General features: G+C 40.7%; 2 protein-coding genes across 2 annotated transcripts; one reads left to right on the top strand and one right to left on the bottom strand.

Annotated features, from left to right (window-relative positions):
- The first annotated feature begins 16,873 nt into the window (after positions 1-16,873).
- mettl26 (methyltransferase like 26) lies at positions 16,874-38,502 on the top strand. Its single transcript, XM_059979602.1, has 6 exons — positions 16,874-17,263; positions 24,915-25,077; positions 27,543-27,602; positions 35,489-35,556; positions 35,668-35,746; positions 36,859-38,502. Exons 1-6 carry the CDS (start codon positions 17,070-17,072, stop codon positions 36,913-36,915), a joined length of 621 nt encoding a protein of 206 aa, XP_059835585.1. The 5' UTR covers positions 16,874-17,069; the 3' UTR covers positions 36,916-38,502.
- Positions 38,503-57,823: 19,321 nt separating this feature from the next.
- On the bottom strand, positions 57,824-140,648 carry rab40c (RAB40c, member RAS oncogene family). The gene is made up of 6 exons (XM_059979601.1): positions 140,138-140,648; positions 96,922-96,982; positions 83,035-83,095; positions 76,899-76,976; positions 61,574-61,796; positions 57,824-59,460 (listed from the first exon to the last, which is right to left on the bottom strand). Exons 1-6 carry the CDS (start codon positions 140,286-140,288, stop codon positions 59,183-59,185), a joined length of 852 nt encoding a protein of 283 aa, XP_059835584.1. The 5' UTR covers positions 140,289-140,648; the 3' UTR covers positions 57,824-59,182.
- Between the last annotated feature and the right edge of the window lie 3,531 nt (positions 140,649-144,179).

Genomic DNA, 144,179 nt, shown 5'->3' with positions numbered 1-144,179 from the left:
CTCTTTGTACCTTTTACCTGAATGGCTGACCCTTATTTTAAATCTACAACTCCTGATTCTAGAGACCTTAGTGTCATTTCCCCTTCCACTCTTTCAAGCCCTGGAGGAATTTTGTATATTTCAATGAGATCACTTCTCATTCTTCTAAGAGAGTACATACATACACACTTTGTTTATCTCTCCTTACAAGAAAAATCCATCAATATCTCTGTGCATAATCTGGTAAACATCCATTGTATTACCTCTATTGTACGTGCCATTCCTTAGGTAGGGACATCAGACCTAGACAGAATTTTCGAGAAGAGATCATAACAGCAGCCTGCACACAGTAAATGCAGAACCCTTTATCATCTCCTATTACAGTTATGATTCTATTACAGTTCTCTTCCAATGAAGGTCAGCATAACATTAGTCTTTCCAATCGCTTGCTGTACCCAGATGTTAATTTTCAATGGTTCCTATACAATGGTGTCATTTGAACATCAACATCTTTGAATCTTGCATCATTTAAAATAATACCGTGCTATGTTGAATTTCCCCTTGGGGATGAATAAAGTATCTATCTATCTATCTATCTATGTTTATTATTCACTTTGATGATGCCATCCATTCACTTAGCCTTTCTGTACTCCCACACTGTCTGCTAGTTTGGTATCATCACCGGATCATCCATTTAGATTGTGAACAACTGGGACTCGAGCTCTGATTCCCCAGAGCAAGCCTCTGGTGACTATCTCCCAACCTAAAAAATGTATCCTATCCATTAACCCGTCCTTAAACAATGCCAGTAAAATGTTCTAATCTCAAGATTCAAGATTATTTGTCACATGTACATTGAAATATACAGTGAAATGAGGCTGCTTGTGTTAACACCCAACATGTCTGAAGGTGTGCTAGGGGCATCTTGCAAATGCTCAGCAGAACAACATGGAAGACAACAAGCAGCAAAACAAGCCCCATTCTTCCCTCCCATCTACGTACACACTGTACACCTTCCCATAAGCCCAAGACAGGCCTCCAGGCTTCAGTGGACTTAGATTTGGACTTGGACACACAGACACCGGGCCTTTAACTACCCCAGCAGACTGGCATAGCTTTTCCGCTGGGCCTGGGCTTCTGTACTTCCAGTTCGACCCTCGGATCTTGGTCCTTGGCATCGACCACAAGACCAACCAATCGCTGAAAACTAGGCCTCAAACTCCAGGTATACCAATGTTTTGACTCCGAACACTAGGCCTTGAACCCCGGTCTCACTGATTCACAAATCCAGGGGGTTATCAGACCTTGTTCCTACTACCAGACAAACTCTGACTCCAGAACCCACTAATCTAATCTAATCTAAAGCAACACACACAAAATTGCAGGAGGAACTCAGCAGGTCAGGCAGCATCTATGGAAGTGAAAACAGTTAGTGTTTTGGGCCAAAATGTTTCTTCAGGACTGGAAAGGAAGGGGGAAGATGCTAGCATAAGAAGGTGGGGGAGGGGAAGGAGGCTAGCTAGAAGGTGATAGGTGATGCCAGGTGGGTAGGAGGGAATCTGATAGGAGAGGAGAGTGGACCATAGGAGAAAAGAAAGAGGGGGCAGTGTGATAGTCAGGTGAGAAGAGGAAAGAAGCCAGAATGGGGAATAGAAGAAGAGGGGCAGAGGAGGGCTTTATTTTTACCTGATCTAATATTTGATTTTGGAAGTTTTGGACTTTTGGAAGTCCATCTTCAGGCTTGCTCCTAACTAGTCTGCCCTTAGTTTTAGGTAATTCTAAGAGTTTGTCAAGCAGGATTTCTCTTTCATAAATCCATGGCTTTTCCAGGGTTCTTTTAAGAAATGGCACAATTCTGGCAAGCTTATGATGACCTAGGAGATAAACATATCTATTTTATAGAGCAATATACATAAGTAAACATCCTATTTTAATTTCAGTAAGAAATTTCCAAAATATTTATCCCCATCTGCAAAATTGTCTGGCCATTATCCCATTGCCATTTGTGAGCTCTTGTTGCATATAAATTGGCCGCTTTGTTACCTAAATTACGAAGGTGCTCATTCTTCAAAAATATTCAACTGGTTCCAAAGTATTTACAAGCCCCCTGAACCCAGGGAAGGTAAAACCAGGGCTTCTTCAGGAGTACCTGTTGTAGTACTATTAATCTCAGCTAAGTGACTATTCTTAATAACTGATCAAACAAAAGGTGAGAGATATGAAAGAGGAGAGAGAGAAAGCCAAAGCAGGAAAAAGAGAAATGGTTGAAAAAAATCTGGCATTAGAACAAGCATTTACAGCCATAATTACTTAGTAGAAAGAAATAACTGGCTGATGTTACATCATGCGGCTTCCTGCTGTGGCCATTAGATTCTGTGAAAGCCTATCATTTCCCCTCACAATGCCTTGCTTCCACTTATTTCCAAGCTCTAACTAATTATATAGTCACAATAAAGACTGTAACAAACTGACTAGGCTATTTCTATGGCTCCATGTATCATTCAGTTACATGATAACAATTATTTTCACACTTCTGATAATAGCATCCATGTCAATTTTCATAACATGAACTCTCTCAGATAACCAGTTGCCTATGTTGTCCTGCCATTTTTACATTTTCTGTATTAATATGTGTCCACTGCATTTTCGAGGTATCCAATCATGGCAATTTACCACTTGATCTGGGTAATGACTTATCCTCCATTATGCTAATACAGACTAAGTCAGAAGACCATCTACCATTTGGACTTTGAGATGCTTAAGGAATAATTCTGAATGATGAATGATTGACTTTTAAAATAATTTATATCAGACAGTATATCAATGTAAATATTTACACGATATCCTCCCATCTTCTTCACTGGTTTCTCTCCACAAGTTAGAATATGACTCATTTTGGAATGTGTGGAATGGAAGTAAATATTAAATAATTTGCATCTATATTGTCCCTCTCATTGCCTCTAACCATCCCATAGAACTCCTTTGTAAAGGGTACCACCATAGCAATGCATTGAAAGTGGTAAATTACCTGTACTCTGCAAGATCCCATAAACAACAATGAAATAACAAGCTTTACTAGAACATGAGCTCAAATTTGCCATGGAATCTTTTACGCCTGTCTGGAATTGTGAATATGATTAGCCGAAATCAGCCAATGGAGAGGCAGTTAGTGCAACGCCATTAAGCCTCAGGGTGTCAGAGTTCGGAGTTCAATTTTGGTGCTGCCTGTTTGGATTCTCTGCACGTTCTCCCTGTGGAGTGTGTGTGCTTTCCCTGGGTGCTCCGGACTCCTCCCACAGTCCAAAAACTTACAAGGTAGGTTAATTGGTCATTGTGAACTGACCTGTGATTGGGTTAGGGTTAGTCAGGGTTGCTGGAGCAGAATGGTTCAATGGGCTGGAAGGGCCTACTTTGCTCTGTATCGTTACGTAAATAAATAAATGATCAACTTGAATCAATGCAATGAAAATTAAACCCACTATTTGTTGACTTGGAGGCAAGAATCTTGTGGCTGGGTCGTGGTTTACTCTACACCTTGCATGCAATGAATTTGTTGATGTTAAAATATAGTCTTATCCATAAATCAATTCTTTCTGATCTATGAGGGGTGATTGATATGTTCGTGGCCTAAGGTAGAAGGAAGTGAGTTGCACAGCACCGTTACATGCACATGCAGGTCAACTCTTTAAGTGATTATGCAGAAAGTTTGAAGTTAATAACTCATCTCCTTCTACCTTAGGCCACAAACCTATCAATCACCCCTGATGAGTTATTAACTTTAAACTTCCTATATAAAATGTGTGTGTGTGTGTGTGTGTGTGTGTGTGTGTGTGTGTGTGTGTGTGTGTGTGTGTGTGTATGTGTGTGTGTGTGTGTGTGTGTGTGTGTGTGTGTGTGTGTGTGTTTGTGTGTGTTTGTGTGTGTGTGTGTGTGTGTGTGTGTGTGTGTGTGTGTGTGTGTGTGTGTGTGTCTGTCGGTCTTCTCTGGGCAAGCCAGTTCTGAATCCAAACCTACAATTCACCCCACATCCCATGCATCTTTACTTCTGAATCAGATTTCCATGTGGAACATTATTAAATGCTTTGTTAAAGTCCATGACCACTGCCTTACTCACATCAAGTTCCTTTTTCGTCTCTTCAAGTCTGTATGGTATGACCTGCCCTAAACAAAGGCATGCTGGCTGTCCCTCAACACACCACACCTTTCCAACTGCACATAAATCGTATCCCTCAGTATACTCTCCAAAATCTTCCCTACCATGACATGAGAATCACTGGCCTATAATTACCTGGATTATCCCTACTTCCCTTCTTGAATGAGGGCATGATATATGCTTCTCTCTTGTCCTCTGGGATATTGCCTGTTGCTGGTGAGGAAACAAAGATCTTCATCAAAGCCCCACCAATCTCCTCACTTGTTTCTTTAAATATTCTAGGATGTATGGCTCCAGGTCTGGTGACTCAACCAACTTAATGCTTTTCTAATTACCCAGCACTAACTCCTCCTTGATCTTGAAATGTCTCAGCACATTTGTTTATCCCACTCTGCCTTCATGGTCCTTCAAATCCTTCTGCTTGTTAAATGCAATCAAAAAATACTCATTTAGTACCTTAGCCATTGGCTCTAACTCAAGCTCCTTTATCCTTCAGTGAACCTGCCCTCTCTTAATTATGTTCTTTTTCTTAATATGAATATAAAATGCCTTGAATCCTTCATTCTGCTTGCCAGGGACATTTCGTGGCCCCTTTTGACATTCTTACTCAGCTGCTTGAGCACTTTCATGCTACCTTCCTATTCTATAATGCCCAGTTTGATTTTAGCTTCTTCAACCTTACATTTTCTTCCTTTATCTTTCTCACTAAATTTAGGACCTTGAGTCATCAAAGCTTCCATAACCTTACTGTCCATGACCGTATTCCTTGCTGGAACGTTGTGAGCCTGAACTCTAATCACCTAGTCTTTATTCAGCTCCCACACATCAGACATGGACTTGTCTTCTCCACTGCAGCTTCTCCCAATTAATGCCCTTAGTTCCTTGCTTATCCTGTTGTAATTTGCCCTCCCCAACTTAGTACCTTCATGCAAGATCCAATTTTGCACCTACTCATAACGATTTGAGTTATGGTCACTATTCCCAAAAAGTTTATTCACAATCAAGTCTATCACCTGGCTCATTTTCCAAAACAAGATCAATGTGTGTTGGACTTTCCACATACTGTTTCAGGAAAACCTTTTGGATTTACCATCTATGTTTCTTGTATTAAGGAGTATTCTTGTCAACTCTGGGAAAGCTGAAGTTCCCCTAAATGACAAGCCTGTTGTTTCTGCACCTCTGTGTAATCTATCTACATAACTGTATTACATGAAAGAGAGGAGGAGATCTTCAGTGAGTCTGTTGGATAACCTCAGCTGTGAACGGGAAAACAGTTAGTAAGCTTGCCTCAGTGAATAGGGGAAGATGCATGCATAGTATAATTCAGGACACAGCTGGACAGAAGGAATCTGTATGTTAGCAGGACAATTGCTTCACTGCAGAAATGAATTACAATTGTACCCCTGCCAGTGCTTGGCTGTGAAGGGAGATCACATATGGTGTTAAATTTTCACCTCTTTGTGTATAGGTGTGATTTTTCATGTTATCAGTCTGATGCCACAGACAGCTGTGGTATCTATTTGTTTTGGACAGACAGGATTGGCTTATCACTATTTCTTGACTGCAAGTTTTGTTGTTGAATGAAATGAAAGGTCACCTGACTGCAGCTGCCTTTAAGCTTTGTTTAAGTGTGGCTTCGTCACCAGGGCTGTCTCAGAATCGCAAAATCAGACAGGACGGAAATACAAAAAGCATCTGGCCGCATTTATTCTCTAAACTGCTTTGTGACTTTTTACAAGAAGTGTTATGTGATTCAAAAGGAGGGTGCAATATTATTTTGCTTTGGTGGCCAGATCACATAAATTATTCCTCATTTTTCACAGTGCCATAACATCTGCCATACATCTTTTAGTGCAGAAATATATCAGTCTGGTTGATGAAATCTAATAAACATGCAAGAAAACCATTTCAGACGACTGAGATAAACTGTAGGAAGGTGACCTGACAGTTTAATTAACTGATAAAGCATTCAAGAGAAACATAAGCAGAAGATGACAAAACAAAATCATAGAACCTCACACTAAGGGAGAGGCTGTTCTGCCCTTACTGCCTGTGTCAGGTCTTTGAAAGATTTATCCAATTAGTTCTTTCTCAATGCCCATAAGTCTTAAACATTTCCTTTTCCTGTTATATACATAAACTTTTGAAAATTATGTATTTTATTTTGTTACTGAAATAAACAAGAAAATAGATGAGAACACCAAATTATTTATGTCAATTTTTTTTTACAAAATATTGAGTAAAATCAAAGGATTCCTTCTATTTCTCTAAGGGAAAAGAAAAATCTGGAATAAACGTTCTGAAATGGAGAGCATTAGGTTTCCATGGGAACAGTGACTTAGCTTTGGATTTTAAACGTTAAGTCCCACTGCTCATTTCCTGCAGGATAATTGAGTTTAATGACTGCATTTCAATCATTCTGTCAGTGAAAATTTATTCCACTAAATGTACTTATCTACCAAAGCTCTCTTTCTGATATGTATAAAACTGCTTCAATCATTCTTTGTACTTTTAAAACACAATAATAAATAGCAATAGTTTGCAGTCTCAAAACTGACATAAAATGTTATGAAACATAAGGGGAAACATGCTGTAGTAATAGAAAGCAAAGGCAAACATTTTAATTAGCTGCATCACTCACTTCTAATTTTCCTATTTTTTCCCCACACAATATTCTTCTAAGCAGAGAGTAATCTTTTGTTTTTGAACATGGCTCAGTATGAGCAAGCAACCCCCTTGGTACCTCCACTTCCTTGAAACAGCATGACAATGGGCTTTTACATCTGTGCTTCACACATCTTCCAGTAGGAGCCACTAAATTGTAATTGGAGATAAATACTAGCCTAACCCACCCAATGAAAAGCTGAAGAGATGTTGTCCTACTGGTTTCTTACAACAACCAATCTTATTCTTCATTAAAGGGAGGAAAACGAAGTCCTGTCTGGGCTCGTGGACTATAGTCATCTATACAATGGGAGGTTTTGTATTCTTCCTGCAAAGCTATCATTAGCAGCCATTTCCTATCACTAAATGAATTAGTAACATCTATGGAAAAGAGGAAGCGGCCAATGTTTCAGGCTGAAACTCTTCATCAGGAATGATGAAGGATCTTGACTTGTTCGCTCTTTTACATTGATGCTGCCTGACCTGCTGAGTTCCTCCAACATTTTCTGTCTGTAGCTCTGGATTTCCAGCTTCTGCAGACTTTCTCGTGTTTATGAATGAGTATAAGCTTGTTTAATATAGACCTGAAATCACGTCTGATCCCAGTCTCTCTAGCTTATATTGCAACATAGAAAGTAGTTAAAGGAAATGTACAGCCAGAAGTTTTCTTTTGTTGACAGAGGGATTATCAGCAAGGCCAGCATTTATTAACAGTCCCCAGTTCATAAATTCTGTACACATACTGAGAGCTTCCACCTATCAGAGACAGTACTCCGACAAAGTGCCTGTATCTGGCCTGCTCTGGCTGTGCCAGTGAGCCACAGACCTATTGGTATCTGAATCATTTCAAACAACAGCAGCAGATATAATCTCCTGTACCTAATAAAGTGGCCACTGAGAGGATGTTCATGGTCTCCTGTCTCTGTAAGCCCATCCACTTTAACGTTCAATATGTTGTGCAGTCAGAGATGCTCTTCAGCACGACTGTTGTAATGCATAGCTGTTTGAGTTACTGCCGCCCTTCCAATGAGAATGTGAAGAGGGTAAGGGGTACGTGTAGAAGGGGTGGGCGAGGGGTAAGTGTAGGTCATTGGGGAAGTGTAGTAGGACAGGGAAGAGGTAGCTAAAATAAGATTCCAGACAGCATGTGGCAACCTTTCTTCGACAAGCAATGTGACACCTCAGGGACCCTGCACCACCATCAGCCTCCAACTGACCCCTGCTGCGAACCCCCCACTGAGATTTGGGCAACCTCCAAGACCAATGTAGGCCTTACCCCGGTAGCTCCCGTCCAGATACAGGTAAAGCCCGACTCATGATTGCCCCGGATCCCGCAGTACCCTCTCAAAGCGGAGGCCATTCAGGGTGTCCACCCGCTTATTAACTCCTTCTTGGAACAGGGCGTCCTGGTCCCCTGCCTTTCGCCCTGTAATACCCCGATCTTAGCAGTGCCAAAGCCCGGAGTGGCGCCTGGTGCAGGATTTAAGGGTAATTAATGACATAATCCCTCCCCTGCGTGCCGCCGTCCCCAACCCCGCAACCATTCTGGGCCAGATACCCGCTGCTGCACGATGGTTCACCATTATAGATTTACAACACGCCTTCTTCTCCATACCCCTACATGAGGATTCACGCTACTTATTCGCCTTCACCTTTCTGGATCACCAATACACCTGGACCCGACTTCCCCAGGGCTTTAGGGACTCCCCCACTATTTTCTCACAGACCCTTTGTGGCTAACTGAAGGACCTCACCTTCCCCAAAAACTCAGCGCTCGTCCAGTACGTTGATGACCTGCTTTTGGCTAGCAACACTCAGCACGCCCAAACTATCTCCTCCATGCCCTACATTCCCTGGGATATGTGATTCCTCTGACAAAGGTGAAACGAACTCAGACACAGGTGAAGTTTTTAGGTGTCCTGCTTAGTGCCACAGATCGTGCACTTACGGTTGACAGAACTCGACCCAGAGCAAACCCTGACACCCCCTCCACAGACTCCAAAGCAAATGTGTAAGTTCCTTGGGCTAGTGAACTTTTGCAGGCAGTGGATCCCTAACGCTGCATGTCTGACTGAGCTGCTCACCCCTTTAGCCTCTCCAAAGGCCCCCATCCCTTGATAATGGACAAACACCAATCGGCTGCTTTTAACTCTCTTAAGGCCTCCCTTTCTGCCCCACCTGCACTGGGTCAGCCACTGTATCACAGGCCTTTTCAGCTCTACGTTTCCATTGTCGATTTATGTGCAACAGCTATTCTCACCCAGGCACATGGGGACCGGCGGAGTCCGGTTGCCTATTATTCTGCGCCGCTGGACCCGGTAGCCCAGGGATACTCCCCGTGCACTCAAATTCTTCCTGCAGTTTATCTTATGGTCACCGCAGCATCCAACTTAACCCTACATCAACCAGTGACGATCTACTCTTCCCATGCGGTAACTGCCCTTCTAACCACGCACCAAACTCAACATCTCACTCAGGCGAGACTCAGCCGCTACGAGATTGTTTTTATCCATAATCCGTCGCTGATGTTCGCCTATTGTACCACACTAAACCCTGCTTCCTTTGTGGATCACCCGCCTGACCTTCTATCCAAGCCTCCCCATTCCTGTGTAGAGCGAAACCACTCCCTCACTTCCCCGCGGCCAGACCTCCAGGACATTGGGTTAGACAATCCGGGCCTGATACTTCTGGTGGACGGCTCGTCCTCTATCTCCCCGGACGGTGTCCGGCAATCAGGCAATCATTGTGACCCCACACACCACCGTGGAGGCGGCAGCCTTTGACCCAAAAGGCTGAGCTTTTCGCCCTCACTTGTGCATGCATCCTCACCTCGGGTCAGACAGCCAATATTTACACGGATTCACGCTATGCATTCGGGGTCACTCACGATTTTGGCATGATGGGCGCAGCGGGGCTTCCAAACGTCGGCTGGCAAAAGCATTGCCAACGGCCGCTACATTGACAATTTGCTCAAAGCCATTCAGCTCCCCGGTAAGCCTGCTATTATAAAATGTGCCACCCACTTATCCGATGACTCTCCCATAAGTGAAGGCAATGCCAGGGCAGACCTGGCAGCCAAGCGAGCTTCCTCCTCTAAAACAATAACTGTGGATTCGGCCCCACGCCTTCTGCCTGCCAGGCAGCCGGTTGATAGCCCAGGCATATCCAACATCGCGCGATTACTGGGGGACGACCCGCGACAGAAATTGATGTTTGGAAGAAATATGGTGGTATTATTAATAAAGCAACGGGCCTCTGGCAGAGCCCAGCAGGTCAGACTTGTATTCCTGATACTCTCCTACCTGTCCTGGTCGACCGCCTCCACTCTGACACCCACCTCGGCCAGGAGGGAATGTGTATGTTGTTGTTAAAAACATGGTGGTCCCCCAGTTTGAATGAGGCAGCAGAGAGACGGGCAAGGGGTTGCTTAATTTGCCATAGAGTAAACCCAGGTAAATCTATTAGCTGTGATAAAGGGTGCACCCTAACCCCAGCAAGACCGTTTGACACATTGCAAATGGACTTTATTGAGTTACCTAAGGTGAATTGTTACAAGTACTGTTTAGTTATAATTGATGTCTTCAGCAAATGGATTGAAGTCTTCCCCACAACGAACAACAAGGCTTCCACGGTAGTGCGAATACTGCTGAAAGAAGTTATTCCTCCGTTTGGTATCCCACAAAGACTCTCATCTGATAACGGCCCGCACTTCATTGGGAAAGTAAACAAAGAACTCTGCAAAATACTGAAGATTGAACAATTCCATTGTGCCCACCACCCCCGAGCCGCAGGAATCGTGGAACGTGCAAACGGCACCCTGAAGGATAAACTAACTAAATTGAAACAGGACTAAATTGGCTTAAAGTCCTTCCCCTGGCATTGTATCATATGCGCATTACACCTCAAACCGGTACCGGGCAAACTGCTGCTGAAATAGTTTACAGGCGCCCAAATAGACCCCCATGGGGCAGTGACCAGAACCCCCCACCAATACAAGTAGATCTACAAATGATGGGTGAGGAATTGCAGTGTTGCCTCAGGCATTTAACTTTGTTTCAAGTCCCTACACACTCAGGTGAAGGAAGCCTCAAGACCTGTTCCTGACAGAGAAGGCAAGTGGCAGGGAGCAGAACCAGGAGATTGGGTGTTAACAAGGAACTGGGATCAACCCAAGCTGGGACCCGGAGGAAAGGACCGTACCAGGTCCTCTTGCAGACCCCCTCTGCTGTCAAGGTGAAGGGACAAGAACGCTGGATTCATCTGAGCGACTGCAAGCGCTGGACCTCGGACCGCTAGAAACTACAGATAAATGAAGGAACTGATAAACGGACTTGATTAAACTGCTGTGTGTTTAAATTCCTTTCCCCTTGTGGTGCCACATCCTTGAAACTGTACTCTGGTAATGGAAGGTAGGATGCTCTTGGTTATCTATATTCTTTTAGGGATAGTGGGATAGTGGGGTATAGGGCAAAGTTTGAGGGACGGCTGGACGAGGAACCAAAACCCCTAAAGGATCAAAGGGGGATATTACAAAGCAGAAAAGGGATTGGGGTTTCCCCAAAGGCTCCACCCTTGGAAGATCCTCCTCTGGGATTATAAGTGGTAACTATTTCCAAAACGTGCATAAACGATTGTATGGCACTACAACCATCATTTGCTATCCCCACCCTGCCAGTGTCTCCTCGCTCTTTACCGTTTTCCCGCACTGGGATCGTGCCGATCAACCCTTCCGATGTGCCCCCGCCAGCAAAACATTGCCTGAGGGAAAGAGGGTGGAACTCACCTATGACTCTTCCACGGCCCCTGTCGCGGACTGCCTATTTCCCCCGTCCATCATTAAGCGGTCAGATCATATAGGGGCTGTTCAACTCCTTCCGCAGATGAAAGAAGATCTCTGGTGGGAGGGGAATCCCAAGCCCCCGAAGGGTGACCGAGTATATGAGAACTGCTACTTTGGAACAGGGTGGGGATGTTCAGACATGTATGTCTCGAATAACGTCGCCTGCCTCTCCAAGCCCAGTAGGGAAAGGGAGTGACACCCCACCATGGACCCCTTTATGGATCTCTTGCTCTTGCCATGAGACAAAATGCCAGTCCCTGGCCCAGGGGTGCAACTTCTTTGTGGGGAGGGGAACTGCACCCACCTCCGAGTCAACGGTCAGGTATTCCTATGACCTGAATATCGTAGGGGTACCAAACGAGTGTACGCCTCTGCCAGTATAGCAGAATGGAGTGATGCCATACACCTAAAGGGTCAGGGTTGCACTGAGACCATGTATATCCTCCTGGGGTATTTTTTTCTTCTAAAACAGCGTTGCCACCAACTTCCTGGAGTACCCATACCCTTCCTCGGTGGCCTATGGCACCATCCTCCCTACCGCGGTCCCTTGCCCCAGCACTTGGGGTCCCTCATGCCGCCCGCCTGGGAGGTACAAGAGAGAGGTCTCCCAAGAATCTTGTGCAGATTACCAAGTCCTGACCACCCTAACCGCAGGTCAGGTGGCCGGATACGGGGCAGCTGGCTTTTTCTCTTTGGGGGCATCAGGAGCCACTATGGCGGCCCACAATCGGAACTATCTGGCCTGTGGTCTCATGAGCCTTAGGACGCCACCAGGGGAGCATTAAGACTCATCACTGACAGCCTTAACCAACTGCGGCTCTTCTCCATGCAAAACTGCTATGCACTTGATTACCTTCTCGCCAGGGAGGATGGGCTCTGTGCTATCGTAAAGGACAAATGCATAATGGGGCTTGACAATGCTACTGCCAACATAACATGGTATATGAACAAAATAGATGAACAGTTAGGATCCATCAAGGAAGGAACAGGTTGGGCAGGATGGGGGGACTGGGGACTAAGTGCATGGAGGGACCAGTTGATCAATGGGGCTATTTACGCGCTGACGGCTATTATAGGGAGTTTTGTTTGTATTGCCATTGTCAAATGTGTTCTGAACCGCATGATGGCCTCATTAGGGTACCTGCTGCTGGCTAAGCCACTGATGGTAGTACGGGCAACCGTCGAGGCCACCAAACTCCTCGAACCTGCACCAGAGGATTTTCACAATATTGATGAGTGATCATTTCATGATCACAGGAGGGAATGAGAATGTGAAGAGGGTAAGGGGTACGTGTAGAAGGGGTGGGCGAGGGGTAAGTGTAGCAAAAATATGTAGACAGGACCAGCTAGAGGATACGTCATTGGGGAAGAGGTAGCTAAAAGAAGATTCCAAACAGCATGTGGCAACCACAAAGAAGAGACAATGTGTTCAGCAAAGTACTTTGAGCTATATACCTATTTCGAGTGTTTTGCTTGCTTCCATACCCATTCCAAGTATTATGCTTGCGTCTGTGCTTATTCCGAGTATTTTGCGCGCTTAGCTATGCAATAGCCAATCAATTGATGGATTTGAATCGGTAACCATATTTGCAAATGTAGTACCCTGCTTTTGGGTGTAACTGACAAATTGGGAGTTGGCTACCTTAAGCCCGAAGTGCGTGGGGCTGCGAACTCCTCTCTGAATAAAAACCATTTCAGAGGTAATTTCGTGTCTCTGGTATTTTTCCTCAACTGAGCAGGTTAATAATTTCAGGTTGACACCGTCAGCTCGAACCAGTTTGACCATTCCACTCTGACTTCTCTCATAAACAAGCTATTTTTGCCCACAGATCTGCCACCCACTGGATGCTTTTTTTTGTTTATCACACCATTATCCATAAACTCTAGGGAGTGTTAACCGTGAAAATTCCAGGAGATCCCCAGTTTCTGAGATAGTCATACCACTCCATCTGGCACCAACAATCATTCCACGGTTGAAGTCACTTAGGTCACATTTCTTCTCCATTCTGATTTTTGGTCTGATCATGCCTACATGTTTTTATGGATTGAGTTGCTGCCACATGATTGGTTGATTAGATATTTGAATTAACGAGCAGGTTTAAAGGTGTACCTAATAAAGTGGCCACTGGCTGAATGTCATACATCCCTGTCTACAAACCACTTTGTTCTAAGTTTAGTAAATCAGACTAAATTGCCACATTACATGGTTCACATAAGAACCAGATCTGTTGTGCTACTTGCAGAGCTATTACTCAATGAACATACAATGCTGCAAATGTGTAACTTATTGTATGAAGTGATTAATTCTTGGGCTGAGCCTCTTGGCAGTCAGGAATCTTACATTCCTGATTCTAGTGTGAATTTCAGAGCAGTCGTGATTCTGTGGTTAAGAAGGCGTACGGTGTATTGCCCTTCATCAATTGTGGAACTGAATTTAGGAGCCGAGAGGTAATGTTGCAGTTGCTCCGGTCACTATAGGACCCTGGTCAGACCCCACTTGGAGTACTGTGCTCAGTTCTGGTCGCCTTACTACAGGAAGGATGTGGAAGCCATAGAAAGGGTGTAGAGGAGATTTACAAGGATGTTGCCTGGATTGGGGAACATGCCTTATGAGAATAGGTTGAGTGAACGCGGCCTTTTCTCCTTGGAGCAACGGAGGACGAGAGGTGACCTGTTGGAGGTGTACAAAATGATGAGAGGCATTGATCATGTGGATAGTCAGAGGCTTTTTCCTAGGGCTGAAATTGTTGCCACAAGAGGACACAGGTTTAAAGTGCTGGGGAGAAGGTACAGAGGAGATGTCAGGGGGAAGTTTTTTTCTCAGAGTGGTGAGTGCGTGGAATGGGCTGCCAGCTATGGTGGTGGAGGCAGATACAATAGGGTCTTTTAAGAGACTTTTAGATAGGTACATGGAGCTTAGTAAAATAGAGGGCTATAGGTAAGCCGAGTAATTTCTAAGGTAGGGACATATTCTGCACAACTGTGTAGGCCGAAGGACCTGTATTGTGCTGTAAGTTTTCTTCGTTTCTGTGTTTTTATTCTGATATATTGAGATGCACAGAGCTACAAGGATCAAAAATCAAGCTTATCCAATAGCACTTCAGATTGAACTTGCACAGGGACTACAGAGTTAACGGCAGGATTCTTTGCAGTAGATGAAAAGAGGGACCTTGGACTCCAAGTCCATAGGTCCCTCAAAGTTGCTACAAAACTTGACAGAGGGTGATTAAGAAGTCATATGGTGTGCAGCCCTTCAGTAGTTCAGGGACTGAGTTCAAAAACTGTGGGGAATAGTTCCACAAAACTATAAAACACTTTTAAAACATTGTTTTCAGTTCTGGTCACCTCATTATAGGAAGGATGTGGAAACTTTAGAGAGGGTGCAAAGGAAATTTACCAGGGTATTTCCTGGATTAGAGAATCAGAATCAGAATCAGGTTTGTTATCACTGGCATGTGACGCAAAATTTGTTAACTTAGCAGCAGCAGTTCAAAACAATACATAACATAGAAGAATAAAGAAATAAATAAATTGCAGTACAGTATATGTGTATTAAATAGATTAAAAATCATGCAAAAACAAAAATACTATGTATTTAAAAAGTGAGGTAGTGTCTAAGGGTTCAATGTACATTTAGGAATCAGATGGCAGAGGGGAAGAAGCTGTTCCTGAATCACTGCGTGTGTGCTTTCAGGCTTCTGTACCTTCTACCTGATGGTAACAATGAGAAAAGGGCATGCCCTGGTTGCTGGAGGTCCTCAGTAATGGATGCTGCCTTTCTCTGACACTGCTCCCTGAAGGTGTCCTGGGGTACTTTGTAGGCTAATACCCAACATGGAGCCGACTAAATTTACAATCCTCTGCAGCTTTTTTTGGTCCTGTGCAGTAGCCCCCCCCCCACCCCCATACCAGACAGTGATGCCGTCTGTCAGAATGCTCTCCACAGTACATCTATAGAAGTTTTTGAGTGTATTTGTTGACGTACCAACTCTCTTCAAATTCTGAATATAGTATTGCCACCGTCTTGTCTTCTTTATAACTGCATCGATATGTTGGGACCAGCTTAGATCCTTAGAGAGCTTGACACCCAGGAACTTGTTTTATGAGGCAAGTTTGAGCAAGCTATTGTTTTTCTCTCTAGAGAGAAAGAGGATGAGAGGAGACTTGATAGTGGTGTATAAGGATAAAAGAGGCATAAATAGAATGGACAGCCAGTGCCATTTTCCTAGGGTAGCAATGACCAACCTAGAGGACATTCATTTAAGGTGAGTGGAGGGAAGTTTAGGGGAGATGTCAGAGGTAGATTTTATCACACAGAGAGTGGTAACTGCCTGGAACACACTGCCGGGGGTGATGGTAAAGGCTGAAGAGACATTTAACAGACGTTTAAACACGTGGATATAAGAAAATTAGAGGGTTATGGGCTATGTAGGAGGGAAGGGTTACATTGATTGTGGAGTAGATTTATATAGGTGGGCTGAAAGGCCTCACTATGTTGTACTATTTTGTGTTCTAAATGCCCAAACCTTGCTACTTTTCCAGTGAAACATGGCATCTGTGAATAAAAGCTGCTGTCTGGCACGCTGTAGGCTACAGTACATACTGAGGGAGTCACTGAAGGTGGTTGAGCCCAACACAGAAGACCCTGAGGAGGACTGCAATACAAGGCCCTGTTGTCTCTTGACACTGTGCTATTAGGATACTTCATGGGTGTATTATTAAAAAGAAAACACGCTTTACTGCAAAGTAAGTGGAATATATTGGATTGGTGGCAGACTAATGTACTGATATGACGACACCTTGAATGTAATGAAGGACGTGTGTATATTGATTGTATTGCATTTCCTTCATATATTTTATGAATAAACTGTAATTTTGAAATAAAAACGTTTGATGGATTTTTTGTATAAATGTTTCCTTGTGGCCGAGACCATGTGATCACCGAAAATGTATCGAGGAGAAACTTCCTCACAGGTGAGAATGTGGAACCCGGTACTGTGTGGGTACGGACAAATCCCACTTTAGAGGACGAACGCGAGGGAGACGGAATTAAATTACAGAGAGGATTAGATGTAGAAGAAGGCTCGTAAAGAAAATAATCAATGACATGGAGCAATTTCCACGCTTCATGCTTCCTGCGTCAAACGGGGCTCACGTATGATTGACGAATACGCCTGCGTAGAGCCCTAGGGGCTTCTGGGAGTAGTAGTCCCCGTGTTGTCCAGTATTCTCCAGGGTAACGTTCAGTATCGGACTACAAGTACCAGGGTACGGTGCGGCCCGAGCATCCAGCTGCCGGGAAAGTTTCGGGCTGTGAGACTCCGGGGGCCGTTGCTGAGTGTTGGAAGGAGTGCAGTCACCGTCTAAACGGCCCGCCAGCTGTGCCGCTCCGCTCTCGGCTCGCTCCGGAGTCAGTCCAGCCTGAGCTGCAAAATGATCGTGGCGCCGGCTGCCGAGAGGAACAAGGAGCCCATCCTGAATGTGATCAGACAGCAGCTGCAGCCCGGAGTCCCCGCACTCGCTCTGGAACTGGCGTCGGGCTCCGGCCAGCACAGCGTGCACTTCGCCCAGGCGCTGCCCAGCGTGCTGTGGCAACCCTCTGAAGTGGAGCCGAGATCTCTGGAAAGGTGGGCAGGAAGCAACAGATGTCTCTCTTTGCTCTTGTCATTTTCTAAGCAGCGTGCGGCTCCCGCGCTGGAGGTGAGGTCGGGAAGATTAAGGCGGCTGATGCTGAAAATATATAATGACAGCTCAATGTACCCAACTCTTACTTCAGATTCGCAGTACCTGAGCTTTGTTTCCCGCTTCGCCATCATTGAGGTTGACCCGAGTATCTGTTCTCGTGACCTCTCCTACCTCAGATCTGCTCCTTTCCTTCCACTCACTCAGTTCTCCTACACCTGGCCTCACTCAGCACACTCCCCCCCCCCCCCCCCACCGCTCAATTTCAGTTACTGGTTCGATTCCCTCCTCAGCCTAAATTTGTTCCCATCCGAGTTCAGCCCACTCCAGTTACTGGAAGCACCTCAACACATCCCTCCACCCATCCCTGGCCCTACTTAGATCTCCCAGTCTCCTTCCAGCCTGAGCCCGAGTGTCTTGTTATGCCGCCCTTCAGTCCAACGGGCAGGAGTTTGGCCATCATAGGTATTCCGTTTTAAATCACTGCCCTTCACAGACCGAGAAACCTTGGTGACTCACTCGACTGAACTAAAGATCAACGCATCCCTTCTTGAGCATTTTGGCAGCTTTTATTTCGAAACAGCAGTGTTTAAAGTTTCAAAGTGCATTCGTTATAAAAGTATGTATGCAGTGTACAAGCCTGAGATTTGTCTTCGCGTGGGCAGACAAACACATAGAACCCGTTTAAAGAAACCCCCCTCAACAAAGACAGTCAAACGCGAAAACAGAACGAATCGCGCAAACGACAGAAAGCAAAAGCACATATCACGGGAAACGTTAAACGTCGAACCGCAGAGTCCCTGAAAGAGAATCCATATCCGCGAGCCGCCGAGCCGGTCCAGAAGCCGGTGGCCACAAGCCACGGCTACTTAGTTCAGCGACGGGTCGATGGCTGCAGGCCACAGCCGCAGAGCCGCAGCGCCTCGATTAAATCGCGCAAATAAGTAAAATAAAGAGTAAACCAAAACACTTGGAAAATGAACTGCAGAGCTCCCGAAGTGAGCCACAGCCTCGAAACGCGTTCAGCGCTGAGGACATTAAACATCCAACCACAGCCACCGAGGAGTTGAACCTTGAGATACAAGTTCGTAAACAGCTTCTATCTTGTTTAAGTTTAGAATTACAATTTTTCATACAGCAGAATTGTAGATTAAATCGAAAGAGCTCGATCTGGAGATGCAAATCATATTTTATAAAGTGATGTCAGTGTACCGTGCACTATTAGCTTTTCTGTCCCATGGGGCATGATCAGACTCTTAAAATGGTTGAAGTAGATGCAGCAAAAAGGAACTGGAGGCTGCAAGTGCTGTGCCAAGCGCAGGAGTCCGATTGTATAATATCACAGGTAAGGGGTGGCTCGCCCTGGTGTGTTGATGGCAGCAGAAACACTATTGCAGGTGCCCAGTTTGTAGAGGAAGGAAAAGGACTTCCTGTGCCTGTGACGTTTTGGGGGCAGAATTGCCAGTTAGTGGTGCAGGAAAGGATCTGACCTACTTGTGATGGAAATTGTGACTGAATAACCCACTGAACTTGGTTTAAAGAAGGACATCAAAGAGCTGTCAAGCTCCTAAGAAGCAAAATCACAGATGCAGGGGAATTTTCCTGATTGAGCCATTCCCAAACCACACAATCCATTCAGCCCTGGTCTCTTACCCACTCCTGTTCATCAGCAGTCACTCTGTCGCCTTGCAATCCAGTAGTCCGAAGTTTAAATTAACCCATTTCACTAGTTATAGCCCTCAACTTGAAAATAACCTCTTTATTTTTACTGTTTTCTATTTATCAGTCTTCCTCAGATACCTATCCTCCTTAATCCTCCTCAGTATCCACCATCCCACCTTTGCCCCCTTGTTTATTCCATCCAGCCTTGTTAAACCCTTTTCATCCACTTACCACTCCTTTCCTGTTTATACCTTTCCATAGATGCTGCCTGACCTGCTGAGTCTTTCCAACATTATGTGTAGTGTCATGGTTTGGTTGCCATCAAGAAAGAAACATAAGGGAGAGATAATTTGCCTTTACTTAAACAGGCCATATATCCACCACCACTCAGCAAAGGCCCTTGATGCATAGGGTACCAATGGAAAGATTGGAGGTTTTCCACCACTATTTCTAGATTTGAAAACAATAGAGGCAGGCTATTTGCTTTGACCTAGTCTGATATTGTAGGAGGAGCATTTGAAGCTGTGGTCCTTTACTCACAGGAATTTAGAAGAATGGTGGGGGGGGGGGGGGGTTGGACTGATCAAATGTTGAAAGGCCTGAATAGAGTGGATGTGGAGAGGATATTTCCTATAGTGGGGGAGTCTGGGACCTTCAAGAGAGACAAACATACTGATTAGACACAATTTCCATTTGTAAATCCATGTTGATGGTGCCAAATCTTGTAATTACTTTCACTGTACTGTATTCAATTACTTTCAATTGTAGCATTTTGCCTTCTGTTGCTATCAGGCTGACTAATCTGTTTATTTTCCCTTTACTTTACATTGCCTCCTTTACGACCTAATGAAACATTCTAAAATCTCTTCCCAAGAGGACCCTTAACCACAAGATTATTAATTAATTCTTTCCTATTGCATATTATTCAATCTAAAGTAACCCATGCTCTAATTGGTTCCTCAACTCACTTAGCTAGCAAACCATGGATGTATCCTTCGCATTATTACTACAAATTTGATATTCCTATTCTACGTTAGATTAAAAACTGATAATTTCCTGGTTTTACAACCAGTCCATCCACTTTCTCACATCCACCTTTTTCAAAATGATAGGAGGCAAGTTATTGGGTTCTGGATTTTTATCGGTTTCTGTTGCACTTATTTCTCTAATACTTTTTCTTACACTAATGCTAATTTCATTATGCCTTGTTTTTTTCCCTATAATTATTGTTCTGCAGTATATCCAGGAGAATTTTAATGTCTTTCAGTAGACAAACAATATTTGTTTGATTTCTTTACTGTGCTATGAAATGGGGTCTCTCTCTCTCTCTATATCTCATACCTTTGTATTTTGCTGTTTTTAAGTGTAGAACCTGGATGTCAGATTGAATTAAACCCACTTAGTCATAACATAAAATTATGTATAATAATTGCTGCTTCCTAAAGGCTCCTTAACTACAGATTATTAATTAATCTTAGGTCAAAAATAGCCCATTCCCCGAGTTGGTTTCTCAATAAATGTAGAAAATCATTTCATTATATAGTCCATGAATTCAGCCTTTATTTTCTTACTGTGAACTTAGTTTGCCCAGTTTCTATTTATAGGGGTTACTGTATGATTCTTGTTTTATGGGTCTATAACTTCTTGCTTTTACCTTACTTAACCACTATTGTTTGGATGATCCACACATATCAACTAGGGTGGGTCTTACATAGTAAATGGCAGGGCACTGAACAGTGCTGCAGAACAAATGAATCTGGGAGTATAGGTCTATAATTCTTTGAAAGTGGTGTCACAGGTATATAGGGTCATAAAGCTTTTGGCACATTGGCCTTCATAAATCAAAATATTGAGTACAGGTGATGGGATGTTATGTTGAAGTTGTATATGACGTTGGTGAGTCCTAATTTGGAGTGTTGACTGCAGTTTTGGTCACCTACCTACAGGAAAGCTGTTAATAAGGTAGAAAGAGTACAGATAAAATTTACAAGGATGTTGCCAGGTCTGGAGTATCTGAGCTATAAACAAGGATTGAATAGGTTAGGACTTTATTCCTTGGAACGTAGAAGATTGAGGATAGATTTGATAGAGGTATACAAAATTGTGAAGTTAATAGATAAGGTTAATACAAGTAGACTTTTTTTACCAAGCAAAAGAAACAAAATGCTGGCGGAACTCAGTGGGCCAGGCAGCATCTGTGGAACAGAGTGCAGTTGATGTTTCGGGCCGAGACCCTACATCAGGACTGGAAAAAAAGATTAGGTCAGAGTAAGAAAGTTGTTGGGGCGGGGGGGGGGGGGGGGGGAAGAGGGAGAAGCTCAAGGTGATAGGTGAAACTGGGAGGGAGGAGGGATGAAGTAAAGAGCTGGGAAGTTGATTGGTGAAAGAGATACAGGGCTGGAGAGGAAGGAATCTGATAGGAGAGTTCAGAAGGCCATGAAAGAAAGAAAAAGTGGAGCAGCACCAGAGGGAGGTGATAGATAAGGTGAGAGAGGGAAATGGTGAAGGAAAAGTGGGTTGGGGGGGGGGGTCTTCACTGGAAGTTCAAGAACTCGACGTTCATGCCATCAGGTTGGTGGCTACCCAGACGGAATATCAGGTGTCTTTCTAAGACTCTTAATTATTCTGCTTGTATCTTGACTCAGGATAATGGATTGGGGCTGAACAGTATGAAGATGTCCTGCTCCTCGAGCACTGTTCTAGATTTCCCCTTAGGCCTCCATTGTCATTAATTTCATGAGAAGTAAGTGTATAAAGTACTTACGAAGTGCCAGAGCTCAGTAGAAAATGGATAGACTACTGTATGGTATCTTTTTCTAAGTGGGCCAAAGGACCTGTTTCCATGCAGTATAACTAAGAATCTAAATATGTATGTCTTTTGTAACATCGTGTCATGTCATGAAATTATTTTGTCTGACTATACCTTATATTCCTCTGACAGTGATTAAGACTACATTAATGCATTTTCAGTCAATAATAATTCATAATTTTCAAATTATTTCACTAAACATGCATTTTTGTTGATCTTTAAAAGATTAAGACAGTTTCCACATAATATGGTACTTGTACTCAGTTTAATTCAGGCACATATTTTGTATGATATTGGTCTGACAATAGTGCTCCAAAATAATTTTATTCTCTAGTTTCTTCATTCACTTCTGCGTTCATATCAAAATTCATTTAATTCAGAACTCTTGTCAGTGAATTAATCTTGTTTTCCATATGCTTTTCTGTATGTACAGTCCAAAAAAGTTTTGAAGGAGCTTTTGAAGAAAGTGATCAATCATCAGTTTTAAAAACAAAAATATGCTGTTGAATAATGTATAAATGGATTTGTGCAACATTCAGTTTAATTTTATTCCAAAAGATCTGTTATACTTTAAGCCTTGCAATGAGTTTTGGGCTGACAATTTATACTCAAAAATTAATATTTAAGTTTTCATGGCGAAGTAGATTACTCAGATCAGAATCAGGTTTAATATCACAGGCATATGTCATGAAATTAGGAATGGTAATTTGTAGAAGATTAAATTGTATGTTTTATCTACTATAATCATTTCAAATTTACCAGCCAAATTGTTTTTCAAAGGAAATGAGATAAACATTAAAATGTGTGAATGATTACCATCTATGTGGAGAAGTATACTAAGATAAAGCTTTTATATTTAAGTTTGAAGCTGGTTTGCTTTTCTAAATATTATTGAAAATCAATTTTAGAAACTCTGATGTCGTAAGTTTTATATGCATCGATGCCATTAAATCGTGATTACACAAGATTCAAAACAATGCTCACAAGAGCAAATACTCAAATCCTAAATTGTAGATGCCAGATTTAACAGTGCCAGCAAGAGGGTAGGTGAATAATATGAACTGTATCATACAGGTGATAGATTTGGAGAAAACATTTTAATGTTGCAAAGGATTGTATGGTTACTGTGCCAGAGGACCAGGATTATGATAAGCAAGTCTAGATAATGGCCTATTGATACCTCTTTAACAAGAAATGTAAGGAATCCTTTAAGGGGGCATAAAGCATTTTGTACTGGAAATCTATCCAGTGTCAACCACCATCATCAAAACACCAGGAGGGACAAACCATTTTTATTTTATAATGTTAACAGCAAGACAAAAACATGTTGAAAGTAATGTGATACATATTGTATATACTTAAATTGTATACAATCTGTGTAATCTTTCCTAAAGCGTTTAAAAATAAATAAATAAATAAATAAATAGAATTACTGATGTATTGTTACTTGCGCTCTAATCTAGAGTTTATGGGATGGTTGCTTTTTACTCTTTTTTATCATCTGGATGTGCAACTAATAAATGAGAAGAAATTATATGCTTTTTATTTATTCAATTTATGTACATAGTTGGCTTACATGCTTAAGGTAAAGATGAATTTGTGAATTCCTAAACTGAATTAGCATTGAATTGCCTTATCATATTGTATTATGTTGACAGTAAGAGCACGAGAAAATGCTGGAAATATTCGATAGATGATGCTAATTGTTTCCAGCACTTTGATTTTTTTATTTTTATTGTCAATTAACAAGGCATCTTGCAAAAGGACTTAATGAAAAGTATCTTAGATGGAGATGGGAGGGCATACAGGAGCAAAATGTACCAGGTAGTTGAGGGGTGTTGCAGCAACAACCTTGCATTCATTGCAGGTAAGACCAAAGACCTGATAGAAACATAGAAGCATAGAAAACCTGCAGCAGCATTCAAGCCCTTCGGCCCACAAAGCTGTGCGGAACATGTCCTTCCCTTAGAAATTACCTAGGGTTACCAATAGCCCTCTATTTTTCTGAGCTCCATGTACCTGTCCAGGAGTCTCTTAAAAGAGCCTATCATATCTGCCTCCACAACCGTCGCCGGCAGCCCATTCCACACACTCACCACTCTGTAAAAAAACTTAGCCCTGCCATCTCCTCTGTACCTGCTTCCAAGCACCTTAAAACTGTGCCCTCTCGTGCTAGCCATTTCAGCCCTGTGAAAAAGCCTCTGACTATCCACATGATCAATGCCTCTCATCATCTTAATACACCTCTATCAGGTTACCTCTCATTCTCCATCGCTCCAAGGAAAAAAGGCCGCGTTCACTCAACCTATTCTCATAAGGCATGCTCCCCAATCCAGGCAACATCCTTGTAAATCTCTGATTGTGGACTAAAGAAAGGAGAGGATGAGGGAACACAAACCAATGCTCTAGAGGATCAGAAGTGGAGAGAGTGAGCAATTTCAAGTTCCTGGGTGTCAAGATCTCTGAGGATCTAACCTGGTTCCAGCATATCAATGCAGCTATAAGAAGGCAAGACAGCGGCTATACCTCATTAGGAGTTTGAGGAGATTTAGTTTGTCACCTGGAACACTTAAGAGCTTGTACAGATATGCAATGGAGAGCATTCTGACAGGCTTTATCATTGTGCGCTATGGGATGGGGGTAGCTATTGCACAGGACCAAAAGAAGCTACAGAAAGTTCAAAAATTAGTCAGCTCTATCTTGGGTACTAGCCTTCATAGTATACAAGATATCTTCAAGGAGCAGTACTTCAGAAGGGTGGTGTCCATTAATCAGGACCCCAACAGCCAGGTCATGCCCACTTTTTGTTGTTGCCATCAGGTGGGAGGTACAGAAGCATGAAGGCACGCACATAGCAATTTAGGAACAGCCTCTTCCCCTCTGCCATTCGGTTCCTAAATGGCCATTGATTACATGGAACACTACCTCACTTTTTTATTATTTCTGTTATTGCACTGTTTTTTTAATATAACTAATATACATATATATATATATACTTAATGTAATTGATTTATTGATTTTTCTGTATTATCATATATAGTATTGCTGCCGCTAAGTTAACAAATTTCGTGACATATGCCCATGATATTAAACCTGATTCTGATTCTGTTTTGTTTTTTTTTTAGCATTTCTGCATATATTGCAGCAACTCGGGTGGAGAATGTCAAGCAGCCGCTTAATATTGACTGCTCACAAAGCTGGGAGACCTGGGGAGGATTGCAGCCAAACACCTTTGATCTTATTTTAAATATCAACATGATTCATATCACAGAAATAAAGTGCACCAAGGTGAGATTTCAATTCATTTGTACAGATTCATCCTGTTGGAATTATAGCAGTCATTTCTGTCAGAGTCAAAAAGTTGAAGTAGAAATACCAAAAGGATTTTCTTTTGAACAACAGATTATAGTAGATGGAAATCAACTTCAGTAATCTACTTCCACAATTTAATTATTTGCTGGTTAAAGTTTTAACTTTAATTGAAATGTTTTATTATTCATACTTCTGATGTATCATTAGCCAAAATATATTACAGTATTTAGTTTCAATATGTCAATTTAGGGTTTTATTAAATGATAAGTTTCTTTTTTAAACTAGTTTAGTTATTGAATTGATCCAGTATCTAATTTGGCAGCATCATCCACCGTGGGATTTATCTACAAAAGTAAAAGTTTTTATCTGCCCACCAGCTTTACCATACTATAGCATTTCATGCATCCTCGCACAGAGCGAGATCAGTCATTGCATAGGAGTTCAAAGAGAATTGGGGAGGGATCAAAGTCATGGTCAAAGAGGTTGAGGTTGAAGGCAGATAGCTCACAATCTGAAATTTTTCACTTGAGTCATACAAAAGCCTACAGCTACGTAACCTGCAGCAATTGGCAACAGGAGGAAATACTTACATGTTAATCGATGTTGGAAGTGTGGAGAATGCAAGTTGGGACTTGAAGATGATGCTGGAAGAATGGCTTCAAAGAGTTGCCAAGTTGATGTGTGCCAGCTGCCTGCAAAAATAGACTGCATGTAAGATTTTGATTTCTCAGATGTTTGATGATTGATTTTCTTGATTCAAATGACCTTTGCAAGACAAAGGAACTAGGATCACCTGCAATGAAATGTCTGATTGGTATAAAGACAGCGAAGATTTAGTTAAAGATTTCAGTAGTGCATTAACTCCTGTTCCATTCTACTACTAAGCTGTGAGTTATTTAATCAAAAGTTTGTGACACATTTTTATCTGACCCAGTCATGGCGACGTCCCTCATGGTAGGCAGGTTTGGAACTGAGATCCCATGGATACAAAATTGGATCGGTGGAAGGAAATGGTTAAAAATTGGTCTGCAGGTGGAGTCAGAGAGTGGTACTGAGGGTTGCTTTACAGATTGGAGCAGGGTTTGATGCCGAATCCCCTGTTGTTTATAATATATAACAATTTGGAAGACAACATGAGTATTAAATGTGTGGATGACATCAAAATGTTTGGTGTGATGGAGAGTTAACAGAGTTGTCTAAAGTTACACAGGATCTAAATCAACAGAGAAAGTGAGCAAAGCAATGGCAATTGGAATTTAACTCAGACAAGAGCAATGTGATGCATTTTGGGAAGTTCAGCCAGGGCAGAGCTTGCACAACATCAGGGACCAGCAAAGAGCTAGGAGAATCTAATTCCCTGAAAATGACGGCAACAGCTGGACAAAGTGGTAAAGAAGGAATACAGCTTATTTCCTTTCATCTGACAGGGCACTAGGTTAAAAAAAAATAGGTTATAGCTGTAGAAGACTTTGGTGAGATAACATTAGGAATATTGTGTGCAATTCTAGTTGCCATACTATAGAAAGGTTGTGCTTAAGCTAGAGAGGAAGCAAGAAGAGATTCATAGGATATTGCTGGAACTAGCGGGCTTCAGTTACAAGACTATTGCAGAAAGAGGAGAAACTGCTTCTGCGGGACTATTTTCTCTGGAGCGAAGGAGGCTGTGGTGTGGAACTTGAAGATTTTTTTTAAAATTATGAGGGGCATAGATAGTTGCAGCCTTTTTCTCAGGGTAGGGAGTTTGAAAAATGGAGGGTAAAGGAGAGAGAGTTAAGGGGGACCCAAGAGGTAGGTTTTTCACATAGAGGATAGGATGGAGGGTGTGTAGAATGAGTTTCCAGAGTGGTAGAGCTGGATACATTTACAGCATTAGGCACTTGCACATGTTCATGGATAGGATAGATTTAGGGGAATGTGGGCAAATGAGAATACTTTAGGAAAGCAACTTGGTCAGCATGGATGAGATGGGCTGAAAGGTCTGTTTCTGTGCTGTAAAATTCAATGGCTCTGTGTCAGTACTCTGCCAGTTGCAGTTTTAATGATCTATATTGTATTTTCCTGGTTAATATCTTGGGGGGGAGGTGGGGAGGAATCCTCAGCCATTTTTTTTATTCTTCCAAATACCATTTTGTTTGCAAGCACATGCTTTCTGACCCTCTTGCCCCTCACTGTGTGACAGCAGATCCTTTAGTGTTATTTTATTATTTGCTCTTTGTGAACTATGCAAATCTCCATTGTATCCATCTAATATTCCACTTTGCTTACCTGAGGAGGACCATCTTCTCCTACAGCCGAGCTATGAATGTAAATGGAAGTTACCAAGCAATTCTGTTTGTCTAAGTTTGAGGTAATTTGGAAAGACATTTGAGAGAACAATCACCTGCCTGGGAACTTACCCTCTTATAAAGCTATTACTGTTTGCAATATTTTTATTCCTGCAGGGTCTCTTCAAAGGAGCTGGCCAATTACTGAAACCAAACGCCTTACTGATCACTTATGGGGTAAGTAGGCCATGAGATTGGATTCTTTGACAATTTATACAGCTTCCTAATGAACCTACTAGTATTATTGTCAAGTTAGCAGTACAGAAAACAAATTAGGTTTTATAGTGATTCCGGGTCATTTACTTTCAGAGAATTGATATACTGCACAATGTTCTAAATGGGAAAAATGTTTGCATTATAAACACAGAGTCTTGTTTTATATCCTGTGGCAAGTTGAAGCAAATCTGAATCAAGGAATTGATGCATAATGATACCAAAGTGCATCTGTGAAACCACTCAGAACCTTGAGATGTCGAGAGCAATTTTCATGTTATGTTTTTGTCACCGGTGCTAATCTGTATTTACAAAGCAACTTTAACATAGGCAGCCTTCCCAAGGAGTATTATGAAACAAAAGGTTATAGATGATCAAAGGTTTTATGGAGGAGATGGGCTGTAAGAAAATGTGTTATAAGTGGGAAGAGGGAACGAGGCAGAGAGGTATAGGGAGAAAAATTTGGAAGAAGATTAGAGTTATGGTGACAAAAAGAAGTATAGGCGTGGATTTTTGTTCATTTTAATAACAGCTATATCCTTTAACCTTTTGCAATTAGTTAGGCTTAGTAGAATTTGACTATCTAGTAAATGGAGTTGATTTGTTCTGGCTATTGCCTTACATTAAACATAAATTGGAAGTAATTTTAAGAACTAGTGGAAAAATTCGACTGGAGAGGCCCTAAAGTGCATTGCCAGGATTGTTTGGTGTGTTGGGAGTGTTTGGTGGTTTCAATCTTTACTCAGAGTAGAAAGTTTATTATCTTTAGCTTGATGTTCTTAATTATAGGAGGCCTGAGTTCATGGATAGAATCTGTAATGCCTAAAAATTTGTTTTAAGATAGACAGTGTGTTGATTCACATAAATGTATATTTCTCAGACAACGAGAAAGAATAATTTACATTCCGGGAGATGTACCAGTTCCACAGCACCTGGTTTGCTCATGTACAACAATGAGTATAATCTGCTCTTCACATCTGGCTGCCTCAGTCATTTTTTTTTATCATATCAGTAACCAGGCAAGTTGTCTCCATGACAAACAAAGATGACCCACCTCACAGAAGAGCACCAGCTGCTCAAGCTGAAGCTTTTGTCATAGTTTGTGGGATGACCTCTACCACTGAATATAAAATAATGTGTTTGTGCTGTGGCCTTGTGACCACTGATTAAACCAATTCTGTCAGCTGTTTAAAATGCCAGCCGTTTAGTAGGTCTTTGGAAGTTCAATTGGCATCCCACACAAATTTAGATTTAACACTACATCATTGTTGAAGTAGGTTAAGTGATCAGGAACTGCGTCCTCATACAGCAATAATTGTTTGACATTGATCCTTCTTTGTCTCCAGCTCTGGTCTGCAGAGCTGTGGAGCTGGTCTTTACATCATGCTCGGTCAAACGCTCTTGGAGTATTTGTAAAAATGTCAAGTAGGTTTAGTTTGAACCTGCCAAATTTTATCCTACTGTGTGTTTTTGGAAGCTGATGTTGGCAGCTGAAATTCCAGCTTTTAACAAAGTTAAACCAATGTGTGTAGGAGTGAAGTGCCTGATCTTCACAGAGTTTTACACTGTTGGAGTTCAAGCCTTGGTGGGATGTTCTCAGAAGCGAGGCCCAACTTAAATGTAAATAGTTGAAAGCAAGGAATGTAACACAGTGAGCACAAATTTCATTTGCATTTGGAAGGGCAATTCTGCAGCATTTGACCATGTCACTCCCACCTGTAGTATGTGTATAGTTATTAATATGCACAATGTTGAGTTAGTGGTGTCATGAAACACTAGTTCAATGTCAATGCTGAAAAATTAGGATAGGTCTATCCTGCTAATGCACTGCATAAACTATGTACAGGAAACCTGATTGTGGCCGCTTGAAGAAGCACCCCACTATTTAAACTGCAGACCTTAATTTCCTGAAGTTCGTCAGCAATCATGATGTCAAGCGGAACTGGGGTGAGTTGGTTTTTAGTGGGAGCAAGGTATTGGGGTGTATCCTTCTGTCCAGCTAGAGGGAACTTCAGCGTAATTAGAAGGGATGGAAAACTTGCCAGTTGAGGCGGATGGTGGAACGGGAGAAGATCTCTAAATAACAGTGCTTGGACAGTTCCATTCATACATGCAGCTGACTGGAACAAGATGTTTAGAGCCTAGGGTTCTTCTAAGGAAGAGGTCACCTGATAGCAATGTCATGCCTCAACCTCACAGTTAAAGTCAATGTGAAGTAAAGAGCCCTTAATTTCCTTGATTTTGAGAAGGGTGACAATACAAGATATTATATTTGAATGCACACAGTATACAAAACAAGATAGATGATCTTGTAGTGGTTAGAGATTGTGGGTGTCACAGAGTCTTGGCTAAAAGATGATTGTGGTTGGGAGCTCAATCTCCAAGGATATACAATCTGATGAAAGGACTGGCAGGTAGGCAGAGGAGGAGTGGCTCTGCTGGTAAAAAAATGAAATTAAGTCTTTACAAAGAGGTGACATAGGATTTAAAGATGTAGAATCCTTGTGGGTAGAGTTAAGAAACTGCAAGGGTAAGAAGATTCTGATGGGAGTTATTTACAGGCCATTGAACAGTGGCCAGGATCTGGTCTACAAATTACAGCGGGAGATAGAAAAAAGAAGACAAAAAGGCAATATTACTTTAACCATGGGGGATTTCATTATGCAGATAAGTTGGGAAAATCAAGTTATTGCTGGATCCCAAGGAGAAAATTAGTGGAAAGCCTGTGAGATGGCTTTTTAGAGCAGCTTTTCATTGAGCCCACTAGAGGATCAGCAATTCTGGATTGGGTCACAAACATGAGAAAATCTACAGATGCTGTAAATCTAAGGTAACACATACAAAATTCTGGAGGAACTCAGCAGGCCAGGCAGCATCTATGGAAAGGAATAATCAGTCGACATTTCAGGCTGAGACCCTTCATCAGGTCTGGAAAAAAAGATGAGAAGTTGAGTAAGAAGGCGGGAGGAGGGGAGGAAGAAGTACAAGGTGATAGGTGAACCCGGGAGAAGGGGAGGAGGTGAAGTAAAGAGCTGGGAAGTTATTTAGTGAAAGAAATAAAGGGCTAGAGGAAGGGCAGTCTGATAGGAGAGGGTTAAAGAAAGGGAAGGAGGAAGAGCACCAGAGCAAAGGAGATAGATGAGAGGAATGCGGTATGGTGAAGAGCAGGGGGAGTAGAGGAGTCCATGTCGGAATGGGAAGTAGAATTGAAATCGTTACAGCCGCACCACCAAGAATATTGAAGAAATATAGCAATATAAAACCATGAATAATTAAATAATAATAAGTTAATCATGCTAAGTGGAAAAAATAAGTCCAGGACCAGCCTATTGGCTCAGAGTGTCTGACACTCCGAGGGAGGAGTTGTAAAGTTTGATGGCCACAGATAGGAATGACTTCCTATGACGCTCAGTGTTATATCTCGGTGGAATGAGTCTCTGGCTGAATGTACTCCTGTGCCTAACCAGTACATTATGGATGGGAGTCATTGTCCAAGATGGCATGCAAATTGGACGGCATCCTCTTTTCAGACACCACTGCCAGAGAGTCCAGTTCTACCCCCACAACATCACTGGCCTTACGAATTAGTTTGTTGATTCTGTTGGAGACTGCTACCCTCAGCCTGCTGCCCCAGCACACAACAACAAATATGATAGCACTGGCCACCACAGACTCGTAGAACATCCTCAGCATCGTCCGGCAGATGTTAAAAGACCTCAGTCTCCTCAGGAAATAGAGACGGCTCTGACCTTTCTTGTAGACAGCCTCAGAGTTCTTTGACCAGTCCAGTTTATTGTCCATTCATATCCCCAGGTATTTGTAATCCTCCACCATGTCCACACTGACCTCTTGGATGGAAATGGGTCACCGGTGCCTTAGCCCTCCTCAGGTCCACCAACAGCTCCTTAGTCTCTTTCACATTAAGCTGCAGATGATTCTGCTCTTGTCCTTGGTATTGTGGTGGGAGGATGGGGTGAGGGCAGCATTGATGGTGAGGGATGGAAAAGCCCCAATCTTAACTAACTTCTTCAGTTTCTTCAGATACATAAAGTGTAACAGAGAGGCAAAAGCAGATATCGGACTGCTGGAAAACGATGCTGGAAAGGGAGTAACTTGGAACAACGAAATGGAGGATGAACTCTATAAGTATTTTGCATCGGTCTTCACTGTGGAAGACACGATGTTAGTACCTCCAGTTGAACCCTGTGTTTTTGTGTGCTTCCCCGCCGTCATTCTGTGGTTTTGTATTGCCATGTGCTCTTGTTTGTTTTCATGCCCCATGTGCTCCTATCCCCTCTCCTGTTCTACTCCTACCCCTGTATCACTGATTACTCTGCCCCTCACATATTTCCCATTATTACCTGTATTGTTGCCACCTCTGTCTCATTGTGTTCCACCTATCATCTGCCTCTTTATTGCTCAGTGTATTTTAGTCCTGTGTTTTCACTTGTGTTTTGCGTTTGTGCCTGTGAATTTTCCTGAGCCTTTCCAGCATTCATATCTAAACTCTGTCCTTCTGAGTATCAACCCTGCCTGTTTGCTGACCCTTATTTTGTCTGTTTATCTTGATTGTTCTAGTCTTTGACCCTGTCTCTTTCCTGATTCTGATTTTTGAATTTCTCTGGATCTTCTGATCGCCACTTGAACTTTGACGCCAGCTTTGTTGCCTCTCTGGATTTGGTACTCAATAAATATCACAGTGTGCACAGTACTTGGTCAGCGATTGGGTCCCTGCTCCAGGGACCCAAACACATTAGCTACAGTGTGTCTGCTTTCTTGGACTCCAGTGTGTCTGGTGTGCTCCAGACATGCTAACGGTATTGTGGAAATGTCAGTGGCCATGAAGTGTGTGAAGTTAACATAACTAGAGAGGTTCTTAGGAAACTGAAAGGTCTAAAGATAAGTCATCTGGATCAGATGGTCTGCACCCCAGGGTTCTGAAAGAGGTGGCTGAAGAGATCGTGAAAGCATTAGTAATGATCTTTCAAGATTCATATGGTTCTGGAAGACTGGAAAATTGTAGATGTCAAGTAGGTAGAGAGGCAGAAGAAAGGAAACCATAGGCCAGTTAGTCTGACCTCAGTGGTAGGGAAGATGTTGGAGATGGTTACTAAGGATGAGGTCTCAGGGTACTTGGAGGCACATGATAAAATAGGCTGTAGTCAGCATGGTTTTCTCAGGGAAAAATCTTGCCTGACAAATCTGTTGGAATTCTTTGAAGAAATAACAAGGAGAATTGGTTGATGGTGTGTATATGGATTTTCAGAAGGCCGTTGACCAGGGCCACACACGAGGCTGCTTAACAAGCTATGAGCCCATGGTATTATGGGAAAGATTCTACCATGAATAAAGCAGTGGCTAATTGGCAGGAGGCAAAGAGTGGGAATAAAGGGATCCTTTTCTAGTTATCTGCCAGTGATTAATAGTGTTCCACAGAGGGGCTGTGTTGGGATCGATTCTTTTTACATAATACGTAAATGATTTGGATGATGGAATTGATGGCTTTGCTGCAGAGATTGCAGATGATGTGAAGATAGTTGGAGGTGCAGGTAGTTTTGAGGAAGTAGAGACGCTACAGAAGACTTCGATAGATTAGGAGAATGGGCAAAGAAATGTCAAATGGAATACGGTGTTTGGAGGTGTATATGGTCATGAACTTTGGTAGAAAAACTGAAAGGGTTGACTATTTTCTAAATGGAGAGAAAATACAAAAAACGGAGGTGCAAAGGAACTTGGGGGTCTGTGTGCAGGATTCCCTAAAGGTTAATTTGCAGGTTGAATCGGTGGTGAGGAAGGTGAGTGCATTCATTTCAAGAGCACTGAAATATAAAAGCAAGGATGTAATGCTGCAGTTGTATAAGGCATTGGTAAGCCCTCACTTGGAGTATTGTGAGAAGTTGTGGGCCCCTTATCTTAGAGAGGATGTGCTGACATTGGAGAGTATTCAGAGGAAGTTCATGAAAATCTTTCCAGGAATGAAAGATTTATCGTATGAGCAGTGATTGAAAGTTCTCAGTCTCTACTTGCTAGAATTTATAAGAATGAGTGGGGTAGTCTCATTGAGACCTATAGAGTATTGAAAGACCTAGTTAGAGTGGATGTCAAGAGGATGCTTCCTTTGGTAGAGGAGTCCAAGAAAGCAGGCACAGTCCCAAGATACAGGGACATCCATCTAGAACAGAGATGAGGAGATATTTCTTTAGTCAGAGGGTGGTGAATCTGTCGAATTCTTTGCCATAGGCGGCTGTGGAGGCCAGGTCACTGGGTGCATTTAAGGCAGAGAGTTGACAGGTTCTTGATTAGTCAGGGTATGAAAGGTTGTGGGGAGAAGGCAGGAGAATGGTGTTGAGATGGAAATGGATCAGCCATGATGAAATGGCGGAGCAGACTCGATAGGCTGAGTGGCCTAATTCTGCTCCTATGTCTTCTGGTCTTATTTTGGTTCATTCTTGTGACCTTAGGCAATGATCCACCGTATTACTTCCTGAATTTGGTAAGGGTTGAAAGTTTCTCTGCTGAAAAAGAAGCAAATTTATCTCCCTTCATGAAGGTAGCAGGAAGCAATGTTGCTTGGAGGAAAGGCTTATTGACGCCACTTAAAGGATCTTTCTGGACCTTTCTCGACATACCAGAATTTCTCGTATCATCTGTGTTCTGTGCAATATCGTATTATGCAATGCAGTCCTCTCCCGTGGCACTCCAGGTGGAGGAGGAGGATGACTGAAACTTTAGGAACAACAAAAGATCTTCTTTGAAGATATAGTAAGGTACAATTAATCACCTATCAGTTCAGTTAAGGAAGCAGTTCCTCCTCAACACACCAGTTCACATCGGCATGCAACCAAACCAGGACATTATTAAGGCTGGGAATAGCTTGTACCCAATTTTCATATGTGCGGAAATCAGCATCTCCTGCGAAAGGGAGAAGCTAACCAATTAATGTTCATCTGCATAACCATTACTGCACCTCAGCATCTAGGGACCACTATTCTTAAAGAGTTTGACAGTATAGTTACAGGGATGATAACTATATTAATATAGAAATAAGGCTAGAAATAAGGGTCACAATTTCAAAATAAGGGCTCACTCTGAACTGAGATGATAGGAAATTTCTTTGCCCACAGTGAATTTTACACAAATTGGGCTGAATTATTTCAAGGCAGAGATTGATAGATTTTTGGATATTAAGATCACTCATGATCTCATTGAATTGTAGAGCAAGCACCAGGGAGTGAAGAACCTACTTTTGCTTTATGTTTCTTCTGCTACAGAATCCAGAATTGTATCAGAAATTGGAGGTGGGGCTATCATTCTGGTCTGCCTTGGCTTCTCTGACATCCTTCATGATCTCACTTTAGCTCCCTGTATTTCTAGTTACTTGTGCCAAACAACTTGCTTTTACAGGGAAAGATTAGATATTTACTGGTTTACACAGAGTAAAAGAACCTGTATAATTATAAAGTAGTGAATACACTGGGGCTTTGAAATTAACACTGCACAACAGTAGATCTGGTTCATTATGATTTTTAGAACTAAGAGGGCCTTTTCAGGAAATGATGGTGATCATTTGTGCTTGTATTAATAATCTAGAACAATAAATTTGGTATTATGAAAACATTGTGAATATAGCTATAGAGTGGCATTTATTTCTTTCCTACTTTTGCATTATTCCAACTCTTCTGAGGTTTGGCCTGTGTAACATTGTTCTGGAAGATCACAAAGTTTGACTCAACTAGTTGTTAATTTGGACTTTGAAGCCCTTTGCACTGTGGCCGAGTAGGTTGCTGAGGGGGATGTTTTGATTAATATGGATAGTCACTGATTTAATTTGACATTACTCTTTCCTGCAGCCCTATGCGATCAATGGCTTGATTACTCCACAGAGCAACATAGATTTTGATTTGACTTTGAGGCAGAGGTAATTTATGATTGCAATTTATTTTCATTTATAAAATTCCTTTCTTTAAAAAGAAGTTAATAATATAGTTTGCAGCATTTCAATTTAAATGCATTTTTTTTCTCTTAAAAGAAATCCAACCTGGGGTTTGAGAGATTTGAGCATATTACAGAAGCTTGCTGAAGAAAATGGGATGACATTCAAACAGATGGTATGAATTATTTGTGGTCTATATGATCGAACTGCAAAAGTATGTATGAACTAAATATTTCTGGACAAATTCTCCGGTGTTTTTGTATTTAACAGTGTATGTATTATTTGCATCTGCTTAAGCTTTATTTATACTTCTGCATCGCATCTACGCCATAGGTACTGCGTACCCTACACCGTAGGGTGACATACATCTCCCCAAAAAAGTAGCTCGCACGTCGTGGCAACGTAGACCGCAACAACTGATTAGTCCGCTTGGTAGCATCGCATTTCCTCCTATGCATTTCCAGTTGCTTCTTCTCTGCCATGTCTGTACACCGATGCAAAGTAGATTAAACAAATCGTCAAATCTACCTGCCGACATGCAAAAATGTTTGAAATTCATTTCCTCGACCATGTCTCTCATGAAGAAACTCAACACAGTAGCATAGAAACCCCACCATCAACTAGCGTTTTGACACACACCAACGCATGCTCGCTACGGCGTAGAGCAACGCAGAAGTGAAAATCAGGCCTATGGCGTAGCCCGTACGCAGAAGTATAAATTAGCCTTTACATTAAACATGGTACAGTAATTCATTTGACTTTCTGTCCATCTGCTTTTCCACATTTCTTCCTCCTCTGAGTCTCCATCCTGTTTTATTCTGCTCCACTGCTCCTAGATCGTCAGCTCAACGTGGCAGCATAGTGGGTAGCACAGCATTTTACAGTGCAAGCGGCCCACCACTGCCTGTAAGGAGTTTGTACATTCTCCTCATGGAATGTGTGGATTTTCTGCAGGTGTTCTGGTTTCCTCCCACAGTCCGAAGGCACCCAGATGGATTGCTGGATGGTTTGGCTCCAAGAGCCAGATGGGCCTATTCTGCACTGTATCTCATTAAAAAATTTTCTTTAGAAGTATTATCTCATGCCTCGCTCTGTGTTCCCCTCTTCCTCTACCACTTAGCCTCTCTACCTTTCCACCCCTTGTGACCTTATCCCCTTGTTTGTGACTATCCCATAAGTGAAAACATCTCATCTATCCTATCAAGCTGCAGCTGATATTGTGATAATGTTGCTTAAAAACCAGCAGGAGTCACTTGGCATGCTAATAGTAGTCTAATTTATTTTTAGGTTGATATGCCAGCTAACAACAAATGCCTGATTTTTCAGAAAAGGTCAAGTGTATAGCAGAGTCATCTCTTCTGCAATTCCATGCATCAACACAGAGGAGCAGAACATTTAGCTCTAATTCTTGTAATAATTCATTAATAAAGCAGAATTGTTGCTAAACCTCTATTAATTAGTTACTTTTGTAATTAAACCAAAGGGTTGACTCTCAAGAAAATGTATATTTTTCCTAGACAACTTTTGTTTTAATGGCCTGTAGGCATTTTCCTAAGTTTTGAAATATGCTGACCCAGAAGAATTAACTTTCTATGAAAAAATTTATTGTGTTGGAGAAGTACACAGCTTTTCTTACCCTCTCATGTCTTTTCAGTTTCTTCTTGGTGGCTGAGCATTGCAATTTGTTATTAGGGATTTTCACTGATTGAGCAAAATATGAGGTGGTGAAGGTCACCACCTCTCTTATTCAAGGTGAGATACCAGTGCATTGATGCCACTGCATTTCGTAATGTAAACAGAAATGCTGTCTCCCAAATGTTGTTCTGCATAAGTAACTTTTTAGAAGAGGAATTGCTATCATTGCAAACATAATCTAGTTACTGTTGGCTTGGAGTAGACTGTGTTTTGTCTATGATCTTGTACTACATGTAGCTTGCACTTGAAGAGATTGTAACTAAATGAACTCAGAGGTGTGCATATTGATGTAAACTATCTTTATTTGAGTGATTTTTTTTTAAAATGTGACAATATCAACAATGTGTGTAAGGCAAAATCACAATTGAATATTAAGACCCAAATGATGGTTCATCAATGGCAAAAAAACCATCAATGGGTAAACATAAGCCTGATGAAACCATGTACAGGCTTGGAAAAACTTTCTTGCTAAAGATAGTGTTTGTGTTTTGGCTGCACACATTTTAACAGAGGGTTCAAATTTATGTAAAGTAATTCTACAGAATGAGTCATTTGATATCAATTTGCTTATTACCTCATTCAACACAAACTGGTTGTGTCAATCACCGGAGATTAAGGACAATTTTTCCTATTCCTGTAAAATCATGCTGATTCATTGATGTAAAATTATCTGAGGTGAAGATTTGGGTGAAGTACAGTGTTGGAAGAGAGTGAATGGTGTTTTCCAATATGTCAAGCTCTTTTTGAGATGTAAAGGGTATTTTATCCTGATACTGGAATGGAAAATTTCCTTTTTGTTGTTATAATGGCCCAAACTTTCTCAAACAAGAAACAGTAATCACGGTTGACCCCACATCAGTTGCTGAAAGACACATCTTTATAGATTAGTGAAATCCAGTTTATAGTTAAGTATATTGAAGAATTCTAGCAGGCAGCAAACCAGGAGGTAATGTGCTCTATTTTTATAACATTGTAAACAATTTCTTGAGCAAAATAAAGATTAAAAAATTCAGAACTGATGTAAGCTTAAATTTAAAGTATCATTAAAAATAAAGTTGACTTGTGAAATTTGTGGAATTTTGAAATAATTTGATCTAAGGAAATTAGGTATGTTTTACAAAGCCATGTGGTCAATACTATTTGTGTTTAGTTTGCAATTCAAACACTCAGGCTTCTTCAGTGGATTTTTTACAGTAAAATTGCAGCATTTAAAAATAAAAGTTCAGTTCAATTCTTTATTTTTACCTCAATTTCCTTGATGCTGATTACAGCAGTGCATTATGTGAAGAGGGAAGTTATCAGAAACAGTAACTTTAGCACTCCCACAGTTAATGAAGCATGGGTCTGCACCAGCTGTTTTTGTCAAATTCCCTTTATCATGATTTTGAAAGCACTAGCATATTGTTGTCATACATTCTGGGATATCATGCCTAAACTTCATGCACATTTTAAAAATAAAGGTTCTAATACACCTCTTCTGTTTACCTCCATGTAGATTTTTAATCAATTTAGTGTTATTGCATGGATCGAAAGTTGATGTAAAAGACACATATCCAACTTCACTCTGGGAATCAGGGAGGAGCCACATTTGCTGCAAGATTTTAATTTCTGTGGTTCTAAGCTATACTTCAAATATGCCACAATCTGTAGCAGTTAAGCGTTCTTAATCAATTCATTCAATTTATTTTGTTTCTCCTTTTCTGAGAAGTATATACATTGCTGAAAGGATGTCTTGAAGAGCTGGAGTATGGTAGCATAATGGTTACATTACTAGACAGAGGATTGGAATGCTAGCTAGGAAACGTGAGATTGGTTCCCATCATGGTAGTTGGTAAATTTAAATTCAAGTATCAGATTAATCTATGGTTCTACTGGATTGTCAAAGAAGTCCATTTCACTAATGATTTTTATATAAGTTATTTTACCCCCCCTTGGAGTCATTCAGTGCAGAAACAGGCCCTTTGGCCCAGTGATTCTGCTGCAGCCATTCAAGAATCTGTTAATATTAATCATAACATTAATTCCCACCCTCCCTGGCTTGACCAATCCTACACAATAGGGGGTACGACTTATGTCTTGAAAACCAGAGCACGCAGATGAAACATGGTTTGGGAAGAACCTACAAGCTCCAGACAAACAACACAGGATTGAACCTGAACTGTGAGCAGCCTCAGCACCATTGTGCTGCCCAGTCTGCCTTGACTGTAACTCCAGAATGGTCGTACTGGTAGATTCTGAACAGTCCTCTGAAATAGCTTGATGAGCCACTTATTTTTTTGAGGAAAATTTTCAAATTGCAATATATTGCAGGTTTTACCAGTTACGTTTTACATTCAGTGAATCAAAATCTGTAGAGAGACGCAGTAATATCACTGCTGCCTTCTAGCTGGTTGTGAGTAATCCTTTGATGCTATATAAAGTGCAAGAAATTATTCCCAGTTGCCTTGGTTACAAATTTATAGCCAATATAAATAAAGTAAATTACCTGATCATTTTTGCATTACTATTTGCATATCTGTTGGCATATTTTGTGCATTAGTTGTAAAGTGCTCTGAGATGCCCTGAAGTAGGTAATAACATTGTACAAATGCAGTTCTTTCATTTTTCCTTATGATCAAGTACCACTGTAACCACAAATGTCAAGGTATGTGCAGAGACCCACATTTTGTTCATCGCTCACTGTGCCTATGCACTACACAGAATTTTCCCAGGCTATTAAGCTACTTCTACAGCAGAGAGCAGGGGAAGCAAGTTTGTTTCAAGGTGCATAATCATTCAACCCACAATGAATGAATTTACTGCTGGGTGTTTCATCCAATCAGCAGCACTGAGCAGTGGTCAGTCTATCATATAATTTGAAGGTGAATGATGTTAGGAACTAAAGAGAAGCAAATGTCAGGATAGAATCCAGCAGGGTGAAGGCTCACTTGTTCTAGTGACACCACTACAGATCTGCTGCTAGGTCAGGAGCTTCTTCCCCGCCAAAGAGAGGGGGAAGGCTGGTGTAGAAACCAAGGAAGCATAGTTAGGATACCAGCAGGTCAGGAAAGATGAGCTTCAATTACATGCTGATGTGCTCATTATCCCAGTTAGCCTGCAGGAGCTCCTAAATTTTATATGTACAGTTCCTTACATTTCCAATTACCATCTTTCTATTATCGCTTGTTGGCCCTTCAGCATTTGTGAAGAATGTTGCATTTTCTGATACTGCTTCAGTGTTGTCCACAGTTCTTTAAAGTTATCTATTGTAATATTTATCTGATAATTTGGTGAGATTTTTTCTCAATTCTTTACAGACAGCTCTCCTCTGATTAAGTTTGAGGTTGCTTCTTGCACTTCTCCAGTATTAATCTAAACCTTAAAATTATACTTAACTAACCAAATGGATTTTGTCATCGACAGACATCATCTCTCTCCAACACTGTATCTTCCTCAATGAAAGCTGCCCCATTTCTCAGGATTGAGTGCTGCATGGTGGTACCAAGGAATCTGAAGCTAGAAACTAAATATTGAATACTTCCCAAGTACGAATGACCTCACAATTTACCTCGTTATGATCTTGCACGTTGGTGTCTATCTGCACAGCACTCTCTCTGTAGCTGTTACACTTTAATCTCCATTTTGTTACTGTTTTACCTTGTTCTACCTCAAAACACTGTAATGATTTGAGCTATATTAAGTCTGCAAGACAAGGTTTTCACTATATCTCAGAACATGTGACAATAATAAACCATTCTAATAATGTCTGATCAATTGAATTGCCAGTTCTGTTATTTCCTTTGTATTACTTTCTGACAAAACCTGTAATTGCAGGTCACCAACCTTACTGCATTTATGCACTTGTGCATTTTAACCTCTCCTGGTCTCTCAGTCTGTTTCTGACTAGCACTATGCTATTTCATCCTCTTTTACCCTCAAACATTTGCACTGTAAAGTATCCTTTATTCTTTTCCATGCACTACACCAGTGCCTACACTTTGTCAAATATAGTGTAAATGCTCCCATCCACCAGTGAAATTCCTAGTAAGGGCATTGATAACTCTGGTGAAGTGCAATAAGCATCCCCCTAGAACTGCAATACCCATGAATTTGAAGTCCTTCCACCTCTTTGCACCATGTCACCAACAATGTAATTATCTTATTTTCCTATTGTTTCTCATGCTATTATGTGTTTGTAGTCTTATAGATTTTACTTTCAACTTTAGCGCCTGGAAGTCTGACTGAGATCTCAGTTCTGTTGATGATCCTAGTGTTTACCAGGACTTTTCCTTTCTTGTCAGCCTGCTGACCAAGGATGTCACTTTAATTCTTTTGCACCATTGAACTGCGCCCCTTTGATCCATTAGGTTAATGCAAACCCTGAGCGTTGGATCTCCATTTATCTTGATCAGACAAAGAGAGAAAAAAACATCAATATCTGCTTTGCCATGATGCCAGAGACCAGAGAGCACAATTCAGTATGAAACACAATAGTTCATCAATCAAAAAAACATGTTCATAAACTGAGACAATGGAAATATGGGATTGACAGAGATGGAAAATGTGAAAAATTCAGTTTTTAAAAATGATCAATAGCTGTATTCCGAAGGAATGAGACAATATGGTTGAATTTATTTGAGAGCTGAATTGTTAAGGTAATAAAGTAAAACTTGCATCTGAATAAAATCGGACTATTTCGTTCTGGTATATTTAATGGAGAACCAATGTTCAATGTAGTAACAACTTATGAGGATCTTGATGTTAACCTGAAGAAGCAAAATAAGTTAGTTGTTGCCAGATATTCACATTGAACTGCATATTGGTTCTAAGGAATTTGAAACAAGAAACTAAATCCATTGCATTTTTTGTACACAAGAGCCACACATGATGTTCATTTCCACTGGGACATTGAGACATGCATTCTTAGGGTTGGTTCACCTAGTCTCCCTGCCATTCTCTAGTATCATTTGCTAACATGATGATGTCATGAACTTGTACCATAGCGGAACATCTGAAAATAGTAAAGCCGTTGCCTTACAGTAGTTTGTGGCTATTAGGTCATTGCTTAAGGGGTATCATCAAAATCCTACCCTGATTTTATTTCCAGATCACAAAATGTGGTATTACTATGACACATAGCACATGTTTAGCACACCAAAAGAAGAATGTATTAATTAAACCTGAACAGAGAATTCTGTAACTTCATGCTCACAGTGTTGTAGGTGCATATTCAACACGTGGTCAACTATGGTTCATGAGACGCACTACCAACAGCTCTGGGGCAATGTGATAAATTAGTCTTGTTACTAATACCAACGTTCATGAATACATTTTTAAGAAAAAATGTATGAAAAAGAAAAAATGGACTAAATTACCCCTGCACAATTACCAAACTTCTTTTGTATAATTGCTGTAATTTAAATGCTATTCTAGCATGAAGGCCATTTTGTTCTTTGGAGTTGATTACATTATTTTGCAGGTACAACAAATGTTATCTGTAAAGTTCCTTTCTTTCCCAATTACACTAAGAACATAAGACATAGAATCATAATCAGGTTTAATATCACTAGCATATGTCGTGAAATTTGTTATGCAGCAGCAGTACATTGCAATATATAATAAAAAATTGTAAATTACAGTAAGTGTATATGTTTATATATATGTGTGCGTGTGTTTTTGTGTTAAATAAGTAGTGCAAACAGAGAGAAAGAAAGAAGTACTGAGGTAGTGTTCATGGGTTCAATGTCCATTCAGAGATCTAATGGCAGAGGGGAAGAAGCTATTGCTGAATCGTGGACTGTGTGCCTTCAGGCTCCTGTACCTCATCCCTGAACAATAGCAATGAGAAGTGGGCATAGGAACAGAATTAGGCCATTTGGCCCATTGACTCTATCATGGCTGATTTATTATCCACATCAAACACATTCTCCATAACCTTTGGCACGGGTGTGAGTTTTATGGTCAATTCACATTGTGGCGGTTATGTTGAACTCACTTCCCCTGACTTGGAACACCAAATGATGTAATGTAGACCATTCTATTTATCCCAGGAATTCTCATCAGTGATCCTGATTGCAGCTTACATACCAGCAGCCGCTGACTAAGCAAACACTCATGAAACTGCACAATGTCATCTGCAGATAAGAAACAGCCCATCCTGACACATTTCAAATTATAGACGGGCTTCAACCAGGCCTGTTTGAAGAAAACCCTACCCGATTATCACCAGCATATAACCTGCAGCACCAGAGGTCCCAACATACTGGACCACTACTACACTGAGATAAGGAATGCCTACTGTTCCTTGCCCAGACTGCATTTTGGTAAACCAGATCACTTGGCTATTCTCCCCCTACTTGCATTAAGGAAGAGCCTAAAAAGCAAGGCTCCAGAGATTAGGACAACTAAGAGGTGGTCACAGGAGGCAGAGGAACGATTACAGGATTGATTTGAGTCAGTGGACTGGACCATGTTCCAGCACTCATCTAGAGATCTGAATGAATACACCAGGGTTGTAACGGACTTTATTAAAACAGCTGTAGATGAGTGTGTCCCCACTAAATGCAATCAGAAGCCCTGGATGAACCATAAAATCCAAAATTTGCTGAGGGCCAGATCAGAAACATTCAGGTCAGGAAACCAAGAAAGTGACAAGACCATGAGTGATAGGAGCAGGATTAGGCCATATGGCCCATTGAGTCTGCTCTGCCATTCAGTTATAACTGACCCTTCTTTCCCCTCCTCAGCCCCACTCACTGGCCTTCTCCCTGTAAGCTGAAGCTCTGCCTCTTGCACCAGTTTCTCAACCATATATTTATCTGCCAAATCATCCTGTTTCTACCCTCACTGGCATGTGGCACAGATACCAATCCAGAAATTACTACCCTGGAGGTCCTACTTTTCAGCTTTCTACCTAGCTCTCTAAATTCTCTTCAGGACTTCTTTACTTTTCCTTCCTTTGTCATTGGTACCAATATGTACCAAGACATCTGGCTCCTTCCCCCTCCAAAATGCTGTGGACATGAACCGAGACATCCTTGATCCTGGCACCTGGGAGGCAGCATTCCATCCAAATGTCTTGTTCACGTCCACATAATCTCCTCTCTGTTCCTTTGACTATTGAGACTACTACTCCCCTCTTACCCCTTTCCCCCTTCTGCACCATGGACCCATGCTCAGTGCCAAGAGGTGCAGATATGATCTACAGAAAACCATCTCATGAGTGAAGTGAAGATTCCGAACCAAGCTGGAATCAATGAGGGATGCTCGACAGCTGTGGCAGGGTTTGAATACCATAACCTCCTACAAAGTTAAATCATGCATCATGGGGGACAACAGAGCTTCACTTCCAGACAAGCTCAATGCCTTCTATGCTCATTTTGACTGTCAGAACATGGAGGAACCATCACAAACCCCCACATCTCCTGTTGATCCTTTGGTCTCAGTATATGAAGCTGATGTGCAGGCTGCCTTCAGAAGGGTGAATCCAAGGAAAGGATCTGGATTATATGGGGTACTTGACCATGTACTGGAGACCTGTGCTGACCAACTAACTTGCTGGTGTGTTCACTATACCTTTAACTCCCGCTTTGGCAGTGTGGTACCCACCTGCTTCAAGCAAGCTTCAGTGATACTGGTGCCCAAGAAGGGCGTGGTGACCTGCCTCAGTGACTATCACATCCACAGTGATGAGAAGTTGGTGATGAAACATTTCAGCTCCTGTCTGAGAGGTGACCTTGATCTGCTCCAATTTGCCTATCAGAGCAACAGGTCCACAGCTGATGTCATTTCATTGGCTCTTCACACAACCCTGGAACATCTGGACAGCAAAAGTGCATACATCAGGATGCTCTTTATCAATTACAGCTCAGCATTTAATACTATCATTACCTCAAAACTAGTCAATAAACTCCAAGATCTTAGCCTCAATACCTCCTTGTGCAATTGGATCCTGGATTTTCTGACTTGTAGATCCCAGTCAATTCAGATTGGCAACAACATCTCCTCCACAATACCCATCACCACAGGTGCTCCCCAGGGCTGTGTGCTTAGCCCCTTGCTCTATTCAGTTTACATCTATGAGTGTCTGGCTAAGCACAGCTCCAATACCACATTCAAGCTTGCTGAGACACCACTGTTATGGGCCATATCAAAGGTGGCGATGAATCGGCATACAGGAGGAAGATTGAAAATCTGGCTACGTGGTGTTTTAAGAACAACCTCCCACTCAATGTTGGCAAGACCAAGGAACTGATTATAGATTTCAGGACAGGAAACCAGAGGTCCATGAGCCAGTCCTCATCGGAGAATCAGAGGTGGAGGGAATTAACAACTTTAAATTTCTGGGAGTTACTCTTTCAGAGGACCTGCCCTGGACCCAGCACATAAATGTAATTGTGAGGAAAGCATGGCAGCACCTCTATTTCTTTAGGAGTCTGCAGAGATTCAGCATGACTTCAAAAACTTTGCCAAACCTCTATAGATGTGTCATGGAGAGTGTATTGACCGGCTGCAGCATGGCCTGGCACCAATGGCTTTGAACAGAAAATCCTACAAAAGGTAGTGGATTCAGCCCAGTACATCATGGGCAAACCCTCCCAACCATTGAGCACATTTACATGAAACACTGTCATAGAAAAGTAGCAACCATCATCAGAGATCCTCACCACCCAGGCCATGCTCTTTTCTCGCTGCTGCCCTCAGGAAGAAGGTACAAGAGCCACAGGACTCACACCATCAGGTTCAAGAACAGTCACTACCCAAACTCATCAGATTCTTGAATAGAATGGGATAACTACACTTACTTTCCCATCTGTTGAGATGTTCCGACAACCAATGATCTCACATTAAGGACACTTTATCTTGTTACTTCAATTCTCATTATTTATTGCTATTTATGTATCTTTGCATTTGGACAGTTTGTTGTTTTCTGTACTTGATCTTTCATTGATCTTATTAGAGTTGCTATCCTACAGGTTTGCTGAGTATGCCCACAAAAAATGGGTTGTATGTGGTATCATATATGTACTCTCATAATAGCATTTACTTTGAATTTTACCTTCATCAAGAACTTATCAGCCTCTGTTTTAAATATACCCAATGACTTTGTCTCCACGGCTGTTTGTGGCAATGAATTCCACAAATTCACCACCCTCTGGGTAAAGAATTTCCTCCTCATCTCTGTTCTAAATAGATGTCCCTGTATTCTGAGGCTATGCCCTCTGGTCCTAGACTCACTCACTATAGGAAACATCTTCACGTCCACAAGTCTTTCAATATTCAATGGGTTTCAATGAGAAGCCCCCCCCCCCCCCCCCATTCTTCTAAACTCCAGTGAGTACAGGCCTTGAGCCATCAAACACTCCTCATATGTTAAACCTTTCATTCCTGGATTATTCTCATGAATTTCCTCTTGACTGATTCCCATGCCAGCATAATCTTTCTTAGATAAAGGGCCCAAAACTGCTCACCATATTCCAAATGTGGTCTGACCAATGCTTTATAAAGGCTCAGCACTATATGCTCTCGGAATGAATGCTAACATTGCATTTTCCTTCCTTAGTACACTGCCTCAACCAATAAATTAACCTTTAGAAAATCCTGCACTAGGACTCCCTTTGCACCTCTGATTTCTGATTTTTTCCCCATTTAGAAAATAGGCTACTCCTTTATTCCTTCTACCAATGTTCATGACCAAACACTTTCCTGTACTATATTCCATCTGCCACTTCTTTGGCCATTCTCTTAATCTATCCAAGTCCTTCAACAGACTCTCATTTCCTTAACACTACCTGTTCCTCTACCTATATTTGCATCATCTGCAAACTTGACCACAAAACTATCAAACCCTGAAATTTGTCTTCCCCACAGTCACAAAATAAAGACAAACCATGGAATCAATTCATTCAAAGAAAAACATTAAACATCAAATCACTCTACCCCTCCACGAGCAAAAAAAATCATGCAAATAGCAACAACAAAAAACCAAAAACACAGAATCTCAAAAACAAAAGGCATATTTCAGTACAGTTCAGCTCCGTGTTCATTGTCTTCAGACAGCCTGATACAAAAATCACCCAAAAGTAATAACAAAAAAGACTAGCCAGAACTAGAACGGAATAGAACACGTCATAAAAACTAAATTAGAGCAATCTAATCTACAATCTACAGTGATTAAACCTTGCTCCGGCACCATCCGCCGACAGCACTGAGGGAGAGAGAGAAATCAGACGAACACAAGGAGCAGCAATTGAGATGGAGATAGTGACCGTCACACACGGGCACATTCTCCGGCAGTGGCCATGTTATTGGCTACTTTATATTTCATCTTTGTTTTGCTTATTGTTTTTTTTTAGTTGCTGTCTGTTGATTTTTTAAAAATTTCCCAGTCCTCCAACTTCTCACTAATTTTGTAATATTATATCCCTTCTTTTTTGCTTTTATGCTGTCTTTGAGTTCCCTTTTCAACCACAGTTGCCTCATCTTCCCTTCAGGATACTTCTTCTTTAGGATGTGTCTATCCCGCACCTTCCAAATTGCTCCCAGAAATTCTTGGCATTGCTGCTCTGCCATCATCCCTGATAGTGTTCCTTTTCACTCAATTTTAGCCAGTTCTTCCTTCATGTAACTCTTTTTACCCCACTATAATATTGAAACTTCTGATTTTATCTTATTCCTCGCAGGGTGAATTATATTATATTAAGATCACTGCCTCCTACAGATTCTTTTACCTTAAATTTCCTAATTAAATCTAGTTCATTACACAACACCCTATCCAGAATTGCTTTTCTCCTAATGGGCTCAACCACAAGCTGCTCTAAAAAGCCATCTCATAAGCATTCTACAGATTTGCTCTCTTGGGATCCAGCACCAACCTGATTTTCCCAATCTACCTGCATATTGAAATACCCTGTGACAATCGTAACATTGCTCTTATTACATGCCTTTTCTACCTCAGGTAACTTGTACCCCACATCCTGGTTACTGATTGGAGACCTGTATATAACTCACATCAAGGTTTTTTTTAACCATTGCAATTTCTGAGCTCTACCCACAGGGATTTTACATTTTCCAGTCAATGTTCCTTCTTTCTATCAAGGATTTGATTTCATGTTATCCAACCGAGCCACTCCACCTTTTTTGCCTACATGCCTGCCCTTCCAACATAAGGAGTGTCCTTGGATGTTAAGCTTTTTACTGTGACCTTCTTTCAGCCAAAACTTAGTAATGTCCACAATGTCATGTTTGGCAGTTTCTAACTATGCTGCAAGGTCATCTACCTTATTCCGTATATGTGTGTATTCAAATATAACACATTCAGTCCTGTATTCAGCACCCTTTTCAATTTTGCCCCACCCCCCCAGCTTGCTATTATCCTTAAACAAGGTCGTACCTCTTGTTGGCACATTTAGCAAGAACTTAAATAATTTCAATTTGTGTGTTTTATCATTGTAAAAGCAAAGTATTGATCAAATAATCATTGATGGCATTAGCATTAAGTTGGTTAGTGGTGGAACTTTTTCTTTTGGAGACTAGGTTATTGGTTGAAGTTACAACATAATGTAAAAGTCTACCTCAAGGTCAGAGCTGTTGTTCTTTGGTTGAATCAGAAGACTCAATGCCACTTTTATAAAAAGATGGTAATTCTTAATAAATATTAATACCTATCATTATTTCATCGTTTCACTATTTGTGTGACTGCTGTGCATAAATTAGTTGATTTATGACTACACTTCAAGGTAATTTATTGATTATATCTTTAGGATAGGAAAGTATCATGTGGTTTGTTCTTAATGAAATTGCACACCAAACAGTAGTTTAAGGATTTCTTAGCAAAATCACTCCCACCATACCAAAATTTAATCTTATGTTGACTCTTGGATTTATTTTATATTCTGTTCTCCTTCCAAAGTCTATTTCTAGAAAGTCTTGGATGCTTCGTTCAAACTTGCAAATACATTTTGTAAAGGCAGTACCAGTACTATTTTCTATTATGAATACGAGCAGCAATGGAGTCATCCCATTATAGTCAGTACTAGTGAACTAAGCAGACATGCTGACTCACCAGCTGCATTTTTTATTCTCTCACTGTTTAATATGTCTGGTTTAACCACGATAGTTGTCCTTTACTTAGATATGGGAAAATTCATATGTTCATTGTCAGGGTAGATTTATGATTACATGCATATCCAGGAGATAAGCCCTGCTGTTTCCCATCTGATTTTGGCTGAGATTCTAGAAATAGATTTTCAACCTTAGCTCCCACATCCTTAGTACTTAATCACAGCCTGACTAAGGAATTGCCACACTTGAAGATTTTCTGGGATACCCAATTTAGTAGCTACATTAAAAACATTTACTTTTGTTAAGTGTGCTAACTGGTTATAGGAGGCAAGCACCACAGATGTTTTGCACAAAGTGATGTGCAGCTTGATGTCTGTCTGCGACGATTTATTGCTAGAGTAAATAGAGAACTAAATTATGGAGTGTATGTATACTTCTTTGTACTATATCACAGACTAGTGAGCTGATATTCCTAAAAGAAAGGATGTTATTTCAGAATCAGGAAATATTGACATTGAGCTGTGCATCTTGGTCTGGTCATCGAGTTAACTAAATTTGCTGTGGGAAATGATCATACAAAGATTCAAAGTACATTTATTATCAAAATATACATGCCTACTTCCCCACAGGCAGCCACAAAACAAAGAAGACTATGGAGTCTGCTCAAGGAGAACAGCAAACCTCCCCTGCCCCCACGTTCCAGAAACACATCATAACGTGAGCTACAGAGTCCAGTCCACAGGCTCCATCAATTAAAATTTGCTCAAGAACTCCAGCACCATCCTCTGACAGCATTGAGGCAGAGAGAGACTGTCACACACAGACACCTTTTTCCGGCAGTAGTGAGCAAGAGGCTGGTAGACAGCGCTGAACACACTCTTGCCTTCCACACTCACCTCGATGATTTCAATCTTCCTCCGTGCTTTCATCAGCAAGATTGATGAGAAATCATGGGCTCTCTCTCCATCTCCAGGTGGCTTGGCCTCGAAGCTGCACACTTCAATCGAAGCTTCCCGGAACACCCTCATAGAGTGCCAGATTGCTCAATCAGCCCAAAAACACACCACCAAAATGTAGATCTTGGGCTCCAACAGTCGCATTCACACAAACCAGGCTTTGGGTGGGCGAGACATCCCATCTTTGTGGATTTGGTGGGACCAAATTCGTATATACCCTAGACCAGGCATGGGCAAACTACGGCCCGCGGGCCATATGTGGCCCGTTAAGCTTTATAATCCGGCCCGCAGAACTTGATGAAATTATATTAATAAACCTTGTTAACGTTTTTTTCCCTGCAATTCTGGCGTTTTCCCAATAGATGACGCACTCTATATACATTGACCTTTGTTGAGGTGCAGCGTATTACTCCATATTTGTGCTTTACTCTTTGTTCTGCTCGACCTATTTGTGTGAACAGGCGTTCAGCGTCATGAACATCAACAAAGCCAGCCACAGATCCAAGTTAACTGACCAACACCTCAGATCCATCCTGAGAATTGCCACAACAAAACTAAATCCAGACTCTGATGCGCTGGCTAAAAAGGGAGAACAACAACACTGTTCCCACTGAAATTAAAAATAAGTTTCTTCATTGCGTTATGTAAAAATGCATTTGAAAATATTTTTTTCAATAAGCCTTACATGTTACATGTCATTTCTGTTATGTGATGGACATGAGTAGTGCGCAGGTGCATGTACGTTCTCAAAATAAAAAATGCGCTCCTGATCAAATAACGCGCTCTGCATACTGGCGCGCTGTCACTGTTCTGTCCTTGTGCTGGTCATTGTTGAGTTTTGGCACAGGGGACAATTGAATAAGAAGGAGCAAGACAAGTAGACCTGCATCTCCTACCGTTTTTGAAATAAAGACAGTCAGGAGGAGAGTGATGATGATAATATCTTGAAGGATAACAAAATCTTCAGTGCTTTAAAATAATAACTGTTGCTATTAAAAAAAGCTGTATTTTATTCATTTAATTTTCAGTGTTTTAAAAGTCATTTCAATAAATAGCTAAATACCATGGGACTTCAAAGACAGATATTTTGTTGTAATGCATTTGTTCATTTTCAATTGAAATTAAAGCACATGTTTTCTACATATCCCATGATATTTTATTTTCTCTTATGAGGTGTATTACCAAAACACTCCGTCCATCTGCTCCTGGTCCGGCCCCCCTGTCAAATTTTAGAACCCTTTGTGGCCCACAAGTCAAAAAGTTTGCCCACCCCTGGACTAGACGTACAAAGCCTGAGAAAGGTGGGTTTCCTCACCATGAAGTCCAATGGCTGTTAGCGAGGGGCTAACGGGCTGTTTCTGGAGATGCTCAGTAAAAAGGGTTTCACAAGTATACAACAAAAAATAAACTCACATTCAGCATTTACCCTTGGTGATCAGAAGGCCAGCTTTACCTTTTTCAGAATTGATGAACAGGAGTTGATCTTTTCAAATGATGAGGAGTAAATGACAATAATATAAAAATTCTAACATGGCATTTGAATAGTTCAGTCAGTGCATACATTAAGCCAAAATCAATTCATCAGATTCATCTCAGAGAAAAGACCCAAGATTTCTTTCCATAGCGCTAAAGTACATTCGGCAATTTAAGGGAATGGATAAAAGTTTAATGAACTGAAATGTTTAAAGTACTGGAATGTGGAGATCAGCATAGTACAGACTACAGATACAGTCAAAGTACAAAAAGTAGGTGAAAATGCTAACTAATCATACAGCCAATTTTCCAAATCAGTCACTGGATGTGGCTGATTTAAAGTGGACAGAATTAGTAGGGATTAATGAAAAGGAAATCGCGTTTGACAAATCTGTTTGAGTTTCTAGAAGGTAAAAGAGTAGCAAAAGAGAGAAGGTTGAACCAGCTTAGAACGTCATAAGTAACTCACACAAAATCCTGGAGGAACTTAGCCGGCCAGGCAGCATCTATGGAAAAGAGTGTACAGTCAATGTTTCCGGCTGAGAGGCTTCATCAGTCCTGAAGAAAGGTCTTGGCCTGAAATGCCTGCTGTTTACTCTTTTCCATAGATGCTGCTTGAGCTGCTGAGTTCCTCCAGCGTTTTGCGGGTGTTGCTTTGGATTTCCAGCATTTGCAGATTTTCACATGTTTAGAATTTCATAAGCCTTTTAAAAGTTGCCATACAGATCATCAACTAAAATTACAAGCACAGTACCATCAACATGCCAGCAAGAATGCAGCCCAAGACCTACAACTTAATACTTATGCATGTTTCACACGTGGCGTCCACTAGGAACTGAGGATGATTCATTGTCTCAAGGGTCTCAAAAAAGCAGGGTTTCATGCCAGATTCTCACCACAGCACTGTGCAAGCAATGGGGAAGGCAGGTTCCTGGCACAGCAGTAAGGGGGCAGGGCTTTGTGCCAAGTCCCTGGCACTAGAAGATAAAATATCTTTACTATCTTCACATAGATTTACACAGACAACTTCGGCCTCAGAAGCAGAAATTACATTATTTACATTTGGGAAGTTACATAACTAAGCAACACATTCATCACCTCTGTAGAAAAGCAGCATCAGCACATCTTTCACCAGGTGGTAAGACAGCAGCAGCCACTGAGCACAACTAGTTCTGTGCAACTTCTATCAAAATTGCTGTTCTTCAGTGCTCTACTGTAAAATGAAAAAAACCAGTTATTCTTCAGACATTGGTAGGTAACTGTGTTAAAGCTTGCAAAAATCATTGATAGGGTTTGAGATACCATACTGCATTATTTTTACATTTGGTTATAGAAATTCAATCCTAGAGATAAAGTCAAAAGGAACATATATTGGATTACTGATCCCTGATCATCCTCTAGCACTTACTTGGGAGATTCCATCCACTTTTCAGTGCAATTGAAATGGTGCCTCAGTTAGTGACATCAGAATTCATTTCGGGAATGGGAAGTTGAGTATTCAAACTCTAGTTTTCGTGAGATAATTGAGGTTGAGTTTAAATTCAGGGCTGACCAAATGATGGAGTTTTAGAGGTCATCTTTTGAAAGCACCATGTAACAAGAGCCCAATTGAAACTGTTTGGTGGATGTGGCATTTTTCAAAGAAAAAACTTAAGTTCTCTCAGGCTTTAACCATACACACTAAAGCAAGCATTGCAGTTACTTATTTCATTGTGAAAATAGTGGTCGTACTCTAAATCTCTCTGAACCACCTTGGTACAAAGTGCTTGGTAATAATTGCTGAAGGGAATAAATATTTCCTTTTGTACACTTTATTACTGATGGCATAACATTCAGCTGGTGTTCAAATTCTCTTTCTTAAGACCTATTTTTGATTGTGAACTTCAGGAAGGGGAAGTTGAGGGAATACATACCAGTCCTTATCAAGGGGTCAGCATGGAAAGAATGAGCAATTTCAAGCCTGGGTGTCTACATCGCTTAAGATCTATCTTGGGCTAAACATACTGATGCAATTACAAAGAAGGCACACAAGCGGCTATATTTCATTAGAAGTTGAAGGAGATTTGGTATGTCACCAAAGACGAGCAAATTTCTACAGATGTATCATGGAGAGCATTCTAACTGGTTGCATTGCTGTCTGGTATGGAAGGGCCACTGCACAGGATCATAAAAAAGTTGCAGAGGATTGTAAATTCATCTAGCTCCATCATAGGCACTAGCTTCACCACCATTGACAACATCTTCAAAAGGTGATGCCTCAAAAAGATACACCTATCACTAGGGAACTCCACCATCCAGAACTTTCTCTCTTCACATTACTATAATCAAGGAGGTACTGAAGCCTTAAGACACACGCTCAACATCTTAGAAACAGGTTTTTCCCATTCATTCTCTGAATGGTTCACGAACACTATTCTTGCACACTTTTTCATTCATTTATTATATATACACATTTATTATTGTAATTTATGGTATATGTTATGTATTGCACTGTACTGCTGTCACTGAACAAATTTAATGACATAAGGCAGTGATAATAACCTGTTCTGATTCCTTTAACTCTTCGCTCAGTCTTGCTGTATCCCATTTCTGCTTTCAAATCTCATTGATTCAAAGGACCTACAGATTTATTGGAGTTGAACAAACACAGGTTATGTAATCAAGAGTCTACATCCTTATTTACTTGTCAACATTCTGATCCACTGTGCTAGATGATTTCAGAAAATTCTTGTAACAACCAATAAAAACTAGGAAGCAGCTAGGGCTTTTCTTTCTCACCACTTGACTAGGTATTGCAATACCCTCTACAGTCTTCTACATACTAAAGTCCTACCTGCATTGCCAAACCTATTTAGCCTTGCCAAATTAGAGATAAAGTATTTTTTAAAAAGAACAAATTAGGCATTGAATTGAATAAATAATGACTTTGGCCCAGATAATGTGATCAATTCTGAAATGCCTTGAATCGACAACTTACTTTCTTAAAAAGTTACTGTGCTACTGGAAGTGGCCCTTACACTTCAGGCCACTGAAAAATAAAACAATATTCAGTTTCAGGTAATTCTTGATCTTGTAGTTTAAGAGACCAAGTAGCTGCGGTTTACCTTATGTGGTTCGTCACTAGCCTCATCTATTATACCATCAATAAAGCAAAGACCATCCATACATTCTCAATAGAAAATCTTTTTAAAGTTGTGAAAACTTGGAAATAATGAAAATAAATACAGTAATGATAGGTAAATAAATGAAAAACAGGTAACAGCAATAACCTGCTTTACAAATCTATTAATAAATAGTAATTTGATTAAATTGGTGCAATCTTGTGAGAATGGTAATCACAATTGGGTCAGAAGCAAGTCTCTAGCAACAGTTTGGCTCTTAATATATTCTGTTGAATTGGGCACAGAGTTAGGCAACAGGCTCTTCAGCCCAAATAGTCTATGTTGAACATGATGCCAATCTAAGTTAGCCCCATTACCTTGAAACCTTTCCTATCCATGTACCACTCCAAATGTCTTTAGACGTTGTTAATATACTTGTTTCAAGTACCTCCTCTAGCAGCTCATTCCATGTACCGACAGTGGCATTCAGTGGATGAGTTGCAGTGTAACAGGGGGACAAAATTGAAAAAAAGTGACGAAAACAGGACAGAAGGTATATTTGAATGCACACAGTGAACAAAATAGATGATCTTTCAGTGCTATTACAGATTGGCAGAGATCACTGAAAGATTATAGCTGGGAGCATAGCATCCAAGAATACGTATTATATTGAAAGGACAGGCAGGAAGGCAGAGGGAGGGGGTGATGTGGCGCTGTTGGTAAAAAATGAAATCAAATCCTTAGAAAGAGGTGACAGGATGGGAAGATGCAGAATCCTTGTGCGTGCAGTTAAGGAATTGAAAGGGTAAAAAGATCCTGATGCAAGATATATACTGGTTTCCAAACAGTAGCCAGAACATGTGCTACAAATTAGTAATGATCTTTCAAATATCAATAGATTCTGGCATGGATCTGGAGGACCGGAAGATTCCAAATTTCACTCCACTCTTCTGCCTCCCTCCCTCCTCGAAAGGAAATTCTAGGTCAATTAGCCTTACTTCAGTGGTTGGGAAGATGTTGGCTAATTGTTGAAGGGTGTGGTTTTGGTGTACATAGTGTAAAATAAGATGGGCTAGTCAGCATGATTTGCCTGACAAATTTGTTGGAATTCTTTGAAGAAATAACAAGTAGTATAGACAAAGGAGGATGTTGTGTACTTAGATTTTCTAAAGGCCTTTGACAAGGTACCACAACAAAGGTGCTCAGCAAGAGCCCATGGTATTACAGGAAAGATAGTAACATTGTTGATTTACAGGTTGAGTTTGTGGTAAAGAAGCCAAGTGCAATATTGGCATTTATTTCAAGGGGAATAGAATATCAAAACAAGGTGATAATGCTGAGGCTTTACAAGTTAGTAGTCAGGCTGTACTTGGGAGTATCATCAACAGTTTTTGGGTCCCGTATCTCAGAAAGGATGTGTTATCATTGAAGAGAATCCAGGTTGAGTACAATTCCAGGAATGAAGGGGTTAACATATGAGGAGCATTTGGCAGCTTTGGGCCTGTACTCACTGGAATTTAGATAAATGCTGGGGGGATGGGGAGAAGAGGCTGAATCTCATTGAAACCTACCGAACATTGAAAAGACTAGATAGGGTGGATGTGGAATGTGGAGAGGATGTTTCCTGTAGTGGGGCATCCAGAACTAGAGGGCATAACCTCAAAATTGAAGGGTGACCTTTCAGAACAGAGGTAAGGCCTAATTATTATTTTTTTTAAGACAGAGTAGTGAATTTGTGGAATGCTCTGCCACAGACTGCAGTGGAGGCCAAATTGATTAAAGCAGAAATTGATAGTTTCCTGATTGGTCAGGGCATTAAAGGATATGTTGAGAAGGGTATGTACGAGGTTGAGTGGGATCTGGGATCCGCCATGGTGGAATGGCAGAGAAGATGCGATAGGCTGAATGTCCTAATTCTATTCCTATGTTTTATTATCTTATGGATAGAGCATTGGCTGTTTGGCAGGAGGCCGAGAGGGGTAATAAAAGGAGTCTTTTATGACAGGCTGCCGGTGACTAATGGTGTTCTGCAGGGATTGGTGTTGAACTGCTTTTTACATTGTATGTCAATGATTTGGATGATGGAGTTAATGGCTTTGTAGTCACATTTGCGGATAATATGAAAATAGGTAGAGGAGCAAGTAGTGTTGAAGGAGCGGAGAGGCTGCAGAAGGACTTCGATTAGGAGAATGAGCAAAGAAGTGGCAGATGGAATACAGTGTCGGGAAGTGTATGGTTATACACTTTGGTAGAAGAAATAAACTATTTTCTAAATGGGGAGAGATTTCAAAAATTTGAGGTACAAAGGGACTTGGGAGTCCTCATGCAGGTTAATCTGTAGGTTGTATCAGTGGTGAGGAAGGCAAATGCAATGTTAGTCTTCATTTTGAAAGAACTAGAATATAAAACAAGGATGTAATGCTGAGGCTTTGTAAAGCACTGATAAGCCCTCATTTGGAGTATTGCGAGGAGTTTTGGACTCTGATTGCTCTGGGCCCACACCCACAAGAATTTAGAAGGGGAGGTAGGGGAGAAATCTCATTGAAATCTAGCGGATGTTGAAAGGTTATGATAGAGTAGATGTGTAGATCTGATTCCTATAGTGGGGGAGTCCAGGGGCAGAGGGCACAACTTCAGAATAGAGGGACATCCACTTAGATTAAAGATGAGGGAGAATTTCTTTAGCCCGAGGATGATAAATCTGTTGAATTCGTTGTCACAGGTGGCTGTTAGGCCAGGTCATTGAATCTATTCAAGACAGAGTTTGATATGCCAAACACAAAAGGTATGGGGAGAAGGCAGGAAAATGGGGTTGAGTGGGAAATGGATCAACCATGATCAAGTGGTGGAGCAGACTCAAGACCAAATGGCTTAGTTCTGCTCCAATGTCTTATGGTCCTAATATCATCTTCAGAAGAATTGATACAAAAAATCTTAAATGCATTTCTTTAGTAATTCATTAAATAGAAAAAGACAAACCACACATTAATTTGCAAAAGAAATGTATTTCACAATCGAACATTGAAACTGTACAAAGTAAAATGCCAATAAAACTTAAAAATCATTTAGTGTCACACAGCAGCTATAATAAATGTGAAATAGTGTTTTACATAATTGAACATTTTGCTTAAATTGTTCCCTTTTTCTCTCTTTCATATTTTATGTGATACTGCAACTATTATCCAGTTCAGGTGCAGAAGGTGGCCTATTCTCAGTGTTACAGTAGATTTCTCCTATGCATTCTTTCCATTTAGACAGTTTATCTTTAACAAGTGTCATCCAACACAAAAGCTGTTACAATTAGTGGCCAAAATGCAGTTATTTTTTATAACAAGAGAAATACAGTTAACAATTAAAAAAGAACGAGTTCTATTTCTTTACCGTGATTTAGGGTGGGGGGGCAAGGGTGGCAAGAGGGCAGGAAAGAAAAGAGAAGTGACAGGTGCTTCTGTCAAAATAAATGCTGAACCTTTAGTTCCAATGAACTAAAAGGACAAAGTTTCTGAGTGCAGTGATTTATACAATTACCATTCAGACCAGGAGCACTTACTGTTGCCGTGATTTGAAGTTATTCTATATTACTGAAAATATCTTTCTTAAGTTGAGAATTTGGGTATGGAGCTTGATGGATAGTTAACCAAGAAACAACTCAACAATGACATCATACAAATAACAGAACATTATTACAAAAGTAGTCTATAATGCAAATTAAATAATAATACATATTAATTGGCGTATTAAGAACTGTGGAAAAAGCACATGATCTTGTCAGTCAACATTTAAGAGCTGGCCTTCAGAAGATAAAGATGCAAGGCAGGTATGAAAGGCCACATGCAGGCCATTGCAGGCTAGATATAGTCTATAATATCAAAAGGCACGGGAGTTTAGTGATGCTAGTAAAGAGTATAGTAGCAACAGCATTCTTTGCATGTGTACTGGTTCAATTCCCAGAGATTCTTTTTCTACCATGGAGCAATAATTTAGTCAGGAGGACAAAGGTGAAGATTTAAATTCTGATCAAAGCCATGTAAACAACCCAGGACCACCTTCCTTTAAAACTGGCTGTCCCTTTGTTAAAAGTGGCACCTGCAAGCAGTTTTAAAAACACTAGTTTGAAATTTCAGTGCAAATTGTCAAAACAAAATGTAATGAGTATCTCTTTCAACTAGTGTGTTTGTACATTTCAGCAAATAAAAGTTTTTTTTTCCCCAAAAAGTTGCAGAGCCAATCTTCATTTGGTCCAGTAGGAAGCTGCAAGAAATGTTCCATAGGAATTCAGGTTTCAAGCTTGACCAGCTGACGAAGTTCTTGCCAAGAAGGAAAGCCTGAAACAAAACCGTTTTGCTAAGAAATTTTGCAGTTAGTACGTGTGCAGCTCTGAGGTGGACTCTGTGGTGGTCTGGAGGGTTTAGTTGACCGCTTCAAGCTGTTTCCTTTGCTTCCACTGCTGCTTGAGGCTAGTGAGTACGAACGTCCGTGCATCATCACAGCATTCATTCCATTGGCCATGGAAAAAGACTTCAGGTGGCTTTTAATGGCAACAGGTAGTGGTAGCTTGTCAATAAGATGAACAGGTGTGCAAGAAACAATGGCTCGGCAACAGAGGTCTTGCAGTGTGAAAACTAATTAAAAAACAGAAGCAAATTTAGGTTTCTTAACATTTAGTTTACATTAAAAAGTAAAAAAATACATCTTAGAAAGAAAAGAAACCATCATTCTCCTTGGTAGTTAATTAAAGCTCCCATACTTTATAATGATTAACACTTTAATTTAAAGATTAGGAGTAGTCATAAAATTGCTACAATGTTCCCTAAAATGTCTGTAGCACTTCTTTAAATAATGGTTTGGAAAATATGGTGCAGTTTCAAAAAGGTCAAACTACTGGGAAGATAAGGCCTCAATACTTCATTTGCAGCAACTGATTCAAAGCTGGAGGAGATGAAGCTTGATTATTCTATCTGACACTGACAGGACGAATTATGCACATCAAGGTTGGATATCAGACAAATAAGCTCTAGTCAGATCAGCTCTTTCTAAATATGTGCACAACTGCTCCATATTTATATCTGAGTACATGACCCAAGCCCAATAGGACAAGTATTGGGTACTAAAACAAAAAATATGCCCTTAGGACACCATTAGATTTTAAAGTAATTAGAAATCATGAATCAAGCAATTTATTTGACCTATTATAACAAAAAGATTAAAGTCATAAAATGGGTAACTACAGGTTAACAACTAGATATGCTGCAAGGTGTCAACTCAAATCATCACTGGTCATGGTCACAGGGCCAAATTTGGACAAAGGAAATAGTCCTTGAGGAAGTTTGCCATGCATTTGTTTAAAGAAATGTTAGTTATAATTTCTTTTTTGTATTTGTCAAGGCCCTTACAGCTACGACGGGACCATTTATGCCATGGCAAAGGGAGAACTAGGGACATACTTTTCATCCTTCCAGTGATATGTACAAAGGAATGAAATAATCCTTTTCACTATCCTCTTAATCTTTTATGTCATTAGAGAACTTTGCTCTGACTCATTGTTGTAAATTTACTCAAAGTTTACAAAATAATTTCAACTTTTATTTTTTTTATAAAATAATTAATGTCTTCAAGTTTAAATACACCTGTGCAATTTATTCTCAAATGTATTTAACAAGTTATTTGACAGCAAAATCAGATGACAAGAGCTTCTCTCCTTGTACTACCAGACGTTTTCACTTGGGGGCAGAGATTACTGTAAAAATTATTGAATTATTATAGTGCAAAATCAAGACACTGCTTTTCAAGTACAACAGTGTGATTTCTAAAAAATAATATCCCAGTATTAAGCATTTTTTTCAGGAAAAATGATACTAATGTTTTTGGAACATGTGCAGCAAAATATTAGGAGGGCATAAACTGGGAGAATTAAGTGAGAATTACTATATCCTTCGACCAACTCAATGAAAAAGCAACTATTTCATTCTTTCCAAATAGCCTTTGTATATGCTTAAAAATATGCAGCCAGCACAAGTGAAAACCAGACACTGCAGAACTCACACATAAAAAGCCAAGTAGGAGTACTGTAGTATAGTAGTTTTCAGATCATTAGTCTGTACCCAGGTTTAGCTGGTAAATTTAATTCAAATAATAAAAATAAATCTGATTGAAAAGTAGACAGAAATGATGTCCATAAAAATATTAGACTGAACATTTTAAAAAATTGATTTACTAATGACCTCCAGGGAGGGAAATCTGCCATGTTCACCAAGCCTGGCATGCACTCATATCTCATGAACAACCTTGAAAAAGAATTGTTTTACCTCTGCCCCTTAAACATTTAGCCTTGAAATTAATTCACAATGTCTTGAATACTTTTCTCTCTCCCCCACCACCCAATTATTCCAAACTTAAACTATTTGTTGCTTCATCTCCATTCTTCCTGAAGCAACTCAATGAAGTTTTACAAACACTGATGGCTTTCTTTTACACAATCCAAATGGGAACTTAGAAACATTTGAAATGAGCTAAAATTTTGATACTGAATACACATATAATCTTTTAGATAGTAAGCAAACAGCAGACCTGGACTGTCCTGGCTGACTGCTATGGTCATACTGCAATTCTACTTACATTAACTAACTCAATGTAAAAAAAAATATTGTTCAGCTGATTTCTGTTAATGTTTTATTTCTATCTATGCAAAAAGTCTAAAAATTCAAAGATGAAAATGATTAAGTAACTTCTCCTTACCTCTGTTTGGTTTCCAGAACCTTTCCATGCCATGCCTCATCAATACAATTCGAGATAGTTCTGTGAAGGACTCTGTCACATTGAAATTACAGAGTGGGCTAACTTCAAAGAATGTCATTCCATTTTTTTCAGCATAGGCACGTGCCTGTTCAGTGGGAACCTGGCGCTTGAAGGCAAGATGCAACCTATTGCCGACCAAGATTCTTGGCACGCCAGGAGCATGCTGAAAGGAAATACAAAATCAAACTGAATGATATTTGGTAGATTATGAACATATCAAGGGATTAAATGTATTTTTTCAATGCATTTTATCTTCCCCCCAACCCCCGAATCTACAATCAATCTCAGCTTTGGAGCCAGAAGATCATAATGCTGTGTCTTTACCCTATCGTTTAAACCAACTCTCTTATGCATGAGATTTTAAACTGGTGCTCTTACAGTGCTCATCTTCATGGCTATGTAATTTCTACTCCACTGAGTTCATCAGCTATCTTTATCTTAATATACTAACCCTATTTGCCCATTATCCATGGACCTCACTGATCAACAAACAGCTTTTCCCAAATTGAAGACATGTTGGAAATAATCAGCAAGACAAAATGGAATTTTACAGAAATAACTAATCTGAATGGGTATTTTGATCTTGTGCAAATAGATCAAGCAAAGTTCAAGCCAAATGTCTTTTCAAACAATGGCTCTTAACCAAGGAGTGCCACTATTTCAAAATATTCATCCTTAGACCTAACCCATACTCATCTTGGAAACAGAGGTAGACGGCCACTATAAAATCTCTGCATTCCTTAATTTCTAAAGGCTTGTGCAGCCCTGTTGCTCCATTACTGACAGGCATGTCCCAATCTTTCCAATTCTCTCACTGAGCATTACATTTGTTTGACCAAGCATTTGGTTACTGTTCCAAGAATTGTTGAGATTGAACTTTGTTTAATAACACACAAACAAATGCCATGGACTGTTTTACTGAATTAAAAGTGATTGATAATGCGAGATATTTACACAAAAACTAGCAGAAAAGTTCTTTGAAGATGGCCAATATTCATCTATCAGCTAAGACAAGAAATAGATGATCTAGTTATTCATTGGTGTACAAGAGACCTTGCTGTGTACTTTGCTATCCTAAACAGTGATTGATAAAGCTGCAAACACTTAATAGAATGTTACAGTATAATAAATACTGTACACTGATGCAAATACTTTTCTCAAATATGCTTTAAAGTTTTCTCTTTGCCTTTTATAAGGTTTTGACTTCAACAAACTGCACTATTTTACTATGAACTAATAATTTTTCAATCCTATAACAGTAGGGGAACAAATCAGAGATACAAAGGATTCTGCAAATTTTGTGCAACACACAAACTAATGACTGGTCTCGGCCTGAAATGTTGACTGTTTATTTCCCTCCATAAATGCTGTCTGACCTGTTGAGTTCCTGTAGAACTTGTGTGTGTTGCTCATAACAGTAGGGGTTCCAGTTATGTGTATAAGAATTCAATTACAGAGGTTTTGTTACCTGTGATGTTAGAAGATTTGAGCAGACCATAGGGCCAATAATGGATACTAGACTCCTAAAACAACTTAGTCTTGTTAGTGCAGTCATACAGAGGGTTCCTATTGAGTTGCCATTGTCATTAAAGTACACTTTGCTGAGACTATTTAAGAGATAGCAAGTGAGTTCAGTATGTGGAAAATAAAACTGCAGGAAGTTCCTGCACTGAAGGTTCAACAAAATAAGAGCAGTGACTGCACCCAGAATGCACAAGATTGGAAGAATTTGCTGAGGTGAAAAAAAAGTCATTAGAGGGATTTCAACAGAAAGTAGCAATCATCAGGAAGCTGCAGTTAGGGTGCAACTAGCAGAATTTTAGACAAAATGAATCTTATTAAGGATTAAAAAGGAAGATCAGAGAAGGAAGTGCTAGGCGTAACTGAGCGAAGACATAATGATAACACAGTGTTGCAGCAGGAAGGGACTGAGGTAATAGTGAAGCAAGACAATGTTAAAAGAGGCAGTAGGTTACGGTAAAGTACATAGACAGATCAAGGTTGCAGACAAGTTTTTCACTATAGCTCAATCAGTAAGAGATGAATGCAGGAAATTCAGCTTGAACTGGACTTGATTATTTAATAATGTTTGCAGAACTCAGGGCAAGTCCTGGGATAGTGATAGGAAGATTTGTTAATAACGTTTTCCTTTAAATCTCATAAAAACAAATAACGTACATTTAACTAATTCCAAAGCAGAGAATGCAAAGGGAATAAAAGACCAGTAACAGAAACTCATGGTAGACCCAAACAACTAAATGATTGCAGAATACTGAAGAGAAAAAACATCACAGCCACAAGTGCAATGACTGTTATCAGCAGATCTAACAAACTGCATTATTAGGGAGGGAAACTTGTGATTGGTTTCAAATGGTATGCCATGAGAAAAGTGAGCATAAAAGCAGGTGGTGATGACATTCGAAAGAAAAGCACAGGAAGTTAAAAAAGTTGGAATTAGAACTAGGATAACAGTAGAAAAACTGCATTAACAGACCGACACATCATGTACACAAAATGCAGTTCACTAAAATGGAAATGAAGTTCAGTTGCTGCTTTGAATACACAAAGAGTGTTAATGTACCTGATGGCCAAGAAGGGAAGGACATAGATGGGCTGGTACTGCAAATAACAAAGCTGTAAGATTGGGAGGAGGTATTGGAAAAGATGGATGAGGAAACCAAGGAATTGGAGAATGAAAGGTCTCTTTGGGATGTTGAAAGCTGGTCAATGGGAAAATTGTTTGGTAATGGCATATTGTGGCGACCCACTTTCTGTGCAGGCGAACTGGCTCACAAATAGCCAGCACGCGGGGGGTGACTTTGGTAATGCACCTCTGATGTAATTTCTGCCCTGAGAGGGGGGGCACTAGGGATTAAATGCCAGCGACGCGAAGTTTGAATAAACTAGTCTCAAAACGACTTACTGACTGTGTGTCGTTATTTCAGTGCTGCGTGTAGCACATCGCTACATTGGTGACCCCGATGGTCCAAACAGGATTTGGACCAAAGATGACCGACTCTTCATCTGTTCACACAGTTTCGCTAAAACTGCCGACTTTCTGGACGCTGCGACCACGCGTGTGGTTTAGCCAAGCAGAAACCCAGTTCCAGATTTGGCAATTATCTTCTGATTCCACGCGTTACTATCACGTGGTGAGCGCCCTTGACCAGGAGACGGTCGCCCAGGCAGTCTTCCAGTCGCCCCCGGAAGAAGGCAAATATGAAGCATTCAAAGTGCTGCTCATTGGGACCTTTGGCCTCTCACGGCGTGAGCGGGGTGCCCGTCTGCTTCACCTGGATGGTTTGGGAGACAGACTGCCGTCATCATTGATGAACGAGATGCTGGTCCTGGCTGACGGACACAAGCCCTGCCTCATGTTCAAGCAAGTGTTCCTAGAGCAACTGCCTGAGGACATACAGCTGCTGCTGGCCGACGCAGATTTCAGCGGCCCCCAGAAGGTGGCGGCCCGGGCAGACATGCTGTGGAAAGCCAAGAGGGAGAGCATGGCGTCCGTCAGTCAGATTACCAGGCCACGCGCCCAACAGCGGACCAGACCAGGCCCAGCAGGGGGGCGCATACAACACAGAGGCAGGAGTGAGGAGGCCAGTGAACAGTGGTGTTTCTACCACCAGCAGTGGGGCACAAAAGCCCGCTGTTGTCGCTCGTCCTGCAAGAGCCAGGGCCAGCTGCCGCTAATGACTATGGCAGCTGGCCACCAGGACGGCCTCTCGTACGTCTGGGACAAATAGTTGGGACGCCGCTTCTTGGTCGACACCGGAGTGGAAATCAGCGTCTTGCCCCTGACGGGGTACGACACCCACAACAGGAAGCCAGGACCCACCCTGAGGGCCGCAAACGGCAGCATGATACGGACCTACAGCACCTGCACAGTGCAGTTGCAGTTCGGCACCAGCCGGTTCACGTGAAACTTTACACTGGCCACTGTGGCCTAACCACTCCTGGGGGCGGACTTCTTGCGAGCTCACAGCCTGCTGGTCGACTTGCAAGGGAAAAGACTGGTACATGCCGAGACTTTCCAGACGTTCTCCCTGGGTGAAGCCAAGTTGCCGGCCCCACACCTGGACTCCATCATGCTATTGGACAACGAATTCACCAGAATCCTGGGGGACTTTCCATCGATTCTGGCACTGAAGTTCACGGCAGCCATGCCCAGACACGGGGTTCAGCACCACATCCCGACCAAGGGACCACCCCTCCACACCCGCGCAAGAAGGCACCCCCTGGAAAAGCTCTGCCCGGCGAAGGAGGAGTTCAAGAGGATGGAAGAATTGGGGATCATACGGAGGTCTGACAGCGCATGGGCCTCCCCCCTGCACATGGTGCCCAAAGCAGCTGGGGGTTGGAGGCCATTCGGCGACTACCACAGACTGATCGAGGCTACAACTCCAGACCGCTACCCTGTGCTGCACATACAGGACTTCGCAGCAAACTTGCATGGGGCAGGAATATTTTCCAAAATAGACCTCGTCCGGGGATACCATCAAATCCCGGTGCACCCTGAAGACATCCCCAAAATGGCACTTATCACCCCATTCGGCCTGTTCGAGTTCTTCCGAATGCTGTTCGGCCTGAAGAATGCCGCACAGACATTCCAGCGGCTAATGGATGCGGTGGGACGCGACCTGGACTTTACGTTCATCTATTTGGACGGCATCCTTATAGCCAGCAGTAGTCGTCAGGAGCATCTGTCCCACCTCCGCCAGCTCTACTCCCGCCTGAGTGATTTCAGCCTCACGATCAACCTGGCCAAATGCCAGTTCGGTCTCTATACCATCGACTTCCTGGGCCTCAGGATTACCAAAGACGGGGCAACACCTCTGCCCGCCAAGGTAGACGTGATCCGCCACTTTGCCCGGCCCAACATGGTCAAAGGCCTACAGGAGTTCGTTGGTATGGTGATCTTCTACCACCGTTTCCTCCCCTCAGCAGCCCGTATCATGCGCCCTTTGTACACCCTGATGTCGAGTAAAGGCAAGGACATTACTTGGGACGAGGAGGCCGCGGCAGCTTTCGTTAAAGCCAAGGAAGCCTTGACAGATGCCGCGATGCTGGTGCACCCCAGAACAGACGTTCCGACTGCACTCACAGTGGACGCATCCGACACAGCAGTCGGTGGGGTGCTGGAGTAGCTCATCGAGGGGCGCTGGCAACCCTTGGCGTTCTTCAGCAAGCACCTACGACCACCCGAACTCAAGTACAGTGCTTTGGACCGGGAGCTGTTGGCACTGTATCTGGCAAACCGGCGTGGCGGACGCACTCTCCAGACCAGCTGTCCAGATCCCTATCCCTGGGGATGGACTATGCAGCACTAGCAGAGGTGCAGCAGGCAGACGACAAGATGCCCAGCTACAGGACCGCAGTCTTGGGTTTGCAGCTGCAGGACTTTCTTGGAGGCCCAGGTGAGAGGACCCTCCTGTGCAACATGGCTACCGGCCAACCTCGCCCCATCGTCCCGGCAGCCTGGAGGCGGCGAGTTTTCGACTCCATACATGGTTTGGCGCACCCACCTGTCAGGACAACCATCCGGCTGGTCTCCAGCAAGTTCGCGTGGCACAGACTTCGCAAGTAGGTCAGTGAATGGGCCAGGACGTGCACGCAGTGCCAAACAGCCAAGGTGCAGCGGCACACTAAAGCCCTGCCGCAGCAGTTCGAACCCACCCACCGGAGGTTCGTCCACATTCATTGTGGATATCGTGGGCCCCCTACCAGTGTCCCAAGGAGCGCGGTAGCTCCTAACTATGGTAGTCCGGTTCACGAGGTGGCCAGAGGCGGTCCCGCTCACCGACACATCTGCTGATTTCTGCGCCCGAGCACTGATTGCAACCCGGGTAGCACGCTTCGGGGTACCGGCCCACATTACCTCCGACAGAGGCGCCCAGTTCACCACCAGCCTGTGGTCGGCTGTGGCCAGCCTGTTGGGAACGCAGCTACACCACACTACTGCCTACCACCCACAGCCGAACGGACCAGTGGAACGCTTCCACCGTCACTTGAAGTCGGCTCTCATGGCCCACCTGAGAGGATCTAACTGGGTGGACGAGCTTTCCTGGGTCCTGCTTGGAATTCGCACAGCGCCCAAATAGGATCTGCACGCCTCGTCAGCCGAGTTGGTGGACGGCGCACCCCTGACCATCCCAGGAGAGTTCATACCAGCCCCAAGGGGGTAAGAGGAAGAACTCGCAGCAGTCCTGGACAGACTACGCGAGAGGCTCGGCAACCTGGCCCCCGTACCGACTTCACAGCACGGACAGACCCCGACCCATGTACCCAAAGACCTGCAGAACTGTAAGTTTGTGTTTGTACGAAGGGGCGGACACCGGGCCGTACAAGGGGCCGTTCAAGGTGATCAACAACAACGGGTCCACGTACGTTCTGGACATTGGGGGGAAAGAAGAGGTTTTCACGGTGGACCGACTCAAACCAGCCCATGTGAACTTGGCGCAGCTGGTTGAGGTTCAGGCACCGCGGCGCAGAGGCAGACCTCCCAAACAGAAGCTGATCCAGACTGTGGACATTGGGGGGGGTGTATCGCCGGTTTTTTTGGGGGGGAGGGGTTATGTGGTAACCCACTTTCTGCGCAGGTGAACCGGCTCACAAATAGCCAGCGTGTGGTGGGAGACTTTGGTAATGCACCTTCTGATGTCATTTCCGCCCGGAGAGGGTGGGTGCTAGAGATTAAATGCCAGCGCCGCAAAGTTTGAATAAACTAGTCTCAGAACGACTTACCAACTATGTGTACTGTGTGTAGCACATCGCTACAATATTACCAAATTACTTTATAACATGGGAGACAATTTTGTCCCAGTGAGTCCATGCTTGTTCACAGAACAATTATATTCCACCATGAACCTATTTCCCTCACATTGCCCAACCTAGATTCTACCACTCATCTACATTTTTGACCTACTAAACAAATAAACTTGAAGAACGATCACCAATCACCTCCCTGCTTCCACTTATCCCCTTCCTAGTTCTTAATTCAACCCCTCCCCTATCCATCCACCTTCTCCATCACCTGGTTTCACTCATCACCTGCCAGCTTGCACTCCTTCCCTTTTCCCCATTTTTTCCATTCTTCTTCCCCCTTTCTTTCCTGATGAAGGGTCTCAGTCCAAAACGTCACCCGTTTACTTCTCTTCATAGATGCTGCTTGACCTGCTAAGTCCCTCCAGCATTTTGTGTGTTGCTCTGAAGTTCCAGCACCTGCAGAATCTCTTGTGTTTATGATTTGAACAACATCCCACTAAATGTGGAGATGTAGCTTGATTTGCTGAGTGTTTCCAGTATGTTCTGTTTTTATCTTAGATTTCTATCATCTAGTTTTTCTTTATTTATATTCCGGCAAGCAAAAAAAAAATCTCGCTAGGACTTTCTTCCCATTACATTTTAAACCTTCATACCTTGATGGCACCATTCCAGTAGGCTTTTATATATTTATGTATTAATTCACCATCATCATCATCAGGTGCCATGCCCAATTTGAGCTTTGACTGCCATGGCCCACACACTCCTGTTTTGGGTCAAGTGGATCAATTCATTGGTATTCATTTCCAGTTCTCTGGCTGCTGTCTCCATCATCATTTGTCCTTGCCTTCCTCTTGCTTTCAATCTTTCCCATAATTACCGAGCACTCTAACTCCTCTTTCCTAATCACAAGTCCAATGAAGTCACATTGCCTTTTCACGATCTCATAGATAATTTCTCTTTTTGTGCTCTGTTCATGACATCATCCTTAGATATTCGTTTTGTCCATGATTTTCTTTGCATCCTCCTCAAAAACCACATCTCTGCTGCTTCAATTCGTTTCCTCATGCTACTAGATATTGTCCAACATTCTGAGCCATATAACATAACTGGATAAACATAACATTTCAGTACTCTGAGGCGGGTTGTCATGCCTAGTTTAGTGTTGGTCAGTATACTTTTCATTCTCATAAAGATGTCTTTTGCCATCCCTATTTTTCTTTTGATGTCCATGTCGCACTTGCCATCTGATATCACCCAGCTTCCTAAGCAGCAAAAGTCCAGTACTTGTTTTGGTCTTCCCCATATATTCTCAGCCTGCAGATAGGATTCTCCTTCTTTTTGGATATCACCATACATTGTCTTTTTGCAATTGACAGACAGACCCATTTTTGCACTTACTTCAACAACTATATCAATTAAGTTTTGTAGTTCTTCCTCCACACTTGCAATTAACAGTTTTTTCACTGTCAACTGATGATTCCCAAGATGTCTCTTATTTTTTGAAAGATTGTTTCACCATACACATTAAACAAACCAGGGAAGAAAACACACCCTTGTCTAACGCCTCTCTTGATTTTCATAAACTAACTCACTTCTCCATCTATTCTTAAAGCGGCAGTTTGTTGCCAGTACAGATTTCTGATTAGGCGGAGGTCTTTCGAATCTAGATCTAGAGTTTCCTGTAATATTTCAAATAACTTATTGAGCTTCACGGCATCAAATGCTTTTATTTTGAGTGAATAAAACAAACAAATCTTCTTGCACTTGAATAGCTCGTTCTGATAGTATCCTTAACGTTAATATTGCTTGTACCTATTAATATTCTTGTACCTTTGTCTTTCAAAAAACCACATTGTTCTTTACCTATTTCAATTGCATTTTAAAAATCCTACCTTCATTCTAGTCATATGGTTTTTTTGTGCTTGGGTAAAGGAAAAGTTTCAAGGAGTTAGGTATTTAATAGAACAGAATGAAAAATATTCCTGCTAACATAAAATAAATTGAGCTTTTTATGTTTTGCAATTTAAGCAATGAATTTCAAAAATCATCTTCCAGGTTAAGTAACTAGATGTCATGATTTTTTAAAATTCACCAGAAGCCAATTCTTCCCGACTGTGCTAGGGGATGCAGAAAATAAATTATTTATCCTGAGAGCGGAAGAAAAACACAACCTTGAAGGAATACGGACATATTTTTCCACTTAAATTTTATGCTAACCTCTTTTGTAATTGATCTTAATTTCATAACTGTAAAATTGAACTGGATGCTTTTGTATCATTTGTTTTAATTTTACTGCAATTTTACCAATCAAAAATTAGACAAGAATGTTGAACATACGTAACACTGACTAGTAAAGACATTGGAAAGCATTAGTAAAACATACATTGTGTTTTATAATTAACACTTTTCTGCGATTTTCAGTTTGGCTTTTAAAATACTTAACACAAATTTGATTTCAGTAATTAAAAATCCTCTTCACTATTAGTAAATAAACTGAAATTTATTTGGTTTCTACATAATCAGTTGCACTGCTGAGACAAAAATGAGAAACAGAGTACATGATGGTGCTTTTAAGGTGTTATACAATCAAAATTGGAAATAGACCAACTACACAGGCATGGAGACTAAAAACTGAAGAATTTAATGTCTTCAACTGAGATTATACTGATAACATTAATGGATAAAATTGTACATGTAATCCCTCAATACATAATTTCTTTCTTATCACTGGTCATTTCTCCTACAATTCTGTATTGAATCTTTTTATAAAGGTTCATAGTCATGAATCACATTCCAGGGGATGGATCATGGTACCTTATCCTCATTTTCTCTACCTCTTGAATTAATACATTCTCCCCCACAACTTCCCTACAGTTTGCCACCTCAGAAGGACTAATACCATATCATTTCATACCATGGCCAGGTCATCACTACTTAAGGCTGCTACTCCCATGCCTTCGCAGCAAATGCCAATCATTATTTAATCGTCCCTTTCACAATCCTTAAAGCAATCATGATCTTACTGTCTAGATTAAAGTATGCAGTAATCTTTTACAGTCTTTGAAATGTATCCATGTGATTAAACAGAAGATAAAGATTCACAAGGATGTTGCTTGGATTGGTTAAGAAGAGACTGGTTAGGCCAATACTGTTGTCCTGACAGCAGTGGTAACTAGCGGGTAATCTTGATAAGGTTTATTAGATTATGAGTGCCACAGATAGGGTAGAAAGCCAATCTTTCTCCCCCGGGTGATCAAGCTTAAGACAGGAGGACATAGTTTAAAGCCAAGAGAGGAAACATTTAAATGGAAATCCAAGGGCAAGTTCTTTGCACAAGGATAGGGAGCAACAGGGATATGGAAGAAACTACCTGGGTAAAATTACAATGTTTAAAAGATATTTAGATACATGGAGAATAAATTTTACAGTGATGTAGGAAATGAGACTAACTCAAGTAGACACCTCGGTCGGCATGAACAAGCTCAGCCAAAGGGCCTGTTTCTATATTGTGTAATTGGTAGCTAGTTTATTACTGTCACTTGTATCTAGGTCATCTACATAGCTCTGTGTATTTAATGCACAAGACAGGTGTTCCTCAGGTGTAGGAATTTTGTCCAGTAACAAGACAAGCTACGAGGAAATTTGGTGAGTGGACAACGTTTACTATATTTCCTTCAGATACTATCAACTGCATGTTCTGCGGCAAAATGTATTAACTGAGAAAAGTTCCTCAAAGAAACACATCTACAATGTTGATTGTAGACCAGCTTGAGAGGGAGAGGATTCACAGGCTTTTTCAGTTTTTTTAAAACGACTAAACCAATTAGGAGTGGAGGAGCTGAAGACAGTCGGTCAGTTAGTGCACTATAAAAGTTTTGTCTAGTGAAGCGGCCATTGTCGGAGTGGACTGATTCAGAGTGGGATGGCTTTGGCTCAATAGGCTTCAGCGTGAACAGGCAGAAGCGAGGGTAGGTTCTGGTAAGTTGTTGTTTTTTCCTCATTCAATTTCTTATAACTAGTAAGTTTAGAGAGAATGCCAGGCAGGATGTTGGAATGCTCCTCTTGCATCAGTGGGAAATCAGAGAGACCTTCGGTGTCCCTGACAACGACACCTGCAAGAAGTGCATCCAGCTGCAGCTCCTAACAAACAGCGTTAGGGAACTGGAGCAGGAGCTGGATGACCTCCAGATCATTCAGGAAAATGAGGAGTTTATAGATAGTACTTTCAGGGAGGTAGCTACGCCAAAGGAGCAGGGCACAGGTAATTTGGGTTACTGTCAGACAAGGGAAGGGGAAAGGGCAGGCACAGCAGGGTTCCCCTGTGGCCATTCCCCTCAACAACAAGTATACCGATTTGGATACTGTTGGGGGGGGGGGGGGAAGGGGGATGATTTACTTGGGACAAGCTGCAGCAGCCGGATCTCTGGCACTGAGTCTGGTTCTGCAATGCAGAAGGGAAGGTGGAAAAAGAGGAGAGTGGTAGTGATAGGGGACTCGATAGTTAGAGGTACAGACAGGAGGTTCTGTGGTCGTGACAGAGACTCCCAGATGGTTTGTTGCCTCCCGGGTGCCAGGGTCAGGGATGTCTCTGATCACGTGCACAGCATTCTGAAGTGGGAGAGTGAGCAGCCAGATGTCATGGTACACATCTGTACCAATGACATAGGAAGAAAGAGTGAGGAGGTCCTGAAGAGCGAGTACAGAGAGCTTGGTAGGAGGTTAAAAAGCAGGTCCTCGAGGGTAGTAATCTCAGGATTGCTACCTGTGCCATGTGCCAGTGAGGGTAAGTGTAGGATGTTCTGGAGGATGAACACGTGGCTGAGGAACTGGTGTAGGGGGCAGGGTTTCAGATTTTTGGATCGTTGGGACCTCTTCTGGGGAAGGTAGGGCCTGTACAAGAGAGATGGGTTACACCTGAACTAAAGGGGTCCAATATCCTTGCAGGGAGGTTTGCTAGTGCTATTGAGGAGAGTTTAAACTAGATTTGCAGGGGGATGGGAACCAGAGTGCCACAGCAGATAGTGGAGTGGGGTTGAAAATAAATGATGTTAAAAGTTCATGCAAAGTCAGAAATAGAAGGGTTGTGTGTGGTGGTAATAATCTTCTGAGGTATGTCTATTTCAATGCGAGTATTGTGGGAAAGGCAGATGAGCTGAGGGTGTGGATTGACACATGGAATTATGACATTATAGCCATTGGTGAAACTTGGCTACAGGAGGGGCAGGACTGGCAGCTTAATGTTCCAGGGTTCCAATGTTTCAGATGTGATAGAGGCAGTGGGATGAAGGGTGGGGGGGTGGTGGCATTGCTAGTCAGGGAAAACATTACAGCAGTGCTCAAGCAGGACAGATTAGAGGACTTGTCTACCGAGGCCATATGGGTGGCGCTGAGAAACAGGAAAGGTATGAACACATTAATGGGGTTGTATTATAGACCACCCAATAGTCAGTGAGAATTGGAGGAGCAACTCTGCAGAGAGATAGCAGACAACTGCAGGAAACATAAAGTTGTGATAGTAGGGGATTTTAATTTTCCACATATTGACTGGGATTCCCATACTGTTAAAGGTCTAGACAGGTTAGAGTTTGTAAAATGTGTTCAGGAAAGTTTTCTAAATCAATATATAGATGTACCAACTAGAGAGGATGCAAGTTAGATTTCCTATTAGGAAACGAGTTAGAACAAGTAACGGAAGTATGTATAGGGGAACTGTTTGGGTCTAGTGATCATAACGCTATTAGTTTCAACTTGGTCATTGATAAAGATAGATCTGGTCCTCAGGTTGAGGAACTAAACTGGAAAAAGGCCAAATTTGAAGAAATGAGAAAGGATCTAAAAAGCATGGATCGGGACAGGTTGTTCTTCTGGCAAGGATGTGATTGGGAAGTGGGAGGCCTTCAAAGGAGAAATTTTGAGAGTGCAGAGTTTCTATGTTCCTGTCAGGATTAAAGGCAAAGTGAATAAGAATAAAGAACCTTAGTTTTCAAGGGATACTGGAAATCTGATAAAGAAGAAGAGAGAGATGTATGACAAGTGTTGGCAACAGGGAGCAAATAAGGTGGTGGAGGAGTATAAAAAGTGCAAGAAAATACTTAAAGAAATCAGGAGGGCTGAAAGAAGACATAAGGTTGCTTTGGCAGTCAAGGTGAAGGATAATCCTAAAAGCTTCTACAGGTATATTAAATTGGTCCTCTTGAAGATCAAAGTAGTCAGCTATGTATGGGACAAAAAGAAATGGGGGACAGCTTAAATGGTTTTTTGCATCTGTATTTACTAAGGAAACTGGCAAGGAGCCTATGGAAATAAGGCAAACAAGTAGTGAGGTCATGGAACATATACAGATTAAAGAGGAGGAGGTGCTTGCTGTCTTGAGGCAAATCTGAGTAGATAAATCCCCAGGACCTGACAGAGTATTCCCTTGGACCTTGAAGGAGACTAGTATTGAAATTGCAGGGGCCCTGGCAGATATATTTAAAAAGTCGGTATCCACGGGTGAGGGGCTGGAGGATTGGAGAATAGCTCATGTTGTTCCGTTGTTTAAAAAAGGCTCTAAAAGTAATCCGGGAAATTATAAGCCTGTAAGATTGACACCAGTAGTAGGTAAATTATTGGAAGGAGTACTAAGAGATAGGATCTACAAGTATTCAGATAGACAGGGACTTATTAGGGAGAGTCAACATGGTTTTGTGCATGGTAGGTCATGTTTAACCAATCTATTACAGCTTTTTGAGGAGGTTACCAGGAAAGTGAATGAAGGGAAGGCAGTGGATGTTTCCTACATGGACCTCAGTAAGACCTTTGACAAGGTTCTGCATGGGAGGTTAGTTAGGAAGATTCAGTCGCTAGGTATACATGGTGAGGTAGTAAATTGGATTAGACATTGGGTCAATGGGAGAAGCCAGAGAGTGGTAGCGGAGGATTGCTTCTCTGAGTGGAGGCCTGTGACTAGTGGTGTGCCACAGGGATCAATGCTGGGTCCATTGTTATTTGTCATCTATATCAATGGTCTGGATGATAATGTGCTAAGTTGGATCAGCAAAATTGCTGATGATACAAAGATTGCAGGTGTAGTGGACAGTGAGAAAGGTTTTCAAAGCTTGCAGAGGGATTTCGATCAGCTGAAAAAATGGGCTGACAAATGGCAGATGGAAGTTAATGCAAACAAGTGTGAGGTATTGCACTTTGGAAGGACAAACCAAGTTTCAACATAAAAGGTAAATGGTAGGACACTGAGGAGTGCAGTAGAGCAGAGGGATCTGGGAATACAGATACATAATTCCCTAAAAGTGGCATCATAAGGAGAGCTTTTGGCAGATTGGCCTTTATAAATCAAAGTATTGAGTATAAGAGTTGGAATGTTATGGTGAAGTTGTATAAGACATTGATGAGGCCGAATTTGGAGTACTGTGTGCAGTTTTGGTCACCTAATTACAGGAAGGATATTAATAAGGTTGAAAGAGTGCAGAGGAGGTTTACAAGGATGTTGCCGGGACTTGAGAAACTGAGTTACAGAGAAAGGTTGAATAGGTGAGGACTTTATTCCCTGGAGCATAGGAGAATGAGGTGTGATTTGATAGAGGTGTATAAAATTATGATGGGTATAGATAGAGTGAATGCAAGCAGGCATTTTCCACTGAGGCTAGTGGAGAAAAAAAACAGAGGACATGGGTTAAGGGTGAAAAGGGAAAAGTTTAAAAGGGAACACTGGTGGGGGGGCTTCTTCACATAGAGAGTAGTGGCAGTGTGGAATGAGCAGCTACTTGAAGTGGTGAATGCAGGCTCACTTTTAACAGCTAAGAAAAACGTGGACAGGTACATGGATGAGAGGGCTATGGAGGGATATGGTCTAGATGCAGGTCAGTGGGACTAAGCAGAAAAATGGTTCGGCACAGCTAAGAAGGGCCAAAAGGCCTGTTTCTGTGCTGTAATGTTCTATGGTTCTACAACCAGAATCAATTCAAAGAATCACAGCAGTCCAGCAGCTGGTAGACACGTTCAAGTTCACAGATGATTGTCATATTCAGTTTATTTTGTAGATTTCCCCCCAAAAATGAATCAGTTCAACAAGCTTATACAAATAATTAATAACTGTGCTATACAAAACCAAGGTAATTACTATCTCTATCTAAAGAGAGTCCAATAATACAAATGCTAAGCACTTAGCTGAGCCCAAGTCACAAAAGTAGCATAACATGGCTGCAGTTTGCTTCTTCGGCAAGATGCACTGTTAAGTATATGGGTTCTTTGAAAATAAAAACACTTCTCTGCAGTAGAGATTGCAGATTTGAAAAGGACAAGGAATAGGTATATGGGAACATCATCACTGTTATTGTGCCAACAAGTTCCAATTCACACCACACTTTTGATAATTTCAAATAGGCATTTCATTGCCAAGGAAAATCCCATTAACAAAGTCAGCCTCAACAAAGTGCATGAAAAAAAGGTTAAGTTTCAGCAGAAATCTCAAATGTTACTTAAGTCAAAAAGAACATTTTACCTCATCAATTTCCTTGATCCACCGGTCAATCCCATCAAAGGACCATCTATTAGTGATATCATAAACCAAGAGTATACCCTGAGGAAAAGAATGAAAACAGATTTCATTATTTTTTCAATAATTATCTGATTTCTTTAAAAAGAGTGAAATGCATTACTATAATGGAGTTATAATTACAATACTGTACATGACCCAATAGTTAATACTTCCCGCACTTGTAACAATGGAAACTGCGAGAAACTGAAGGCTGCCGAAGTAGGATCCATGATAGCAACAGGAAACAAAAATCAATTCTCTTAAGCTACAATGAATAATATATGCAAGCATTCATTTAGTGCTTTCATGTCAAATTCTCAAAGTATTCTAAAGAAGTAGATTTTAAAGAATTACAACTGTGCAGACAATTTAAATCAAGAGGCTCCAATGTCACTAAGCTGCAACACCATGGAACATCTGAATAACAGGACTGCTTGATTAATTGACAGCCCAGTATTTTCATCATCTTCTAAATACTATAATTTTGGAACTGTAATGTTTGAAAGTGAATCATTAGGTAACACCAGCTGTACTACTGCAACAATGCTGCCATCTCAGCTCACTAACAACATTATGCAATTCAATTTGATGCTGCACAGTAAAGCATAAACAACTACAGCAAATATCAGCAGAAATTTAACAACAAAGGCTTGTAGTTGGATAATTTAACCATTAATTATAAACACTGGTGGGCACAGAACACAGATGCTGGTAGAAATTTGAAACTATAGTCAGCATAGCTTTGTCAAAGGCAGGTCATGCCTGACGAGCCTGATTGAATTTTTTGAGGATGTGACTGAACACATTGATGAAGGTAGAGCAGTAGATGGATATGGATTTCAGCAAGGCATTTGATAAGGTACCCCATGCAAGGCTTATTGAGAAAGTAAGGAGGCATGAAATCCAAGGGGAAATTGCTTTGTGGATCCAGAACTGGCTTGCCCATAGAAGGCAATGAATGGTTGCAGACGGGCCATATTCTGCATGGAGGACGGTCACCAGTGCTGTGCCTTAGGGTTCTGTTCTGGGATCCCTACTCAGTGATTTTTATAAATGACCTGGATGAGGAAGTGGCAGGATGGGTTAGTAAATTTGCTGATGACGCAAGGTTGGGGATGTTGTGGATAGTGTGTAGGGCGGTCATAGGCTACAGCGGGACATTGATAGGATGCAAAACTGGACTGAGAAGTGGCAGATTGCATTCAAATCAGAGAAGTGTGAGGTGGTTCATTCTGATAAGTCAAATATAATGGCAGTATATAGTATTAATGGTAAGACTCTTGGCAGTGAGGAGGATCAGAGGGATCTTGGGGGGTCTGAGTCCATAGGACGCTCAAAGCAGTTGCGCAGGTTGACTCTGTGGTTAAGAAGGCAAACGGTGCACTGGCCTTCATCAATCGTGGGATTGAGTTTAGGAGCTGAGAGTAATATTGCAACCACATAGGACCCTGGTCAGACCTCACTTGGAGTACTGTGCTCAGTTCTGGTCGCCTCACTACAGGGAAGATGTGGAACCCATATAAAGGGTGTTGAGGAGATTTACAAGGATGTTGCCTGGATTGGGGAGCATGCCTTATGAGAATAGGTTGAGTGAACTCGGCCTTTTCTCCTTGGAGCGATTGACAATGAGAGGTGACCTGATTATAAAATGATGCGAGGCATTGATCATATGGTTAGTCAGAGGTTTTTTCCCCAGGGCTGAAATGGCTAACACAAGAGGGCACACTTTTAAGGTGCTTGGAAGTAGGTACAGAGGAGATGTCAGGGGTAAGTTTGTTGTTTTTTTTTTCCAAACACAGAGAGTGGTGAGTGTATGGAATGGGCTGCCAGCAACGGTGATGGAGGCGGATACAATAGGGGCTTTTAAGAGACTCCTGGATAGGTAAGTGGAGCTTAGAAAAATAGAGGGCTATGGGTAATCTTAGGTAATTTCTAAGGTAAGGACATGTTCAGCAGAGCATTGTGGGCCAAAGGGCTTGTACTGTGCCTTAGATTTTCTACGTTTTTATGTTTCTATATAAGAGAATGCTAAAGATATTCTGCAAGCCAGGCAGCATCCATGGTACGAAAAAGTGAAATCATGTTACATGTCGATAGTCTGAACTGAGTTGGTCTGGATCCAGCCAGTAATTACCAAATTCATATCAAATCCCAGGGTTACAATATACCTAGTGATAAAATGAATAAATTACATTTCAAATTTTTCTTCTTTCCCTTCTAGACTTCTCTTACACCATTTCAACAGATAGTTTAGTGACCAATATCTGTTACAAACCACACATTCCAAAAGTTATTTTGACTGTACTTCAGTCCATCACACTTCCTTCAAGGATTCCATTCCAGTCTTCCATCATGCCTGTTCTGAAGATAGTTAACTAATTTATAAAAATGATTTGTCTGGATGGTGCACAACAAAAGCTTTTCATCTTATCTCAATACATCTGACAACATTTAAACAAGTTACCAAAGTTGAAATAATTTTTGCTCTCCCTTTACCAAAACATTCCAAACATATCTTTTCCTACCAGCATTTTGAAAAAAAATTCTCTCAGCAGTTTCTTGGTTCAATCTTCCATCTCTACCAATAACAAAGCCCAGCTCACAACATTTTCCTCTAGGACCAAAATAAATAAAACACTCATCTTTCTTCTCTTTTCATACACTCCAGGAACTCCAACATTGTTGGAAGGCAAGTCTGCAATTCATTTACACTACTTTAATGCCCTGCCTTCAATGTCCACCAAGTGAGCTCTTCTACACTAAACAATCTCAATGTAAATTGGGTGACTGCCTTGTGGAACTCTTAATTTAGTTTGCAAGAGTGACTGAGATTTCAGTTGCCTGTGTTACGTGCCCATGCATGCCCATGTTTTTTTCTGTTCTCTCTCACTCTCCGCCTGGCTTTCCTTGTTTTAGGTGTGCCAAACCGCTGTCAATCTCCATTTAGAGCACTGATGGACCTGTGTCCTTCTCATGACTGCTCCAATGAGGAGAATTGATAGTTAAAGAGTCACGCTAGTTTCCGTATTAACAAACTTGTAGTCTTCATGTTTTTACCAGTGTTCTCAAATTGTGGATTTTGGATTACAGGTTTCCCAGGCAATCCGAAGATACAGCGTTCCTATGAAAACTTTCCTGTCGAAATGTCATAAATCGAAGAATCAATTACCATTAATTTATACGGGAAAATTTTTTGAGCGTTCCCAGACCCAAAAAAAACCTACCAAATTAAAGCAAATAACACATAAAACCTAAAATAACACTAACATATAGTAAAAGCAGGAATGACATGATAAATTTACACCCTATATAAAATAGAAATGTTGTAGGTACGGTGTAGTTTCACTTATCAAACTCGGGAAGGCAGTGAGCCAAAATCGATTTGGACAGAAAGAAACACGCATACATACACACATGCGTACGCATGTACACACATGCACAAACAACTGCCTGCACAAAGCTTCACGGTTACTGTTGTCTTTCTCGGGGTAAACACATGTATGAAGTGGGCGTCTTTTTTTCGTAAAAGCGAAAATCTTCTTTGGTTAGCGAAAACAGGTACTAATAAAAGTCTTTCGTAACAGCGAGTTGTCATAAAGCGAACGTTCAAAAAACGTGGGCCACCTATACTCTTTTGGATTTGGTTGCCCTGGATCACTTCTGTCAATATGCATAAATATTGTAAATATACTGCAACTAGGACTGCCTGTGTCCACATTATCCTTTTCTCATCACAAAAAACTCACAACACTGAGGGCAAGACATTTTTAAAAAAAATGCTGTTTCCCTGACACTCCTAGACTAGAGCTAACGGGGGAACCTATCATTTTAATTCTGAATCTTAGTTCCACTCTGCCCGCTCTGTTTAGCCTCCATCATCCAGAGCAGCACATTTTTAGCTTTAAGGAACAGTACCTTATGCTAAATCTACTGGTTTTTGTTTTGCTTTCATATCACTATTCTCAGCTACTGTGCTATTTTCAGTTCAAGTGAATATATTTAGCAAATTTTCTAATAATATATATTCACATGAAATTTTGAGAACCAAAGGTGGAATTGTGATAAAAATGGGTAAAATGAGTCATCCAAAGCTAGACATATAGGAAGTGAATGCTAAACAATTAAAAATCTTCTGCATATTTGTCAAAGGCTAAACAAATTTTTCAGGTGAGAACACAATACACTGTCATTTAGATCTTAGTTAACAACTAGCTAATACAAAATGTAGAAAACAGGATGAATGTAATTGTGAAAGAACATTCCAACTGAAGAGCTGTGCATAATCTGTGTGACATAATTGAATGGTTGAGACTGATACCAGATGTGCTACACTAGAAATCTTCAAACTTTTCTACTTTTTATGGCACATAAAGAAGATTTGTGCAAATTGCTGCTACTGCAAATAGCAAATTTAAAGAATAACGTTTTTCTGATGATAAAGAAGCTAGTATTTACCATGAGGAATATACTTCTGTATCCCACGTGCACTGCAAACTGCATAAAGCGGATTGTCTGATAACTTTACTTCAAAAGATCATGAGAACACCCTGGGCTGTCTCCCTACTGATTTCTGGTAACTTCTGTAATTCATACAAATATTACATCCCTACAATTTTGTGCCTCTTAACAACTCAGTCACAATTCTGAACTTTATTCTGCATTTAAAGTAGGATCTCTAACGTGTAATATAAATTACTAGAATCTTCCATTAAAATACATTAATAGAATTATTAGGAAAGGATTGGATTCCAATCTTATAATACCACTAACTAAACTCTCTACTTTTATTAGTAGAGGAAAACAATATTAACACAACCATCTTTCCTGTTGCCCTCACTTTAAAGATTACTGAAAAGTTTAAAATCAAAGTATAATAATTTCCTCAATATGGTCACTTCATAGCTTATTAGTAATTCTATGGATAATTAAAACTGGGATGAAATGTCAAAAATCTTTATCTCCAAAGGAGGCCAGTCTTTCCACAAATGAGTAAAACAAAAATCATACTCTACTCAATCATGACAACAGTGTTTTCCCAACATATACAAAAAGTAACATTTTAGCAAAGGCAGACTTAAATATATTTTATATGGGAAAACTTAAATTGAGGATTAAATTCCAAAGAGAATTTTACTTCAGAAGAAACCTGCCGACAATCAAAGCTATGTAGTATTCTATTTACCAACATCAGAATGGTTATCAACTTTAAGCAGTTATTTAAACTGATTCCAAACTTGTATCCCAATCACCTCAATGTGAATGTGAACCTCTGTCTTTATTAAGTAGAGTGACTTCAAGCATCATATTACATATAGTTAAAAGAACAGCTTCTTCAAAAATTGCCTTGATGGAATTGCTTACTATTCCAGTGATTTTTGAACATGTTCTACTTGTTTAGGTCTTCATTTGGCAAAAATTTCCAACATCTATGGCACATCCATGATGGCTTCTAATATAACATTACTAACAACTCCAGAGCAAACTGATAGACTCATTCATTCTTCTTCTAATACCCAGACAGCACAAAAATCAACCCATTAGGTCTCCAGAATTAACATCACTTTGGTGTTTCAAGACTGGTCCAGGCTCCTCAAGACATATCAAAGCAAAAGGCAACCTGCTTTGCCTCTGCACTGCCTATAAAAATGTAATAGAGTTGTGTACGTAGACAAATCAAGCTTTACACATGATATTCAAGAGTGCTGGAAAATACAAATCAAAAACAATATAGATATTTCACATTTGTCAGAGAAGTAATTTGTTTTCAAGGGGATCTCATTAAAACTTCCAAAACTCAATCATTGACAGCAGACCAAACTGGACTGTCTTAGGACAGGGATATCAGTTGTAAGACATCTAGAACTGAGGTGAGAGGAAGTTTCTTCACTCAGAGGGTGATAAACCTACAGAATTCTCAATCACACCAGGCATGGATCTGTATATACACACATACAAAAAAAAAACTGAATGGTAATGAGAGAGAGCGGGAATATGATGCTAAGATAAAGAATTATCCATTGGCTGCAGTGAATGGTGAATCAGGCTTGCAGGAATGAAATGCTCTACTCCCATTTTCTTTGCTTGTCCAAATTCTACATACCTGTGCACCCCGCGAATAGGACCTGAAGATCGTGCAGAACCTTCCTTGGCCTGAGGTGTCCCTAAAACATTAAAAAAACAGCTTAGTTAGCATTGGTGTTTTCAAAGCAATTTCCTCAATATTAAATTTTAAAACAGTTCAGGAATAAATAGGAATGTTAAGAGTGTTCAATATATTTTAAAAGAAACAATTGTAGCTTAAAGAATTACAATTATGATTAGTTTTTAAGCCTCCATCTTCCAACTTCCTGAATGAAGGAAGAAATAAGTTAATTTCCAGCTTTGATCATTTTATTTAACATTTCTATTAGATTTATAGTTTTGTGTTATTGACACTGCATATGATTCTACATCACTGAATACATGTATCAGGTAACAGTTGAGCTATTACATTGATAAATCCAGCAGCTAATAGATCGGAAACACATCGACTGAAATGAATTATCAAACTTCATTAGATAAAAGATAGATAATATTTCTAACATGAGGAAATCTGCAGATGTTGGAAATTCAAGCAACACACACAAAATGCTGGTGGAACACAGCAGGCCAGGCAGCATCTATAGGGAGAAGCACTGTCGACGTTTTGGGTCGAGACCCTTCGTCCTGACAGTGATTCTCCCTATAGATGCTGTCTGGCCTGCTGTGTTCCACCAGCATTTTGTGTGTATTGCTTGATATTTCTGCTAACTGGGTTAAGGGTGAAAGGTGAAAAGTTTAAGGGGAACATAAGTGGAAACTTCTTCACTCAAAGGGTCTTGGGAGTGTTGCCAGCACAAGTAGTACATGTGAGCTCAATTTCAACATTTAAGTTTGGATAGGTGCTGGACAGGGTTGTACTTTTTGCAGGCTTTTCTGCTCAAGGGCATTGGTGCTCCATACCAGTACCTATATTGACAGTGATGCAGCCAATCAATATACTCTCCACTATACATCTATAGAAGTTTGTTGAAGTATTAGATGACATATTAAGTCTTCATGAATTTCTAAGTAGAGTCACTGCCATGCTTTCTTGGTAATGGCACTTATTTGCTGGACTGGACCCAGAACAGATCTTGGAAAAGACAACACCGTGGAATTTAAAGTTGCTGACCCTCACTGATCACCCAATGGAAAAGGAACAATAGAAAGGACGATATATTTAATTTAGTGTATGATAGCTGATGCTCAAAGTGTTCTTGCTACACCAAAGTAAACATAATGGAGACTGGGTGACCACTTTGCAGAACATCTGCTTTCAGTGTGCTTAGGCTGACCCCGAGATTCCAATTATCTGTCATATTAATTCTCAGTTCATTGCCAACAAATCTCATATTTTAACTTTGCACATCATTTGTCTCAAGACTCAACAATGAATTCAACAACATCAGATAACCATCCAATTAAGTTTCTGTCAAAACTGATCTGTTCTAATGGAAAGTCAAACATAAAAGTTTACATTTCATTTCTACAAAGAGGCTGCCTGGCCTAATCCAGCATTTTGCTTTTTCCAAATAAAAACCAGTATCACAATTACAATTTTAGCTATGCCTCCTCTTTCTGCTCCTCCCCAGAATTCCTAGTGCCATTTCCTTCCAACATATTATCTGTTATTAACAAGCCCTCACCACATTCTTTCTGCCAGCACTGCAGCCACGTGTCATCTAGAATCACTATTAGAAGAAATTAGTAGTTTGCAACTACTCAAATGATAAATTGCTTCTTTCTGTTGAACTGCAAATGTTAAACTTCTGTTGAATTAAGAAACATTAGTATCAGACTATACATAGAGAAATCATCCTTCTACCTGCAAAGAATAACTACAGAACTGGTCATCTACTCAGTTTTTGTCCATAACCAGCATAGAGGCACTCACTACAATGCAGAGATATAGCAAGATATATAGTTTTACTGTAGAAGTGATTGAAAAAACAAGTTTGCCCTGACAACTGTGAATACTGACCAGTACTAGAGATCCTAGTAAAATACTTTGTAAAGTGTTTTAAAAAATGATCATTTACAAGCACTTGTAAGGAAAAAGTAAAAGCCAGCTCCAGGTGAGTATGCAAGAGGTATCCCCATGGAATGGCTTGTCTTTAACTCCTGCACAGTTGAACACAGAACATGTTAAGTAATGGGCATTTGAGTGAGATATTAAGGATGGTTACCAAGTACAGGAGGAAGCAATATCTTTGAAATAAAGAGAAACAGAGTTTTTTTTAAAAAAAGTGTATTGATGTGTATCTTCATATGCTTTGCTTTAAGACATTTTGTAGCCAACCTCTAGTTAAACCAATAAGTTACATTCACTTCTAGGATCATTACAGAGTACAATAACCAAGCAAAATAATAAAAAAAAATCTACTGTCCTCAAAATCAGTAGACTTCAGCCTGCAGACCACCCAACTAGTGAGTGTAGTTTCCCTTTAAGGGCTGATCCACTGGGCTGCAGGTAAAAATGAAACATAGGACCTTCCTACCATCCTCCTGACTAACGTAGAGTATCTAGAAAATAAACTGAAGACCTCAAAGCAAGATTACATTTTCTGGAAGGAGAGTAGGGACTGCTGCATATTTTGCTTTACAGAGACATGGCTCACCCCCAGCATTCCAGACACAGCAGTTCAGCCTCCACCACATGGAGTGGATAGCGGCATCAGGTAAAAGCAGAGGCAGTGGCTTCATGATTAACTCACTGTGGTGCACAATCATGCAGTTTTATTTTAGTTTGTTTCCCTGACATGGAATATTCATGGTCAAGTGTTGACCATTTTTATCCACTATAACCCTGGTAGCAGTTGTCATTCCACCTCTGGCCACTGTCAGGCAAAAACTGAAGGAGCTGAGCACCATGATCAGCTACCATGAAACAGTGTATCTTGATACGGTTACAAACCCCGTAACTGGGTCACTTACCAGCAAAGATAGAGAGGTCCGTTGAAGTTTGATGATACTATTTTTAACAGTATTTATTAGTAAAAATACACAAAAATAATATCAATGCAAATATACAAATATATATCGTCAATACCAAATCTATAAGTGCGGGTATAATAATAACCAATAAGAAATAAGCTCTATCATTGTCTAGGGGATAATGTATTGTCCAATGGAAATATAAAAGTCACTCAGTTCATGTAGACTGCAGCCTTTGGGGACCGCTGGGTTTGCAATGGTTGGAGAGAGAGAGAGATTTGGAGAAAAACTTGCCGATTCCTTTTATGATTTCGATCCGTCAGAGTCTCGTTGGTGTGGCCGTTCACTTGTGGCCTCTCCTTTAGCTAAGCCGTTCTTCCATGGTGAGCCCGCCAATCCCAGGCAAGGGAAGGACGCACACGAGCCCCCACCGGCTGTCGCTATTAAACGCTGTCACGGGATTTCTAGTGTATATCCTGGTGCGTCTAAAGGGGTTGTTCCCCAGACCCTCTTTTATCCTTACTCACAGGGTCTCAGATGTCAATCAGGTTGGGATGATGCAATCCCTCCACCAGCCCACTCTGGTCGTCCCATGAGGGGCTTCAATGAATAGTACAGTACTCAATACACAATTCCGTCTCCAAGAGACAATAGCCGTTATCAATGGTTTTGTTTCGCTGAGGCCAGGACACATTCCAAACCTTGTGGATTCTCTCTCATTTCCTGGGTCCCAGACCCGAATTAATAGCGATCTTGCGATTCTCAAAAAGGAGGGGGCGACTTTGTACCCTTCGGCCCCTCAAGAGTTGCGGCACATTCGTAACACCCCCTTCCTTCTAAGATTTTTACCACCGGTAAAAATGAATTAATACACAGTCTCTGGATTTCAGAATCTAACACAATAAAAAAGAGTTTTTTTTCACTACAGACTAATACAGTTATACATTCAATTCAGCATCTAAACAGTTAGCGATTACATTGTCACTTCCTTTAATATCTTAACACCTTGTACCTTAATAAATTCTTGTAGCATCAGAATCCACTTTGATAACCATCTATTTTTATTCCTTTTCTTCAGCAAACAAAAACTAGAGTTGTGATCTTAGCTTACGTGTATATTACAAAAGTTCATGCAAATAACTAATCTTTATGTTACTTTCAAACTTAACAGTCAATCTTCCATGGGGTTGTCTTTATTAGTTACATGCTTTGTCGAAATCCCTTAAAACCGGATCCTGTTATTTAAAGTGACATCCCGTCAACCCTCGCCCCTTTTCCAGTTAACTCCCACATGGTTAACTTGTATACCAATTGGAATAGGCTTTTGCATGCTCCTTTCATAGGAGTTATTTTATCAACAATGTGTTCCAAACTTAGACCATTTTCCGTATTTCCCCACAATTCTTTAATTTTAAGCAAGTTGTTAGCATGAGTTTTCAGTTTAAACTCTGCAAGCGATCTCTCTTTGTCCAAACAGCATTTCAAATTCTGCCCCTTCACAGCCCTCCCTTGAATAACAATAGCATGTGGGACACCTTTACATTCCAAATCAACCTGTAATAGATTCGCAGGCACCATGTTACCAAGCCATCATCTCTGTAGCCTGGTGGCTGCTTCTGACATCAATCCAGACTTTAAATTTTCTTCATTCAATTTAGGAACTACACTTTTCCCTTTTCCTTCAATAATAAGATTCACCTCACCACCTTTTACCTCCTCACTAACTTTTAACGCACCTTCGAACACAAACAACTGGGAATTCTCATTTCCCACTAGTACCAAGGTTAACCCTTTCTTCACTGAACCAAGTCCATCTGACCCACAAGGACTGCATTCCTTTTCAACTGAATCAAATACCTCAGACTTTTTCTGAGCTCCATTACTAGGTTCAGTACCACGTGCATCCACATCTTGAGCACACTCAAACGGGACATCTGCCTCTTTCAGGCTTTCAATACCCGTACCCTTTTCAAATTCTAAGTTCCCCTGATTCTCCCAGTTACTCCCTGGGCAACTCCCTTCCGGAGTAAACTCAACCCCGCGGGCTGAAACAACCTCATCTGCCACCCCAGCAGACTTCTTCAAGGTAATGGCATCCTTTTCATCTAGGACTGCCCTCATTTCATTATCGGGAACACCTTTAGAATCTTCAACTTCTTCAAACAGTTCTGCCAAACCAGACAGATCATCCATGTCCAACCCTGGACCTTTTAACAGCCTTATCTGTTTCTCATCTTTACTCCATGCCTCTATAAATTTCCTCCCGGCTAAGGGCAGGTCTACCTCCTCTCCCTTACTCCCTTTCACTTTCCTATTCTCCGTTTTACCACCCTAACTCCTCTTGGTACAGGGTTGGTAAAAACGTCTCCACCAAATTGATACTGGCCTGATTTAAACTGGTCTCGTTCTCAGCTGCCTTTCTTGACATGCTGCGAGTGGTCGCGCATGCGGGATAGATCTTGGAATCTAGGGGCGGGACCTCAACACTTACAGGCTGGCTCATCAGCTCCATGGCCGACCAAACATCACCACCAGCTAAATCGTTACCCAGAAGGATGTCTACGTCAGTTCTCGGGAATTCTGATCGCACCCCTATTTCAACTGGTCCAGATACCAGCTCACAATTTATAATGATCCTATGCAAGGGCACCGCTTCTGTCCCTTTTCCTATGCCTCTCAAAGTTACCTCTCCAGTCGGAGGACCAAAATCTAGTACCGTACTGCGAATCAATGACAGTTCAGCTCCCGTGTCTCTCCAGATCCGCACTGGAACTGGTGTGTCTCCCTCTTTCACAGACATAGTTCCTTCTGAAATACATTTCTCAGACCCTTCTCGTATTCTGTCTACCTGGGGCTTTCTCGTCGATTTGCGGATCACCCCAACACATCCTGTAGGGACTGCTGCTTTCCATTTTCCTGTCTCCTTCCTCGGAGCAAGGCACTTAGATGCAATATGACCCACCTTTCCACAATTAAAACAGGTCAAGCCAGGACCTCTCCTGCCGTCTTGCCTTTCCTCCTCCTTAATTTTACCGCTAGCTCCCGGCTGAATCTCTGCCTCAGCTGGCGGGCTTTCTCTACCATTCCCACAGTCTCTCTGGTAACTTTTATTTGAGAAAAACTTTGTCTTGTGGGTTAGGGCATATTCATCAGCGAACCTAGCAAATTCGGAGATGGACTTATTTGGCTTCTCATTCAAATACATCCGGATATCATCTGAAACACAACCTTTAAATTCCTCAATCAGAATTAACTCCCTGAGACGCCAAAAATCTTCTTCCACCATTTCTGCTGCACACCAATGATCCAAGAGCACACCCTTCTCATAGGCAAACTCTGTATACGTCTGATTCCACCCTTTCTTTAAATTTCTGAACCTTTGTCTATACACTTCAGGCACCAATTCACAGGTCCGAAGATTGGCCTCCTTTACTTTCTCATAGTTCTCACTCCTCCTCCTCCATGGACAATGCTGCATATGCCCGTTGTGCCTTCCCTTTTAACACACATCGTAACAACGCCACCGACTGATCCTTGGGCCTCTTCTGACTCACTGTTACCTTTTCAAAATGCAAGAAATAACAATCAATATCTGTCTCCTCAAATGGAGGTACTAACCTAAACTCCCGACTAACATTAAACCGCTCCTCCCGGTCTGACCCTTGAGCTCTTCGCTCTTGCCTTAACTTCTCCAGGTCCATCTCATGTTGCCTCTGTTTCTCTTTCTCCTCATACTCCCTCCCCTTCTCGGCTCTTTCCTTCTCCTTTTCAGCCCTTTCCTTCTCTTTCTCGGCCCTTCTCCTTTTCAGCAGCTTCCAGCTGTTTTAACTGAATTTCATGCTCCCTCTGCATCTCAGCTCTGTCCTGCACTTTTTCCTTTTCAGCTGCTTCCAGCTGCTTTAACTTAATTTCATGTTCCAACCTTAATTTCTCCAAATCTGACTGAGCCGTCCCACTAGCGGGTACCTTTTCAGGAATATTTTCCAATACCTCAGCTGAAAACACATTCTTCACAATACTGAGTTACGACCCTCCGCACCTCCCGCTTTTTCATTGACAACCTCACCTCTGCGAGGTTTAGTCCTTTCGCAATATCAAGTCCGACTTTATGGCAGCCTCTAGCGCCTCCAGAGTCCGGTTTTCTATAAATTCGTCAACATCCATCTTTGCTGGTTTCCCGTCTGGTTACCCGCGCAGCCAGACCCACGTTTGGACTTAAAAGCCCGATTCACTGGCCCTCCAATTTGGTATCAAATCCCGAGATGAGGCCCCCACTTTGTTACGAACCCCATAGCTGGGTCACTTAACAGCAAAGATAGAGAGGTCTGTTGAAGTCTGATGATACTATTTTTAAACAGTATTTATTAGCAAAAGTACACAAAAATAATAAGAATGCAAACATACAGATAATATACGTCGTCAATACTAAATCTAAAAGTGCGGGTATAATAATACCCAATAAGAAATAAGCTCTATCGTTGTCTAGGGGATAATGTATTGTCCGATGGAAATATAAAGTCACTCAGTTCATGCAGGCTGCAGCCTTTAGGGACTGTTGGGTTTGCAATGGTTGGAGAGAGAGAGAGATTTGGAGAAAAACTTGCCGATTCCTTTTATGATTTTGATTCGTCGGAGTCTCGTTGGTGTGGCCGTTCACTTGTGGCCTCTCCTTTAACTCAGCCGTTCTTCCGTGGTGAGCCCGCCAATCTCAGGCAAGGGAGGGACGCACACGAGCCCCCACCGGCTGTCGCTATTAAACGCTGTCACGAGATTTCTAGTGTTTCTCCTGGTGCGTCTAAAGGGGTTGTGCCCCAGACCCTCTTTTATCCTTACTCACGGAGTCTCGGATGTCAATCAGGTTGGGATGATGCAATCCCTCCACCAGCCCACTCTGGTCGTCCCATGAGGGGCTTCAATGAATAGTACAGTACTCAATACACAATTCCGTCTCCAAGAGACAATAGCCGTTATCAATGGTTTTGTTTCGCTGAGGCCAGGGCACATTCCAAACCTTGTGGATTCTCTCTCATTTCCTGGGTCCCAGACCCGAATTAATAGTGATCTTGCGATTCTCCAAAAGGAGGGGGCAACTTTGTACCCTTCGGCCTCTCAGAGTTGCAGCACATTCGTAACAATACCTTCCCAAACATTGTGTGGACAAGAACCAGGCCAAGTTGAAGTTTCTGACCAAATATCACCAATATATCACCTGTGGAACTAGAGGAGTCAACACATTTGATCACTGTTATACCACCATCAATAACGCTTACCTTGCCATACCATGCCCACATTTTGGCAAGTACGATCACCTGGCTGCACTTCTACTCCTGCTGGATAAGCTGAAGCTAAGGACTGCAGCACCAGTGGTGAGAACTGCAAAGGTATGGTCAAGGGAGGCAGAGAAGTGTTTATAAGGTTGTTTTGAATTGGTGAACTGGGCCATATTCAAGAATTTGTGGATTTGAATGAATATGCCACGTTGTCACCAACTTCATAAAGACCTGTGTGGATGAGTGTGTGCTTTTAAGAACATACTAGACATTCCCAAACCAGAAACCATGGATAAAGTGAGATTCACTGTTGAGGACTAGATCTGTGGTGGTCGAGACCAGTGATTCAGAATTTTACAAGAAGTCCAGGTATGACCTATAAAAGGCTATCTTAAAAGTGAATAAGCAATAAACAGAATTGGATGCATGTTGGCTCTGGCAGGATTTGCAGGCCATTATGTCCTATAAGGGGAAACCTAACATCATAATCTAAGCTGCAATGTTTCACTCCCCGATGAACTGAATGGCTTTTATGCAAGCTTTGAAAGGGAGAATAAAACTATACCTGTGCAAATCCCTGAAGCATATAGCTGAGATATGTTTCTCTGAGGCTGAATTCAGAACATAGAAACAGAAAACCTGCAGCATAATACAGGTCCCTTATATGTCCCTTCCTCCAAAATTACTAGGCTTACCTATAGCCCTCTATTTTACTAAGCTCCATGTACCTATCCAAAAGTCTCTTAAAAGACCCTATCATATCCACCTCCACCACCGTTGCTGGCAGCCCATACCACACACTCACCCCTCTGAGTAAAAATCTTAACCCTGACATCCCCTCTGTACCTACTCCCCAGCATCTTAAACCTGTGTCCTCTTGTGGCAACCATTTCAGCCCTGGGAAAAAGCCTCTTACTATCCACACGATCAATGCCTCTCATCATCTTGTACACCTCCATCAGGTCACCTCTCATCCTCCTTTTCTCCAAGGAGAAAATGCCAAGTTCACTCAATCTATTCTCATAAGGCATGCTCCCCAATCCAGGCAACATCCTTGTAAATCTCCTCTGCACCCTTTCTATGGCTTCCACATCCTTCTTGTAATGAGGCAACCAGAACTGAGCACAGTACTCCAAGTGGGGTCTGACTAGGGTCCTATCTAGCTGCAACATTACCTCTAGGCTCCTAAATTCAAATCCATGATTGATGAAAGCCAATACAGCATACACCTTCTTAACCACAGAGTCAACCTGCGCAGCTGCTTTGAACGTCCTATGGACTCGGATCTGAAGATCCCTCTGATCCTCCACACTGCCAAGAGTCTTACCATTAATACTATATTCTAGGTTGAGCTCCATCTGCCACTTCTCAGCCCAGTTTTGTATCCTATTAATGTCCCGTTGTAACCTCTGACAGCCCTCTACACTATCCACAATACCTCCAACCTTTGTGTCAACAGCAAATTTACTAACCCATCCCTCCACTTCCTCATCCAGGTCATTTATAAAAATTGCAAAGAGTAAGGGTCCCAGAACAGATCCCTGAGGCATTCCACCAGTGACCGACCTCCATGCAGAATATGACCCGTCTACAACCACTTTGCCTTCCGTGGGCAAGCCAGTTCTGAATCCACAAAGCAACATCCCCTTGGATCCCATGCCTCTTTACTTTCTCAATAAGCCTTGCATGGGGTACCTTATCAAATGCCTTGCTGAAATCCATATACACTACATCTACTGCTCTTCCTTCATCAATGTGTTTAGTCACATCCTCAAAAAATTCAATAAGGCTCGTCAGGCACGACCTGCCTTTGACAAAGCTATGCTGACTACTATTAATCACATTAAACCTCTCCAAATGTTCATAAATCGTGCCTATCAGGATCTTCTCCATCAACTTACCAACCACTGAGGTAAGACTCACTGGTCTATAATTTCCTGGGCTATCTCTACTCCCTTTCTTGAATAAAGGAACAGCATTTCATTTTAAAATCTTTTTTATTAATTATTATTGAAGATCAACAAAAGGTACATTAAGTCAATATGTCATTATGTACAATAAAGAATTAAATTAGCAAATAACAGATTAACAAAGCTAAGCAATATATCAATAATAATATGCAAAAATAAAGTGTTAAGAATATTTTTCTGAAAGGAAAAAAAAGCCCCTACTAAGAAAAAACTCTACTATCTGAAAAAAAACCCATTGGGAGCACAACCCCGGAGATGGTATACAAAGTGAGGATGATATACATCATTCAAGCTTCAATAAAGGAACAACATCTGCAACCCTCCAATCCACTGGGACCTCTCTCACCCCCATTGATAATGCAAAGATCATCGCCAGAGGCTCAGCAATCTCCTCCCTCACCACCCACAGTAGCCTGGGGTACATCTCATCCATCCCGGCCACTTTTCCAACTTGATGCTTTCCAAAAGCTCCAGCACATCTTCTTTCTTAATATCTACATGCTCAAGCTTTTCAGTCTGCTGCAAATCATCACTACAATCACCAAGATCCTTTTCCATAGTGAATACTGAAGTAAAGTATTCATTAAGTACCTCTGCTATTTCCTCCGGTTCCATACACACTTTCCCACTGTCACAAATGACAGTTCCTATTCTTTCACGTCTTATCCTCTTGCTCTTCACATACTTGTAGAATGCCTTGGGGTTTTCCTTAATTCTGCCCGCCAAGGCCTTCTGATGGCCCTTTCTGGCTCTCCTAATTTCCTTAAGCTTCTTCCTAGTAGCCTTATAATCTTCTAGATCTCTAACATTACCTAGCTCTTTGAACCTTTTGTAAGCTTTTCTTTTCTTCTTGACTTGATTTATTACAGCCTTATACACCACAGTTCCTGTACCCTACCATAACTTCCCTGTTTCATTGGAACGTACCTATACAGAACTCTACACAAACATCCCCTGAATATTTGCCACATTTCTTCCGTACATTTCCCTGAGAACATCTGTTTCCAATTTAATCCTCCAATTTCCTGCCTGATCGCCTCATAATTCCTCTTACTCCAGTTAAATGTTTTTCTAACTTGTCTGTTCCAACCTCTCTCCAAAGCTATTGTAAAGGAGATAGAATTATGACCACTATCTCCAAAATGCTCTCCCACTGAGAGATCTGACACCTGACCAGGTTCATTTCCCAATACAAAATCAAGTACAGCCTCTCCTCTTGTAGGCTCATTTACATACTGTGTCAAGAAACCTTTTTGAACACACCTAAGAAACTGCACCCCATATAAACCTCTTGCTCTAGGGAGATGCCAATCGATATTTGGGAAATTAAAATCTCCCATCACAACAACTCTGTAAATATTACTCCCTCCCAGGATCTGTTTCCCTATCTGCTCCTCAATATCTCTGTTACTTTGGGCGGCCGATAAAAATAAAACACCCTGTAAAGTTACTGACTCCTTCCTGTTCTTAACCTCCACCCACGAGACTCCGTAGACAATCCCTCCATAGTGTCCACCTTTTCTGCAGCTGTGACACTACCTCTGATCAACAGTGCCAAGCCCCCACCTCTTTTGCCTCCAACCCCCACCTCTTTTGCCTCCCTCCCTGTCTTTTCTGAAACATCTAAAACCCGGCACCTGAAGTAACCATTCCTGTCCCTGAGCCATCCAAGTCTCCGTAATGGCCACCAGATCATATCTCCAAGTACTAATCTATGTTCTAAGCTCATCCGCTTTGTTTACAACACTCCTTGCATTAAAATAGACACACCTCAAGCCTTCGGTCTGAGCACATTCCTTCCCTATCACCTGCGTATCCTCTCTCTCGCACTGTCTACAAGCTTTCTCTGTGCGTGAACTAACCTCCTCTTCCCCAGTCTCTTCAGTTCGGTTCCCACCCCCCCAACAATTCTAGTTTAAACTCTCCCTAGTAGCCCTAGCAAATTTCCCCACCAGGATATTGGTCCCCCTGGGATTCAAGTGCAACCCATCCTTTTTGTACAGGTTACACCTGCCCCAAAAGAGTTCCCAATGATCCAGAAATATGATTCAGACATCTTTCACAAAATGACAGGTCCCAATGGTGTACCTAGTAGGGCACTAAAAACCTGTGCCAAATAACTGGTAGGAGTATTCAGGGACATCTTCAATTTGTCATTCCTGCAGTGAGAGGTTTCCAACCACTTCAAAAGGGTATCAATCATACTGGTTCCCAAGAAGAGCAAGGTGAGCTACCTCAATGACTATCGGCCAGTTGCACTCAAATCTACTCTGTGGAAGTGCTTTCAGAGGTTGACCATGGCTAGAATTAACACCTGCCTAGGCAAGGACCTGTTATTTCTGATCAGCACTAACATCACCTTTAATATGTCATTAAAGATTCTAGCAAATTTCAACAGTAGAACTGTGGAGAGCATTCAAGCTGGTTGCATAGTCGTCCAGTATGGAGGGGCCACTACACAAGATTTGAAAAAGCTGCAGAGGGTTGTAAACTCTGCCAGCTCCATCATGAACACTAGCCTCTCTACCATCAAGGATGTATTCAAAAATGTGATTCCTCAAAAAGGCAGCATCCATCATTAAGGATCCCCACCACTCAGGACATGCCTTCTTCTCATTACTATCATCAGGGATGAGCTACAGGAGCCCAAAATCACACTCAACATTTTAAGAACAGTTTCTTCCCCTTCACCAACAGATTTCTGAACGGTCCATGATTCCATGAAAACTACCTCACTATATATGCACTACTTATTTTTAATACTCATTTTTAATGTACTGCACTGTATTGAACAACAAATTTCATGGCATATGTCAATGACAATAAAACTGATTGATTCATCTTAATTTTTCTCAATGAATCTCTCCTATCCTAGAACATACTTTCCTCTCTCTCCTTTTCTTTGCCCAAATATAGCTTACAAATTTGAAATGTAAGCAGTTATAAGGATGGTGAAGGTGATACATGCTGACCAACCTGTTGATTTCCTCCCCCCAAACATTTATTCTGTAACACTGTATTTCACAAAGAAACTGCTTAGACTTCATCTGTTAGTAGATAGAGTAATCCAAATGCTAGCAACAACTATTAAATGATGTAATAATGGACAGACCTGAATAACTTATTCATGGCCCATTGTGCCATTACATTAGTAGTATATGGCACTGGACAGGAATGCAGTGGGGGTGGGGGGGAGAAGATGTAGAATAAAGGAAATTAACTTGAATTTATAAATTAGTTTTATAACTTCAAAGTATCCTTAGCCTCTGGCAAAGTGCTGTGCAGTCCCTACTGAGATGCAAGAAATTGAGCACAGAGAATTCTCAATGACAATGAGATATGTGAACATTTGCCACAGTAAAATTGGTTAGCTAGAATAACAAAATTCTACGTCAACTCTTCAGCTGGTGTTATTGAGCTCGTGTTTAACATTCACTTGATGACAAGTTGGACATCTTTTTAAATCTCATCTCACCCACAATGCAATCAATTCCTAACCACTCTTTAAAGTGAAACCACTTTAAAGCAAGCCACTTATTGCCATCATTACCTCACAGACTGCAGCAGTTTAAGATGACAATTGGCAATCACTTTCCCCCAAGGGCATTTCAGATGGGCATTGCCAGCATAGCCTATATATAAAAAGAGTAAAGCCAGGGCTCTAGCTTGCAAACCTTCTGCAAATATTGCAAATATCCTAGAACAGTATAAACACCACAATCGCACTTTCACTGTACTTAAAAAAAATCTTACCAGAGCTCTAGTTTTACACGTCTGCCATCCAGCAGGATTGTAGTGGTCTTATAGGCAATTCCTGTAAAAAAAACACACACACACAAAAATAAATTATAAACAAGAGAAAAGCTGCAGACGCTGGAAATCTGAGCAACACACACAAAATGCTGGAGGAACTCAGCTGGCCAGGTAGCATCTTCGGGAAAAAGTACAGTCGATGTTTCAGGCCGAAATCCTTTGGCAGGACTGTTGAAAAAAAAACTGAGGAGTAGATTTGAAAGGTGGGGGTGAAGGCCTTCTGTCTCTTTCACCAGTCAACTTTCTAGCTCTTTGCTTCATCCCTCCCCTTCCAAGTTTCACCTATTGCCTGGTGTTTCTCTCTCCCCTCCCCCCCCCCACCTTTCAAATCTAGATTTCTTCCCTCCAATTCTGCCGAAAGGTTTTGGCCCGAAACGTGCCCAAGAACATAAGATATAGGAACAGAAACAGGCCATCTGGCCCATCAAGCCTGCTCTGCCATTCAGTCATGGGCTGGTCCAATTCTTCCAGTCATCACCACACCCCTCCTGCCTTTTCCCCATACGCTTTGACACCCTGGCTAATCAAGAACCTATCTAGCTCTGCCTCAAATGCACCCAATGATTTGGCCTCCATAGCTGCTTGTGACAACAGATTCTACAGATTTACCACCCCCTGACTAAAGTAATTTCGTTTCATCTCTGTTTTAAATGGATGTCCTTTGATCCTGAGGTTGCGCCCTCTTGTCCTAGAATCCCCTAACATGGGAAATAACTTTGCCATATCTAATCTGTTCAGGCCTTTTAACATTCAGAATGTTTCAATGAGATCCCCCCCTCATTCTCCTGAACTCCAGGGAATGCAGTCTAAGAGCTGCCAGACGCTCCTCATATTCAATCCTGGAATAATTTTCGTGAATCTCCTCTGAACCCTCTCCAATGTCTAAAATCCTTTCTAAAATAAGGAGCCCAAAACTGCACAAAATATTCCAGAGTGTTGTCTCACAAGGGCCTTACAGAGCCTCAGCATCACATCATATACTCTACACCTCGAGAAATGAATACCAACATTGCATTCGTCTTCTGCACCACCGACTCAACCTGGTGGTTAACTTTTAGGTATCCTGCACAAGAATTCCCAAGTCCCTTTGCATCTCTGCAATGTGAATTTTCTCCCCATCTAAATAATAGTCTGCCTATTTATTTCTTCCACTATAGTGCATGACCATACTCTTCTGAACATCGTATTTCATTTGACACTTCTTTGCTCATTGCCCCAAGTCTCTCTGCAGGTTCTCTGTTTACACAACACTACCCACTCCTCCTCCACCTATCTTTGTATTACTTTGCAACACGTCAACTGTACTGTTTTCCCCATAGATGCTGCCTGGCCTGCTGAGTTCTTCCAGCATTTTGTGTGTTGCACAAAAATAAATTGATTATTAATGTCACTTTTTTCTACAGTTTCAAGATAGCATTGTACATTTTGTCCAAACAGTCCAAAGGTGTATGGGTTGGTAGGTTAATTGGTCATTGTAAATTGTCCTGTAATTAGGCTCGAGTTAAATTGGTGTATTGCTGGGTGCTGTGGCTCACTGGGCCAGAAAGGCCTATTCCATGCTGTAGCTCTAAATAAATAAATTATGAAAAACATTACATTTCTCCACAACTTCTAAATGTTTAAAGGTTTAAATGTTATTAAGTGTTTCACACAGCACACTGGTTGATAGCTCAATAGATTTGTGGTTAGAACAAAATGTCTAAAGCAGATTGCAATGGGATAAAGGAAGCAACAGAAGGAAAAGTAACAAAAAAGCATATTGTTAAAATAAGAAATTAATTGAAGCACAGTGATCAACGGCACATTGATCTCTCTGATGTAACCTAATCAGTATACTGCAGTTGACTTGTTTCTCAATGAAGCGAAATGCGCATGTATTATGTGCAACATTTTGTGCATTTATTTAGAATGCAATTGAACTGCTATATTACTGAAAAGTAGTAAAAAATTGGAACTGCAAAATGTTGGTATATCAGTCTAATAGTTAAACTAAAATTGGAACTGCAAAATGTTGGTATATCAGTATATAGTTAAACTCACATGTTCATGTCAGAATTGAAAATGAATAACAAACATAATCTCCTTTAGTCTGATTCAAGTTCGAAAGTACTTAAACTCCAGAGCTCTTTTAGCGAAAGGTACTTGAATCCTCCAAGCACCTGCCATTTCCAACGAGTTTCTATTCATCATTCACAGCATCCAATACAAGAGTTGGGACATTATATTGCAATTATACAAGTCACTGCTGAGGGTCGCTTGGCTGTGCTGATATAGGAAAGATGTAGCTAAACTAGAGTGTAGAGATTTGCATGGATGTTGCCAAAACTTGAGGACCAGAGCCATATGTAGAGGTTGGCCACTTTATTCCTTGGAAAATGAGGGACAACCATACAGATATGTTTAAAATTACTACAGGCATAGATAAGGTGGATGGCTTTAGACTTCTCCATCTTCTCTTCTACATGGGGCGGGGGAATAGGTTAAGGTTAGAAAGATATAAAGGAGACCTAAGGTGCAACTTTTTCCACACAGAGAACGGTGAATATATGGAACAAGCTGACAGAGGAAGTGGGTGAGGCAGGTTCAATAGTATCAGTTAAGAAGCATTTGGATGGCTTAGAGAGATACGAGCTAAATGCAGGAAATTGAGATCAGCTAAGTGAACTCCGTGGTTGGCATGGACTCATTAGATCGAAGGGCCTGTGTCCATACCGAGCAGGGCCTGTTTTATACTTGCTCTGTCCTTACGTCTTAATACCTTCTCTACTCTCATTTTGACTTAATCTACTTTGCATTTTTCCTTACAATAGCATTTAAAATATTTAATTGACCATTTTTTTGTTTTCCTAAATTCAACAATTATAAGAAAGGTATGCATTTAAAAAATTGGACTACAAATCAAAGAGAATGTTTAAAGATAAATCTGCTTAGTAGCAAGAGAACTTGTCATGCCTCATTGTAAATATCAATCTATAAGGCAATACAGCCATATTAGTGATAAGCAGATGGCAAGTGTCCTGACTGAACAATGCATTTGCAATGCTCTGTAGGTTAAGATAGCTTCCACTTTGCAAGTCAAAGAAAGGATTTAGATGTAACAGATGAACAGATGTCAATTTAGGCATGCAATTATACCCACAGACTACACTCCATGGAAGTGATATGGACGTTCTGTCACATATTATCAGGATATTACATTGTGGCCAGCTGCACTCATTATACTACGTAATGTGGAAATGATTTCAAAGGAAGGTTAGAAAGGTTATTGCATATTTAGTTTACTATGCTGAGAAACCTGAAAATAAAGGCACATCAGTTTCATCTGATTTAAAGTTACAGAAGTGCCACATCTATAAAATCTTTTTAAATAATGAACGGAATTGAGAGCCAACACACATTCTACCTGAGACTAACAAGCTGGAAGCGAAGTTAAAAGCACCAAATCAAAAACATTGATCCCTTCTTTATGTTCAATTTCTTGACTCTCAGGGTGTCTTTGGAAGGAGAATTCACCAAATTTCATCATTGGAGAAAGGACATAACAAGAATGAAAACAAAAGCACAAAAAGGAGTGTCTATGAATTGAAAGGAAAGAGGGAGATTCTCCTTTCTTTATTCTACACTATAAATCACACACTAAAAATTTACTTGAAAGATTAATATCACCGAATTCAGCACTTAAGATTTCCAGAACCTACATTTATGCTCTATCAAATACCTATCAAAATGCATTATAATCATTTGCCAAGCATGATTAATTATCACTTAGCAAATTATAATGCAATTATAAAATGATATAAAATATTACCAAGTACATAAAATATTACAAAGCAATGAATTTTAAAGACCTATGTTCAATTTAATCCCGTATTTTGTTTAATAGTAATACAAAAGCATTACATTATTCCTGGTTTGATGATTAAAAAGTTCTTTGTTGTGCTCAGTTTAGCCAGTAAAATCACTGGTTGTCAGAGATCCCCTGAAATTGACATTAGGATTCAGAAAAGTTTGTGCACAGAGATTGCTATATCCTTGTAAGGAGCTTATTTTGAGATTGGAGTGAATGGTGATGATAAGACACAGGCCACAAACTCTGGGTCATTAATTAGTACATGCCATTAAATAAAATAATTTAGACTATTACTACATTTCACCATCCCACCAACAGTCTGGCTTTGTGAAAAAAATATTTTGACTGTGATCTGAAAAACAATGAAAAATACTGGCATTTTACCCAACATTGACAAGAATTTCTCCAAGAGACATTTTGCAGAATGATGGGAAGAAGTGAGTGTGCATGAATATTCAACGAAAAGTGAATTCCAGGATTAGTTTGGATTTGAAAGTATGAAATATTAATACAAAGTTTCAACTTAGTTTGTTCATGATTACCCCCAATCTCCCTGTTAACCAAAGTAGCAAACTAAATAGGAGTTTTATAAAAGATTATTAGGGGCATAGATAGCGTCCTTTTTCCAGGACAGAGCAAATCTGGAACTTCACGGGAACAGGTTTAAAGGGTAGAATTTTAAAGGAGATCGCAGGGATAAGCTTTTCCATACAGGAGCTGGTAATCATCAGTAACAAGCTAACACAGTTGAAGCAGATAAAATTGCAATGTTTAAAAGGTTTTTGGATACGTACTTTGATAGGAAAGGTATAGACTGGATACAGACCTAAACACATAGAAGTCCGGGATTAGTGTGGATAAGCATCATGATCAGCATGGGCAAGGTTGGCTGAAAGTCCTGTTTCTATATTATTTTATCTAATTCTACAAAATGCAGCATGCCTCAAGAAAAATATCCCTTTATCAGTGGATTATATTGAAAACTGTACAGTATGTCTATACAATTTCCAGTATGGTCCACTTGGAAACTTTTACTATTGCAGTATTTCTGAAAAAATTAAAACTGCAGAATCTATTGTTTTTCTGATTTGATGCATACAAACACCATACTAACCTTGAAAATAACACTTCTATCTTTGTTAAATTATATGATTTAAATGTAGACAGTGGTTCTGGTTCTTAAATTTCACCAATAAAGCTACCTAAACAATATTAAATTTGCATCTTTATGCTCAATTTAGAAAAAATAAATCTGAGAAGCACACATTTTCTTCCATGTAATTTCATGCCAATTTAGTTGAAACGGCTATGATTAGTAAGGATGTCAAAGGTTACGGGGAGAAGACAGAAGAATGGGGTTGAACAGGAAAATAAATAAGCCACGATTTAATGGTGAAGACTCGAGGACTGAATAGTCTAATTCTGTTCTTATGGCGGGTCCAAGATGTCAGGTTAAGGAGTGGTTGATCATTAATTGGTTAAGGAGATAAGATTAATTGCCCTCAATGTTCACAGTTCCTAGATACCCTGCTGACCAAGCTGCAATTGATTTTCACTCCAGCTGTCTGCGACCTGAAATTAATCAGAGCTGAAGGGCATGAGGAAAAAGTAAGTTCAACTCCCTTCACTCCTGGGAAATGGCCAGGAAATCACCTGGCTGTATGCCTACTCCCAGTGTTTTTACAGAGAGTAACGACCACAGCATCAGTGGTGAGGACCAAGAAGATATGGTTAAAGGAGGCAAAGGAACACTGACAGGACTGCTTTGAGTTGGTGGACTGGACAATATTCAGACATTCATCTTCAAATCTAAATGAATAGCCACAGTTATCACCAGCTTCATCAACACCTGGGTGGATGAGTTTAAGCCTTAGATAACATACCAGACATACCCAAACCAAAAGCTGTGGATGAACCAGGAAATTCGTAGTCTGCTGAGAGCTAGATCTATGGCAGTCAAGACCAGTGATCTAGAAATATACAACCTCAGAAGGCTATTTAAAAAGAGAGAAAACAATTCTGAGGTTAGAGACAGAATTGGATGCACATTAGCCCTGGTAGGGTTTATAAACCATTACTTCCTGCAAAGCAAAACCTAATCTCATGTACAGCTGTGATACTTCATTTCCAGATTGAATTGAAATTGAATTTTTATCACTTACATCCTTCATATACATGAGCAAAAAAGTTTAATACGCCTCCGTCTAAATGTGCAATGTTCAATTTACAGTAATTTGTAATAAATACTACATTCATTAGTACATACTAATAAATAGTACTATTCAACCAACCGCAGATCGAAAGTATTCCAAAAAAAATTCCACAAAGTTCCAAAAAGCAAAACTTGAATTTGCTGCGTGCCGAGCATTATGCTGAATCCACATGAAAGAACTGATGTGTAGGTATACCCTGCTGTAGCCTCCTGCCATTTCACAGATCAGTCTCTCTATTTGAGCATTGTTAGCCTCCCATCTCATTTGTTCGCTATTTGTGTTGTGAGCGAGAGGAAGGAGTTTAAGGCCAGTAAGGGATGGCTGGTTAGCTACGTAAAGTGCTACAGCCTCAAGAGCTTAAAGATCACGGGAGAATCGGCATCGGCTGACGCTGAGGCAGCATCAGTGTTCCCAGAAGAGCTACAATGGTTGCGTCTGTACTAAACATGTACAGACTTTTTTTTCTTGTCATTATTTCCTAAACAATACCATATAACAAATATGGTTTTATATATATATATAAAACAAATAGGATATATAACAAATAGTTACATATCATTTACATTGTATTATAAGTAATCTTGAGATGATTTAAAGTATATGGGAGGATGTGCATAGGTTATATGCAAATACTATGCCATTTTATATAAGTCTTGAGCATCTGCAGAATTTGGTGTCCGTGGGGGGTCCTGGAACCAATCCCCCGTGGTACCAAGGGACAACTGTATGCATCACCATTAAAAAAAACCCTGAGATTCATTTTCTTGCAGGAATTCACAGTAGATACAAGAAACAATAGAACCAATGAAATAATGCACCTAGCAGGACAGAAAATCAATTTGCAAAAGAAAACAAACTGTGCAAATATGAAGAGAAAGATAAAAAATGAATTAGTACCAATAAATACAGGTTTCCCCCGCTATCAGAAGGTAGAGTGTTCCAGGCTGTAAAAATAGGGGACGAGCTCTCCTCTACAATCACTCTGAGCACTGGTGTCCCACTAGGCTGTGTACTCAGCCCCCTGCTGTACTCACTGTACACCCATGATTGTGTAGCCAAGTTTCCATCGAACTCAATATATAAATTTGCTGATGACACCACAATTGTAGGCCGTATCTTGGGTAATGATGAGTCTGCGTACAGAGAGGAAATTGAGAACCTGGTGGTATAGTGCGAAGACAATAACCTATCCCTCAACGTCAGCAAGACGAGGGAATTGGTTGTTGACTTTAGAAGGAGTAGCGCACCGCATGACCCCATCTACATCGGTGGTGCACAGGTAGAACAGGTCAAAAGCTTTAAGTTCCTTGAGGTGAATATCACAAATGACCTGACTTGGTCTAACCAAGAAGAGTCCACTGCCAAGAAGGCCCACCAGTGCCTTTACTTCCTGAGAAAGCTGAAGAAATTTGGCCTGTCCCCTAAAACCCTCACTAATTTTTATAGATGCACCATAGAAAGCATTCTTCTAGGGTGCATCACAACCTGGTATGGAAGTTGTCCTGTCCAAGACCGGAAGAAGCTGCAGAAGATCGTGAACATAGCCCAGCGCATCACACAAACCAATCTTCCATCCTTGGATTCACCTGACACAGCACGCTGTCGGAGCAGTGCTGCCAGGATAATCAAGGACACGACCCACCCAGCCAACACACTTTTTGTCCCTCTTCCCTCCGGGAGAAGGTTCAGGAGCTTGAAGATTCGTACGGCCAGATTTGGGAGCAGCTTCTTTCCAACTGTGATAAGACTGCTGAACGGATCCTGACCCGGATCTGGGCCATACCTTCCAAATATCCGGACCTGACTTGCACTACCTTACTTTCCCTTTTCTATTTTCTAATTATGATTTATAATTTAAATCTTTATTATATTTACTTCGATTTGTACTTCAGGGAGTGCGAAGCGCAGAATCAAATATTGCTGTGATGATTGTGCACTCTAGTATCAATTGTTTGGTGACAATAAAGTAAAGTATGAAACAGTTCGTAAGCCGGAATGTCGTGAAGTGAAGAAACAATTACCATTTGTTTATATGGGAAAAATATGTGAACATTCGCAGACCCAAAAAATAACCTACCAAATCATGCCAAATAACACATAAAACCTAAAATAACAGTAACATATAGTAAAAGCAGGAATGATATGATAAATACACAGCCTATATAAAGCAGAAATACTTTTCTGCGATCATTGCAGCACTGTCTAGCGTAGCGAAAATCTCACGCAAGCACTCTCAGCAGAAGCACTCTTTGCAGTGACTTTTAAGCTATGAAGCTGCCAAATCATACCAAATAACACATAAAAGTACACAGCCTATATAAAGTAGAAATAATGCATGTACAATGTAGTTTCACTTTCCGGAATCGGGCAGACAGCAAGCACACTGATGGTGTGTTAGGCTGAGTTGTCAGAGGTTGGGGTGGTGGGAGGTAGAGGAAACTGGGGTGTCATCTCATCGTCGTCTGTTTCCATCACCTTCTTCTATGTCTGCATGCCTCGATGTCAAAGGTCAAGGTTTGTCTGCTATGGCTGACGTGGAAGGCTTGAAAAACGACAGTATGCTTGACTGCTTACCCTCACATAGTTTTCTATCACACAGCTCTTTGTAAGCACTCAAACCATCCTGCAAAGTGCCCTATACCTACGTACTCTTTCAAAATTAAAGTCATACTTTTCTGCAGTCATTGCAGCATTGTAAATCGCAGCAAAAATCTCATGCAATTGCTTCAAGTTCAATTCCTAGAGGACTTCACTTTTGGGCCTTTTGCTATTGCTTCAGTTTCGATTTGCTATCCTTTCCTCTTGCAATTGCATCAATTCTTCATCTGTCAGTTCTTGGTCATGGGATGCCAAAACCTCTTCAACATCATCTTTGTCAACTTCCACAAACCCAGCCTCCTGAGCCAAACTCACTATGTCCTTACTTCGCTCACCATGATCAAAACCCTTAATTATGTCTAGTAAGTGTAAAGCTCTTTTAGGCTTTTCCAATCCTTTAGAACTCATCTTGCTAACAGATGCATAAAATAAATCGACGCAAAGCTCAGATACTCACAGGCACATGTTTAAGCAATGGTGGCTATAAAGCAGTTCTGGGGGAGGAGCTTGGCTGCTTGGGGTGTGCGCTGCCTTTTTTTAAAAACGCGCTGCCTTTCATCGTACACCTTCTGTTAGTGAAAACAGGTAACTAATGTAGGTCTTTCGCAACAGCGAGGTGTCCCAAAGCAAAATTTGAAAAACGGGGGGGGGGGGGGGGGCGGGGGGGCCACCTGAAAATAAATAAGCAATAAGTAGAGAACATGAGATGAAGAGTCCTTGAAAGTGAGTCCATAGGTTGTGGAAACAATTTAGTGATGGTATGAGTACAACTGAAGTAAGTTAACCCTTCTGGATCAAGCGCCTAATGGTTAAGGGGTAATAACTGTTCCCGAGCCTGGTGGTGTGCCTTCTGTACCTCCTTCCTGAAGGCAGCAGCAAGAAGAGAGCGTGGCCTGGTTGGTACGAGTCCTTGATGATGGATGCTGCTCTCCTGCAATACTGTTCCCTGTAGATGTGAACTATTGGGTGAGGGCTTTAGCCCTGTGTTAGCCTGGGCCGTATCTACTACATTTTACAGGGTTTTTTCCTGTCAATACTATGTCTTGAGCAACCAGTCAATATACTTTCTGCAAAATATCTATTGAAGTTTGTCAAAGTTTTAGATGACATGGCAAATTTTTGCAAACTTCTAAGAGGCTCTGTTGTGCCTTCTTTGTAATTGCACTTATGTACTGGATCCAGGAAAGGTTCTCCAAAATGATAAAACTAAGGAAGTTAAAGTTGCTGACCCTCTCCACTTCTGATCCTCAGATGATGACTGGTTTATGGACCTCTAATTTCCTCCTCCTGAAGTCAATAATCAGCTCCTTGGATTTGCAGACATTGAGTGAGAGGTTGTTATTGTGGCACCACTCAGCAAGATTTTCGATTTTCCTCCTATATGCTGATTCATCACCACCTTTGATTCAGCCAATGACAATTGTGTCGTCAGTAACTTAAATATGGCATTGGAGCTGGACTTGCATCTATAAAGGAAGTGGAACAGGAGCTAAACACACACCCTTGTGGTGTACCTGTGATGATGCTGATTGTGGTTTTCTACTCATTACAGCATTCCTTTTGTTTTCTCGATCTATTCTACCTTTTCATGAAACATGCTTAACTTCTATACTTTCTCACATCTGATGAAAGGCCATCAACATGAAGCATTAACCTGAACCTAAGAGGGTACAGAGGCACAGGATTTATGGGAGATGAATAGCCAAAAATCTATCAAGATAATAAAGATATGTGTTTAGTTCATTAGTGTTTCAGAAGTGAAAAAGATGAGCAATGATCATACTAAGTGACAAACCAGACATGAGCTGCTCAATACCTTACACCCATTTCCATTCCTTGTGTTCAGTGCAGCACTAGGATGTCAGCCTAAATGGTAGTGTTCAAGTTAACAAGTAGGACTTCAACTCACAACCATCCAATTAAGTAGAGTGGGCCAAAAACTGACACGCTTGCACGTTAATATAGAACCAGTTTACACTCAGAGTACTAAATCAATAGGTATCCAAGCATTAAAGCTACTGATGGATTAAAATCAGTCTAAAGAATCTCCATTCTGAGGTATATGCAGACAGAGAGAGAGCTTCTGCAAAAAAAAAGGGGTGGAGGATTTTGTGATTTAGATAGATTGAGCCACTGTGCAAGAACATGGCAGACAATGAGACCATGAGATATAGTAGCACAAATAAGCCATTTGGCTCATCATGTCTGCTCTGCCATTTCATCATGGCTGATTCATTTACCCCCTCAACCCCATTCTCCTGCAGTCTCCCTGTAACTTTTTAAAATCAAGAACCATCATCTTAAATACACCCAATCCCCTGGCCTCCACAGCCACCTGTGGCAATGAATTCCACAGATTCACTGTCGATAAATATGAAGTTTACACTTTAGTAAAAGAAACAAAAGTCACTTACTATTAAAGTACATTAGATTGGAAAGTACTTATGTGAAAAAAAACTTTATTTCCTTGTACAATAGTAATGGCAAGCAGATACAAAAGCATGAGGCATGTTAGCTTTCACAGGATGTTTTGAGTACAAAAAGCAAGGATGTCCTGATACTTAACAAGATAATACCTGCAGTATTATGCATTGTTCTTGCCTAACCTCAAAAAAGAATGTCCTTGCCAAAGAGGGCGCAAAAAATATTCATTGGGTTGAATTTTATGCTGGCAAGACACTCTGGAAGCAGAAATCAAGTTGTCCAAGTACGTGCAACACACAAAAAATGCTGGAGGAACTCAGCTGACCAGGTAGCATCTACAGCACCAAATACAGTATATGACCTCAACAGACTCACAGGTGAAGTGTTGCCTCACCTGGAAGGACTGCTTGGGGCCCTGAACTGTAGCAAGGGAGGTGGTGTAGGGGCAGGTGAAACAATTGTTCCACTTGCAATTTTAAGTGCCAGGAGGGAGATCAGTGGGGAGGGACGAATGGACGAGTGAGTCGCATAGGGAGTGATCCTTGCAGAAAGAAGAAAGTGGGGTGGTGGTGGGGGGGGGGGGGGGTGGAAGATGTGCTTGGTGGTGGGATCCAGTTGGAGGTGGCAGAAGTTTTGGAGAATAATGTGCTAGTCATGGAAGCTGGTTGTGTGGTAGGAGAGGCCAAGAGGAACTCTATCCCCTTGGTAAGAGTGGCAGGAGGATGGGGTAAGAGCAGGCATGCATGAAATGGAAGAGATGCGGTTGAGGGCAGAGTCGATGCTGGAGGAAGGGAAGCCCCTTTCTTTGAAAGAGGAGGACATCGCCTTCATTCTAGGATGAAAAGCCTCATCTTGAGAGCAGAGACAGAGGAATTGAGAGAAGGGGATGCCGTTTTTACAACTAGCAGGGTGGGACAAGGTATAGTCCAGGTAGCTGTGAGAGTCTGTTGGTTTATAATAAACCGGTGGATAAGCACAGCTGTCTCTGGAGATAGAGACAATGAGAATGCCCAAGTTTGTATTCAGTGGATCTTAAAGAGTTGTTCATTGACACTTAGAAAAATTCTGACAAATCTTTGGATAGGGGAAAAGATGTTTCTTCTGGCTAGGATTGCTTGAATGGAGAAATCAGAGTTTCAGGTTGCAAAAGTTTGTTCACTGACCAAGCAAGGGTAATGAACCTTTAGGGCCTGTCCAAGAATCCAATGAATTAGAATGTCATGGATTCAATTTCAGCAAAGAAACTCTGTATTGTTGCAGTTATCATCTTTCAGAAGTTGATACAAAACAGGAACATGCCCCAGAATTTGAGGCAGAAATAGGCCATCTGACCCCTTGTGTTTCCATTATTTTCTTGTACCAAGCCCATTTCCCTTGACTCCTTTATCATTTAATTGATCTTTCCCTAGCTACATTACTTCTGCTGCACTAGAGTAGAACATTCTGAAGATTCACTACCCTTTGGTTGAAGAAATTTCTTCTCAGATGTCTTCTGCATGAAAGGTCTTACCTTGATGTTCAATCCCTGGTTCTAGACAGTGGCAGGTAAAGGTCAATTCCTTACAATTCTGCATGAATTTGTACCTTCCCATGAGATCACCTCACATTGTACTAAAACCAAGAGTATAGAAAACAATAGTCTGTTTAATCCCTGTACAATAAAAATGATATCTCCATAATCAATCCAATGAACCTTCACTGCACTCTCTCCATCACGTATATCCTTCCTTCATGTAGATGAGACATTAAAACAGTCTCATCAAGGCTCTATATAACTGGAGAAATATGTCCTTTGTTTCTCTTTCCAGGGGTGTTCCCTGACATGCTGAGTGCTTACAATATTTTTTACAGTTTTGATTTTATAGTACAACAGCCCATGTTATGCTGTCTTTTTAAACATACGCCAGGATCAATCTAATGCTTCTCTCCTATATACCACCCTCCCCCACTTTTTTTCATCCATCTGCCTATCTCTGAGTCCCTTAAATGTCCCTCATGTATCTGCTTCCACCACCTCTAGCAGTGCATTCTACATACCCAGGACTGTTTAAAATCCTACTTCTAATATTCACCTCCTTTACTATTCTCCAATCTCCTTAAAATTATGCTCACTCACATTAACCATTTCTGCCCTGGGAAAAAGGTGCTGGCTGTCCACCCTATCTACACCTTTTATCTTCTTATACACCTTTATCAACTCACATTTCATGCTTCTTCAATCCAAAGAGAAAAGCTGCAACTCGTTCAACTTTTCCCCATAAGAAGTGTTCTCTAATCCAGGTAAATCTCCTCCGCATTCTCTAAAGCTTCCACATCCTTCCTATGATGAAGTGACCGGAAACAAATGAGGTCTAACCAGAGTTTTACACAGCTGCAAAATTTCCTCATGGCTCTTGAACTCAGTCCCTTGACTAATGAAGCAACATTACATACCATATGCCATCTTAACCATCCTATCAACTTGCATGACAACTTTGAGGGAATCTATGGAGGTGGATCCCATAATCCCTTTGTTTCTCCACATTAAGAATCCTGCTATTAACCCTATACTCTGCCTTCAAATTTGACCTTCCAAAGTGTATCAAATCACATTTTTCTGAATTAAACTCCAAATGACACTTCTCATCACAGCTCTGCACCCAACCAATTCCCCTTTGTTACCTATGACAACCTTCTGTACTAATGCTCCTACTTTTGTCTCCATTCAAGCAACTAACCTATTCCCATTGCTGAGCCACCTTTGCTCATCTATTTTCAATTTTACACATTTTAACTTATAAGCCTTTTTTTTCCAAAAATCATGGTCAAGCAAGATCTCCTTTACTTGAAATTCTACTTTTCATGGGTATGGAAGCATTTGTGCAAACTTAAAATCTTCCCATATCAACATTAGAGGTGTAACACTGAGGTATTGGATAAATACCCATGGTATGACTAACTATATCCTACCTAATATGTTGTGGGAAGCGAGAAGAGATTACTGGTGCATTGGCAGATATATTTGCATCACTCTTAAACACAGGTGAGATACAGGAAGACTGTCAAATAAGCAATGTTGTGCATTATTTCATATGCAGCAGAGACTACAGACTAGTGAGTCTTGTATTAATGATAGAAAAGTTATTTGAAAGCGTTCTGAGAGGCAATGCTTATATGCATTTGGAGAGGCAGACTGTTAAGGAGTAGTCAGCACAACTTTGCACATGGAAAAATTATGGAGGTCTGTGACTAGTCATGTGTTACAAGAGCAAGGATGTGATGCTGAGGCTTTATAAGGCACTCACCTTGCGTATTGTGAACAGTTTTCGGCCATTCATCTTACAAAAGTTGTGCTGGCATTGGAGAAGGTCCAGAAGAGGTTCACAAGGATGATTCCAGGAATGAAAGAGTTATCATAGGAGGAACATTTGATGGCTCTAGTCCCTGGAATTCAGAAGGATGAGGGGTGGGGATTTCACTGAAACCTTTCGAATGTTGAAAGGCCTAGACAGTGTAGATGTGAAAAGGAGGTTTCCTATGGTGGGAGAGTTTAGGTCAAGAGGGCACAGCCTCAGGCTAGAGGGGTGTCCTTTCAAAACACAGATCCGGAGAAATTTCTTTAGCCAAAGGGTGGTGAATTTGTGGAATTTGTTGCCACATGCAACTGTGGATGCCAGGTTGTTGGGTGTATCCAAGGCAGAGGTTGATAGGCTTTTGATTAGACATTGAATCAAAGGTTACAGGGAGAAGGCTGGGAATTGGGGTTGAGGAGGAGGAGAAGAAAAAAGGATCAGCCATGATTGAATGACAGAGTAGCCTCGATGGGCCAGATGGCCTAATTCTGTTCCTATGTCTTAAGTGCTGTAGGGGTTAATACTGGCTCCTCTGTTGTTTGTCATACATTAATGATTTGGATAAAAACAGTGGTGACAAGATTAGCAATTTAGTAGATGACACCAAGACTGGTGGTTTATTGGATTGTGAAGATTGTCTACAGTTCTAAAAATATTATATAGACCAAGTGGGAAAGTGGGCAGTTGAACAGCAATGGGGACATATGAGAAGTGAAGCATTTGAGGAGTTAAACCATACAGACCATATATAGCAGATGGCAGGGCCCTGGGGAATATTGTTGAACAGAGATAGAGAGTTCTTGGGTTAAAGCACATTATTCGCAAAAATGGGAACACAGGTAGACAAGGTGATGAGAAAGGTGTATGACTAGCTTGCCTTCAATACTCAAGATGCTGAATATAAGAGTTGGAATATTACAATTGTACAAAATGTTGGTTAGACATTACTTGTAGTAATGTGTACAGTTCTGGTCACCAAATACAGGAGGGATGCGATTAAGTTACAGAAGGAACAGAAAAGGTTTAAAAGGATGCTGTCTGAATTGGACAGCTTGAGTTATTAGGAGAGAATGGATAGGCTAGATCAATTTTCCTAGAGGAAAGGAGACTGAGGGGTGATATAATAAAGGTATATAAAGAATGGCCATCCACCCTATCAATGCCTGTTTCCCATGGTAAGGGTATCTAAAACTAGAGGACGTAGGTTCAAATTGAAAGGATTTGGTTTTTTTAAAAGAAAAGTAATTGGTACCTGGAATGAACTGCCACAGGTGTGTAAAAACCTAATGTTTAAAAGGCATCGAAATAGGTAACTGAATGAGTAGACCATAGAAAAAGTTAGAATTAATGTAGGAAAGTGGGATTAGTATAAGTTTAATGGTTGGCATAGATGTAGAGGCCAAAGAGCCTGTTTCTGTGCCGTAAAACTGCATGACTCTAAAATAGGACAGAACACAGTCCTCATGCCTACTGTCATTCAATGACATTTGGTTGATCTTTTAATCTTCACATACTTCCCAATCATAATATCCTTTCAACTCCATTGATATCCAGAAGCAAATTGTAACCTTGAATACTTTTGATGACCAACCACTAAACCTTCTGGATTTAGAGAATTCCAAAGATTGACAGCATTGAGTAAAGAATTTGTTTGCTCTCTAAGCCCTCAGCCTCCCCTTAACTCAAGTCCATGTCTTGTACTGCCAAGGACAATTATATACACTAACTAAGGGAGGCAGTCCTTCCAAATCAACTCTGCAAAGCCATCGAAATGTTTCAGAAAAATCATTTCTGAATTCTTAAGGACTATAGGGCCATTCTGCCCAATGTTCCTTCACAGCATGCAGCATTCCATCTCTGCTTGCTGACATCCATTTAAAGGATGACTCGGTCTCAAAATTCACATCCTTCAATTCAAGCCTCTACATGGTCTTGTACTGCATTCTTCCACTTCATATCTCTACTGACCAACAACCTTTTAGCAACATAGTTGGGGAACTGGGTCACCCTGCCTTGAAGTGCAAAGAATTTAAAATTAACAGCAGTGTGTTTCACAATATTTGGCCCAATAAAAGAAAACAAATTGTATGTGACACAGTAAAATTAGGTCCGGAGTACTGACAGGACCACTGTCTAATTGTCTAATAGAAGTGAACTGAAACAGTAGATTGTGAGTCATAGTATGTTTTCTTATCGCAAAATGACTTCAGCAAAAAATATTTGCAATGGAAATTAAATTTGAAGAAAAATGCAGAATTCTCAGTAGGATTATTTTTGTTCCTTAGTTTTAACTACTGAACTAACTATTCAATCCAATTTTGTGTTAAATGTAATGTTAACTAGAACCTACTGGATAAAAGCCATCAGGTGAGATTTTCTGATTCCCATCTGCACTCATTCAAGGATTAGGGTGCATTTTCACCCCAGAAATTCCAGTTTCCAACACTGGCAAGGGCCCAAGTTGGCAATAACATCTTCCAACTTGACACCAGAGTTGCCACCTGCCTCTGTGCTGCTCTAGTTGACTCCTATTGGAAATATACCAAGCAGCACAAACTTATGCAAGCTTCACAGCTGTCAGGTTGAACAGCCTCCCTGCTAAACCCACACTAGGTTAAACCCAGTATTAAGTGCCTTAATGCTGCAGCAAACAAGATTTTCATTACACCTGTGCTACATGTACTTATGCATTTGGCAATAAAATTAACTTTTGACTTTGATCTAGTGTACCATTCACATGAATTGAACATTTATGAGAGCTTCTTAATTATAGTTTGTACTTGTGTTTTAATTTTTTTTAATTAACATTTTTAACAGGTTCCAAGTAATATTAAATGTTTGTGGATATCATAACACTGACAGTTAAGTCTGTTATGGAATCTGGGAGTAGGGGTGTTGACAAATCGTCAAATGTTGCTGCAAATGCAATAAGCTCTTCAGTGAGATAACTTCTTCGCTACAGTCTGCCATGTAAAAGTAGAAGCCTGTACCTGGGGCAATGCCAGAGCATATATTGTGCTCCAGGTCCAGGGACAAGCAGTTAGTGACTTTACTGCAAATGAAAGCATGTACCATGACAAGAGAAAATCTATCAGAAGCTCAAATTCTATTGACAGAAATGAGGGAGACATTCAAATATTAATCATGCACTGTAATACTGGTCAGGTTGAAACAACTTGAGACAGGATGTCCTGTTTCCTGGAAGACTGTGCCTTAACAATAAATTCAAACTGTCACTAATTACAGTACCATGGAGATATTTTGATTCTGTTCTTATATATTCAAACAGCTGGATAATATAAACTTTCTATAATTAATAAAGTTTAGATCATAACACTCTGCATTGTATTTACACTGCAGGTACTGACTAATAGCATAGGCTCATGGCCCGTAAAAATCACTTTTCTTTCAGGACATTTCTTTCAGACCTATTTCTGAAATTTCTTTTTCTGTGGATTATATTTAACTATGACTTAATGTTCATCTCTAATATGTATTTCAAGACAAGTATTTTATAGAAAGGAAAAATCTTAAAATAAGGCAAATTTAAACTAAATGCAATTTCATCTTCAAATTCAGTGTGTTCATTAAACCAGAATGTGTGATATTGATCCAATATTCATATTTCAAAATGCAAAATAGGAAGCTATAATGCACTTGTGAAAATTCCATTCCAACAAATGTCCACAGCTCATCTGCAATTCAGTAATCTGAATGTGTTTCATATGAGGCTATTTACATGGTACCTGCAGTTAAATAGCCCCATATCAAAAGATATTTCCAATCATATATTATCTGAATTAATCAATCTGATCTGCAACTGGGCAAACCATTCCTAATTGATTTTCTATCAAACCACAGCCATCAGTGAAGATGTTGATTAACACAAGTTAGTACTTAAAATAAAAGAAACAGAACTAATGATGTCAAATCCTCTCATTCAATATCTAAACTCCCACTCATTCAATGCCACTCCACTATAGTGTGCACCTCAATATTCCCATTCACTAAAATGCAAATGCTATACTCTTACCTGAATCTTATCCAAGACCTAAGCATTCAAAGTAACACTCCAGTCATTCAAGCTAGCTGGTATAATGGTTCCATGTCCTTGCATACAATTCCTTGATACTATCTACTTCTGCTCAAAAATCTGTTTAAGAATACATTACCTAATGTTCTCAAATATTCATCATTTCAAAATGTCCTACTACCTCATAGATCTGAACCCCCCACCCCTCCACAATCCTTATTCAATTCCATCTAACTGGATCTCCCTTTCTCAAAGCACAAAGCGCAATAAAGATCCAAGCCATTCAGCTTTTCAGTTAACAGTGGCAGTGGCAACAGTCTATCTGTGTAATTAGGAATATTAAAAGAGACAGCTTTCTGCAACAAGGTGTCAGAAGATGCCAAATTTAGGCTTCAATTACAAAATCTCATATCACAAAAGTTCAATTCTTTGTCCAGTCACGTGGCTTGTATAGTTAGCCATACCAACAATAAAGTCACTATCAAAAACAAAAAATATATTTGAGATATAGCTGGATCATTGGTAAGAATGTAGATGCACTTTAGAAAGATAATGTGGCTATGATAATTGAACATATTGGGCACTATTGAAGAACAAATCTCTCTCCAATAAAAACAATAAATGTTTGTAAGAAAATGATGGGAATACTCAGCAGGCTAGGCAACAGATATGGAAAAAAATGCAGAGTTAATATTTCAGATTGAAGACTCCTAGTGAGAACAGGGAAAGAAATAAAATGATCTTATTTTATATTGGTGTGGAAGTGAAAGATAAGACAAAGGGGCTCGCTCCCCTGATAGTGAGGAGAGTGTCAGTGCTGAAGTAATCCATTAATAGATTTATCAGGGGAGTTACAGGGAAAGAAAATGGAAATAAAGGATTTTTTTTTTAAATTGCAAAACAGTTGTAGAAAATGCAAGAAGATCATCGTACAAATTGAGCAAATTTATACCAACACAAAAAGGGTTAGTTCTGATACAAACATTCCATGCAGTTCTGTATTGAGCTTTTCATCCCTGTGTTTTCTGTCTCTCATTGCCCTCACTTCATAACTTGTGTTTCTTTTCCCATTGTTCTTTCCAACTTAACTCATGAATATTTTGACTAAATTACTTCAATGCCTTTTCACCATGCTAACTCTAACTTTGCCAAGACATAGATAGCCCCTTTGTCCTATTCATCCTTTCCACTTCCTTTTAAACCGAAATGCTAACACCATTTCCCTTTCTACAGATGTTGGTGAACCTGCTGAAGTATTAGCCAGTATTTGCAATTTTGATTTTTGTTTACTTGTCTGATAAATCAGGTTTTTAAAGTTGTCTCCAATCAATTTTTATTGGGCACGTTCACAATAAATGGCCATCTCCATTTCCTAGAATACCTAACACTAAAAGTATTGTTCTTGATTACTGTATATCAATGTACTTTAATCTTCAATGTCATCTGAAACTATGACTGTAATTACAACTGAGTGTTAAGAAAGGAATAAAGCACACTTCATAAAGCAGATGCAACAAATGTGACGTTGTTTCAATCAGCCTCCTGATTCTATGCAAATTGTATTTCACACCTTAATATCTGGATAACATTAACTTTTCCACTGTTTATAAAATCTCACTTGCTTTCAGGCATGGCAATAAAGCAGATGATTTCAACTAGGTCACAGGATACAATAAAATTCTTATTTCAAGAGCCTAGGAAAATGGCACTATTTCCTTTGGGTGATGGAAGCCTACATCAAATTATTAAGAGCTATGACATTCTTCATAATAAAAAAAAATTAACTGGGATAGTAGTCATCATCATCAATCATCAGGTGCCATGCCCAGTTTGAGCTTTGACTGCCATGGCTCACACACTCCTGTTTCGGGTCAAGTGGATCAATTCATTGGTATTCCTTTCCAGTTCTCCAGCTGTTGTCTCCATCATCATTTGTCTTTGCCTTCCTCTTACTTTCTTCCCTTCAATCTTTCCCACAATTACCGAGCATTCTAACTCCCCTTTCCCAGTCACATGTCCAATGAAGTTCCATTGCCTTTTCATGATCTCATACACTATTTCTCTTTTTGTGCTTGCTCAGTTTATGACATCCTCATTAGATATTCGTTTCGTCCATGATATTCTTTGCATCCTCCTCAAAAACCACATCTCTGCTGCGTCAATTCGTTTCCTCATGTTACTAGATATTGTCCAACATTCTGATACCGGATAAAAGTAACATTTCAGTACTCTGAGGTGGGTTGTCATGCCCAATTTAGTGTTGGTCAGTATACTTTTCATTCTTGTAAAGGTGTCTTTTGTCATCCTTCTTCTTATTCTTCTTTTGATGTCCATGTTGCACTTGCCATCTGATGTTACCCAGCTTCCTAAGTAGCAAAAATTCTGTACTTGTTTTATGTCTTCCCCGTTTATTCTCAGCCTGCAGATAGGATTCTCCTTCTTTTTGAATATCACCATACATTGTCTTTTTGCAATTGATAGATAGACCCATTTTTGCACTTTCCTCAACAACTGTATCAATTAAATTTTGTAGTTCTTCCTCCATACTTGAAATTAACACAGTGTCATCAGCATATCTGAAATTATTGATGTTTTCACCACCAACTTTGATTCCCAGGATAGTAGTACAAATCCATTATTTGAAACATTGATAAAATATTTTAAGCTAGTTCAAACAAGAACTATAATTATTTGTACTTGAGCTATCTGCCTCACATTTGAATTATTTAAAAGTGCATTGTTTGCTATATATACAAATTCAACAGTCAATAATTCCATAATAAGTTCCTTCTCAAGCAATAATAAATAGTTTTAACAAAGTACTGGCTTACAAAAGTACTGGCTTTGCAAAGCCCAATAAAAGATAAAATTTGTCATGAAGCAATTCAATTAGCTACTTTAAATTGTGTTTGAAAAATTTAAAAAGCTCCTTCATAGAGTGGTTATTTGATGTTATTTTGACTAATACAATTGAAAATTGTATCAAATTGCTTTTACTGTGGATTTATCCTATCAATTTATAAATAAATGAAATTTCAAGTTAAAGAGTGAGTAGGTAAAAACTACTAGTGAATGGCTTAAAACAAGCATATGGTGCATCAATCGTGGGATTGAGTTTAGGAGCCAAGAAGTAATGTTGCAGCTATATAGGACCCTGGTTAGAACCCACTTGGAGTACTGTGCTCAGTTCTGGTTGCCTCACTACAGGAAGAATGTGGAAACCATACAAAGGATGCAGAAGAGATTTACAAGGATGTTGCCTGGATTGGGGAGCATGCCTTATGAGAATAGGTTGAGTGAACTTGGCCTTTTTCCGTTGGAGCAACGGAGGATGAGAGGTGACCTGATAGAGCTGTATAAGATGATGAGAGGCATTGATTATGTGGATAGCCAGAGGCTTTTTCCCAGGGCAGAAATGGCTAGCACAAGAGGGCACCGTTTTAAGGTGCTTGGAAGTAGTTACAGAGGAGATATGAGGAAATCTGCAGATGCTGGAAATTCAAACAACAACACACACAAAATGCTGGTGGAACACAGCAAGCCAGGCAGCATCTATAAGGAGAAGCACTGTTGACGTTTTGGGCCGAGACCCTTCGTCAGACCCTTCTGTCATCAAACACAATACAATTTGTCTTCTGTCCAGCAAACACTGGGGAGAGAGGCAGCACTGACTTCAGCTTGGATACTGTGCCACACCACTTCTGGTGGAATGCACCGACTCCGATACCTCTCCCCTGGGTGGCTGTAAGCAGGCGACATGCAGCTTGAGGCCTACCTAGTCTTTCACCCTGCATCAGTGAATCAGATGTGCAGCATTGTCCAAGGTCTTGCGATCACAAGATGATCACTCACTGTTAGACTGCATACTGCCTTCACGCACTGAGACATCTCTGATGCAGGCAGCAGCATGATCCACACCAAATCCAGATCCTTCACTTTCTCCACCAACCAGCACTTACTGATGGGGTAAACGTGCAGTTCTTAATGTCCGGAAGGGTCTTGTGATCATAAAAAACATTTAAAAAGGACATTAACACCTTTGGTTGAGCGTGTAGAAGATGCTGCGATTGAACATGCCACCACCTAACTGGAACATGTATTTTCTGCACCTGCTCGTTAAATTTCATGTAGTTAAGCACGAGTTTTGTTTTACTTTTTGAACCAGGTATAATTACTGGAAATGTCTATTTCAAACTGGATTGTTAAATGCACAAATCCACTTCCTGTTTGCATTACACCGAAAACCCATCCTGTAACCTGAAAGTGGTATGAACATAGAGGTATCAACTTCACTGGACCTTTTACACATAACAGCAAGTTTTCACACATATATAGTTGCTGCCAAAGACCCTAAAGGAAACAGACCTTAAGCACAAACTTAAGATTCACCACCTCCCACTTATAACAAAAACTATATCAAGGCACTTTGCAGGATTGTCACAAGCAATAAATGATATTGAGGTACTTGTGATGTTTACTTTTGTTATCCCATGAAAGTGGAGGGGGGGAGGGGAAAGACTACAAGCTAGAAGATGAGTGAAGCCAGGTTTTGTGGGGGGGGGGGTGTTAATGATGATAGGTGGAAAGGGCTGGAGAAGAAGGGATCTGACAGGAGAGGGCGGACTACTGGAGAAGGGAAGGAGAATCATTAGAGGGAGGTGATAGGCAAGAGAGGCAAAGCAGTATGGGGGGGGGGGGGTTCAGTGTGGGGAACTGAAGAGGAAAGGGAAAAAAGTTCCTGGAAGCTGGAGAAATCGATATTCATGCTATCAGGTTGGAGGCTACTTAGATAGAATATGTGGTGTTGCTCCTCCAACTTAAGGGTGGTTTCACTTCAGCAGAAGAGGTGGCTATGGACTGACACGTCAAATAGGAGTGGGGATTGGACTTAAAATGGTTAGCCACTGGGAAATCTTGCTTTTGCAGGTGGAACAAAGGCGCTTGACAGTAACACCTGTAACTACAATTTGGTTAACACAAACTTTCTTCTAAAATATCCTGACAGCCACTGTCAGAAAACAAACACCTCCTGTCAAAGTCATTTATATAAAGGCAACTGAACACATTTGTAAGACTCAGATATTTAAAATAGTTTAAAATAATTATAACATTTAGTAAAAGGTTAACAATCTATAGTTCTTCTTAATCCTAATCTATTTTGGTCAAAGATGGAAAGTTTGAAGGCGCATTCTTAAGGAAAGATATACTAATGTGGAGAGATCGAGAAAAAATTTCAGAACTTAAGTGCTGACAGCTGAATGGTGAGGCAATTAAGTATGGGGGCATGCAAGAATACAGAAATAAAAGAGCCGAGACATATGAAGTGGGACTGTAAGAAATTTTAGGAAAGGGAAGGCGAAGACCATCGACAGATTTGGAAACATCAGTGAAGTATATAATTTGGGGGAAAAAAGGTTTCACTAATCAAAGAGCTAAAGCACCATGTACAGCATCTATTTATGTTGAAAAAGGGTTGTTACAATAAAGTCAGCCATGTTCTTATTGAGAGGCATAACAGACTTGGTGCCTCATCCTGTTTCTAATCTGTGTACTCATAAAATAAAACGACTATTGTTTTGAATCAACTGAATCCGTGACATAACGTAGCAAATAAAAAAGTAAAAATAACTAAATTGCAAAAACAATTTCATCTACATTTCAGACCCCAGTGAACATAGCTGTGCATTCAGTTTCACACAGCATTATTGTTCTTCTTCTACACACAAAACCAAAAACACCAGTACTACTCAATTTGCTGTGTTGCTTTGAATTAATGACATAAAATAAATTTTCATTTAAATAGGAACTATATAATGCAGTGTTACACATGGATTCAGAAGTAATTTGAAACAGCTGTAAATATTCAAAAAAAACTGATGATATTGGAAACAAAAATACACTCAGTGTATCAGGTAAACATTTAGCACTGATTATTTAGGGCCTTGATGGAATTATATCTGAAATATAGTTTTAGATCTAGAATTCTTCATCAGTATTAATGCAAAGTTGAAACACCTCTAAATTAGACAGATTCATCCTTTACAGCATTCGTCTACCCTTTCCTCTTTGAAAATTTCTGTGTAGTCTCTTTCTTCCTATTATCATGACCTATATGTTAAAGCAAAGACAAAAGCTCACATTCTGAAAAAGAAACACATTAGAACTACTTTCATAGTCAAATACACTGGATTTACAGATCATCCAATTCTATTATCCATTAACCTCAACATACAAAGCTAGCTAAAAAAACTGAAACCTACAGGATAAAATATGTTTAGGTGCCAATAAGATACTGATGGAAAATATGAGGAAAATGTGAAATTCTCTAACAATTTACGCATGGGCCAGATGTGCTTATTAAGTGTGTCTTCTTGAATGGGATTATAATATCAACTATCAATTATTTGAAGCTCACATTTCAAGAGGTGACTATATCTCAAAAGTGCTAAAAGGCTTCATTCCATCTGGCAGATGAGACATCTGTATCACTACTCTAGTCTCTAGACCAGCATGTCTTTATAAAACCTATAAGCTGTAATGAAAATTCTCCCTTTATGCCAAACCCATTAAGCAGCCATTCCCCTAGGTAAAGATTGGGTTCTACTGTCTCAAGAGAAATTTGTAAATTGGGTTCTATGGTTTCAACAGAAGCAATGAAGATTTGCAATCAAAAGTCAAGTTATTTTCAGTTCATCTATCTGACCTTTAATTTTTAATTACAATAACTGCAACTGTTTTGATATACCACTTAATAAGAACGCATTTCCAATCAGTTGTTATACAATGTTTAGTGCACTATTCTTATTAATCATTTCTAATATTTTAAAAACCTGTCATTTTACACGAGAGATAATTTAGCAAACACAGAATCTGATACTTTATAAAGGGATTAGGTTGTGAAAGAAATCTTGTCAGTTGCTCCATACTTAATTATCATGACAATAAACAGTGAACCAATTTCACATTAAATACTAAAATGAAAGAGTGTCCAAATCTCTCTTCTTGATATATTTATCTTTATAAAAACAAAAACTCAGAAATAACTTTTTGATTTGAACAACAAAACAGTGTACCATTGGAATGCAAACAAAGTATTACTAAGATGATATAAATTTATATTTCAACCACATTGAGGGGAAATTATCTTCCAGGCAGATGTCCACAATATGCAACATAAACACAAAGAAAATCCAGATCAGGATAGTCATGCAATTAAAGACTTATCACAGTAGTACACTACATAGAAAGGCACCTCAGCTGTTCACCAAGCTGATAAAAACAAGCTGCTGCTTACCGGCACAGCACAGCAGGACTTGGAACACATTTCACAAGCTGATTTATTGTATCAATGCCCATCAATATACATTAAAGTGACAAAATAGAAAATTGAATGACAATGCGCTGGGTTACTGCAAAGATTCAGCATGTGCCATCAACTTTCTGCACTGTTATACAAATGTGGAATTATTCCTGGTTGCTGAGGATTTCCCATTAGCACACTGCACAGGAGTTTGCTAAGATTCCATTGCACCAAGTGCTAAAGAACTTGCCCTCCAAAATTCAAAAAGACTGAAGTTTATTTTGGACAATGTTGACAGTTGGCACATTAACAGGTATGGATTTCTTTGTCAGTCAGAAGTTTCCAGAGGAATTTCATTAATGGTGCTTTTTCTAGTCAGCTAACATCATCAGATTACATTATTAGTGATCCTGTTGCCACACTGCCTCACTTGCCCTTTCAGACCTTATCTGGCCTATTTCAACCATGAAATTGCTGACTACCTAACATCCCTTCCAGATCCCATGTCAGTATCCTTGGTTCTATATTTCTCTGGCACATCTATTACCAACATCCATCATTGAAAACCATTCATGACCCTTCAAACTTACAAATTTCCAGTCCATCTGCAACTTTTTAAAAAAAATTTCCTACCAGGTTATTGAAAAGCCACTGCCTTCCAAATCCCAATGACGTTCTCAAAGAGTCATTTGTAACTGATTATGACAAAAGAAATTGAGTGTCACCTGTCTCCAAGCTCTGACATGATAAACCACATCAACCTGGTTGAATTTATGTTTTTCAGAGAATTGTCTGCAATGGCTCCTATCATGACACATCTTCACCTCGTACGTTACCCCTCCATATCAAAAGGATCTTTTTTTTGCCAATACCTTTTCTTCATTTAGTTCTACTGTCAGTGACAAAATGCAGAAACAGTCAAGTTTTTCCACCCATATGACAATAATATCCAATTCAACTGAAATACATAAAATCAAGAGTGACTTAGATAATTTGGATAGGGTTTCTCCCCAGGATAGGGAAGCCTAAAATTAGAGACCATAGATTGAAGGTGAGGGGAAATATTTAAACAAGATCCAAAAAGCAACTCTTCTCAGAAGGTAGTGGTGCATGGACCAAGCCACCAGAAGAAGCTGTAGAGACAGGTACAATTATGACAATATTTAAAAGGTACATGGATAGAAAAAGCCCAGAGGAACATGGGCCAAACACAAGCAAATCGGCTGGACACATTGGACGAAGTGGGCAGAAGGATTTGTTTCCATGCTGCATAGCCCTATGACTCCATGTCTCTGTTGTTCGTCCAACATTCATTATTGGGGCCTGGTTAAAATACAAGTGTTAGTATTAGGGAAAAAACCCAGGCCAACTCTTCATAATCTTGAGTACACAAAAATTCCACGTACAAAGTCTTAGTATCCTTATCCAGTTCCATCTCCTCCTCACAGCAGCATCACCTAGCACATCAATGTTTCAACTGATCAGAGGCTAAAAGGAGGATAAGCTAGCATTGACAGAAAAAAGGGGGAACATCAAATAAATGGTTAGATAAGTTCTATTCAGTAAAAGGATCGACATAGCAATCCTGTCTCTTTCTTCCTCCTCCCATCCCCAAAGGAAAAAACACAAAGCAACACTTTCATTTTGATTGCTGGGTATTGTAATCACAAAATATTACTATCTTTATTTCACAAAACACTATCATAGAGGAACAGACCATGCCTGATGTCAACTGTTAACTTCAGTTTTACCAGAAGAGGGGAAAACTTCTTACCTTCAGCAACAATCCAGCCTTTCTGACCAAAATGGAGATAACGTAATTCAATGTATTAATAAATATTGCCAAATTATTTAAAGCACGCAATTCCCAAATGCAGCAAACCAGCACAACAGCATACTGGGAATACTTTCACCAGAAGATTGCAGCAATTCAGAAAGGCAACTTACGACCACTTTGTTAAAAGGTAGTTAAGTATGAGTCAGAAAGGCTGGTCTTACTAGCAACTCCCTAACATTGAAAAATATTAAAATAAACTACAGCTATGAGTGACGAGAGTGATAGTGGTACGTCTAGCAAATAATTAAGTCTCCCCACTTCCTGGGCTCTTCCATGATCTGCAAGGCAAAAGTAGTAATGTGAGGGAAAAATCTCTAATTGGAGAAGTATGGCTTCAATAACTTGCAAGCAGCTCTAACCCATCCAAGACAAACAACTGGCCTGATTAGCATCACATTGAGCATGCCAAATATTCATTTCTTTTATCACTGCTGCTTCATTATAGTGTATACTAACTGTAAAACATACTTCAGCTACTCGTTGTGGTTTCTCTAGATGCAACCTCTACCACCTAACAAAGTACATAGAGCAGTCTCATGAGTTCACAAGCAGACAACCTTCCACATTACATAATCCTCCTTGGAAATACATCACTAATCCTCCATTTTCAAACCATTAGCCCCAGTGATCTCACAACATTTATAAAGTTCAAGGTGATTCAGCCTACCATTTTCAAACATAACTTATGAATGTGCATAAATACTGATGTCAACAGAAATTAAAACAATGCATAAATAGAAAGAAAGCTATAACTGACATAAGGATGATGATACGATTGGGGTATACAGCTTAATTCACTGCCCAGTGGGGGGGGGGGGAGGGGGGGGGTTCATTGCTTGCTGCCACTTAGGCTCAGGAGGGAGGGGAGCTGGGGGAACGACTTTATGGTTCTAATATTTAACTGTCATTCATTCTTTGGGGGCACTCCTCTTTTTTTTGTGGATGGTTGCGAAGAAAAAGCATCTCAGGATGTATATTGGATACATTTTTCTGACATTAAATGTACCTCTGAAACCTTTGAATTATTTTTAAACTGCAAAATCCAGCAAACTGAAGAGGATTATGTTAGATAAATGTGTTGGCCTACATAATTGTTTTAATGATGAACATTGTTATTAAAACAAAATCCAAAATTAAGTTAAAGAATAGGATTGGCTTAAAATTTAAAATAGGCAGTAAGATTTCACTAGATGTAAATATATTATATTCTCTCTCTCTCTACATACACACACACACACACACACACTTTGAGATCAGTAAGTCCACCAAAAACAAAAACTAGAGAATATGTGCAGATGCTGAAAATCAAAGTAATACACACAAAATGCTGGAGAAACTCAACAGGTCAGGCAGAATTTGCCGAAAAGAGTCAACGTTTTGGGCTGAGATCCTTCATGAGGACTGAAAAAAAAACAGCTGAGAAGAGAGTTCTGTGTGCAAAACAAAAACTCTTTATTTTCCCCTTAGAAGATAGGCCAAGAATGAGCCTTGTAATTACATGGAACCTTACAGGACTTCAGTAAATCCCAAAGAACTTTGAAGTGTAATAATATAATGCAGGAAGCTTGGAACCCAAATTGTTTAGATGAATGACATAAGCATGCAACAGGATAACCTCAACACAAGTCCATCTTGATTTGATGATAAATATTGTACTCTAATACTGCCAAAGGATATTTTATACCAACCCAAGACGTTGGTATGGGACCTTGGTTTTATGATTTATGAGAACAAAGGAAATGGTAGACTAGGCCACTTGGTCCTGCAAGCCTATACCATTATATTTTTTCTACCAATGTCTCATTTTTGCACATTATATCTAATTTTCCATGTTAGTGATCACTCTACAGCTGCCTAAAGCTTCATTGCATCCTCCTCATAGCTTATCTAGCAAAATACTTGTACTAGCTGCAAACTTGGATACATTACACTTGATCCCATCAAATTATTACAAATGAGTTCCGACACTCATCCCTGCATCTCACACCAAGATCTTCCTGCTCCCTGCTTTCTGCTACAGCCATCAGTATATCACTCAGAGTCTGCACTTTTGTTTTTAAATAATCTCACATGGTACCTTACCTAAAGCTTTTTGAAAGTCCAAATACAAAATTAACTGGCTCACTCTCATTATTGTCATTATAGCCTCAAAGCTTCAACAATTAGTCAAAAATATGAATTTCCCTTTCAGAAATGCAATATTACTATTTCCCCAAGTGCTTTTTGCCAATACTGATTCCTCTATAGGTAGTCCCTGAGTTATGAACATCCAACTTACGGACAACTCATACTTACAAACTGAGGAAGGAGAACACCGTCCGCCATTTTAAGTCGGATCGTGATGCTGTCTGACATTTTAAGTCATTGCCATTGACACTGTGTTGAGTGTGTAACTTCGTATTTGGCTTAAATTTTTCTTAGCAAGATTCACCCTGACTTTTCTGGTCGGCTGGTGGTGTAGTGAGATCAGTGCCAGGTTTGAGAACGGAGGTTCCTGAGTTCGATCCAGTGACAGATCGCTCTCCATTCATGCCGGGTTGATGTTGAACTCACAACTCCACCTCATAAAAAAAAACACCACCACCTCCAGTTTAAATTCCCACACGGAATATTGTGGAGGATCAAATACCCAATACCAGCACAGCCCTCACTTGTCCCATTTAACCTGTCTCAGTGCAGTGCACTTTAGGACCTGGGGAATTCAGTGCGATGGTTCTTGGGACCCAGCGGAGCTTGGGAGCTAGCAAAGCTCGGGACCCACCGCCCGCAGTGTTTCTGTTCCATTGACAGGAAGCGATCGCGATTGAAAATAAAGTGGAAATAATAAAGCGTTTGGAAAGAAGTGAAACGTCATCGGTCATTGGAAAAGCGTTAGGCTACAGTCGGTCAATGATCGGAACAATTTTAAAGGATACAGTGAGAATAATGGAGCATGTGGAAGTTCCTGCCCTGATGAAAGCTATAATTATTACTAAGCAACACAGTGGTTTAATTATTGGAATACATACGTTTCTTAAGTGTTTTATATGCATAGAAAGGTAAAATATATACTATATATTACAACAAACATTTGACTAAGTGACGCTAAATAATACCGGATGTACTTGTTCCGACTTATGTACAAATCCGACTTAAAGATGGACTCAGGAACGGAACTCGTTCGTAACCCAGGGACTGCCTGTATTTACTTAGTTTCTCTTTTCTTCCTTTATTTTATAAAAGGATTACATCTACTACTTCTAATCTGTGTGAACTGTTCTAGACTCTATGGAATTTAAGAATGTCAAGAGCATCCAACATCTCCAGTCACTTCATTTGAAATCATAAAATGCAGTTCATTGATTTATTACTTTTGGTCCCATTCATTTCCTCAATTTACATTATTAATGACACTCATATGCCAAAACATAAGCCTCTGACAATGGTCCCCCATAATGAACTGAACTCAAGCTTCAGCAATGGACTAACATAATCAAAGAGATCATTTTCTCTGGCTGGCAAGGCTAGAGTTACAGCATATGGACTCATGATGGTGTCTGCAGAATAGTACCCCAAAAAAATTTTTATGGAGGAATCTATTTCCATAACAGTAGATTCTCAGTCTTCAAACACACTGAAGATGTTACTTTAGCAAAATCAAGTCATCATAGGAGGATTGCAAAACGTTGGAATTCAAGATAGGTGGATCAGCTAATAGCCGAGAAGGCCTACAGACACATGATCTGCTCTCAATTTGACTACGCCATTGAAGAATTAGTCTAAACTTAATGCTTAAATTTATGAAATGACACAATAAACTCAATCACCTTTGGAGGAAATAACCAACAAGTCTGAAATCCCAATGGTCTGCCTCATCAGGTCACGATCACTATGCATGCTTCCCACTTGCTTGTGACCCAGTTTATGTGCTCTATTCTGGCTTGGTCACTGGGAGATTTATTATAATACTATGTAATGGTATTAAAAAGTCAATTATTAAATGTATATTGGATACAATATCCAATAGTTTGGAAAATCTGCTACTCTAGCGCTACCAAATCCTGAGCAAACTGGATTATTGGAGTCAATTTGTAATACAAAAGGATTTACATACCTTGATACAGATTGCAGGATGAGGCATGATCATTTGCATAAAAAGAAAATTTATAAAATATAATGCCTTATTAAAAACAAAATCTAAAAAATCTAAAAATGTAGCATTGAAAAATCTTTTAACCATTGTTTACAAATTGATAGACCAAGCACTAAAAATATTATATTAATGCAATTTGAAAGGTTGTTACAACCCAAGAAGGATTTGAGACTTGAAAAGGTTTAACAACCTTTTGGGGCCCATCAAAAAGAAATCAAATGACAAGGTGATGAAGCTGATGATAGAACACCCAGCTTCTGCCCATACAATTACATGCAAATTCTAAGGATAAGGATGTACAGGTGGAAGGTGACAAAAATCAATAATTAATATGAAAGACATATTTAAATCCAAGCCCAGACTTCATTCTCTAAATCCAAGCACATGATAGCAGTTTTTTTGATGATTAGAAAATGGTGACTACTTTATTCATACACCTGCTTGTTAGTACAAATATCTAAGCAGTCAATCATGTGGCAGCAATTCAACGCATAAAAGCATGCAGACATGGTCCACATGGCCTGGCGTTGAAATACTGATGCCCTTTAATGGAAAAGCCTACATGAAGTAGTGGATACAGCCCAGTCCATACCAGGTAAAGTCCTTTCCATCATTGAGCACATCTACGAAGAGCAGTCTTGCAGGAAAGCAACATCCATTAATAAGAACCCATTATCCAGGTCGTGCACTCTTCTTGCTGCTGCCCTTAGGAAGGTACAGAAGCATCAGGGTTCAGATCACTAGACTCAGGAGCAGTGCATGCACTTCAATGCAAGAAGCATCAAGAACAAAGGAGATGAACCGAGAGCATGGATACATACATGGAATTATGATGTAGTGGCCATTACAGAGACTTGGCTGGCACCAGGGCAGGAATGGATTCTCAATATTAGAACCATAGAACATTACAGCACAGAAACTTGGTTGTGCCAAACCATTTTTCTGCCTAGTCCCACTGACCTGCACCTGGGTCATATCCCTCCAAACCCCTCTCATCCATATACTTGTACAAGTTTTCTTAAATGTCAAAAGTGAGCCCGCATCTGGCAGCACATTCCAAACTCCCACCACTCTCTGTGTGAAGAAACCCCTCCCTAATGTTCCCTTTAAACTTTTCCCCCCTTCACCCTTAACCCATGACCTCTGGTTTTTTTCTCCCGTAGCCTCAGTGGAAAAAGCCTGCTTGCATTCACTCTATCTATACCCATCATAATTTTATACACCTCTATCAAATCACACCTCATTCTCCTATGCTCCAGGGAATAAAGTCCTCACCTATTCAACCTTTCTCTGTAACTCAGTTTCTCAAGTCCCGGCAACATCCTTGTAAACCTCCTCTGCACTCTTTCAACCTTATTAATATCCTTCCTGTAATTAGGTGACCAAAACTGCTCACAATACTCCAAATTCGGTCTCACTAATGTCTTATACAACCTCACCATTACATTCCAACTCTTATACTCAATACTTTGATTTATAAAGGCCAATGTACCAAAAGCTCTCTTTACGACCCTATCCACCTGTGACATCACTTTTAGGGAATTATGTATCCCCCTCTGCTCTTCTGCACTTCTCAGTGTCCTACCATTTACCTTGTATGTTCTATCTTGGTTTGTCCTTCCAAAGTGCAATACCTCACACTTGTCCACATTAAACTCCATCTGCCATTTTTCAGCCCATTCCTCCAGCTGGACCAAATCCCTCTGCAAGCTTTGAAAACCTTTCTCACTGTCCACTACACCTCCAATCTCATCAGCAAATTTGCTGATCCAATTTGCCACATTATCATCCAGATCACTGAGATAGACAAATAACAATGGACCCAGCACTGATCCCTATGGCACACCACAAGTCACAGGCCTCCACTCAAAGTAGCAATCCTCCACTACCACTCTCTGGCTTCTTCCATTGAGCCAATGTCTAATCGAATTTACTACCTCTCCATGTCTACCTAGCAACTGATCTTCCTAACTAACCTCCCATGCGGCACTTTGTCAAAGGCCTTATTGAAGTCCATGTATACAACATCCATTGCCTTCCCTTCATCCACTTTCCTGGTAACCTCCTTGAAAAACTCTAATAGATTAGTTAAACATGACCTACCATACACAAAGCCATGCTGCCTTTTTCTAATAAGTCCCTGTCTATCCAACTACTTGTAGATCCTATCTCTTAGTATTCCTTCCAATAATTTACCTACTACTGATGTCAAACTTACCAGCTTATAATTTCCTGGCTTACTTTTTGAGCCTTTTTTAAACAACAGAACTACATGAGCTAACCTCCAATCCTCTGGCACCTGACCCAGGGATATCGACATTTAAAATATTTCTGCCAGGGCCCCTGCAATTTCAACACTAGTCTCCTTCAAGGTCCGAGGGAATACTCTGTCAGGTCCTGGGGATTTATGTACTCTGATTTGCCTCAAGACAGCAAGCACCTCTTCCTCTTTAATCTGTATAAGTTCCATGACCTCCCTACTTATTTGCCTTGTTTCCATAGACTCCATTAGTAAATACAGATGCAAAAAACCCATTTAATATCTCTCCCATTTCTTTTGGTTCCATACATAGCCGAACACTCTGATCTTCAAGAGGACCAATTTTATCCCTTACTATCCTTTTGCTCTTAACATACTTGTAGAAGCTCTTAGGATTATCCTTCACCCTGATTGCCAAAGCAACCTCATGTCTTTTTATAGCCCTCCTGATTTCTTTAAGTATTTCCTTACTCTTTTTATACTCCTCAAGCATCTCATTTCCCCCGTTGCCTATACATGTTATACATCTCTCTCTTCTTCTTTATCACTTCTTTATCAATTCTTGTTCATTTTGCCTTTAACAGAACCAAGGTTCCTTATTCTTACTCATTTTATCTTTAATATTCCTAGATTTCAGTGCTTTAAGAGGGATGGGGAGGGAGGGGAGGAGGGGTGGCATTACTGGTCAGGGATACTATTACAGCTACAGAAAGGGTGGGTAATGTAGCAGGATCCTCTTTTGAGTCAGTATGGGTAGAAGTCAGGAACAAGAAGGGAGCAGTTACTCTACTGGTAGTATTCCGGAAGCCCCCTGGTAGCAGCAGAGATACCGAGGAGCAGATTGGGAGGCAGATTTTGGAAAAGTGCAAAAATAACAGGGTTGTTATCATGGGTGACTTTAACTTCCATAATATTGATTGGCACCTGATTAGTTCCAATGGTTTAGACGGGGTAGAGTTTGTTAAGTGTGTTCAATACGGATTCCTTTCACAGTACGTTGACAGGCCGACTAGGGGAAATGCCATACTAGATCTATTGTAAAGTAACAAATCGGGTCAGGTCACAGATCTCTCAGTGGGTGAGCATCTGGGGGACAGTGACCACTGCTCCCTGGCCTTTAACCTTATCATGGAAAAGGATAGAATCAAAGAGAACAGGAAATTTTTTAATTGGGGAAGGGCAAATTATGAGGATGATGTTTTTGCAGGGAAATGTACTATGGACATATGGTCAATATTTAGGGATATCTTGCAGGATGTTAGGGATAAATTTGTCCCAGTGAGGAAGATAAAGAATGGTAGGGTGAAGGAACCATGGCTGACAAGTGAGTTGGAGAATCTAGTCAGGTGGAAGAAGGCAGCATATATAAGGTTTCGGAAGCAAGGATCAGATAAGTCTATTGATGAATATAGGGTATCAAGAAAGGAGCTTAAGAAGGGGCTGAGGAGAGCAAGAAGGGGGCATGAGAAAGCCTTGGTGTGTAGGGTAAAGGAAAACCCCAAAGCATTCTTCAATTGTGTGAAGAACAAAAAGCTGCCAGGAGTGAAGATAGAACTGATTAGAGATAAAGGTGGGAAGATGTGCCTGGAGGCTGTGAAAGTCAGAGAGGTCCTCAATGAATACTTCTCTTTGGTATTCACTAATGAGAGGAAACTTGATGAAGGTGAAGACAATATGAGTGAAGTTAATATTCTGGAGCATGTTGATATTAAGGGAGAGGAGGTGTTGGAGTTGTTAAAATACATTAGGACGGATAAGTCCCCGGGGCCTGATGGAATATTCCCCAGGCTGCTCCACGAGGCGAGGGAAGAGATTGCTGAGCCTCTGGCTAGGATCTTAATGTCCTCGTTATTCACATGAATGGTACCGGAGGATTGGAGGAAGCCGAATGTTGTCCCCTTGTTCAAAAAAGTTAGTAGGGATAGTCCAGGTAATTATAGACCAGTGAGCCTTACTTCTGTGGTGGGAAAGCTGTTGGAAAAGATTCTTAGAGATAGAATCTATGGGCATTTAGAGAATCATGGTCTGATCAGGGACAGTCAGCATGGCTTTGTGAAGGGCAGATTGTGTCTAACAAGCCTGACAGAATTCTTTGAGGAGGTGACCTGGCATATCGATGAGGTTAATACAGTGGATGTGATCTACATGGATTTTAGTAAGGCATTTGACAAGGTACCACATGATAGGCGTATTCAGAAAGTCAGAAGGCATGGGATCCAGGGAAGTTTGGCCAGGTGGATTCAGAATTGGCTTGCCTGCAGAAAGCAGAGGGTCGTGGTGGAGGGAGTACATTCAGATTGGAGGGTTGTGACTAATAGTGTCCCACAAGGATCGGTTCTGGGACCATTATTTTTTGTGATTTTTATTAACAACCTGGATGTGGGAGTAGAAGGGTGGGTTGGCAAGTTTGCAGAAGACACAAAGGTTGGTGGTGTTATGGATCGTGTGGAGGATTGTCGAAGATTGCAGAGAGATATCGATAGGATGCAGAAGTGGGCTGAGAAGTGGCAGATGAAGTTCAACCCAGAGAAGTGTGAGGTGGTACACTTTGGAAGGACAAACTCCAAGGCAGAGTACAAAGTAAATGACAGGATATTTGGAGGTGTGGAGGAGCAGAAGGATCTGGGGGTACATGTCCACAGATCCCTGTAAGTTGCCTCACAGGTTGATAAGCTTTCTTAACTACCCTATGAGTGTTAGCTTTCATAAGTTGAGGGATAGAGTTTAAGAGTTGCGGGGTAATGATGCAGCTCTGTAAAACTCTGGTTAGGCCATACTTAAGAGTACTGTGTCCAGTTCTGGTCGCCTCACTATAGGAAGGATGTGAAAGCATTGGAAAGGGTACAAAGGAGATTTACCAGGATGCTGCCTGGTTTTGAGAGTATGTATTATGATCAGAGATTAAGGGAGCAAGGGCTTTACTCTATGGAGAGAAGGAGGATGAGAGGAGACATGATAGAGGTATGCAAGAATATTAAGAGGAATAGATAGAGTGGACAGCCAGCACCTCTTCCCCGGGGCACCAGTGCTCAATACAAGAGGACATAGCAAGGTAAGGGGAGGAAAGTTCAAGGGAGATATTAGAGGAAGGTTTTTTACTCAGAGAGTGGTTGGTGCGTGGAATGCACTGCCTGAGTCAGTGGTGGAGGCAGACAGACTAGTGAAATTTAAGAGACTACTAGACAGGTATATGGAGGAATTTAAGGTGGGGGGGTTATATGGGAGGCAGGGTTTAAGGGTCGGCACAACATTGTGGGCCGAAGGGCCTGTACTATACTATTTTGTTCTTTATATTACCCCTCAACCATCAGGCTCTTAAAACAGAGGGGTTAGCTTCACTCCCCATCAATTAACTGTTTCTACAACCTATGGACTCACTTTCAAAGAATCTTCATCTCATGTTCGATATTTATTGCTCATTTATTATTTTTTTCTTTTGTGTTGTCTTATTATGGTTCTTGGATTTACTGAATATGCCTGAAAGAGGAACTTTGACATACAACCCTGAGATTCATTTCCTTGCAGGCATTCACTGTAAATACAAAGAAATGCCATAGAATTCATGAAAACCCCACAGACAGACAAATAACCAACTTGCAGAACACAATAACAAAAGAAAAAATAAATAACTAAATAAGCAATAAATATTGTGAACATGAGATGAAAAGTCCTTAAAAGTAAGTCCATAGGTTGTGATAACAGTTTAGTGATGGGGCGAGTAAAGTTGAGTGAAGTTAACCCCTCAAGTTCAAGAGCCCGATCTTTGAGGGGTAATAACTATTCCTAAACCTGGTGGTGTGAGCCCCGAGGCTCTTGTACCGTTTACCTGATGGTATGTGACATGCAATTGCAAGAAAAGGTTTGGGAACCCTTTACAAATACTTGGTTAGCTGAATTAATTACTCATAAAATGTGGACTGATCTTCATCTAAGCCACAATAACAGACAAACACAATCTGCCTAAACCAGGGGTCGGCAACCCGCGGCTCTTTCATCTCTGTGCTTCGGCTCCCTGTGGTTTGTTAGTTTTTGAAATGTAATTCAAAATTTGAAGATTATGGTGATCTTGTACAATCTAAAAACGTTGTGGAGACCCCATTTCCTGGCACATCCGAACCGGCTCACAATTAGCCACCGTTCCGGCTAAGGGAGATAGCCTACGGGGGTTTGTGAGTACGTGTCTTTTGGAGCATCCGCGCCCATGGGGACGGGTTGAGGGAGGCTTTAAAGCAAGGCTGTTTAGTTCGAATAAAGTTACCTTAGACTGCAGTGTCTTTATTTTAGCGCTGCGTGTAGCACACCGCTACAACGTGTTTTTTATCGCTATTAATATACATCACCACTGCCAATGCCTGACACCCGCCAGTGCGCGCTTTCTTTTAATTCCTCGATCCAAGGTAGGCTAACTATGGAGTAACCTTCAACCCAACGTCTTTTTTTCGGAGTTCAAAATGTTTTTGTTGCATGCAGAAATGTAATTTCGTTTTCTCTGCAGGAGTTCATCAATTTCATAAATGCAACACATTATAGTTTGTTTATACATAGCATAAAGGCAAAAAAAAACCGTTGTATGCAGTGTTATTTCATTTTAAATGTCAAACGGGTTTTGTGGCTCCCAGTGTTTTCTTTTCTGTGGGAAATGGGTCCATATTGGCTCTTTCAGTGGTAAACGTTGCCGACCCCTGGCCTAAACTAATAAGACAATTGTACTTCTCATCAATACTGGGTACACCATTTAAACAATCACTGTTTAGTTTCAAAAAAGTATGTGAACCTCTGGGGTAATGCCTTCTACAAAAGCTATTTGGAATCAGGTATTCCAAACAATGAGATGAGATTGGAGATATAGGTTGTAGAGTTGCCCTGCTCTATAAAAAGAAGACAAAGTCAGATTACTGACAGAGCCTGTTCTTCACAAGAAAAAGATGTTTATGCACACAAAGCCTCGATCAAGACAATTTTCAAAGGGCCTTTGAAGAAGTTTTGTAGAGATGCATGAAGCTGGAAAAGGCTACAAATGCATTTCTAAAGACCTGAGTGTTCATCAGTCCACAGTAAGATAAACTGTCTACAAATGGAGGAAATTCAGTACTGTTGCTACTCTCCCTAGGAATGGGCTTCCTGCAAAGATCACCTCAAGAGCACAACGTGCAATGCAGAAGGAGGTGATAAAGAACCTTACAGGAAACATCAAAATACCTGCAGAAAGCTCCAGAGCTTGCTAAGTCTCTGTTCATCTGTCCACTATAAGAAAAACACTGAACAAGAACAGTATTCATGGAAGGACATCACGGAGGAAACCACTGCTCTCCAAAAAAAAACTGTACATCTCAATTCTGCAAAAGACCACCTGGATGGACCACAACACTTCTGGGTCAATGTTCTGTGGACAGATGAGACAAAAGTTGAACGCATTGGCAGAAATACACAATGCTATGTTTGGAGGAAAAAGGGCAATACACACTAACACCAAAACCTCCTCCCAGCTGTGAAGTATCATGAAAAGAGCATCATGGTTTGGAGCTGCTTTGCTGCCTAAGGAACTAAGACAGCTCACAATCATTGAGGGAACAATGAATTCAAAATTGTATCAAGACATTTTATAGAAGAATGTCAGGGTATCAGTCCGTCAACTGAAGCTTAATAGAAGTTGGACGATACAATAACACAATAACCCGAAAATAACAGAATGATTTAAAAAGAAGAAAATTTGTGTTTCGTAATGGCCAAGTCAGAGCTCAGACCTTAATCCAATTGAGATGCTGTGGTAGGACCTGAAGAGGGCTGTTCATGCAGAGTATTCCAGAAATATTGACGAACTGAAACCGCTTGGTATAGAGGAATGGTCTAAAATTCCTCTTCGCCATTGTGCAAGTCTGATCCACAGCTACAGGAAATGTTTGGTGGAGGTTATCGGTGCTAAAGGAGGTTCTACCAGGTATTAAATACAAGGATTCATATACTTTTTCCAGCCTGGGCTGAGAATGATTAAACAAAATGTTCAATAAAGTCAAGAAAAATACAATTGTTTGTGTATTATTAGTTTAGGCAGATTGTGTCTGTCTAGTATTCTGACTTGGTTGAAAATCAGACCACATTTTACGAGTAATTAATGTACAAAACCATCTAACTGAAAAGGGCTCACAAATTTTTTCTTGCAACTATATGTACTTTGATAATAATTGTACTTTGAACTTCGTCCAAACATCAGAAAGGGTAAGAAAAGTGATCTAAGTAACTTTGACCGAGGAATGTTGGTGTCAGATGACGTGGTTGACTATCTCAGAAACTACTGATCTTCTGGGGTTTTCACACACAATAGTCTCTACAGTTACAGAGAATGGTACTAAAAACAAAAGAAAACATTGAGTTCAGTGGCCACAAATGCCTTGTTAATGAGAGGTCAGAGGAGAATGGTCAACACGGAACCTGGTAGCAGTCAGTGATTGAGATCCTTCCCTGCTATCATCGCTGAGATGTTCCATTCAAAGCACCACATCTGTAGCCTCAGAGAAGGGCACAGCCATTCAGCCAGTGCCCATTACCCCCTGGGCTCCTCCCAACCTGGAGATATGGGTGGGATGCTGCTCTTTGTTGTGAATTATTGCTGCTCACTACATTTTCATCTTCTCTTGCCAGAACAACACAGAACAAGTATTACAAGGTTTCACAAGGGCTGCAGGGCTCATCAAGGTATAGGGCGAAGTTAACTCCATGTTTCGTCAGTACTAAGCACATACTCTTAGCTTTTACACAAACAACTCTGAACCCAGTTTATGACTTTAGCTACTACTAAATCAAGTATACCACACCTTGCCACACTACTTCATGCTACACTACATCATGTTTTCATGGTACTATGTCCTCAACATGTGAGGGCATAATGAATATTGTGTACATCTTAATAATTCTTTCATATTTTCATTCAACATGGAAAGAGATCACTTAGGCCATTAAGCTTATTCCTGGTTCTCAGAGAAATCTATTCTTCACCCATGTCATTTAATACTCTCCCCTCAATTCTCTTACTACCCAAACTACGGGTATTTTACAGCAGGCAATTTACCTATTCATTTGAGGTGTAGGAGGAAGCAGGAATGCCCAGGGGAAATCCACATGGTCACATTGACACAGTGCAAGTTTCACAAAAACAATGCCAGAAATCAGAATGGAATCCAGGTCTTTAGAGCTATGTGACAGCTGCAGTACCTGCAACATTACTGTTTTGCATATTTATGGAATTAGAACTTAACTCAGATTCAGATGATCAAATTGAGTAAAACTGCAATTTTAAAAAACAATTCATAACTAAAACAGCAGCCAAATAATAAGACAATCAATTACAAATTCTAAAGTCATAAGTACCACTGCTTGAACTGGTTTATCTCAAATTAGTGGAGTTTGTGTTCTGACAAGCTATTAAGTACACTCCTATAAAAAAAAGAGGCTTTACTTAAATTATTTTTCTTTCCACAATCACCAAGTAAAGTGGTTGTCAAGAATGTGCTTTTTACCATCTTGCCCTCACAAAGAGTGGATGGAGCATAACAGTACACTATTACAAAATACAACAAAGAATGCTACCAAATCACATTCAGCATCAAGCTATGAAAGAAGTTTTAAGAAAGAATATCAAGGCTTATTAAAATACAGTGTTTCAGTACAACACACAAGATTATCATTTTTGACCAAATTAGATGGCATTTAATGAATTACATCTGTCCATAATAGTAAACCAAATTCCTTTCCTTCCATGATCTGAATCAAATCAAATTTGCACTAACAAAACAGCTAAGTACAAATAACAAACACCCCACAACAGTCTACTTAGAGGACAATGATTATCCAGAAATCAAGATTTAATGCATTAATGTGAAGAAATTAAAATGCTATCCAAAGAACAGCTGAAAAAAGTTGAAAAAACAAAATGTGTTGCTCATTTAGCAATTTGGCATGCTACCACTGAGGTCTTGCCCATCACCAAGTAAAATGTTCTATCTATTTACACAACTTGAAACATCTTAACATATTGTAATTTACTGCTGCAAATACACCAAGGAACTGTGAGTTTCCCAGATTAATGTACAATACTGAAATAAAATCAGGGTATACCCAACATGTCAAACAACATCTGCAAATGATGGAAACAGTTAAAATTTCATATCAATAACCTTCCATAAATGCCAAGCATCTCCATCTTAAGTATCTATTTTAGAGTAAGTGTATAAAATTTATGGATCAGATTCAAACTTATTCCAGTCAACTTGGATCTACTCACAGATATGGCTATTACAAATTATTTTCTTCCATATGATATCAACAACTGACAATATATCTTCAAAATACTCCAGAACCATCAGCACAATTTTAACATAAAGATATGCAACTTCTACAGGTTTACTTCATAGTGTTGACCTTTGTATCCAATAATCATTCTATTATTGGAAGAACATCACTTTCAAAAAGTAAGATTTTGAAACTACTGATTAAATGCCACAAGCATTCTCAGCAACTGTTTTGCCATTAACAAATATAGTAAGGATAGATATCCGTAGCTGTAAAACCACAACACAAAATACGTGACAGCAGAGAATGCAATGCTTGATTCATTATGCAAACCTGCATCAGCAATTTTCTTTAACTAAATACAACACTGCTTTCCAAAGGGGGGAAAAACAAGTCCACATTTTTAAACGAAATCGATGACCACGATAAAAAAAAGCTATCAAATATTTAGTTTTCACAATACAGATTATTTGATAATGTGGTTTTAGACATGCTTTCTTCTAAGTCCATAGCTCTGACCTAGAATTAAAGTGTTACAAATAATCGTTAATGCACGATATATAAAGTTCTAAGAGCAAATGGATTGACAGACACTGCAGGCCAGAAAACGCAAAATCGAGTACTTTCAATCCATTCAGGTTGTTTACACTCCAGTGGAGTTTTCAAATGTAGAAATAAGCAAAGAAGTGTACCTATTCCACTTGGATAAAGTGTGAAAGTGTTTATCTTGTATACTAGTAATTCAAAAATCCAAGAAAGAACTATTCTGGTGACCAAAGAGTTAATGTAAATAAATGTTTTAAATGCCAAGGTTACGCATTCAACTTCCTGCGCCAGGATTTCCACTGGCGCACACTGCAGTGCCGTGTGACCGTGCAGGGTTTCCCTTACCATTACTGTAAGCGTAGGGGGACTCGCTGGCTCCATCCTGCAAACTCTCCAGGATCTCTACCTTGCCCACATCGCTGTCGCCCACCAGCAGGAATTTCAGCAGGTAGTCGTAGGTCTTCACCGGGCTTCCTTGGCTCGCCACTGTCGTCATCCTCCGTGAGACACACAGTTTTGTGATTCATCTCACGGTCACACTGCGATCGAGCGAACACTCACGACCCCGGGGCTCCGCAACAGTCGGCGAGGCCTGCGCGGCGACAACTCGCTCAGCGCATGCGCTTCGCATAACCACCACAGATGCGCCTTAGGAAACTGCGTCGGAAAAGCTCCAGTGATTCCCTGCTGAGGCAACGCGATTCCAAACACACATATTACATATGAATGTTTTGCGCTCCTCTCATTCGCAGCTAGACGCCACCACCGGCTTTGACGGGACTCACTGACAGCTGACAGCGCCGCGAATTTTCTGCACCTCCTTTCAAGCCGAGCTCTGACTGGCTGTGGCCGGACGGGGATGACGCAATGCTGGCATCTGATTGGGCAGGTGTGGTCATGGGGGGTCTGGCCAGTCGGAGCTAGCGGTGGAGAGCGTTGCGAGTGAATGGCATGGCCATTTAATTTGCGTGGGCACCAGCCTCAGCATCTGAACGTGCGTACTCTTTTCGTGCGGAACAATCAATTTGTGCAAAAAAAAACCAAATTAATTGAAAAGGATGTAAATGTTAATGTAACATTTCTACCCCTGCGAACCCACTGGTGGTGGAGGGTGGCGCGGTAGCGTAGCTCTTTACTGTTCACTGGTGAGGGTTCAGTTCCCGCCGTTCTCTCCATGTTTCCACCCGACGCTCCCTCCGCTTTTCTCCCCAAATTCCAAAGAGGTACGGGCTATAGAGTAAGGGTTAGTTAAGTTGGGGGCATGCTGCTTTGCCCCCAGCACATCGTCAGACTGTGTTGGTCTTGATGCAAAATAACATATTTCGCTGTATGTTTGAATGATTCGATGCACCCTTAATTTAAAAAAAACGGATCTTACTTTTAGACAGGATGTATCTAAATAATTGTGGTTGCCTATTCGTTGCTGGCCCTTTTGCTTTCTCATAATGCTAATGAAAACTTTCCGCCAGGTCAAACGGGATCTCCTAGTGGCCACCCATTTTAATTCCACTTCCCATTCCCATTCCCATTCCGATATGTCCACCCATGGCTTACCACTGTCGTGATAAGGCCACACTTTGGTTGGAGAAACAACATCTTATATTCCGTTTGGGTAGCCTCCAACCTGATGGCATGAACATCGATTTCTCAAACTTCCCGTAATGCCCACACACAACCCATCCGTCAACCATTTCCCATCCCCTTGTCCCATTCTCATGCTATCTCCTTGCCCACCCAACACCTCCTTTTAGTGCTCCTCACACACCCCTCCCACCCCTTTCTTCTTTCTTTCACGGCCTTCTGGCTTTTTCACCAATCAACATCTTAGCTCTTTGCTTTATCCCTCCCCCTCCAAATTTCACTTATCACCTGGTGTTTCTCTCCCACACCCCACCTCCCCTTTTAAATCTGCTCTGCTTTTTTCTACAGTCCTGCCTAAGGGCTTAGGTCGAAAATGCCAACTGTATTTTTCCTTGTAGATGCTGCCTGGCCTGCTGAATACCTCCAGCATTTTAGACCATAAGACATAGGAGCAGAATCAGGCCATCTGGCCATTCAAGTCTGCTCCATCATTCAATCTTGGCTGATCCATTTTTCTGTCTCCTCCTCAACCCCATTTCCTGGCCTTCTCCCCATAACCTTTGATGCCATGTCCAATCAAGAACCTATCAATCTCTGTATCAAATGCACCCAATGACCTGGCCTCCATAGCTGCACGTGGCAACAAATCCCACAAATTCACCAGCCTTTGACAAAAGAAGTTTTATCGACATCCCTGTTTTGAAAGGGCACCCCTCTATCCTGAGGCTGTGCCCTCTTGTCCTAGACTCTCCCACCATGGGAAACATCCTTTCTGCATCTACTCTGTCTGGGCCATTCAACATTCAAAAGGTTTCAATGAGATCCCCCCCTCATCCTTATGAATTCCAGTGAATACATCAAACATTCCCCGTACCATAACTCTTTCATTCCTGGAATCATCTTTGTGAACCTCCTCTCGTCCCTCTCCAATGCCAGAACATCTTTTCTGAGATGAGGGGCCCAGAACTGTTCACAATACTCAAAGTGAGGCCTCACCAGTGCCTTATAAAGCCTCAGTATCACATCCTTGCTCTTGTATTCTAGACCTCTTGAAATGAATGCTAACGTGGCATTTGCCTTCCTCACTACCGACTCAACCTGCAAGTTAACCTTCAGGGTGTTCTGCACAAGGACTCCCAAGTCCCTCTGCAACTCAGATTCCTGGATTTTCTCTCCATTTAGAAAATAATCCGAACATTTATTTTTACTACCAAAATGCATGACTATGCATTTTCCAACATTGTATTTCATTTGCCATGTTCTTGCCCATTCTCCTAATATGTCTAAGTCCTTCTAGATCCTACCTGTTTCCTCAACACTACCTGCCCCTCCACCAATCTTTGTATCATTTACAAACTTGGCAACAAAACCATCTATTCCATCAACTAAATCATTTATATACAGCATAAAAAGAAGTGGTCCCAACACCGACCCCTGCGGAACACCACTAGTCATTGGCAGCCAACCAGAAAAGGATCCTTTTATTCGCACTTGCTGCCTCCTATCAATCATCCAATGCTCGAACCATGTTAATAACTTTCCTGTAATACCATGGGCTCTTAACTTGGTAAGCAGCCTCATGTGTGGCACCTTGTCAAAGGCCTTCTGAAAGTCCAAAAACACAATATCCACTGCATCTCCTTTATCTATCCTACTTGTAATGTCTTCAAAGAATTCCAACAGGTTTGTCAGACAGGATTTTCTCTGAAAGAAACCATGCTGTCTTGTCCTGTGTCACCAAGTACTCATCACCTCATCCTTAACAATTAACTCTCACATCTCACCAACCATTAAGGTCAGGGTAACTGGTCTATAATTTCCTTTCTGCTGCCTTCCTCCTTCCTGAAAGAGTAGAGTAATGTTTGCAATTTCCCAGTCCTCTGGCACCATGCCAGAGTCCAATGATTTTTGAAAGATCATTTCTATCACCACCACAATGTCTAATGCTACTTCTTTCAGAACCCTCGGGTGCAGTTCATCTGGTCTGGGTGACTTACATACCTTTAGATCTTCCAACTTTTTGAGCTCCTTCTCTCTTGTAATAGTAACTGCACCCACTTCTCTTCCTTTACACACTACAACATAAGGCATACTGCTAGTGTCTTCCACTGTGAAGACTGATGCAAAATACTCAATTAGCTCATCAGCCACCTCCTTGTCCTTAGTTATTATTTCTCCTGCCTCATTTTCAAATGGTCCTATATCCACTCTCATTTCTCTTTTATTTTTAACATACTTGAAAAAACTTTTACTATCCACTTTGATATTATTTGCTAGCTTGCTTTCAAATTTCATCTTTTCCCTTCTAATTATTTTTTTAGTTGCTCTCTGTAGGTTTTTTTTTTAAAAAGTCCCAGTCCTCTATCTTCCCACTAAATTTTACTTTGTTGTATGCTTTTTCTTTTGCTTTTATAATAGCTTTGACTTCCCTTGTCTGCCATGTTTGTACTAATTTACCATTTGAGTATTTCTTCATTTTTGGAATACACATGTCCTGTGCCTTCCTCATGTTCCCCAGAAATGTACACCATTACTGCTCTGCCAGCAGGTCCTCCTAATTTACTTTGGCCAACTCCTCTCTCATAGTGCTGTAATTTCCTTTACTCTATTGAAATACCGCTACATCAGACTTTACTTCGTCCCTATCAAATTTCAAGTTGAACACAGTCATATTGTGATCACTGGTTCCTAAGGGTTCTTTTACCTTAAGCTCCCTAATCGCCCCCAGTTCATTACATAAAACCCAATCCAGTATAGCTAATCCCCCAGTAGTCTCAACGACGAACTACTCTAAAAAGCTATCTCT

Source organism: Hypanus sabinus, chromosome 9 (assembly GCF_030144855.1).
Source record: "Hypanus sabinus isolate sHypSab1 chromosome 9, sHypSab1.hap1, whole genome shotgun sequence".
NCBI lineage: Eukaryota > Metazoa > Chordata > Chondrichthyes > Myliobatiformes > Dasyatidae > Hypanus > Hypanus sabinus.
The sequence above is the reverse complement of the archived record's forward strand: the minus strand, read 5'-3'. Positions and strand labels throughout refer to the sequence as shown.

Bases quoted from the DNA above. Each gene is read 5' to 3' on its own strand.
- mettl26 (XM_059979602.1), top strand. From the start codon at position 17,070: ATGATCGTGGCGCCGGCTGCCGAGAGGAACAAGGAGCCCATCCTGAAT. The intron at 17,264-24,914 runs GTGGGCAGGAAG...TTTTTTTTTTAG, and splicing joins GAGCCGAGATCTCTGGAAAG to CATTTCTGCATATATTGCAG. The intron at 25,078-27,542 runs GTGAGATTTCAA...TTATTCCTGCAG, and splicing joins CAGAAATAAAGTGCACCAAG to GGTCTCTTCAAAGGAGCTGG.
- rab40c (XM_059979601.1), bottom strand. From the start codon at position 140,288: ATGACGACAGTGGCGAGCCAAGGAAGCCCGGTGAAGACCTACGACTAC. The intron at 76,977-83,034 runs GTATGTAGAATT...TCTTTTCCTCAG, and splicing joins CCTATTCGCGGGGTGCACAG to GGTATACTCTTGGTTTATGA. The intron at 59,461-61,573 runs GTAAGGAGAAGT...TTTTTTAATTAG, and splicing joins GTTCTGGAAACCAAACAGAG to TTTTCACACTGCAAGACCTC.